At 39.4% G+C, this 128,115-nt stretch overlaps 7 protein-coding genes across 10 annotated transcripts; 1 reads left to right on the top strand and 6 right to left on the bottom strand.

Annotated features, from left to right (window-relative positions):
* Nucleotides 1-3,160: 3,160 nt before the first annotated feature.
* LOC134825636 (dnaJ homolog subfamily C member 13-like) lies at nucleotides 3,161-50,595 on the bottom strand (the record flags this gene model as incomplete). The annotated part of the gene is given in 11 exon segments (XM_063837837.1): nucleotides 3,161-3,343; nucleotides 3,695-3,813; nucleotides 3,951-4,044; nucleotides 13,719-13,822; nucleotides 13,989-14,125; nucleotides 15,249-15,331; nucleotides 19,659-19,757; nucleotides 46,748-46,897; nucleotides 47,274-47,372; nucleotides 47,780-47,953; nucleotides 50,459-50,595. Coding segments are annotated over 10 exon segments (1,089 nt in total), but the record flags the coding sequence as incomplete, so codon positions are not given.
* Nucleotides 27,534-43,191, top strand: LOC134825637 (uncharacterized). The gene is made up of 3 exons (XM_063837839.1): nucleotides 27,534-27,657; nucleotides 31,525-31,827; nucleotides 38,697-43,191. The coding sequence occupies exons 1-3, from the start codon at nucleotides 27,534-27,536 to the stop codon at nucleotides 43,139-43,141; spliced, it is 4,872 nt and encodes a 1,623-aa protein (XP_063693909.1). The 3' UTR covers nucleotides 43,142-43,191.
* On the bottom strand, nucleotides 47,940-65,556 carry LOC134825647 (dnaJ homolog subfamily C member 13-like). The gene is made up of 5 exons (XM_063837852.1): nucleotides 65,515-65,556; nucleotides 63,765-64,823; nucleotides 62,914-63,117; nucleotides 61,868-61,987; nucleotides 47,940-48,968 (listed from the first exon to the last, which is right to left on the bottom strand). The coding sequence occupies exons 2-5, from the start codon at nucleotides 64,815-64,817 to the stop codon at nucleotides 47,940-47,942; spliced, it is 2,406 nt and encodes an 801-aa protein (XP_063693922.1). The 5' UTR covers nucleotides 64,818-64,823; nucleotides 65,515-65,556.
* Nucleotides 65,557-65,683: 127 nt separating this feature from the next.
* LOC134825642 (DNA primase large subunit-like) lies at nucleotides 65,684-70,348 on the bottom strand. Of its 3 annotated transcripts, none has more exons than XM_063837845.1 (4): nucleotides 70,229-70,348; nucleotides 68,488-68,755; nucleotides 66,307-67,472; nucleotides 65,684-66,064 (listed from the first exon to the last, which is right to left on the bottom strand). In XM_063837845.1, exons 1-4 carry the CDS (start codon nucleotides 70,323-70,325, stop codon nucleotides 66,057-66,059), a joined length of 1,539 nt encoding a protein of 512 aa, XP_063693915.1. In that variant the 5' UTR covers nucleotides 70,326-70,348; the 3' UTR covers nucleotides 65,684-66,056. The 3 variants fall into 3 exon arrangements, with proteins under 3 accessions (XP_063693915.1, XP_063693916.1, XP_063693914.1); XM_063837846.1 differs by having other exon boundaries at nucleotides 65,778-66,085; nucleotides 66,334-67,472; XM_063837844.1 differs by having other exon boundaries at nucleotides 65,895-67,472.
* A 446-nt stretch (nucleotides 70,349-70,794) lies between these two features.
* LOC134825646 (uncharacterized) lies at nucleotides 70,795-74,125 on the bottom strand. Of its 2 annotated transcripts, none has more exons than XM_063837850.1 (4): nucleotides 74,052-74,125; nucleotides 72,220-72,326; nucleotides 71,860-71,991; nucleotides 70,795-71,663 (listed from the first exon to the last, which is right to left on the bottom strand). In XM_063837850.1, exons 1-4 carry the CDS (start codon nucleotides 74,107-74,109, stop codon nucleotides 71,490-71,492), a joined length of 471 nt encoding a protein of 156 aa, XP_063693920.1. In that variant the 5' UTR covers nucleotides 74,110-74,125; the 3' UTR covers nucleotides 70,795-71,489. The 2 variants fall into 2 exon arrangements, with proteins under 2 accessions (XP_063693920.1, XP_063693921.1); XM_063837851.1 differs by having other exon boundaries at nucleotides 71,424-71,663; nucleotides 72,220-72,288.
* Nucleotides 74,126-82,594: 8,469 nt separating this feature from the next.
* Nucleotides 82,595-86,054, bottom strand: LOC134825635 (transient receptor potential cation channel subfamily A member 1-like). Its single transcript, XM_063837836.1, has one exon. The coding sequence runs from the start codon at nucleotides 85,663-85,665 to the stop codon at nucleotides 82,921-82,923; it is 2,745 nt and encodes a 914-aa protein (XP_063693906.1). The 5' UTR covers nucleotides 85,666-86,054; the 3' UTR covers nucleotides 82,595-82,920.
* Nucleotides 86,055-91,359: 5,305 nt separating this feature from the next.
* LOC134825643 (protein sister of odd and bowel-like) lies at nucleotides 91,360-98,364 on the bottom strand. The gene is made up of 11 exons (XM_063837848.1): nucleotides 98,224-98,364; nucleotides 97,805-97,938; nucleotides 96,954-97,362; nucleotides 96,765-96,848; nucleotides 96,339-96,551; nucleotides 95,610-95,852; nucleotides 95,206-95,347; nucleotides 94,795-94,919; nucleotides 93,123-93,208; nucleotides 92,798-92,944; nucleotides 91,360-92,118 (listed from the first exon to the last, which is right to left on the bottom strand). The coding sequence occupies exons 1-11, from the start codon at nucleotides 98,357-98,359 to the stop codon at nucleotides 91,813-91,815; spliced, it is 2,025 nt and encodes a 674-aa protein (XP_063693918.1). The 5' UTR covers nucleotides 98,360-98,364; the 3' UTR covers nucleotides 91,360-91,812.
* Between the last annotated feature and the right edge of the window lie 29,751 nt (nucleotides 98,365-128,115).

Below are 128,115 nucleotides of genomic sequence, written 5' to 3' on the forward strand. Positions count from 1 at the left end.
ACAGCTTAAAAAGTTTAACCGGGTCAATCCTACCGGGGAACTTTACTTACCAAGCTTCTGACGCCCCAAGAATTTTAACAGGCGGTCAATCCCCACTCAGGGAATTTAACTTCCAAGCTTTAGACAGCCTTAAGAATTTTAACACTGGTAAACCTCCATGGGGGAAACTTACAAAACAAGCTTTAGAATCTAAAAAGTTTAACAGCGGGTCAATCCCCATCGGGGAACTTTAATTTTCCCAATTTCTAGAAGTCCTTAAAAAGTTTAAAGGCTGTCCATCCCCCACTCGGAACAAAATTCCCAACTTCTGACAGTCCCTAAAAGTTTAACGCTGGTCAATCCTCCACTCGGGGAATTTTATTACCAGCTTCTAGCAGTCCTTAAGAAGTTTAAACTGGTAAATCCCCACTCGGGGAAACTTTATTACCAATTTAACAGTCCTTAAAAATTTAACAGCGGTCAATCCCCACCAGGGAACAAAACTTACAACTTCTGACAGCCCCTTAAAAAGTTTAACAGCGCAACCCTCCCTCAGGAATTTTACTTACCAACTTTAACAGCCCTTTTAAGAATTTTAAAGGGCGGGCATATCCAGCCACTCAGGGAACTTTACTTACCAAGCTTCTAGAGAGGCCTTAAGAGTTTATACAGGCTGGTCAATCCTCCACTCAGGAAACTTTTCTTACCAAGCATCTAGACAGTCCTTAAGAAGTTTAACAGGCATGGTCTATCCTCCACTCAGAGAACTTTATTAACAAGCTGTCTAGACAGTCCTTAAGAAGTTTACGGGGGCTGGTCATCCGCCACTTAGGGAACTTTACTTACCAAGCTTCTAGACAGTCCTTAAGAAGTTAACAGGCTGGTCAATCTCCACTCAGGGATTTTACGTACTCATAGCTTCTAGACAGTAGCCAGTCCTTAAGAAGTTTTAACAGGCTGGTCTATCCTCCACTCAGAGACTTTACTTACCAAGCTTCTAGACAGTAGTCCTTAACGAAGTTTAACTGGCTGGTCAATCCTCTCAGGGACTTTACTTACCAAGCTTCTTGACAGTCTTAAGAAGTTGAACAGGCCTGGTCAATTCCTACCACTCAGGGAACTTTACTTACCAAGCTTCTAGACAGTCCTTAAGAAGTTTAACAGGCTGGTCAATCCTCCACTCAGGGAACTTTACTTACCAAGCTTCTAGACAGTCCTTAAGAAGTTTAACAGGCTGGTCAATCCTCCACTCAGAGAACTTTACTTACCAAGCTTCTAGACAGTCCTTAAGAAGTTTAACAGGCTGGTCAATCCTCCACTCAGGGAACTTTACTTACCAAGCTTCTAGACAGTCCTTAAGAAGTTTAACAGGCTGGTCAATCCTCCACTCAGGGAACTTTACTTACCAAGCTTCTAGACAGTCCTTAAGAAGTTTAACAGGCTGGTCAATCCTCCACTCAGGGAACTTTACTTACCAAGCTTCTAGACAGTCCTTAAGAAGTTTAACAGGCTGGTCAATCCTCCACTTTACTTACCAAGCTTCTAGACAGTCCTTAAGAAGTTTAACAGGCTGGTCAATCCTCCACTTTACTTACCAAGCTTCTAGACAGTCCTTAAGAAGTTTAACAGGCTGGTCAATCCTCCACTCAGGGAACTTTACTTACCAAGCTTCTAGACAGTCCTTAAGAAGTTTAACAGGCTGGTCAATCCTCCACTCAGGGAACTTTACTTACCAAGCTTCTAGACAGTCCTTAAGAAGTTTAACAGGCTGGTCAATCCTCCACTAGAACTTACTACCAAGCTTCTAGACAGTCCTTAAGAAGTTTAACAGGCTGGTCAATCCTCCACTCAGGGAACTTTACTTACCAAGCTTCTAGACAGTCCTTAAGAAGTTTAACAGGCTGGTCAATCCTCCACTCAGGGAACTTTACTTACCAAGCTTCTAGACAGTCCTTAAGAAGTTTAACAGGCTGGTCAATCCTCCACTCAGGGAACTTTACTTACCAAGCTTCTAGACAGTCCTTAAGAAGTTTAACAGGCTGGTCAATCCTCCACTCAGGGAACTTTACTTACCAAGCTTCTAGACAGTCCTTAAGAAGTTTAACAGGCTGGTCAATCCTCCACTCAGGGAACTTTACTTACCAAGCTTCTAGACAGTCCTTAAGAAGTTTAACAGGCTGGTCAATCCTCCACTCAGGGAACTTTACTTACCAAGCTTCTAGACAGTCCTTAAGAAGTTTAACAGGCTGGTCAATCCTCCACTCAGGGAACTTTACTTACCAAGCTTCTAGACAGTCCTTAAGAAGTTTAACAGGCTGGTCAATCCTCCACTCAGGGAACTTTACTTACCAAGCTTCTAGGCAGTCCTTAAGAAGTTTAACAGGCTGGTCAATCCTCCACTCAGGGAACTTTACTTACCAAGCTTCTAGACAGTCCTTAAGAAGTTTAACAGGCTGGTCAATCCTCCACTCAGGGAACTTTACTTACCAAGCTTCTAGGCAGTCCTTAAGAAGTTTAACAGGCTGGTCAATCCTCCACTCAGGGAACTTTACTTACCAAGCTTCTAGACAGTCCTTAAGAAGTTTAACAGGCTGGTCAATCCTCCACTCAGAGAACTTTACTTACCAAGCTTCTAGACAGTCCTTAAGAAGTTTAACAGGCTGGTCAATCCTCCACTCAGGGAACTTTACTTACCAAGCTTCTAGACAGTCCTTAAGAAGTTTAACAGGCTGGTCAATCCTCCACTCAGGGAACTTTACTTACCAAGCTTCTAGACAGTCCTTAAGAAGTTTAACAGGCTGGTCAATCCTCCACTCAGAGAACTTTACTTACCAAGCTTCTAGACAGTCCTTAAGAAGTTTAACAGGCTGGTCAATCCTCCACTCAGGGAACTTTACTTCGTTACACAGATTACGGAGATAGTAGATAGAACAGAACAACTCTCTCTCAAGGGGCTCGTACCCGATAGGGGGGATAGGCATGTACTGAGGGGGGAGATTACGTGTCAACTGTACAATCATATAACTGACACGTGCGCGCGCGCCATCAAAATGATCACGGGAAATAATCACGTGACCTGACAGCGTGAGAAACTCAACATATTTAATAATAAATAAGTATGTATTTATATACATATATATATATATATTGATTATAATATAAGTATGTATATTGAAGAGACCTGATAAAGTGCGCGAGTATTGCACATGAGCCTTGGTTTGAAGTCTCCTAAGTGAACAGCTATCTTCTGTATCATAGTCCGTCTCATCTCACTCATCCAGATAGCTTCAGGCGTGTCAAACTCCCCCAGGTAGATTTCACTGAACTTAGCAGGACCGTGGTTCTCTAGGAAGTAGATCATCGCCTGAAGAAACATATTGTGTGATTATAGTGTGAGACATATTGTGTGATTATATTTATAGTTGTAGCATCCTGCATAACTCTTGTAATCTAGCCTAAGATAGGTTCTAGCTGAAAACATTAGAAAGGTATTTATCTAGATATCTCATAGATTTTCAAAGTACATAGTTATGTGTGAACAACATTGAAACAGAATAATGTGCTTATATTGCAGCAACCCTAACTAACTCACACCGGGAAGAGAGAGCCCCCAACTTCCTTATATGGGCATCACGTGGTTAATTATTACCTTATATGGTAATGTAACTATAGCAACAATACCTTATGGTAGTGTTCCTATGGCAATTAAACTCACGCTAGGCAGCAGAGGAGAGAGAATACTGTTGATGGCAGTGTCAGCACTGTCACCCTGTCTGAAAGCTTGTCTCAAGTGCGTGTTCTGAAGGAACGTTGCTATAGGCTTCACGTTGCTTCCTGCGGATAAACACGTAGTTTTTAAGGAGTTTTTTTGGTTCGTCGACACTTTTGGATACAGGATCTTTATAAACAAAACATAAAGTACACAAGACTTTTGAAACAGCCTAGCCTGTATGTTTAAAAATTAATCTTACCTGTGTACATGAGGATGAAATAGAACACTCCAGTCTGATAAAGTCGCGGGAGAGCTGGGTTATCTGCCATTATGTTATCTAGCAGTATTGCCACCTGGTGACATTTATGTTATCTAGCAGTATTGCCACCTGGTTACATTTATGTTATCTAGCGGTATTGGCACCTGGTTACATTTATGTTAACTAGCGGTATTGGCACCTGGTTACATCTATGTTATCTAGCAGTATTGCCACCTGATTACATTTATTTTATCTAGCAGTATTGCCGCCTGGTGACATTTATGTTATCTAGCAGTATTGACACCTGATTACATTTATGTTATCTAGCAGTATTGCCACTTGGTTACATTTATGTTATCTAGCCGTATTGGCAAGTTAGTCAAGAAAAGCAGCAAGCTAGACGATAATAACTGGGCAGTTAGAGTAGCTACTGATCTTGAGGAAGCAGCGAGCAAAGGTCAGCAGCGTGAGGTATGGGCAAAGATCAAGAAGATCTCTGGTAAGAACAAGAAGCCTCAAGCATATTGTGTCCGGGAAAAGGACGGTAGGAAGATCACGGATCCCCAACAGCAGAGGGATAGGTGGAAGGAGCACTTTACTGAACTTCTGAACCCTCCATTATCAAGTGTCAACCTTGCCGACCTTGATACAGTACCACCCCAACCCCACTTTAACTCTCTCTCTTGTTCGGATGGACCACCCACCAGAGACGAGATTAGTTATTCCCTGACAAAGCTTAAGAACAACAAAAGCCCAGGAGTGGACGGGATAACTAACGAGCAACTGAAGTATGGTGCGAGTGCTCTAGTTGATCAACTAGAGTGTCTATTCAAGAAAGTGTGGGAAGAAGAGACTGTTCCTGAAGATTGGTTAAAGGGTGTGATCATTGTTATTGGGAAGAAAGGAGACACTTCAGTCTGCGGGAACAACAGAGGGATCACCTTAAGGTCTACAGCATCTAAGCTTTTTCAGATGATTCTTCTTAAGCGGTTACATGCTGGTATGGAGTGTCTTCTCAGGGAGAATCAGTGCGGATTTAGACAGAACCGCTCATGTATTGATCAGATTTATTCTCTCCGAACTATTATTCATAACTGTCTTGAGTTTAACATTCCTCTTTACATTAATTTTGTCGATTTCAAGGCAGCGTTTGATTCTATCAGAAGGACTTTATTTGGTGCAGTATGAGACACTATGGGCTGCCTGAAAAATATGTCAGAATATTTCAGTCATTTTTTGGGGGTACCATGAGTGCCGTGAGGGTTAATGGGGAGCTGACAGACTGGTTTGATGTTAACTCAGGCACAGGTCAGGGTGACATTCAAGCACCTCCTGTCTTTAATTTCTGCCTAAACTTTTCTGCATTTCTGGCTGAGACCAACAAGATCATCAGTCAAGGCGCAGTGCTGCAGAAAGAGATGAAGACGGTCGAGGAAAAGGTCATTCTGGACACCGATTATGCTGATGACATGGCTATTATGGACAACTCAGGGGAAGGCCTACAGGAGTAAACTGACCTATTAGTTCATTACAGCTCCTACGCTGGGCTCAGAATAAATGCAAAGAAGACCCAATGCATGGCTGTAAGCAAGTGCGCCTCCCAGCGACCTTTCATCAAGGATGATTGTATTGAGCTGTCGGTTGAGGGTGAACCCGTCGAGCAGGTTAGCAACTTTGTCTACCTGGGTGCAACTATCAGTGGGGATGGGACAATCAACAGAGACCTGGATGTCCGTATCCAGAAGGCTAATGGCGCCTTTCATCAGCTCTGGAACATTTGGAATAGCAGAACTATAAAGACTCCAACCAAGATCAGATTTATATATTGATTTTGCATTTGTTGCGTTTTTGTTACTCCCTTATCAGCAAATTCCATTTGAGATAAGACGTACAACTCATCACAGTGTGTGTAGTGTATACTGGGCAGCTTTCGGATACTATACATTGTACATGCACAATTATGATTGAAAACTTTGATGAAAAGGTTCGGTTGGTCATTGGTGGTCTCATGGCGAATCCAAAAGCAGATGCACTTATGAAGTCTGTTCTCACGGCCTATGATCCATCTAAGGACCGATCCAATAACAGAACTGTTCTTGGTGGTTCCAGATTTCAAGTACCAACACTTGACGCCTGTGCAAGCTTCTTTAAGATTGCGACAATTGATGATAATAGTCGAATCTACAGTAATAAGCTAGCTCTTGCTATGCGCATTATTCTTGAAATTGAAACCCTTTTTCCTACCATCTGTGGGCAGTGTGATGAAGAATATTGCAATAAGTTTGAGTCTCCAACTTCTCCTGTATTGCGTTGTTTCTTGTGCTTTCAAGGCTCTCACAGTTGCGAACAAACCACTCAAGCTGCAGCTAATCTCCACAAGTCACCAACAGCGCTACCTCATGGTACTGTGTGGCTCTGCAAACTGTGCTTAACGCAAAATAATCCTGTGCCCAGCAAGCGTTCCAAATCAAATCGCCACCGATATCCTTCAACTGTTAGTGTAGCGGTTTCAACCCATCCTTCACAGACGGCAACTCTTAATGAAAATAAACAGCCGGATATCGACGCAGATGAACTATCTAAGAAACTGGATGCAGTTCACCAGCAGCAGCAACAACCAACGGCTATCAAACCGAGTGAGGATGATACAATCTGTGTTGACTACACAATGGGGAAATGCCCTCACGGAATAAGTGGACGGACTCTCCACCAGGGTAAAACTACATGCAGCAAGCTTCATCCTAAGCGCTGTAAAAAGTTTACACGTTTCGGCACTGATTCTAATGGGGGATGTAGTTTAGGTTCAGAGTGTCAGCTCTACCACCCAAAGCACTGCAAAAACTCGGTTCAACACAAGCAGTGTTTTAAAGAACAATGCACTCTAGTTCATCTGGTGGGAACTAAGCGTGTGAAACCCTCCAAAGATAAAGATACTCGGAAGAAGGACGGCAAACATCCAGGTGGTGAGAGCCGTCCAGATCGGGGATCTTACAGGCGCACTGAGAGTACTTCTGCTGCCAACGAGCCTTCGGAAAAAACGACCGGCAACTCTCAACATTCAACCTCTTTTTTAGAGATACAGAACCTACTCAAAGTGATGCAGGCAAACTTTCAGTCGGAAATAATTTCCCTGAAGAATCAAATAGCAGGTCAAGAGTCGAAATTCAGCAGCTTCTTCCCAACTGCGAACCAGACGCCTCATGCTCAAATGTTCCCGCATCCGTTTCCAACTGTAAGCCAGATGACTCACACTCCAACTTTTCCACATCTGCCTCCAGCCCTGCAGCATCTGAATCCAACACCAGTTCCTCAATGGGCTCGATTTCATCAGCACTCTTGCTGAATGTGCAATCCATTAAGGCCAGAGGGGGGGGGTAAAATTGGTTTTTCCGGTTTTCACATATTTGATCAGAGCTGCTGAAGACGAACAAGAAGAAAAAAACCGGACCGGAATCTGACCTTGCGTTTTTAAGATATCGCGCGCCAAATATTGAGGTTTACATGTAATTACATGTAAAACTTAAACTTAAACTGTAAAAAGTTAAAAGTCCCTTAGTTGAGAATACTGGCCACACCCAGAAGCTGAAACTTGGCACAGTTGTTCCTTGGGCTGTCACCCACAATTCTATTGTACAAAATTTTGATATTTGCCTCTGTTCTCGAAATATGAGGTTAACTTTACCCCAAATTCGACAATTTTTCGAAAAGTGTCGAATTTGGGGTAAAGTTAACCTCATATTTCGAGAACAGAGGCAAATATCAAAATTTTGTACAATAGAATTGTGGGTGACAGCCCAAGGAACAACTGTGCCAAGTTTCAGCTTCTGGGTGTGGCCAGTATTCTCAACTAAGGGACTTTTAACTTTTTACAGTTTAAGTTTAAGTTTTACATGTAATTACATGTAAACCTCAATATTTGGCGCGCGATATCTTAAAAACGCAAGGTCAGATTTCGGTCCGGTTTTTTTCTTCTTGTTTGTCTTCAGCAGCTCTGATCAAATATGTGAAAACCGGAAAAACCAATTTTACCCCCCCCCCCCCCCTCTGGCCTTAACCCTAGTGCTCGCAGCTCAACCAGATGGAAAATCCCATACATCCGGAATAAAGTAGAGCAGAAATCTAAACATATTTCTGTTCCATTTATTGCCCTTACTGAAACATGGTTGAAACCTTATATCCACGATTCACAGTTAGATATTGAACATTATAATATCTCTAGATGTGATCGAAGTACTAGGGTAGGTGGTGGGGTCCTCCTTTATTCTCACGAAAGCCTCCCCATCACCAGCTCTCAGACATTTGATGATAAGATCTGTCAAGCATTACTTTGTAAATGTGAAACAGCAAAAATGATCATATGTGTCCTTTATCGTCCTCCTGATGCCCCAATGGCCAGTTTCAAAGCATGTTTAGAGTATATGGCTGATTATATATCTGGACATGAATCATATGAGACATGCCTCTTAGGAGACTACAACTTCCCTATGATTGATTGGAAATCCGGTGCAATTCTGTCTGGTGCATCGTCTGCTACAAATCAGTCGGCAGTTCTTCTCTTTGACTTCATGGCAGACAACTTCCTCAGTCAGTATATTCTGGAACCTACTAGGCTGAACAACTGCCTTGATCTTTTTCTCTCCAATGCTCCTAATCTTGTGACACACGTTTCGGTGACTGATACACCTTTGTCTGACCACAAGCTTCTTGAGATCTTTCTGTCACATAATCCATGTCGGTCAGATCCTTCCGTACCCCCAGATTTCAGTGTTCCTTCGTTTCGGTCACTGGACTTCTACAAAGCAGATTATGACAAAATCAATCATCTCCTTGATTCTGTTAACTGGAGTGAACTATGGGAACTTTGTGATCCTGAAGAATTTCCTGAACTGTTGAACCTTGTCCTTCTTCAGATATGTGAGATGGGGTGCCCAAGGAAAAAGGCATCTAGCAAAAGGCGAGGTTCACCGGTTAATACATTGTCTCGCAAGAAACGCAAATTAAAACTTCGGTTGCATTTGGCTGAACAAAATCCAGTCGCTACAACAGCTCACTTGGAGTCACTTAGAAACCAGATTTCGAGTGTGTACGCTGACATGCGAGACGCTATAAACCACGACCTTAACTACCGTGAACAACAGGCGGTAGATAAAGTGCACAGCAATCCAAAATATTTCTACAGCTATGCTAAAAAGTTCTCTAAGCAGAAACGCAGTATTCCAATGCTTTTCAATGAAGCCAAGAGAACTTGCACCAATCCTGAAGAGATTGCTAACATCCTCCAGCGTCAATTCAGCAGTGTATTCAGTGACCCTTCAGCCACCAACATCAATGATGCATTATTTCAGTCACCTTCTCTACAGAAGCCATTCATTGATGACATGTTGGCATTCTCGGTTGCTGATATAATGGAGGCTATTGATGAAATTAAGCCGGGTGCCGCTGCTGGGCCTGATGATCTTCCAGTCCTGCTTCTGAAGAAGTGCAAAGAAGCACTCTCCAAACCTATACACATGATTTGGCAGCATTCTATGTCTACAGGCACAGTGCCGAAGTTCTACAAGACATCAAACATTGCTCCACTTCACAAGAAAGGCAGTCGTGCTATTGCGGGAAACTACAGACCTGTGTCGTTAACTTCTCATGTCATTAAGATCTATGAGCGAGTTCTACGAAAACAGATGGTGGCCCACCTCGAAGAAAACAACCTTCTCAATAGCAAACAGCATGGCTTCCGATCGGGGAAAAGTTGTCTCACTCAGCTGCTTCATCATTTTGATGACATCATCGAGGCGTTATCAAATGGTGACGACATGGACGCTATATACTTGGATTATGCCAAGGCCTTTGATAAAGTAGATCATCAACTTCTTATCAAAAAACTGCAGCTATATGGTTTTCATCCCAAAATCATCATCTGGATCGAGTCATTTCTTACAAATAGAACTCAACAAGTTGTTGTAGATGGTCACATGTCTATCATTGCTCTTATTATGAGTGGTGTCCCCCAAGGAACAGTTTTAGGTCCCATACTGTTTTTAATATTCATTAATGACATTGCTAGCTGCGTGTTGCATTCAACGTTAAGATGTTTCGCTGACGACACAAGAATTTGCAGATCCATCAGTGATTCACATAATGTTACTGAGCTTCAGTCTGATCTTGACAAAGTCACTGAGTGGTCATCAAGAAACAACATGGCACTACATGAGGATAAGTTTGAGTACATATGCCATCTTGCCAACAAACGTAATCCTCTCTATGAGCTTCCTTTTGTCCATGAACAGTTCCAATACAGAACATCAACTGGTACTATACTCAGTCCTGTGGATCAGCTCCGTGATCTCGGTATAACAGTATCCAGTGATACGTCCTGGACATCACACATACGATCTAGTTGTGATAAAGCGAGGAAGATGGCAGCATGGGTATTCAGTGTCTTCCACTCTCGCAATACTGGTGTTATGTTAACACTATACAAGTCACTAGTCCGTAGCCACTTAGAGTATTGCTCTCCTCTGTGGAATCCGGCGAAAGTGTATGAAATTCAGGAGCTTGAAAGTGTACAAAGAACTTTCACTTCAAAGATCCATGGTTTACAGCATCTCCATTATTGGGATCGCCTAAAAACCCTGTCCCTCATGTCACTTCAGAGGCGCAGAGAACGTTACATTGTCATGCACATGTGGAAAATCCTACATGGTTTCACATCCAACGACCTTGAAGTACAGTTCACAGTAAATCCACGATTGGGTACCCTTGCTAAGGTTCCAGCTGTCCGTACAAAAAGCTCAGCTGCTCACCAGACTCTATATGAAACATCATTTGGTGTAATGGGTCCCAGACTCTGGAACTGTATACCTTCGCACATACGTGCAGTCTCCAAACATGATGGCTTCAAGCATCATATGACGGCATTCATGCTTTCCTTGCCGGATAAACCGCCAATCCGGGGCTTCACATCACCGAACTCCAATTCTATACTGGACTGGCGTAACGATCGAGAGGCATCTTCTCTCTGGGGTGGTCAGCAACTCTGATGGCCTGTCGAGTTTCGACGAAGCAGATCAAAGGTATCAAAGGTAAGGTAGGATCTATAGGGCTGCTGTCCTCACCATCTTGTTGTATGGAGCTGAAGTCTGGAACACCACCAAAAAGCAGATGAAACGCTTCGAGGTTTTCCATCAAACCTCCTTGAGAAGGATCCTTAGGATTAAATGGTTCTTTCATGTGACCAACGACGAAGTTCTTAGGAGGGCTGGTATCAAATCTGTTGAGACTTTCATCAGTGCTGCCAGGCTACGTTGGTATGGACATGTAGTTAGAATGCCAGACTCTAGACTACCGAGGTTTCTGTTGAACTGGAAGCCAAATTATGGAAAGAGGTCAAGGGGCAGACCCCGTAAGAACTGGAAGTCCTGCGTACTCGAAGATGCTGCTAAGTTTACAGGTGTTGAAAACATCGACAACAACACGACAGAAACTTTGGCTACCAACCGAATACAGTGGAGACATATGTTACGCCGCCAACGCGATGTGTGTGATGCAGGCCACTCCAACGACTAGGAGGAGACCTTACCATGTAACATGTAACATGTATGTATTGGCACCTGGTTACATTTATGTTATCTAGCGGTATTGCCACCTGGTTACATTTATGTTATCTAGCGGTATTGGCACCTGGTTACATTTATGTTATCTAGCAGTATTGACACCTGATTACATTTATGTTATCTAGCAGTATTGCCACCTGGTTATATTTATGTTATCTAGCAGTATTGACACCTGATTACATTTATGTTATCTAGCAGTATTGCCACCTGGTTACATTTATGTTATCTAGCAGTATTGACACCTGATTACATTTATGTTATCTAGCAGTATTGCCACCTGGTGACATTTATGTTAATTAGCGGTATTGGCACCTGGTTACATTTATATTATTTAGCAGTATTGCCACCTGGTGACCTGGTTACATTTATGAGTTTATGTTAACTAGCAGTATTGACACCTGGTTACATTTATATTATCTAGCAGTATTACATTTATGTTATCTAGCAGTATTACATTTATGTTATCTAGCGGTATTGCCACCTGGTTACATTTATGTTATCTAGCAGTATTGACACCTGATTACATTTATGTTATCTAGCAGTATTGCCACCTGGTTACATTTATGTTATCTAGCAGTATTGCCACCTGATTACATTTATTTTATCTAGCAGTATTGCCGCCTGGTTACATTTATGTTATCTAGCAGTATTGACACCTGATTACATTTATGTTATCTAGCAGTATTGCCACCTGGTTACATCTATGTTATCTAGCAGTATTGCCACCTGATTACATTTATTTTATCTAGCAGTATTGCCGCCTGGTTACATTTATGTTATCTAGCAGTATTGACACCTGATTACATTTATGTTATCTAGCAGTATTGCCACCTGGTGACATTTATGTTATCTAGCAGTATTGACACCTGATTACATTTATGTTATCTAGCAGTATTGACACCTGATTACATTTATGTTATCTAGCAGTATTGACACCTGGTTACATTTATGTTATCTAGCAGTATTGCCACCTGGTTACATTTATGTTATCTAGCAGTATTGACACCTGATTACATTTATGTTATCTAGCAGTATTGCCACCTGGTGACATTTATGTTATCTAGCAGTATTGCCACCTGGTTACATTTATGTTATCTAGCAGTATTGCCACCTGGTTACATTTATGTTATCTAGCAGTATTGACACCTGATTACATTTATGTTATCTAGCAGTATTGCCACCTGGTGACATTTATGTTATCTAGCAGTATTGCCACCTGGTTACATTTATGTTATCTAGCAGTATTGACACCTGATTACATTTATGTTATCTAGCAGTATTGCCACCTGGTGACATTTATGTTATCTAGCAGTATTGCCACCTGGTTACATTTATGTTATCTAGCAGTATTGCCACCTGGTTACATTTATGTTATCTAGCAGTATTGACACCTGATTACATTTATGTTATCTAGCAGTATTGCCACCTGGTGACATTTATGTTATCTAGCAGTATTGCCACCTGGTTACATTTATGTTATCTAGCAGTATTGCCACCTGGTTACATTTATGTTATCTAGCAGTATTGACACCTGGTTACATTTATGTTATCTAGCAGTATTGCCACCTGGTTACATTTATGTTATCTAGCAGTATTGACACCTGATTACATTTATGTTATCTAGCAGTATTGCCACCTGGTGACATTTATGTTAATTAGCGGTATTGGCACCTGGTTACATTTATATTATCTAGCAGTATTGCCACCTGGTGACCTGGTTACATTTATGTTATCTAGCAGTATTGACACCTGATTACATTTATGTTATCTAGCAGTATTGCCACCTGGTTACATTTATGTTAATTAGCAGTATTGACACCTGGTTACATTTATGTTATCTAGCAGTATTGACACCTGATTACATTTATGTTATCTAGCAGTATTGACACCTGATTACATTTATGTTATCTAGCAGTATTGCCACCTGCACTGGTTACATTTATGTTATCTAGCAGTATTGACACCTGGTTACATTTATGAGTTTATGTTAACTAGCAGTATTGCCACCTGGTTACATTTATGTTATCTAGCAGTATTGCCACCTGGTTACATTTATGTTATCTAGCAGTATTGTCACCTGATTAGGAAAACAAAAAATTAAGAGTGGTAATTCATAATTTTTGAACACACTAAAATGTAATTGTTATAAAAAGATAACCTTCTCGACGATAACAGGCTCGAATGTCAGGAGGAGCTGTACTAAGTGAGGCAAACAGTTCTCAGATAGGATCCTCTTCGCTCGAGGGATGGGTCGGATAATACCTGGGGAGTTATTTAAATTATGCAATTGGTGACAATGTTTAAAATTATTACAATGACTACAATGATAATCACAATGGTTACTATGAATTATGATGGTTACTATGGTTACTATGAAGGTTACTATGATGGTTACTATGGTTACTATGATGGTTACACTTCAACTCACCTCCGTCCTCCTCCCGGCTAGGATAGAAGCTACAGATGTCAATGAGCATGTTCAGAATGAGGGTGGACAGCTCGGTTCCGTTCAGCAGGGCTACTCCAGTGCTACAAGGTAGCGTCCACTTTAACTGTGCTACTGACCTGAGGGAGGCACCAGGTTTAGTTAACTTTATATGGTTACTATGGTTACTATGTGGTTACTATGTGGTTACTATGGTTACTATGTGCTACAAGGTTACAAGGTAGCGTCCACTTTAACTGTGCTACTGACCTGAGGGAGGCACCAGGTTTAGTTAACTTTATGTGGTTACTATGGTTACTATGTGGTTCCTATGGTTACTATGTGCTACAAGGTAGCGTCCACTTTAACTGTGCTACTGACCTGAGGGAGGCACCAGGTTTAGTTAACTTTATATGGTTACTATGGTTACTATGTGGTTACTATGTGGTTACTATGGTTACTATGTGCTACAAGGTTACAAGGTAGCGTCCACTTTAACTGTGCTACTGACCTGAGGGAGGCACCAGGTTTAGTTAACTTTATGTGGTTACTATGGTTACTATGTGGTTCCTATGGTTACTATGTGCTACAAGGTAGCGTCCACTTTAACTGTGCTACTGACCTGATGGAGGCACCAGGTTTAGTTAACTTACTTGTAGCATTAGTGAGCTTACTTAGCACTTTTAGCATTGGTGAGCTTACTAAGCACAGTTAAGTAACTGCAGCTCGCTTATAATCACTTAGTAAATAGTTCCCATATTGTTCTGTCAACTTTTCAAAATTTGTATTTATTTCAAAACTGGACACAATTTGCAGATGAAAAACCTGAGAGGTCTCCACCCGTCCAGACCTCGCAGCATCACAATTGTTACTATGGTTACTATGATGGTTACTATGATGGTTACTATGGTTACTATGGTTACTATGGTGGCGGATGACAAACCTGAGAGGTCTCCACCCGTCCAGACCTCGCAGCATCACAATTGTTATTATGGTTACTATGATGGTTACTATGATGGTTATTATGATGGTTACTATGATGGTTACTATGGTTACTATGATGGGTACTATGACGGTTATTATGATGGTTACTATGATGGTTACTATGATGGTTACTATGGTTACTATGGTGGCGGATAACAAACCTGAGAGGTCTCCACCCGTCCAGACCTCGCAGCATCACAATTGTTACTATGGTTACTATGATGGTTACTATGATGGTTACTATGGTTACTATGGTTACTATGGTGGCGGATGACAAACCTGAGAGGTCTCCACCCGTCCAGACCTTGTGCCCAACACTTGGTTCGTTCAGAGAGCACTCCTTCCTCCCAAAACTCGGCTATCTGCAGCGGAAATTGTTTTAGAGATTTATAAATAGTTGGAAGGGTTTATGTATGGGTGGGGGTTACGAACAGTTGAAACAGTACCTCTCGTACTGTGGTTACTATGTGGTTACTATGGTTACTATTTTGTTAATATGTGGTTACTATGGTTACTATGTGGTTACTATGAACAGTTGAAACAGTACCTCTCGTACTGTGGTTACTAGGTGGTTACTATGGTTACTATGTGGTTACTATGAACAGTTGAAACAGTGGAGAGGTGGAGTTAGTTGTTGAATCGTGGAGTAGAGTAGAGTGTAGAGTGTGAGTCACCTTTAAATCCGGTAGAGCATCGCTCCTGATGCCTAGATTTGCCTTTAGTCGACTTTTAATATTCTTGTGCCAATAAGGTTTAATCTAGATGTTTTTTTTTTACTTCACATATGTATTTTATGTCAACTTGAGGTGACTTCATTTTATTATTTTGAGTAGAGATTACATGACGTAGCAATTTTTATCCAGTAGAGATTCACTCCTGATGCCTTTTTGGGTAGGACGTGATGAGAGTGTTATTCCTTTGCCGTGTCTTACCCGGGAGATGTTAAGTTTACTACGCTGTGGCATTTCGCGTACTACTACGTCATGTAATTTTTTTTGTTGATTACAGCTTTATCTGTAACTCTTCTTTAATACTTTTACGATTCAGAATGTCATACAGATGTTACATCTGCAAGAGAACAAAGGATGAGGAAGGGCAGCTGCTGGAGGAGGAGCTCTGCAGAAGGTGCCAGATTGAGGAAAAGGCCCAGAAGAAAAGATTGAGATTTGAGGCAAAGATAGAGAAGGTGAAAGAGAAGAACAAGGGGAGGGTGAAATCTAGAGAAGAAGTGGAGGGAGAAAAAGAATGGAGGAAGGATGAAGACCCGAGAGAATGGACCTGGAGCGGGGAGTTTGATGAGGCTATGGTTAACGAGAGTGAGGAGATGAGAATTAGACAGGGAGTTAAGAGAAATCTAGGAGGGGGGGAAAGTTCCGGAACCTTGCAATATTCAGAGATGGTGAGGAGTGGTAATGGAGTAGAGACCAAGGAGGAAAAGCTAAGGAAGCAAAAGAAAGAAGTGGAAGAGCTGGAGAAGCTACAGAAGAATTCTAGAGAGGAGCTGGAGAAGCTGGAAAAGACAGAGGAAAGACGGAAGAGATTAGAGGAGCTGGAAAGAGAGAAGAAAGAGCAGGAGGATCTGAAGAAGAGGGAGTTGGAGATAAAGCGGCTGAAGCTGGAACAGCTAATTAAGGAAAATGAGAAAGATGTAAGAGAAATTCTGAAGATAACGAAGAGAGCTTATGAAGCGGAACCGATGGTGGTAGAGGCCCCTGAGGAGACGGAGATGTTGGTGGAGATCCAAGAAGAGGTGAGTCTGAGTCCTGTGAGAGAAAAAACTAAAGAAGAAGAGAAACAGGAACCAGTGGCAGGGGAACAACAGAGAGGAGAGAAGAGAAGAGTAATAGTGAGGGAGACCAGAGAGCAGCAGTCACCACAGCGGAGAAGGACCCACCAGTACCATCAGGAACGGCCTCCTCCCCCTCCACCTACCCACTATTACAGCAGCAGACAGGTGGAGAAGTTTTGTCTCGACAAATACGATGACAAGCTGTCTAAGACGGAGAAGGCTGCTAACGAAAGCATCAGGAGAGACGTGTTCGAGGACAAAGAGGTGGTGCAACACGGGAGAGACCTGATGACTGTTTCGAAGGGATGGATGGAGAAGAAGATGAGGGAAGCGAGAACGCGGGAGGACGTTATTGCTATAATGAAATCCATCGAGATTCAGATAGGAGGTCAGAGAGCGTACCTAGTGGAGAAGATAAAAGAAGAGTGTGAAAGATTGGTGAGTGAGGGCGAGATGCCACCAGGAAGAGGCCATGGTCATTACAAGTCGGACATGAGAGGCAATAAGAAGTTCCTGGGATGGTACGTCCAAGAGATCAGAGTGCTGAGAGAAACAGCGGAGGAGGCAGAGAGGATCCCGCCAGAGATAATGGTAGCAGGAATGCTGGGGCTGACGAGGTTGTGTACCCTCCACAATCGGTTTGCAGTCTTTAAGTAGGACATTCGTACCTAGGAGTAATGAATGGAGTAGTGTAGGTTATGTTCGTAACTAGGTGTACGGACTTTATTATGTAGGTTATGTTCGTAACTAGGTGTACGGAAATAATTAGGTAAATTATGTTCGTAACTAGGTGTACGGAAATAATTAGGTAAATTATGTTCGTAACTAGGTGTACGAAAATAATTATGTAAGTATGTTCGTAACTAGGTGTACGAAAATAATTATGTAAGTATGTTCGTAACTAGGAGTACGGAAAATAATTATGTAAGTATGTTCGTAACTAGGAGTACGGAAAATAACTATGTAAGTATGTTCGTAACTAGGAGTACGGAAAAAATTGCGTAAGTATGTTCGTAACTAGGTGTACGAAAATAATTATGTAAGTATGTTCGTAACTAGGTGTACGGAAAAAATTGTGTAAGTATGTTCGTAACTAGGTGTACGGAAATAATTATATAAGTTATGTTCGTAACTAGGTGTACGAAAACATTGTATTAATTGGGTTCGTGACTAGATGCACGGTACCTTGTTTATGAGTATGGTTGTGGAGGGTGTGCAACAACGGGTATGGGGACGGAGAGACGGGGGATGGTGGACTTCAACTTCAAAAGAACAGCAGGGCAGAAGGAGTAAGAAGAGTAGGAGAAGGACAATTAGTAGGGTAGCAAGTTGTATTTATAAATTTGTTTTAAATATTTGAATTTTATTACGTGAAGGTTGTCACGAAGTTTTATAAATTTGTTTGTTTGTAAGACGTGAGTTGTTTCACGTAAAGTTTTTAATATTCAGAATTGGTACGTGTTGTAACACGTATTTTTATATAGATTTTTAAATTTGTAACACGTGAAATTTTTTATGGGTAGTTGTATCACGGGATTGATGTTGATATTTTTTACGTAATTTATTTATTTTAATTTATTTAAGTATTGTTATACTTGTAGTTGGACACGTTAGGGTACGTGTAATTTGATTATTTATTGTGGATATTATTTAGGGTGTTGTTTTAGAGGGAGTTTTAGGATTTATTTAGGATTTAGGAGGTAGGGGGGGATTTGGTCGATTTTGTCAATACCTCCTAGAGATATTGACGAAATCGATTAAATTTTCCCGGGGGATATAGTGTAATGTGTGGGCTGGTTGCAGCGATTCTTAAGCAGTTTTAGTAGTCATGTTTTAGTTAGGATATTGCAGTTAAGTGTAGAAAAACCGTTAGGATTAGTGTAGATTTAGAGTAGTTAGGTTTAGAGATTTGTGTAAAGTAGGGCACGTGATAGTCGGGCGTGTAGGTTTTGTTATAGTTTTATGGCTGGGCCGAGCCGCGCGGTACCACGTGGGTGACCACGTGGTATCACGTGGCGCGGGTCGTTAACGCAGTTCTGGACACGTTGGAGTCAGTTCTGGAAAAGCTCTTTAGGTGACGTGTTTAATCAAAGTGTTAACCGCTGATCTAGAACGCCAAACGTGGCCCGTCTTGCCACAGTTTAAGTTGTGATTGTTGATAATATCTTTATATTCATCATTCGAACGTTATTACTCGATTCAACTGTTTCCTTTGTTCAACTCTAGCTTAGGACCGAATTGTAGCATTTGAACCGTTTGATTCACAGTACCGCACTTAGTTGCATGTATGTAGTAGTCATATCAGAGTAATTGGCAATACAAGTTATCGTGATTGTCGTATTAACGTAGAGTTCAATACTTAGTTATTGTGAGTTATTGCAGTTGTCAGTCGCTAAGAACGACTGAGTGAGTAGTGTATATTGTGAGTACACCTTTGTGAGCAGACACTGTAGACCATCGGTACGCCCTGGGAGGACTGGTCTGGTGCCATCTTATTTTACACTACTCTCGTACTGTGGTTACTATGTGGTTACTATGGTTACCTTTGGTTAATATGTGGTTACTATGGTTACTATGTGGTTACTATGAACAGTTGAAACAGTACCTCTCGTACTGTGGTTACTAGGTGGTTACTATGGTTACTATGTGGTTACTATGAACAGTTGAAACAGTACCTCTCGTGCTGTGGTTACTATGGTTACTATGTGGTTACTATGTGGTTACTATGTGGTTATTATTTTTTTACTATGTGGTTACTATGGTTACTATGTGGTTACTATTGTTACTATGTGATAATTATGTGGTCACTATGGTTACTATGTGGTTACTATGTGGTTACTATGGTTACTATGTGGTTACTATGGTTATTATGTGGTTACTATGAACAGTTGAAACAGTACCTCTCGCAGACTGTACGGACCGAATCTCTCTTTCTCCTTGTTGCCATAGTACCATTCTCTTTCCTCGTGCATAGCCCCGCCGGCTTCTATAAACATACTCTGAAAATAAACTGGTTAATATTTTTGTTAAATATATTGACAGGGAGAAACCGTGTTAAATATATTTCATGTCTTACAACGTGTTCTATACAGAAACAAGGAAATATCTTTAATCCAGAATTTGGAAAAGTTTATGTTTCGTTTTGTAGTGCTTTCCCTGGGAAACTTCCTCCGGCCGGAATCGAACTTCCAGCACCTAAATTGTGTCTATAATGCCATCCATAGATGACTAATCGGTCACTGGAAAAAAAAATTCAGTGAAAACTGTAAAATTTCGGTTCTGGAAATTTCGTCTCGAAAATCTGAAAATGGGACATAACAGCAATAACAGCAATTGGGTCGATAAGATTTTTTCCATTTTGCAGTTTCTTCTCCGATATTTTGAAGTCCAGAACCACAATTTGGTCTCATGTACGGGTTAGGACTGGAGAACATAGGGTCAAATATTATAAACTTTTAAATGGTGATAAGATAGATGAAACAAGTGATGAATATAGTTTGGGTTTACATTTGTTGGATCATGGTTTTAGACAAAGGGAAGATTTTAACAACATTTTTAATGTGTCAATTATTGATAATTCTAGTCCTAAAACTTTGGATGTCCGTGAACATAAATATATTCAACTACTCAAGACTTTAAAACCTTTGGGAATTAACACTACAAATCCTTTTGGCCTTCCATTACTCCTAACATCTTAATTTTAACTTTATAACCGTTTTAAGAGTGTTCAGATTTTTAAAGGAATTTTGGGTTTTACTAACTTTTTACAATTTCTAGGGCTTATGTCACTGAAGATGACGCCTTGCAACATGTTTGACGATAGCCTGTAGATTGATAGTTTGATCTCAGTATTTACAACAATTCATCTAGTTTTATTGATTCAAAGGGAAACAAATTCCTCTGTTGGTCTCATGTCACCCATAGTCAACTGAAAATGGGACAGCAATTGGGAGGGGAGGTCATAAACGACCTCCTATATAGATTTTGCTTTAAACAAACTGTTAAATAGGCCCGCTTAAAATGATTTGGTTGAATTGTAATTTCTGTTTGTTGGACACTGTTTGCGTAACAATACGGTCATCCGTCATTCAAACGATTACTGGCAATACCTTATAGAATATGTTTCGAACAATCATAATTTCTATTCAAAATTTAGCACCTCATAAATTATGTATAGTTCATACTTCATAATTAATCATCAACCACACTCAGAAACCACAGCCAGTTGAAGGTATATTGTGGCGCGGACAAATTGTTCTACTCATGTGTAAATTTGAAGAAAATTAAACCGTTAAATTGTTCAAATAAATTTGAAGGAAAAAATCATCAGCCAAATATTCATTCTGAGGCCTATTCAGGAGCTGATTTTGGTGTTTGGTTTCGTGCTTAGAAATGAATAGACCAATTACAAACTGTTTAGATGTTCACGTGACATATTTGGTGCTCACAATATCTATAGTCGCTATATTTACCCAGGTTGAGATCAGGGGTAGTACGTACCAGGACGGGTATTTCTTTACAGTTTAGAGTTGACGAACTTAACTGAGGTGCGCTCAGTCGGTTTTAAACCATCAATCCTCTCAGTTCCACACTATATTTATAAACGAACTTTTGTGAATATTTTACTTTCAACATAATAGTGAACTTTCACTGACTTAAGTTTCTGTGGTAATCAGAATGACCAAAGAAACATGATCACCTACATAACCAAAACAAACTCGAGCCAACAATTTCAAGATATTTCCTCTGAAATTCTCAGCCTACTAGGACCAATTAAACACTCCTACGGGTGTATGCCCCACAGATGCAAGGTGCCCCACAGATGAACGGGTTTTATAAAAGTATGTCCTGTGATTCCAAATTTTGAAAATGTTGTTAGATCTTTTCAATTTATTTGAAAAAATATAAGTCCTACACTTCCTGTTATTTGAAATAGTGGCATTTAATTTGATATGGATTTAGATCGCTGTTTTATTTCAAAAGTCAACATTATAAAATCCTAGTCAGCACTATAAAGTAAAAATATTTTGATGAAATTTTGTAAATCGCATGCATGCATAAAGTTATTAATGTAACAGCCAGTTTCACTGGATTATTTAATCAAAAACTTTCATTTTGAAGAATAAAATGTGAAAAAACTCACACGCCCCACAGGAGTCAGGTCATATGCCCCACAGATGAAAGGTTTCTCATTTTTCACTAATTGGGAGTTAATGTTTGTCTGTGAGATTTGTTTTAATAGTCTAAACATATATAAAGTACAAGTGAGATACTATGAGAGTATGAGCAACATTTGACCAATATTATGGGAAATAAATATTATAATTAGTGAAAAATGAGAAACCTTTCATCTGTGGGGCATATGACCTGACTCCTGTGGGGCGTGTGAGTTTTTTCACATTTTATTCTTCAAAATGAAAGTTTTTGATTAAATAATCCAGTGAAACTGGCTGTTACATTAATAACTTTATGCATGCATGCGATTCACAAAATCTCATTAAAATATTTTTGTTTTATATTGCTGACTAGGATTTCATAATGTTGACTTTTGAACTAAAACAGCGATCTAAATCCATATCAAATTAAATGCCACTATTTCAAATAACAGGAAGTGTAGGACTTATATTTTTTCAAATAAATTGAAAAGATCTAACAATATTTTCAAAATTTGGAATCACAGGACATATTTTTATAAAAACCTTGCATCTAAAAAACAAACTTTACAATTAAAATAAAAACGTAAAGTTTATATTGCTTTCTTCTTGTTACATTTGTAGCAGACACTTCCAGTCTCCTCGTTTACACAGAAAGGACTCTCCTTTTTCTTTGCCTGCATTACACCTTTTACAACACAGGTACGTCAGGCGTGGCATTATTGTGCCACAGCCACATTTCCAAGCTCTATCTTGCGAATTCATAACTTAATGACGTATAATTACTATTAAAGGTTTTTAAATTAGAAGTATATCAATAAGGTTTATCATTTATAAGTTGGTCTACATGATGCCTGAAAGAATTCATGTTAATATACAAAGCTATAAAATGCCCCACAGATGCAAGGTATAAAATATTTTGATTTACTACTTATTAAATTATTCAAATGACATATTAAGTTCTAGTATAATCATGAAAAAACACTGATTATTAGTAGTGGACACTTTGAAACGATTGAAATGTAACATTTCAGGAAAATATTCCTACTTTTCTACTCCCAACCTGTCATCTGTGGGGCATGGTTGAGAAAAAAACGATTTTTTATGGTTGTATAAATCTATAAAATCTATATAAGCTGGCTATTATTATGTAATATATATCTGACAATAATACTCCAGATAAAAATACAGTATAGTTAGTACCGTTTCAGTTTTTTAAGAGAATCTTTAAACCATGCACCTGTGGGGCATAGTCAAAACAAGGATGATTTTTGGGAAACTTTTTCGAGCACAAATTTTTGAAATTTTAAAATTTTAATTGCCGGGAAGAAAATTTTAGACTATTTTTGATAAATTTGCAACAATATTGTGTAAAATGAGTTCTATTTCTAATTTTGAGAGAAGTTTGAAAAACCACCATTCATCTGTGGGACATACACCCGTATTAGTTCAAGTGACAAATTTGGTGCTTAGAATACTCATGGCATTCAACATGGTACAGTAACATATGGTTAAATCAGGGCTAGCACACCAGAACGCGTATTTATTTTGAGATAACAAATTTAGCTGAAGTGTGTACAGTCAGTCTAAGATCAGTAATAATTTCAGTTCCACGTAGTCATAAACGAAAGGTCATAAACTACCTCTTATATAGATTTTACTTTAAACAAAACTTTAACTATTAAATAGGACCGCTAAAAATGATATCGCTTGTAATTTCTGTTAGTTGGACACCGTTTGCATAACAATCCTGTCATCCGTCATTCAAACGATTACAGGCAATACTTTATACAATATGTTTCGAACAATCATAATTTCTATTCAAAATTTAGCACCTCATAAATTATGTATAGTTCATACTTCATAATTAATCATCAACCACACTCAGAAACCACGGCTAGTTGAAGGTACATTTTGGCGCGGAGAATTGGTTCTACTCATGTGTAAATTTGAAGAAAATTACACCGTTATATTGTTCAAATTAATTTGAAGGAAAAAATCATTTATTCTGAGGCCTACTCAGGAGCTGATTTTGGTGTTTGGTTTCGTGCTTAGAAATAAATAGACCAATTACAAACTGTTTAGATGTTCACGTGACATATTTGACGCTCACAATACCTATAGTCGCTATATTTACCCAGGGTGAGATCAGGGCCGGGGTAGTACGTACCAGGACGGGTATTTCTTTACACTTTAGAGTTGACGAACTTAACTGATTTGTGCTCAGTCGGTTTTAAACCATCAATCCTCTCAGTTCCACACTATATTTATAAACGAACTTCTGTGATTATTTTACTTTCAACATAATAGTGAACTTTTACTGTGAATAGGCCTTATGATGTACCATTTCGCTTTTAATTACTTTTTGCTTGTTTATTTGGGCCATTTTTAATCGTTTAAAACGATTATTAGCACTAATTAATAAAAATATCAGCCCCTCATTCAAATTATTCGACGTTAATTATTCATAATGACCAGACTGTTGACTGTTGAGTGATAGATTATCAGCTGTTTTGTACCTAACAGTATTTTATTCTCCTTTTTTTATCTTTCATATACCCATTTTGACTTTGGAAATTATTAAATTACTTTAAATAAAATGTTCATGTTGTACTTAATTAATTCAAGGATTCAATTAGCCAAATTCTAAAGATCTCGAATCAAGAAATCAAGTAGAACGAGAATGGGGATCAAACTTTCGATCGCATTACTGATCGTCTTAGTTCAGGGCATTTTCTGTCAAGGTAAGAAATTTGAAATTTTTTAAGGACACGTTCATTGAAGTTTGATGATATTGGTAAATTTTTTTCCCTGCTCTTGCCGAAGGCAAAAAGATCGTAGGGAATAAGTAATCGGGTTTGGATATATGAGGTGGCCCGACGGTCCTGCGATGTCGACAAAAGTCTGCTCCTTCGCAATATAGACCCCTCCCCTACAATTATGAGTATAGGAAGCGTCTGTTATGCTGCGCGCGACGCTCGGCATGTGTTAGTTAATTGCAGTATCCAACGCGAATTTCAATTGTCAAATGACGCGCCGTTCAAATTAAATTAGCCCATAATTTGTGCGCGGCGTACTAAATATTCGATTACATGAATCCTGCACGCGCGAAATGACAAATCACGATGAAAATATTGCAACTTTTTAACAACAAAATAATCCAATATCTAATTTTTATTAATCGATAAAATTAACTTTTTGTTGCAACTATTAACGGTTTAAGCAGGGAAAATTAATCGTGCGTGGTGTAACTGCGGCGAAATTCTTGTTAAAATAGCGTTTTTATCGACCGGTTATAAGCCAATATTTCGTCAAATTTGTCACACTATAAATATGATACCTTATCGGACCTTATTTGGATGGACATTAAATGAACAGACATAATTATAAACGGACATTAATATGAACGCTAGAAGGCATTCAAAACCATCAAAAATCCGAATTTTCTCATTTTTTTGACGTTTTTTTATTTCTGCAAATGATTTTTAAAACCATTTTTTATACAGTAAGCAAGAAAAGCAGTCTTCAATCAGTAAACATGGTAAAATATGTGTACATGATTATGGTCTAATATCAAATATCATATTCATGGGTACTTTTTTGTGAAACTTGATTTCGAGATAGTAGTTGACCAACAAACTAGGACGAGTGACCGAACTTTTGAGGGGGTCCCGGACCCGAACCGCCAAACGGTGCCCGCGGGGCAGCCACGCCCATATTTGGTCCAAATTAGGCCCAATTTAGCCAAATACCCTGAACATGCCCAAAACCCAGGTTTAAGGTGCTCTACTTGTAGCTAGTGGTCTCCTGAACTCGTATATGAAATTTCATCAAGATTGGACAAAAAATGACTGAGTTATGAGCAAAAAACCATATACCCATATTTGGGCATACGCATCAAATTTGGTAGATTTCGTCCCATAAATTGGTCAAATATCAATATTTTTGAATGAGACTTACTTAATATGAAAGGTAAGCCTAAACTACATATTCTCTGTAAGTTATTGCTTTACATCTGTTTAAATGTGGACACTAAGGCGAAAATACCCCAAAAAATGAACAAAATTGCCGGTATCTAAAAATTTGGCGGCCAAATTCGAAATTTGCCTGGCAAAATTCAGAATTTGGCCGCCAAATTTTTTGGAGGCCTAAATCAAAAATCGGCTTCCTAGAATAAGGTGGAAATGCGATTTAGAGTCGATTCCGAAAATTTCATGCAAAAATTTTGAAAACTGATTGAGTTATTTTCAAATTAATGAAATCAATTCCGCGAATATCGCGAACGAAGATACGGGCAATTTTGTTCATTTTTTGGGGTATTTTCGCCTTAGTGTCCACATTTAAACAGATGTAAAGCAATAACTTACAGAGAATATGTAGTTTAGGCTTACCTTTCATATAAAGTAAGTCTCATTCAAAAATATTGATATTTGACCAATTTATGGGACGAAATCTACCAAATTTGATGCATATGCCCAAATATGGGCATATGGGGGGGGGTGTAACCCAAAAAAACCCAAAAAAACCCAATCCCAGTATGACCTTTTTCAAGGTAGGAGTTGGGTTTTTTTGGGTTTTTTACAAATTTTTCATTTGAAGGAAATAAAATCATGTAGGCACCTAGCAAAACAATTATCAGTACAACATCACTGTTGTGGTTCATCACTACAACATCACAATAGATATAATCGCTTAAATATCACCCAAAAGCAGTATTTTATTCACTGATGTGCTCAGAAGAAGTTGGCCATCCAGATATGATATCAGCCATATGTAATGCTCACTTCGATGGCCATGGCAAATTGAGTTAGTAGGGACGCAACTCACTGATGACCCCAACCCTGACCGCAACCGGTACGAGAGGAATAAAACCTTTCTTCTCACCTTCACGATCTCTGTTTCCGTTTTCCTGATCATCCGCTTAACGAGAAACCATGCTCTATCTCCAACTGAAAGAATCTTGCAGTTACCATCAGCTGCATGATCACATGTGATATTAAGTGATATCTTCGCTTGTTTATGGCCCTGGAGTCGCTAAAATCTTGACTGGGATGGCATTCGATCTCGCCCTCCATTGAGGCAAACCTCAACAGCCGTATCATGATGCAGAGCATCACCATACACAGTTACTATTTTCGCCCATTCCTCTGATGAGTCAGTATCCTCCACTTCCTCTTCTTCATCATCTGTTTCCGCTTCGTCACTCTCTGCTCCGTCAGAAGATGGTTGGAAAGCCTCTCCTTCAAAGCTATAGTGTTCTTGAAGGAGTTCTCTACCCCTTGAGACTCCCTTCTTCATAGCTTGTAAGGGTTAAAGCCCCTTATTTTTCTAGTGAAAGTGGTTGCCGGGTTAATTATTAATTACACTGCTATTACAGAAACTGATGACTCGGTCTCTACAACACGACAACCTATTTCTACAGAAAGTCAAACAAGAAAACATCAAAAAAACATGAACATCAATTGCATTGTATCATGTAAAAGGGCTGCTCAGGTTGGCACGTTTAACAATAGAACAGCCAGAGAACAGCACAAACGCATCGAACTTGAAGAACTATTTTCTCGAAGCAAGCTGCACAATGCGCACATCCTTGCCCTGTAAGAATCGAACATCGGGTAGTGCATGCTGATTGCTGAGAATACCAGAATAGAAAAGATGAACAAAGGGATTCATCCAGTGATCTCATCTGCGTGGAGAAACGCAGCTGGCGCTTCTCCACGCAGAGAAGATGATTCCTACTGGGAGAGTAGGAATCATCTTGACGAGGACAGCATATGAGGCTATAAATCTTAGTTATAAAATCTTACAGCGCAAGGATCCTCACCATGTCTCTTAATGGAAAGCCCAGGCTCACTGTCATCACATGCTACAGTCCTACAGAAGCCTCATCTGATGAGGACAATAATTTCTAAGGACGGACATGCCTTAGAAGAAGTTGAGGATTTTAGTACAACGGAGCACGACTTTAGGTTACGCAAGGCCAAGGCATGGGCTGCCTACCACAAAATGTAGGCTATATGGAGGTCCAATTTGCGCCGAGATTTAAAGATCCGTCTGTTCAAGCTACGGTTGAATCAATCTTCCTGTATGGAACGAAAACGTGGACAATAACAGAATCTTTGAAGAAAAGAATAGACGGATGTTACAGTAGAATGCTTCGGATGGCCCTAAACGTGGACTGGAGAGGACATCGCACCAACAAGGAGGTCTCGGATCACTCCCAAGAGTTATTTCGAAGATACAGGTCAGAAGAATGAGGTTGGCTGGGCACATCCAGCGACATGATGACCTGGCAGCACACCAACTTCTCCTTTGGGAACCTAGGGAGGGGTAGACCACCGCTCACCTTCGTCGATAAACTAATAAGTGACACTGGACTCAAGAACACTGGGGAGAGTAAGGAGCTTATGGCGGACAGAAAGCTTTGGAGACACATCATCGAGACTCGGACTCTGAAGCCGCCTTAAGTCAAGTAATTTAAGTCATGTGCTTTGACTTGCCCTTGACCTTCGTCATAGCCTCCTTTCATGACAGGAGAACACATTTGCCACATTTGGCACATTTCCACTTTGTGCATTCATATGGATTATATCTCGATGAACGAGACATCCTGTTTGCTATCGTGATAACATACTATCAATATAAACACACTTATAATATACTATGTAAACTATCTATTAAGTTAAGACATGAGAACAACACGTAGGTAAGACTCAGTGGGAAATAATTCACATTCAATGCAATTAATGAAATGGCTAGAATTTTGTTTAAATTTTGTTTAAAAACCCAAAAAAACCCAATCCCAGTATTACCTTTTCTTGGGTAGGAGTTGGGTTTTTTTGGGTTACACCCCCCCCCCCCCCCCCGGCATATGGTTTTTTGCTCATAACTCAGTCATTTTTTGTCCAATCTTGATGAAATTTCATATAAACGAGTTCAGGAGACCACTAGCTACAAGTAGAGCACCTTAAACCTGGGTTTTGGGCATGTTCAGGGTATTTGGCTAAATTGGGCCTAATTTGGACCAAATATGGGCGTGGCTGCCCCGCGGGCACCGTTTGGCGGTTCGGGTCCGGGACTCCCTCAAAAGTTCGGTCACTCGTCCTAGTTTGTTGGTCAACTACTATCTCGAAATCAAGTTTCACAAAAAAATACCCATTGCCCCCCCCCCCCCCCCCCCTCAATGATCAGTGAGTTTTGCCTAAGTACCATATTTGAACAAAAGTAGGTGTAGAAGACACGTAATTTGACGAAATTTGTCAATGGCGCACCACCTACTATAACTGATAACAACGTCGGACAATGTCCTTGGCAACACGATTTACCGTAATATCTAGAGGCTGGAACAAGTTTGTCATCTTGGCGGGGACTAGCTCATTACATGAACTATGTTGTTGAGTGCCATAATTTCGTTGACTTTTTCCGCCAAGTGACCCTTGAAAACATCATGTAATACTATTAGAACTTTCTGTGCCTCCGGCAGACCAAGGAGAACCTTTCCGTCGTTAACTTACGGCACAATAAAGTTCTCATAGTTGTCATATTCTGGACAAAAAGTTCTAAGTGGAAAAATTGTTGAAGAACATTCAACGGACTTTAAGTTGGACGGACCTTAAATGGACGGACTTTATTTGCACGGACATTAAGATGAACGTTAGGGCCTCCAGCGTTCAATTAATGTCCGTCCAAATAAGGTCCAATAAGGTACTTCTTTTCTACTGTGAGTTGTTCTCAAAACCCTTTGAACTCATTATTTGATGGTTCTTCTACCGATCATAGCCCTAAAATATGTTGTTTTTTAAAGTTAGCTAATACAAGCACTTGGTTATTGGGAAATGAGGTAAATTCGGTCACATTATATTAGCTAGCCGTCTATGTTACTGAAGGAAGTTGGGACAAACTCTAAAGAGGAACTGCGGGGGATATATGGAGGGGGTTATCTGGCGTAGATCGGACTTAGCTCCGACATAGTAGTAGTAGTAGTATATTATGGAATTTGAAATTTTCGGTGAAATCATTGCCAAAATCACTTATATCTGATTTTTTATTGAAAAGCGGGAAAACACTAATAGAAGGACGATACAGTTGATTCAAGTTAAGAGGGGGGGTTCACCCTGATTTTTCTGTTATCTCGAAACAAAGTTTCACAAAATTATATGAAATCGTTAAGGCCAGAGTAAATATTATTTTCTGAATCAATTTAATTTTTGATGTCAAAAACATTGCTGCTATTTACATATTTGTAGCTGCTTAACTTTTTTTTATAATTGAGGTTAACCGATCACAAAATTGACTATACAACATTGAGGTTAATAAAATTAAGGTTAATATTTTATTACACTCCATAATTTGTTGTTATTTCGGTCAGCAAATGTAAACAAATTTTAGGTTCATAATTATCAGAAAAAGAAATATCCAAACGTAATTAAATGAGGGTAACCTCTTAATTTAGGTATATATCGAAAATATATTAGATGATAGAGTTGTTATTTTTATCGTGAGATTACGACAAACAAATTTCTAAACAGATGTAGTGCTGATTTACTTCATTTTATCTCGAGAAAGTGTTGAAAATGAGGTTAACCAACACATTTGATACTTTAAGAATTATTTACACAAGATTCTTAATTTTTTTATGTACCACAATATCACAGTGAGGTATCTATTTGTATTCCAACTGTATAAAACTGTCGAATTTCGGGTAAAGTTAACCTCATATTTCGAGAACAGAGGCAAATATCAAAATTCTGTACAATAGAATTGTGGGTGACAGCCCAAGGAACACCTGTGCCAAGTTTCAGCTTCTGGGTGTGGCCAGTCTTCTCAACTTAGGGCGTTTTAACTTTTTACAGTTTAAGTTTAAGTTTTACATGTAATTACATACTACATAGTTACATGTAAACCTCAATATTTGGTGCGCGACATCTTAAAAACGCAAGGTCAGATTTCGGTCCGTATTTTTTCTTCTTGTTCGTCTCCAGCAGCTCTGATCAAATATGTAAAAACTGGAAAATCTATTTTTATCCCCCCCCCCCCCCCTCTGGCCTTAATAGGTTAAATTTCGAAACAATGATAACCATATCTTGATAAGAATTCAAGATTCTTCTTAACAATGTTGAGGTTAATTTTGCTAAATTACCGCTTGGTAGCCACTCTTAATTTGATTGGCTACTAGCATTTCTAGTAGTCCAAAAGTTACCACCTAGTGTGTAGTGGGCAGTCACTAACCACATGCCTGTGACATGGTTATGAGTAACCGGCTATTAAGTGATCACTTTTTAGTTGTACAATGGTTATGACATGGACATGACGCCTGTCTAACATGGTTATGACATGGTTATGACATGGTTAAGTTGTAAAATGGTCATGCTGTCGGGATTCTAGTCTATGACCTAAAGTTTTAGGGGCCCAAAGCTATCACATTTTGTTTGTGTTTCAAAATATGGGCATATAGTTTTTGGCTCAAAACAAGGCCATCGTTGTCCAAACTGGATTTAAATTCGTGTATGATTTCATGGGACTAACAACTGGCTTATTTTGTAAATCTTAACGAAGAATATAAATCTACTAATTGTAGATATATTAGAGTATATTAAAATACAGGTTTTTTCAGAGGATCCTGCTCCCGAAGAAGATCCTGCTCCCGAAGAAGATCCTGCTCCCGAAGAAGATCCTGCTCCGGAAGAAGAAGCTGATCACGAAGAAGAAGCTGATCACGAAGAAGATCCTGCTCCCGAAGAAGATCCTGCTCCCGAAGAAGAAGCTGATCCCGAAGAAGAAGCTGCTCCCGAAGAAAATCTTGCTCCCGAAGAAGATCCTGCTCCCGAAGAAGATCCTGCTCCCGAAGAAGATCCTGCTCCGGAAGAAGAAGCTGCTCCCGAAGAAGATCCTGCTCCCGAAGAAGAAGCTGTCGGCGGTAAGTTAAGGAATGACTTTGGTTCATTTCCCTCGTATAAATTTCTTAAATGTGTGACGGAATTGACCAGGTGGTACCTTTTAACGAAAAAAGTCGCTAAATATGTAGATAATTGTCATATGGAACTATTCTATGAACTGGAAATTCAAAAATGTTGTCAAACACGGCAGCAAGGGGCCGATGTTAACTCTGTCACGTTTTTATAGTGTGACAATGTCGGAATCTCACTGCCGGCCGAATTTAAGCGATATCTTATCATCTGATAAAGATATCGTTATGTGACCAAGTTTGCCTAGAGGATGAAACGATTGTCCTAACCATGGATGGTTTATATACCATATAGTTTCATAGTGTGACAAATTTTACCTCATCGACCATCGCGCTATTTAATAGGGCTACCAATATCCTCAAACGTCAATGAACGTGTCCTTAAATAAAATTTACCTTATCTGTCTTACAAGTATCTGACTGAAAAGCCGCACAATGTTTTGAGTATACGAGGTTTGTGATGTTATTTGGGTTTATTGGGGTCTATAGATCAAAAAAAATTTGGGTAGACAAAAAGTTATGTGTCCACCAGGTCTGTGGCCACGCCCTTTTATATGATCGTGGGAAAATCTTACCTTTTCCTAATATAAATTCATATTTGCTCAATCAAAGCAAGTAGGGTATCAAATCTAATGTTTTTTTACCCAAGAAATCGATTGGTGACATCTATTTGACTTTCAGACCACTCCCAGATAAGATAACCACGCCCATATTTACAATTGAGCATCAAAATTCCCAAAAATGTAAGCAATTTTTTTGGGCAAGTTGGGTGTTGAGACCTATGTTTTTTGACCCAAGAAATCGATTGGTGATATCTATTTGACATTCAGACCACTCCCAGATAAGATAACCACGCCCATATTTACAATCGAGCGCCAAGAATTCCCAAATACTCATATGGATCTGAAGACATTCCCGTCTATATAACTTCCGGCCCAGGGTTTGAGACTTGGAATAGCTCAAGTGACCCATCAGAAACAAATTTGGCCTGGGTAGAAATTGTTACTATGGTGCAGTTTTGCGCAATTGACCACGCCCTTTTTTTAGCACTTTTGCGACTTTAAAATCAAAATAACTCCGCTTCTAATTGGAATTAAAAGCTCAACTTGGCTTTACAGTTGTTCAGAATCATCACATTTAGGGGGGTAGAGCATATTTCTAAAGTCACTAGACATCAGGTTGTTGAGTTATATGACCACACCCTTTTTTAGGCGGGGTGCAACACCTAACCCCGTCAATCCCGCTAATCCCGCCAATTCCCGCGTAATCCTGCCAAATCCCGCGTAATCCCGCCTAATTCCGCGTAATCCCGCCTAATTCCGCGTAATCCCGCCTAATTCCGCGTAATCCCGCCTAATTCCGCAAGTGCGGGGTTAGACGGAAATTGGCGGGGTTATGTGCAACATCTAACCCCACCAATCCCGCCTAATCCCGCCAAATCCCGCGTGATCCCGCCAAATCCCGCCTAATTCCGCAAGTGCGGGGTTAGACGGAAATTGGCGGGGTTATGTGTTGCACCCCGCCTTTTTTTCTCTCGCGAGTCATCATTTGCACACTAAATACAAGATATCTCGGCTTCTGATTGAGCTAGGTGCTTATCCGGGGCATTAACTTGTTCAAAATCATCAGTTTAAGTAGAGCATAATTTCAAAGTCCTCAAAGATCAGGTTGTTGAGTTATATGGCCAAAACCTATTTTTACGCTCTTGCAAGTAGCAATTGCAGCGCTTAAAATTAAAATTACTCAGCTTCTGATTGGAGTTAGGAGCTAAACTCGGGCATCAAAATGGTAAGAATTATCATATGGAGTGGGGTAGAACGTGGTTTCAGTCCTCAGACATCAGGTTGTTGAGGTATTAGGCCAAAACCTATTTTAACGCTCTCGCCAGTAGCAATTATAGCACTTAAAATCAATATAACTCGGTTTCTGATTGGAGTAAAGAGCTAAACTCTTAAATGGTCAGAATTATCATATTAAGTGGGGTTAAGCATAATTTAAAAGTCCTCAAACATCAGGTTGCTGAGGTATTAGGCCAAAACCTATTTTAACGCTCTCGCCAGTAGCAATTATAGCACTTAAAATCAATATAACTCGGTTTCTGATTGGAGTAAAGAGCTAAACTCTTAAATGGTCAGAATTATCATATTAAGTAGGGTAGAGCATAATTTCAAAGTCCTCAAAGATCAGGTTGTTGAGTTTTTTGGCCAAAATCTATTTTTACGCTCTTGCAAGTAGCAATTGCAGCGCTTAAAATTAAAATTACTCAGCTTCTGATTGGAGTTAGGAGCTAAACTCGGGCATCAAAATGGTAAGAATTATCATATGGAGTGGGGTAGAACGTGGTTTCAGTCCTCAGACATCAGGTTGTTGAGGTAATAGGCCAAAACCTATTTTAACGCTCTCGCCAGTAGCAATTATAGCACTTAAAATCAATATAACTCGGTTTCTGATTGGAGTAAAGAGCTAAACTCTTAAATGGTCAGAATTATCATATTAAGTGGGGTTAAGCATAATTTAAAAGTCCTCAAACATCAGGTTGCTGAGGTTTTTGGCCAAAACCTATTTTTACGCTCTTGCGAGTAGCAATTGCAGCGCTTAAAATTAAAATTACTCAGCCTCTGATTGGAGTTAGGAGCTAAACTCGGGCAGTAAAATGGTCAGAATTATCACATTAAGTTGGGTTTCAAAGTCCTCAGACATCAGGTTGTTAAGTTGTTAGGCAACACCATATTTCTAAGCACTTACGGGCATATTTCAAAACTATAGAATGTTACGGTGTGACAATTTTACCGATTTTTTCCGAAAAATGTCCAAGAAAACAGGTTCATTATTGGTTAAATTATGTTTCTAAGGCTTTTCAAACCTATGATTTACATATCTGCCAAAGAAAATAGTGAGAAATCAATCCGTTTTTGAGTAATTAAAAGTCGAAATTTCGTTACGGAGTGACTAGATAAATTTTAAGATTTTGGTACACCCATATTCTGACCTAATTTTTATCTCAGATATTCTTGAAAGTTGCATTTTGACGGCTTCCAGGCACTTTTCAGACATTTTCCTTCAATAATTAATCAAGAAAAAGTGTGTATTGCCTAAGGAATAAAAAATTTGAGGCTTCAAAAATGTTGGGGATTGTTACAGAGTGACTTTTACGGAGTGACGCATCAAACAGTCTCTCATTCCACTCGAATTTTTCATCATTTTTCATCCTGTTCCTGGCTCTAAATAGTAGAATTCTTTTCAAAATTAGATAGATAACACTTAAACAAGGTAGACACACAAATTTATTGATGTGAAATAAATCAAATCTGGTACAATTCATATAAGTCTTGATCACAATTATGAATAAAAATACGATCATGTGATAAAAATCAACCCTGGAGCTTACAACTCTGTAAATTTCCCTTAAAATACAGCACATTTAAATCACTGTTTGAAAAATATAAACAACTGCATAAAAATCAGTCTCATTGGTTTAACTTTCTACAAATATTACTCGGTTAAGAATCTGTTACAGAGTGACATATCATAATGAAATGTTTAAAAATCTGGGCTTATTTGTTTAAAGTTATAAACTGTACAATGTACACAGATTAACGAAAATTTAAACCTTTACACCCCACTTATAAGCAAGTTCAGGTACTTCAAACTCTATTCTCCTCCCTGTTCCCGGCAAAAGCTTCGGCATACCAATAGCTCCTTTCACGTCACTAAGTTCGTAATCATGGACGTCCTCTTTGTCAGGCCATTTCCAGATTGATCCAGGTTTTCCAGCTGGTACAAGGCACTTAACGGTAAGGTTACTGCTGTCTGGCTTGCCAATAACTTTTCCTGGGTAAAGTTCACCCTCCTGGGTAAAGTTCACCCTCCCAGTTAACAATCACGAATTGATCAATGTTGTAAGTTTCACAGCTGTTAGAAGATGATGGTGTTTCCTCCTCTCCAATAACTGTTGTTGAAGTCGTCTGAGCAGATGATTCATCGGCAAACTCTTCTTTATCAAAGATCCATCAACTGACGTGTCCCTAAAGGTAAGGATGCAGCTGTTATCTTTGAAAGAACGGACAATGTGGTGCACTTTCAAGGTTCCTGGAACTGGTCTTGCTTTCCTTCTGCACTCCTCTTCCATACCTGAGGCTAGATCTCCAACATACACGACATTGATTGACTTGAGAAGACTGTCAGCATAGGTTGCAAACTCCTTTGGTGTATTTATGACAATAAAAAAATTCGTTACGGAGTGACAATGTCCCTTGAATTTGTCACTCCGTAACACAGCGTTACGGAGTGACCAAAGTTTGGCTCATCATATCTCCTCTTAAATTATAATGTTATCAATCGAAAATGTTGGAAAATCTTAGTGTAAGGTCACTGAGATACTTCAGAAAATATGGAATGGAATAGGCGTGTAGTTAAGAGAATAGATAACTTTTTTACACTTTTTTGTTACGGAGTGACAAAATTTTTAAAACCACATTTTCCCCATGTTAGCTCTTTCTCCTTGATTGGGCTTTATATCAGTCTGTAAAAATGAAATCTCATATACTAACACACAAAATTTGGGTTTAGTTCAAGCAAAGGCCTAATCTAGAGACGTTATGAAGTAGAGCACACTTTTGAGGATTGTTTTAGTGTCGATGATAGAATGAGCTATTTTTGCATGATAGAGTAGATTGATGTCTCCAATATTGCAGATTTTCAAAGTATAAAGTTCAAACATTCTAAAATTTCCAAAATTGGATTGATAAAAGCATTTTTAAAATTTCCTCCAAGTGGAACCAGTTTTGAAATATGCCCTTACTTGCAATAATTACAACACTCAATTAAAGATATCTCGGCTTCTGATCGGAGTTCGGTGCTTAGCCTGGGCATGAAGATATTTAGAATTAGAGCAGTACTAAGGGGAGTAGAGGTTCTACCTGATGTCTGAGTACTCTATTCAATGCGAAGCTTTGATCATTTTAATGTCCAAGATTAACACTCAACTCCAACCAGAAGCGGAAATATCTTAGTATTTCATTATGAAATGCTGTTATCACGAATGCATAAACTACTAATACTACTACTACTATGTCAGAACTAAGTCCGATCTACGCCAGATAACCCCCTCCATATATCCCTGTCCCGCATCAGGGTTCGCAGTTCCTCTTTAGAGTTTGTCCCAACTACCTTCAGTAACATAGACAAGTAGCTTTGTCTTGGTCACGTAAAGGTTATGGTCTATTAACTCATCAACCTGATACCAGAGGACTTTGAGATCACTACTCAATGTGATAGTTCTGAACATAATAAGCATGTTAATGGCCAAATTCAGCTTCGAACAAGGCCTGACCGAGGCCGAGGAAAAATCGCTATTCCTCGGTAAAACCGAGGCCAAAAACTCGGTCGACCCTTCGCTTCGAACTCCGATCAGAAACCGAGTTATATTGATTTTAAGTGCTATAATTGCTACTGGCGAGAGCGTTAAAATAGGTTTTGGCCTAATACCTCAACAACCTGATGTCTGGGGACTGAAACCACGTTCTACCCCACTCCATATGATAATTCTTACCATTTTGATGCCCGAGTTTAGCTCCTAACTCCAATCAGAAGCTGAGTAATTTTAATTTTAAGCGCTGCAATTGCTACTTGCAAGAGCGTAAAAATAGGTTTTGGCCAAAAAACTCAACAACCTGATCTTTGAGGACTTTGAAATTATGCTCTACTTAAACTGATGATTTTGAACAAGTTAATGCCCCGGATAAGCACCTAGCTCAATCAGAAGCCGAGATATCTTGTATTTAGTGTGCAAATTATGACTCGCGAGAGAAAAAAGGGTGTGGTCATATAACTCAACAACCTGATGTCTAGTGACTTTAGAAATATGCTCTACCCCCCTAAATGTGATAATTCTGAACAACTGTAAAGCCAAGTTGAGCTTTTAATTCCAATTAGAAGCGGAGTTATTTTGATTTTAAAGTCGCAAAAGTGCCAAAAAAGGGCGTGGTCAATTGCGCAAAACTGCACCATAGTAACAATTTCTACCCAGGCCAAATTTGTTTCTGATGGGTCACTTGAGCTATTCCATGTCTCAAACCCTGGGCCGGAAGTTATATAGACGGGAATGTCTTCAGATCCATATGAGTATTTGGGAATTCTTGGCGCTCGATTGTAAATATGGGCGTGGTTATCTTATCTGGGAGTGGTCTGAATGTCAAATAGATATCACCAATCGATTTCTTGGGTCAAAAAACATAGGTCTCAACACCCAACTTGCCCAAAAAAATTGCTTACATTTTTGGGAATTTTGATGCTCGATTGTAAATATTGGCGTGGTTATCTTATCTGGGAGTGGTCTGAATGTCAAATAGATATCACCAATCGATTTCTTGGGTCAAAAAACATTAGTTTTGATACCCTACTTGCTTTGATTGAGCAAATATGAATTTATATTAGGAAAAGGTAAGATTTTCCCACGATCATATAAAAGGGCGTGGCCACAGACATGGTGGACACATAACTTTTTGTCTACCCACATTTTTTTTGATCTATAGACCCCAATAAACCCAAATAACATCACAAACCTCGTATACTCAAAACATTGTGCGGCTTTTCAGTCAGATACAGGATTCATTATTTGTTAGAAACAGCTGAGGCATGAAAATATTTAACAAATTTAACCGTGCAAAATTTTAAACGTACAAGTGCGTACGTTTATTGCTTCTATGAGTACAATTTTATTGCCTTTATTAAATATAGGACAGTGGAATTATACATGAATTGATGTTAACATTATAAACTATTCATGCAACACTCAGTAGTACAATACTTTACTCCATCAGGAGGTAAGATAAAGTGGAGATCTGACGGTAGATGTGGTATATACTATCCCCTCCCTGATAACAGTCTTGCTGAGTGTGACCCTGATGGGGAGAACCCGTGTTGTAGTTACGAGTATTATGGTAGGTGTGGTAACTCGGCTGAGTACTGCTCTTGTCCTGACTGTGTAGACTACAGAGTTATATATAGGGACTGGAGAGAATCAGGAGGTAAGAGAAAGTGGAGGTATGACGGTGGATGTGGTAGTGATTATCAACTCCCTGATAACAGTCCTGCTGAGTGTGACCCTGATGGGGAGAACCCGTGTTGTAATGACTGGTATGGTGTGTGTGGTAACACGGCTGGGCACTGCTCTTGTTCTGATTGTGTAAACTACACCTTTGTAAGGGAGTGGAGAGAATCAGGTGGTAAGATAAAGTGGAGGTATGACGGTAGATGTGGTAGTGATTATCAACTCCCTGATAACAGTCTTGCTGAGTGTGACCCTGATGGGGAGAACCCGTGTTGTGGTGGCGTTTGGGGTAATGTGTGTGGTAACACGGCTGATCACTGCTCTTGTTCTGATTGTGTAAACTACACCTTTGTAAGGGAGTGGAGAGAATCAGGTGGTAAGATAAAGTGGAGGTATGACGGTAGATGTGGTAGTTGGGATCCCCTCCCTGATGGCAGTCCTGCTGAGTGTGACCCTGATGGGGAGAACCCGTGTTGTAATGGCTGGTGGTGTGGTAACACAGCTGGGCACTGCTCTTGTTCTGACTGCGTTGACTACAGAGTTATATATAGGGACTGGAGAGAATCAGGAGGTAAGAGAAAGTGGAGGTATGACGGTAGATGTGGTAGTAGGCATCGCCTCCCTGATAACAGTCCTGCTGAGTGTGACCCTGATGGGGAGAACCCGTGTTGTGGCTATTATGATGATGTGTGTGGTAACACGGCTAAGTACTGCTCTTGTCGTCGCTGTGTAGACTACAGTGTCATATATAGGGACTGGAGAGAATCAGGAGGTAAGAGAAAGTGGAGATATGACGGTGGATGTGGTAGTGATTATCCCCTCCCTGATAACAGTCCTGGTGAGTGTAACCCTGACGGGGAGGACCCGTGTTGTGGTGATAATGGATGGTGTGGTAACACGGCTTATTACTGTTCTTGTCCTGACTGTGTAGACTACAGTATAGTAAGCGAACTGAGAAAATCAGGAGAAAATTGTACAGTAGCAAAAGTAGGCGGGTTTCTGAAAAATGCGTGTTTCAATGATAACAAGAAACGACACTATTTCAAGTGTACCCACTCTGATGACGTGTACTTTAGACAGAATAGTGGGATGCTTTGGAAGCAGCTTGAGAGTGTTTCTACAGTGTGTGAGAAAGATCCCCACATGTATCAGGCATGTGGGTTAAACACAGAAATAACAAACACAGATGTGCTGTGTGGAGGCTTGTTTTGCGATAACAATTATACCAGATGTGATGAGAACTGCAGTGTAGATAAGGATTGTCCCGTATCACAAATCAATAGCACGCCTGACCCACAAGAGTACACTGTAACTAGTCAAGCTCCTTATTATGATAAATATATTAGTACTGGATTGTACCAAACAACAGAGCTGATCTGTAATGATAAATGTGACTCTAGAACCAAGTGTATAGATGAAAGTGATTGTAACGGGTATAAATACGGAGTTAACTGCACAATTACTCACAGATATAATGGGAGGAACAAGTATCTTCCTGTACAGAATATATGTGACGGAGGCAGATACTGTGATAAAGGAGAGGATGAACAGGACTGTAATGTAACTGAAACTACCCCACACACGTGTACACATTACGGCATTAAAGTGTGGAATAACAAGATTAAAACAGTACCTATATTGAAATATACTAGGTGCTCAGTATTTGATATAAAGGAGGACATCTATCCATACTGTTTCATCTATTTAGATCAGACTAACTGTTCTGATAGTGAGCGAGTAGGAGGGTATTGTGATATTAATGGGTATAACTCGAGTGTTTCTAAGTACATGTTGTGTTATGAAAAGGATGAGAAGACTAGTTTACCAGTAAAGTTATGTGACGATAACCTTCAAAACAGCTGTATATCACCGTCTACTTCCACTGATTGTAGAGTACACAAACACAGGATGTGTGACGGAGTGTGGGATTGTACTGATGGAAGTGACGAACTAAATGACATGTGTGAATACATGACGAAGAGATTTCAATGTGTCCGTAGGTTTAACTTTGAAATAAGTATGCATGTCGGAATACCAGTTTCTTGGATAATGGACAATGAGACGGATTGTATGGATGGAATGGATGAACAGGTTGAGCTTGGGGGCTTAAGTTTCTGTGGCAATCACGATGACAAAACCTATCGTTTTAAAGAAAGTGATGAAACTTGCAAAAACGTCTATCTGTGTCCGAAAGGTGATAAACCATACGTTCAATTCGAACAACTCTGTGATGGAGTGGAGACGTGTGGTGACGGTGCAGAGAATGAGGTTTGTAGGATCGCTAGAGATTTGCCAACGATCAATAAGACCGCTCTTTATCACAGATCAAGTCGAGATTTATGCGAGGACACTAACTGTGAAGTGAAAGAATTCATACGACCCTGGATTGATGTATTCGGAATAACAAAGTCAGAGTTAATCGTTCCGACCTCTAAGGTTAATTGCAGCTATTTGTTTGGTGAATATTACCTGTTTCTCAGTTGCATGGAGCTATGTCTAGATGCCCCATGTCTTCTAAATAAAAACAGAACATTGTTATACAATTCATGTCCTGGACAATATCCTGATCGAGTATATACACTTGCTAACAACTCTTTTCTAACGTTTGTTGAGAACTCAACGAAAGGCCAATATCACCAGGACTATTTTCAATGCAATAACAGTATATGTGTGGAATACAAGCAAGTGTGTGATCTCATAGATGACTGTGGGGACATGAGTGACGAGTTGAATTGTGCAAATCACATGATTTGTGAAGACACTTTGAACTCAACTAAACATCAGTTTATTTCCTTATCGCAGAGATGTGATGGCATATACGATTGCTTTGACCTTTCAGACGAATGCAATACCGATTGTGAGAAAAGAATACTTGGAAACTGGATACTGCAGGTATTATGCTGGGTCATGGGTGTACTAGCATTGATCTTCAACTCATACACCGTATTCCGTGGGTTGATAACTCTTCATCATAGTAGGACTGGAAGTATGTTAACTAATAAGGCAATGGTCAGTCTTATCGGAATAGGGGATCTATTTATCGGATTATACTTAATTATGTTGTCTTTCTATGATAGTTTTGTACATGGGAACGGGTTTTGCAGGAATCAAGCCGAATGGTACACCGGAACAGCATGCTCCATATTAGGGGTCATCAGCACAGTTGGATCACAAGTGTCCCTTTTCGCAATGACAGCTTTAAGTATCATCAGAATGTATAAGCTCACTTTTAAGAAAATGAGTATTCCAGGCCCTGCAAACAGAAGTACTACTATCAAACTCGCTTCCCTAGTCACCGGAATTATCGCTGCTTCAATAGCTATAGCTGTTACACCATTGATACCTTCATTAGAGGAATATTTTGTACAAGGAATGTACTATGATCCCATCTACAAAGTGTTCATAGGCTTCCCCAACAAAGAGAAACATGTCAATGTTCTTCAAGCTCATTATAATACCACTAACATAACTACGGATTTAACCTGGAAACAAATCGGTGATAAGGTGGACGGTATGTTCACTCAGGAACATGGACTTTTGAGTAGACGTCCAGTTCATTTTTATGGTAACGACGGTGTCTGCTTATTCAAGTACTTTGTTCGGAGTGACGATGCAAGAAGAATCAGACAATCGATAGAAAGTAGAGCAGACTTAACTGATCATAAAGGAGATCCAGTAGTTTGGCTTATGCTTGGTGTCAACTTAGTTTGCTTCATCATCATCACTTTTTGCTACATAGTTATCAATATCCAGACAAGGATTTCTTCACGGAGATCAGGACAGCATCATACCCCAGAAAGAGTGAGGGACAATAGGGCTCTACAGAATAAAATTACTCTCATTGTTGCGACTGATTTCCTTTGCTGGGTACCATTTATTGTTATAAGCGGTTTGCATAATCTTGGCGTTTTTGATGCAACTAAATGGTATGTTACGTATGCGATGATAGTTCTTCCTCTTAATTCTGTTATCAACCCGCTGATATACGAAAAAACTTTAACAGAGTTCCTAGGCAGAAAGTTGGGAGATGTAAAGAGACTTATCAGGCTAAGTATCTCCGCAGTCGTATATTCTATTACAAGATTCATTTCGACGATGACTGAAGACATACAGAGCGGGAACAATGATCTGGATGTCATACAGATGGAACATATAAGAGTACAAGAGGATCAGGAACTTTCAGATCAAGTATTAGCTGAGACAGAAAATCTGTAAGGTGTTTATTGTATGATACTTGCTACTTATATTTTACAGTTCTGACTTCATAGTTCGTGTATATATGTAACATTTGTATTTAAAATTTAATTGTAATCGATTAATTCAGTTTGCTGCTACCGCGTAGTAAGCCTTTGCGTGTGTATACTTGTACATTACTATACAATGTACACCACGGAGGATGATTCACATTTGACCCGATCTCAGAAGAAACTCAAGGATTTCAACTATGAAGAAAAGGAAGATGTAGAGGGCTGTGCTGATAGATGGTTCACTTCGATGGCAAGACAACTGAAATTAGAAAACTTCGAAATTCGTGGAGATATGGACCAAGAAATACTCATGTCTCCGTCTATCTATAAAAGGTATATGGCAAACTGGGTTATGGAAGCAGCAGACCTCGTACGACGGCAGAGTAGTCAGATGAGCGCTATGATGGAAATCGTTGAGTGCCTCAAGACGGAAGCACTAGCAGACAAGGAAAAGATGGTCAGGTTGCAGGACCAGTTGCTAGTGCAGAAGGACGAACAACTACAGTTGTTTAAGACGTCAGTTGAAGAGACAGTACAAACAACGGTGGAGACAGGGATTAAGAGCTACAGTGCCGCTGTACAGAAGAACAGCACAAATGGCGCGGTCTGCAACAGTAAAATTCTGAAGAATGTAATGAAGAGTGTGGCTGCAGAGGAGGACAGGAGCAAGAATCTGATAGTGTTTGGACTGAAAGAAGAGGATGGAGAACAGCTTCCAGCTCTGGTAACCGCAGTATTGGAGGAGATCGGGGAGAAACCTCATTTTGAAGCGACTAGAGTCGGCTGGAAGAGGCCAGGTATCACGGCTATCCGACCAGTCAAGATCACCGTCCCAAGCTCAACAGCAGTTCATCAGATTCTGATGAAAACAGGGAGACTGAGGATGGCTGATGCACACAAAGATGTATGGATCTGTCCTGATAGATCCAGTGAAGAGCGTGCAGCAAGGAAGAACGTGGTAACTGACCTGAAGAAGAAGAGGGCTGAACAGACTCATCTCGACCACTACATCCGTAACGGGAAGGTCTGTAGCCGGGTTAAGAAGGCACCATGATGACGTAATTCATGTTTCTCGGACACTGATCAGTAGAATATGTACTTGTAGGAGTATTTTAAGAGTTTACGGACGTTATCTGTATTTGAGAGACAATTATATTATATAAATACATTATTATTTGATTGTTTCACACTTTTCACGTTTCATAATTTTATTACTAGGTGGAGGTGATGTTATTGAGACTTTGGGCGGCCAAAAAACTCCTGTTCTGAAAGTTGTCCTCTGTACTTGTTTCACTGACCCACGCTTTTTAGCATTTATACATTTCGGCCCATTTTATATGTTTGTTCGAATTGCTGTACATTTGTATACTTGCTATTTTGTAAAAGTTTCAAATCAAATCAATTAATTCTATCTTAAAATATTATGATTGTATCTATAGTTTACTCCTCAGCAATGTCTAATACTTACAGAATTACATCCTGATTCGTTTAATCTTTCAAATAACGAATCTAACAGTTGTACATAATAATATTGTGAGCGATGTTCAATTTTATACCTGGAATCTGAATTCTGATTTCTTATTTTCAAAGATTTCATTTTCAATTGTACTAATGCGCTAATGATTAGTTAAAACTATCTAAATTAAATGTCTTAATAGTAACGTTTTACATTAACTTCCTCAATATGATTAAGAAAGTACGACCGAAAATCTAAGGCTAAGACGACACATAGATCACCAGGCCAGATGTCTCACTATCCCACAAACATCGATTGCAATAATTGGTAATAGTAACCATGCAATGCAATGGTAACTTGCAGTAATTGGTAATACTTTAATAGCATCCGCTGGAGGGGGGGTGAGGCTATGGTTTAAAATGGCATCGATTTGGTCTAACGTCACCCATAGTCAACTGACTAATTGGTTACTGGACCAAAATCTGTGAAATTTCGGTTCTAGAAATATCATATTTAAAAATGGGACAGCATTTGGAAATTTTGATGTTTCGTTTTGTAGCGCTTTCCCTGGGAAGCTTCCTCCGCGCCGGCCGGAATCAAACTTCCAGTACCTCAATTTGGTTTCATGCCAACCATAGTCAACTAACTAAAAACTGTTATTATAATCTATAATTCTATAACCTGGAAGAGGGTAGTAGCCTTACTATGTGGTTACTATGTGGTTACTATGTGGTAACTATACGGTTACTATGTGGTAACTATATGGTTACTATGTGGTAACTATATGGTTACTATGTGGTTACTATGTGGTCACCATGTGGTTACTATGTGGTTACTATGTGGTTATTAGGTGGTTACTATGTGGTTACTATGTGGTTACTATGTGATTATTAGGTGGTTACTATTTGGTTACTATGTGGTAACTATATGGTTACTATGTGGTTACTATGTGGTAACTATATGGTTACTATGTGGTAACTATGAACAGTTGAAACAGTACCTCTCGTACTGTGGTTACTATGTGGTTACTATGTGGTAACTATATGGTTACTAGGTGGTTACTATGTGGTTACTAGGTGGTTACTATGTCGTTACTATGTGGTTACTAGGTGGTTACTTTGTGGTTACTATGTGGTTATTATGTGGTTACTAGGTGGTTATTATGTGGTTACTATGTGGTTATTAGGTGGTTACTATGTGGTTACTATGTGGTTACTAAGTGGTTACTAGGTGGTTACTATGTGGTTACTAGGTGGTTACTATGTGGTTACTAGGTGGTTACTATGTCGTTACTATGTGTTTACTATGTGGTTACCATGTGGTTACTATGTGGTTACTATGTGGTTACTATGTGGTTACTATGTGGTTACTATGTGGTTACTATGTGGTTACTATGTGGTTACTATGTGGTTACTATGTGGTTACTATGTGGTTACTATGTAGTTACTATGTGGTTACTATGTGGTTACTATGTGGTTACTATGTGGTTACTATGTGGTTACTATGTGGTTACTATGTGGTTACTATGTGGTTATTATGTGGTTACTAGGTGGTTATTATGTGGTTACTATGTGGTTATTAGGTGGTTACTATGTGGTTACTATGTGGTTACTAAGTGGTTACTAGGTGGTTACTATGTGGTTACTAGGTGGTTACTATGTCGTTACTATGTGTTTACTATGTGGTTACCATGTGGTTACTATGTGGTTACTATGTGGTTACTATGTGGTTATTATGTGGTTACTAGGTGGTTATTATGTGGTTACTATGTGGTTACTATGTGGTTACTATGTGGTTACTATGTGGTTACTATGTGGTTACTATGTGGTTACTATGTGGTTAATATGTGGTTACTATGTGGTTACTATGTGGTTATTATGTGGTTACTAGGTGGTTATTATGTGGTTACTATGTGGTTATTAGGTGGTTACTATGTGGTTACTATGTGGTTACTAAGTGGTTACTAGGTGGTTACTAGGTGGTTACTATGTCGTTACTATGTGGTTACTATGTGGTTACTAAGTGGTTACTAGGTGGTTACTAGGTGGTTACTATGTGGTTACTATGTTGTTATTATGTGGTTACTATGTGGTTACTATGTGGTTACTATGTGGTTACCTGGAAGGGGGTAGTAGCCCGCGATGTGTGGAGATGTGCTAGTGAGACCAGGTCTATCAATATCTTTATACCCCCCGCATCTAGCAACAGCTTCACGTTCTTCTTCGTCTTCAGAAGAGAGTGCATGAATTGCAGAGTCCTGTCTCGCTCCTGAATAATATGATAAATATAATGAATGAATACTCTATATAAGGTACAGATTTCAATAATTACCAATTGAATGGTATAAATATAATTAAATAAATTGGTGCAGTACTACTACAGTCTACACCTACTATAATATGTAATGAGTACCTGTCTACAGGTTACCATGGTTACAGTACCTGTCTACAGGTTACCATGGTTACAGTACCTGTCTACAGGTTACCATGGTTACAGTACCTGTCTACAGGTTACCATGGTTACAGTACCTGTCTACAGGTTACCATGGTTACAGTACCTGTCTACAGGTTACCATGGTTACAGTACCTGTCTACAGGTTACCATGGTTACAGTACCTGTCTACAGGTTACCATGGTTACAGTACCTGTCTATCAGAACACTTGTCTAACATGTGGACCAGGTAGCGCGTGTCATTGAACGTTCCTATCTCTTCGTAATATCTCTTATAGACCACACCCATCGCCTGTAGTGGTCATGGTTACCAATTACAGTAGTCATGGTTACCAATTACAGTAGTCATGGTTACCAATTACAGTAGTCATGGTTACCAATTACAGTAGTCATGGTTACCAATTACAGTAGTCATGGTTACCAATTACAGTAGTCATGGTTACTAATTACAGTAGTCATGGTTACCAATTACAGTAGTCATGGTTACCAATTACAGTAGTCATGGTTACAAATTACAGTAGTCATGGTTACCAGTTACAATAGTTACCATCAGTGATTTGAATACTAAAACTGTTAACTACAACAATATACAGTCTTCTATTTGAATATTATAACTATTGAATACTATTGTAAGCATTAACTAACTAACCTGAAGGCACGTAGTCGTGGTTACTAATAACAGTAGTCGTGGTTACTAACCTGGAGACACATACACCTCATCTGTACAGTAGTAGTCAGTAGAAACCGGTGGTAAATGTCGTTGAAGAACTCGTAGGGTTTGTGAATCTTGGAGACCTTATCGTCCTCTTCTAACAGTAGTCTTAGGTAGTAATCCCCTATCTTTACCTCACTAAGCAAACTATCGTAGTGTACCTGATAACGGTTTAAACGCAATTAGAGCCCGCTGATTAAACGCAATTAGAGCCCGCTGTTTAAACGCAATTAGAGCCCGCTGATTAAACGCAATTAGAGCCCGCTGTTTAAACGCAATTAGAGCCCGCTGTTTAAACGCAATTAGAGCCCGCTGTTTAAACGCAATTAGAGCCCGCTGTTTAAACGCAATTAGAGCCCGCTGTTTAAACGCAATTAGAGCCCGCTGTTTAAACGCAATTAGAGCCCGCTGTTTAAACGCAATTAGAGCCCGCTGTTTAAACGCAATTAGAGCCCGCTGTTTAAACGCAATTAGAGCCCGCTGTTTAAACGCAATTAGAGCCCGCTGTTTAAACGCAATTAGAGCCCGCTGTTTAAACGCAATTAGAGCCCGCTGTTTAAACGCAATTAGAGCCCGCTGTTTAAACGCAATTAGAGCCCGCTGTTTAAACGCAATTAGAGCCCGCTGTTTATACGCAATTAAAGCCCGCTGTTTAAACGCAATTAGAGCCCGCTGATTAAACGCAATTAGAGCCCGCTGTTTAAACGCAATCAGAGCCCGCTGTTTAAACGCAATTAGAGCCCGCTGATTAAACGCAATTAGAGCCCGCTGATTAAACGCAATTAGAGCCCGCTGATTAAACACAATTAGAGCCCGCTGATTAAACGCAATTAGAGCCCGCTGTTTAAACGCAATTAGAGCCCGCTGTTTAAACGCAATTAGAGCCCGCTGTTTAAACGCAATTAGAGCCCGCTGTTTAAAGGCAATTAGAGCCCGCTGTTTAAACGCAATTAGAGCCCGCTGTTTAAACGCAATTAGAGCCCGCTGTTTAAAGGCAATTAGAGCCCGTTGTTTAAACGCAATTAGAGCCCGCTGTTTAAACGCAATTAGAGCCCGCTGTTTAAACGCAATTAGAGCCCGCTGATTAAACGTAATTAGAGCCCGCTGTTTAAACGCAATTAGAGCCCGCTGTTTAAACGCAATTAGAGCCCGCTGATTAAACGCAATTAGAGCCCGCTGATTAAACGCAATTAGAGCCCGTTGTTTAAACGCAATTAGAGCCCGCTGTTTAAAGGCAATTAGAGCCCGCTGTTTAAACGCAATTAGAGCCCGCTGGGCCCGCCGGGCTCTAATTACGTTTAAACGTAATTAGAGCCCGCTGATTAAACGCAATTAGAGCCCGCTGTTTAAACGCAATTAGAGCCCGCTGTTTAAACGTAATTAGAGCCCGCTGATTAAACGCAATTAGAGCCCGCTGATTAAACACAATTAGAGCCCGCTGTTTAAACGCAATTAGAGCCCGCTGATTTAACGCAATTAGAGCCCGCTGATTAAACACAATTAGAGCCCGCTGATTAAACGTAATTAGAGCCCGCTGTTTAAACGTAATTAGAGCCCGCTGATTAAACGCAATTAGAGCCCGCTGTTTAAACGCAATTAGAGCCCGCTGTTTAAACGCAATTAGAGCCCGCTGTTTAAACGCAATTAGAGCCCGCTGTTTAAACGCAATTAGAGCCCGCTGATTAAACGTAATTAGAGCCCGCTGTTTAAACACAATTAGAGCCCGCTGTTTAAACGCAATTAGAGCCCGCTGTTTAAACGCAATTAGAGCCCGCTGTTTAAACGCAATTAGAGCCCGCTTTTTAAACGCAATTAGAGCCCGCTAATTAAACGCAATTAGAGCCCGCTGTTTAAACGCAATTAGAGCCCGCTGTTTAAACGCAATTAGAGCCCGCTGTTTAAACGCAATTAGAGCCCGCTGTTTAAACGCAATTAGAGCCCGCTGTTTAAACGCAATTAGAGCCCGCTGATTAAACGCAATTAGAGCCCGCTGTTTAAACACAATTAGAGCCCGCTGTTTAAACGCAATTAGAGCCCGCTGTTTAAACGCAATTAGAGCCCGCTGTTTAAACGCAATTAGAGCCCGCTGTTTAAATGCAATTAGAGCCCGCTGTTTAAACGCAATTAGAGCCCGCTAATTAAACGCAATTAGAGCCCGCTAATTAAACGCAATTAGAGCCCGCTGTTTAAACGCAATTAGAGCCCGCTGTTTAAACGCAATTAGAGCCCGCTGTTTAAACACAATTAGAGCCCGCTGTTTAAACGCAATTAGAGCCCGCTGTTTAAACGCAATTAGAGCCCGCTGTTTAAACGCAATTAGAGCCCGCTGATTAAACGCAATTAGAGCCCGCTGTTTAAACGCAATTAGAGCCCGCTGATTAAACGCAATTGGAGCCCGCTGATTAAACGCAATTAGAGCCCGCTGTTTAAACGCAATTAGAACCCGCTCCAACTACTAAAACTATACAGTTAATTATCATCTTTAGAGATATTAAACCAGAACACGTGACTGTTTAGTGTTTAATATGTAACCTTACAATATTAGGTTTAACTTTAAACTTAATAACTATATTGTGGTCCCAATCTGCAAATTTGATTTTGAGGGACCAGAAAGAATTATTTTAATTGGGCACTTAGTGACTGAGCTATTTGATTTTGTTCCTAACCTCAAACTCTGTGTGGTTCCAGGAGATGTCGTGTTTCCCTCCCAACTCTTTGTCCACGTTAATGCACGCAGCTCCGCGTCCAGTGCCTCCTTCAACTCCTCACGTGTTTTATAGTTCCAGATCAGAGCAGCAGTCGCGTGGTCGTTGTAGAACCTGGTGAAACTCTGTATCAGTAACCATGGTAACTCCATATCAGTAACCATGGGTAACCTCCATATCAGTAACCATGGTAACCTCCATATCAGTAACCATGGTAACCTCCAGTATCAGTAACCATGGTAGACCTCCATATCAGAACCATGGTAACCTCATATCATATAGCCCATGGTAACCTCCATATCAGTTAACCATGGTAACATCCATATCAGTAACCATGGTAACCTCCATATCAGTAACCATGGTAACCCTCCATATCAGTAACCATGGTAACATCCATAACAGTAACCATGGTAACCTCCATATCAGTAACCATGGTAACCTCCATATCAGTAACCATGGTAACCTCCATATCAGTAACCATGGTAACCTCCATATCAGTAACCATGGTAACCTCCATATCAGTAACCATGGTAACCTCCATATCAGTAACCATGGTAACCTCCATATCAGTAACCATGGTAACCTCCTTTCCGTAACCACAACCATGGAACCCCCATACATTTAACCCTTCCAAGAAACAGTTAAAGGGGCCCCCTTTCAAACGCGGGTTTCTGATTTTAGGAAGTATTGTTTGATGATAGAAAAAGGGGAAATAGAAATTTTACCGGGCGTAGAAGGGGGTTTCCCATTTAAAAACGTTTTTTGCCTGTTCCTTCTTCCCTCAATTTCCCGGGTTTTTATGCCCCTTTTTAAAAGGGGCCCTTCTCTAACCCCGACACGGTCCCCAAAAGGTAGGGCTTCTCTAGATACGTACGTTATTGAAACTTTTGGGCTCTTCGGGCAATCGCCCTTTGGGGTTTCACAAAGGTTTAGCAAATCCCGCCCCTTCATTTTTTCTTTTGGAAAAACGGGTTTAACTGTCTTTACGGGTCACCTTAAAAATTATCTGTCACAACCAAAATAAGGGATAAAAAACATCACTCCCCCCAAAAAAGGGAATTGAAACACCCGGGATCCCCCAAAAAAGAGAGGGGAAAAACACCACGTGATCCCCCCAAAATAAAGATGAAAAAACACCACGTGTGCCCAAAAAAGGAGAGAAAAACACCCCTATCCCCAAAAAGGAGATGAAAAACCACCACTGATGCCAAAAAAGGAGATGAAAAAACCACCAGGGTCCCCCAAAAAAGGGAGATTTTAAAACACCACTTTGATCCCCCAAAAAGGAGAGGGAAAAAAACCACCACGTGATCCCAAATAAGGGATTAAAACCCACCCGTGATCCCAAAAAAGGGATGTAAAAACCACGTGATGCCCAAAAAAGGGAAATTAAAAACACCACGTGATCCAAAAAAGGGAGATGAAAAAAACACCACGGATCCCCAAAAAAGGGAGATGTAAAAAACCACGGGGATCCCCAAAATTTAAGGATTTAAACACCACGATCCCCCAAAAAAAAGTGTAAAAACACCACGGGATCCCCAAAAAAGGGAGAGGTAAAAACCCCACGGGAGGGCCCAAATAAGGGATGTAAAAAACCACGTTTCCCAAAAAAGGAAATTTAAAAAAACCCCGTGATGCCAAAAAAGGGGAATTTTAAAAACCCCCTTTGATCCCAAAAAAGGGAGAAAAAACACCACGTGATCCCCAAAATAAGGGGGAGTAAAACCCCAAACGTGATGCCCAAAAAAGGGGAGATTTAAAACACCCCGTGATGCCCAAAAAAGGGAAATTTGAAAAACCCCCCGTGTTCCCAAATAAGGAATTAAAACCCGCGTAAATTGCCCAAAAAAGGGAAATGTAAAAACACCCGGGATCCCCAAAATTTAAGGGATGTAAAAAACCACTGTTTCCCCCAAATAAAAGATTTTGGGAACCTCACCTCGCATCTCCGGGAAAGTTAAGCGGGGCCAATGGGGAAATTTTTCCTCCTCAGAAAAGAAGTAAATCTTTGAGCAGTGTCCACAACCCTAGCAAGGGTCGGGAAGATTGTTCCATAAACCTGAAATTTTTTTAGTCTATTGAATTTATATACTATTTCAACTACTACATTTATATCCCAAAAAAAATTAATAAAAAAATTGGAAACTGTGGGGTTGGGGAAGTAAAAAAAAAGGGAAGGGAAATAAGTGGGCCTGCCCTCTCCCCCAACCCCAAACCCAAAACCACCTAACCTTTTGCTATCTGTTCCGGGGAACCCTCCCCTTTTTTACTATCTTTTGGGGGGGGTTTAATTTCCCGGTTTATTTCTTTTCCCGGGGGTAAAAAACCTTTTTTCATCTGTTCCGGGGTAACTAACCGTTTACTTTCGGTTCCGGGTTAACCTTTTTCCCTATTTTTTCCGGGGGTAACAAACCCTTTTTAACATCTTTTGCCGGGTAACTAACCTGTTTACTTTTTTCCGGGGGGGGAACAAACCCGGTTTACACGGGTTCCCGGGGGTAACAAAACCTTTTTTACTATCTTTCCCGGGGGGAAACTATCCAGTGGGGAATGTCTAAGAAAGGCCCCCCTCATTTACGCAAAAACTCTTGCTTTTAAAAAGGGCAAATTTTCCGGGGAAACCCCTCCTTTTAAATACCCTTTCACCCCAAAAACCCGCCCTTTGTTAAGGGCCCAACCCGGGGTGGGAACAACTTAAAACCAAAACATTTTTCCCCAATCCTGGGGGGTAAAATTGGTACTAGGGTTACTATTAGTTTACTTTTGGGGACTTTTGGTTACTAGGGTGGTTTTTAGGGGGTTATTTTTCTAGGGTGGTATTGGTTTACGTGGGTTTACATGGGGGGAATCTGGGGGTTTACTTTTGGGGTTCAGGTGGGGTTTATTTTAAGGGTTACAGGGGTCACTGCCCCCCCCGACATCTTTGGGGTTTTACTAGGGTGACAGGGTTACTAGGGTTTACATGGGGTTACTATTGGTTACGATGGGGGCCTTTGGGGTTACTATGGGTTACGGGTTCCTTTTGGGGTTTTACGGGGGTTTAAATTTTGGGGTTTACATTGGTTTACTTTTGGGTTTTCTAGGGTTTTCAAGTTCATGTTCTTTTCCCAGGGGGTTTACTTTTAAACTATGTGGTTACTAGGGGGGGTTACTATTTTGTTACTAATTTTTTACAAAAGGGGGTTCCTTGGGTTTAAACAGGGGACAATTTTCCCAAAGGTTCTTGGGGTTATTAGGGGGCCCCCCTTGGGGTTACTATGGTTTTGGGGTTTTACTATGGGTTAAAAAAAGGTTACTAGGTGGTTTTCCATGGAATGGGTTACTAGGTGGTCACAAGGGGGTTACTATGGTTACATGTGGTTTCCCGGGTTTTTACTAGGGTTACAGGGGGGAAAAGGGGTTTAAACTCGGGGTTACAAAAGGGGGTTTTCTCCCAGCAACATCTCGAGCAAAAATTTAAAAGGGGCGAGTCATAGTTTCACTGAAAGGGAACCCCAGAGAGCGTTAGGAAAGAATCGAGCAAACTTTAAAAACCCAGGGGCCCCTGTACCTCTCACCCGGGTGACATTTCCCAACAAGTTTTCCCTTTTTTTCCGGGAAACCCTTTTTTTGGAGAGCGGGGAGGCTTTTTGAGCCCCGGTCGGGGGTTGGGTTTGTCGTCATGGGCTGCACAGGGGGGGCCCAAGAGCTACAGCTGCAGGGGCTCACCCGTCATGGGCCCAAACTTAAAACTTTTTAACACCAAAAAACCCTACCCGTTTGGTTAGAAACAAACATTTTAAAGTAAAACAATTAAAACGTTTAGTAAATTTAAAAAATTACATTTAGTTTTAGTATAACATACACTTTTATAATAAACATACAGGGTTTAGAAATTAAACAACACGTTTAGAAATAAAACAACACGTTTAGAAAAGGGATAACAAAAACCTTTTAGTAAATTTAAAACCATACACGTTTAGAAAAATATAACAAACAGGGTTAGTAAAGTATAACATACACGTTTAGTATAGTATAAGACATACACGTTTAGTATAGTATAACATACACGTTTAGTAAAGTATAACATACACGTTTAGTATAATTTAGCAACTTTTTTTAAAAGTTTAAAAACATTTTTAAAGAAAAAGTTTAGCTTTCACTTTTTGTATAGTATAACTTACATTTTTAAAATTAACATACAGTTGTAAATTTAAACAAAACCTTAGAAAAAGTATAACATCCCACTTTTAGAAAGAATAACATACAGTTTATAAAGTTAACAAACTTTAGAAAAAATTAAACTACCTTTTAAATAGGAAAAAACATACACTTTATTAAATTTAACATACCGTTTGTAAGAATGCTTTACAGGTTAGTAAATATAACATACAGGGTTTAAAGTATACCCTACAGTTTCTTTATAACAACACTTAGTAAAAGTATAACTTTCATTTTTTTAGTATAGTAAACATACACTTTTTAGTATAGTATAAAAATACCCGTTTAGTAAATTTAAAACATACCGTTTGAAAAAAGTATACAACAGGTTTAGTAAAGTAAAAATACCTTTTAAAAAGTAAAATTTACACTTTAGTATATAAAACCATCCCACTTTAGTAAAGTATAACTTTCCCACGTTAGTAAAGTATAACATCCACGTTTAGTAAAGTATAAAAACATTTTAGTAAAGAAAAAAAACCCGTTTTAATAAAACATACACTTTTATAAAGTTTTAACATCCACGTTTTAGTAAAAAACATACACGTTTTAGTAAAGTATAACATCCCCGGGAAAAAGTAAAACATACACTTTTATAAAAGGTAACCCACTTTAGAAAAAGTAAAAACCTTCCCCGTTAAAATTAAAATTAACTTTCCACTTTTAAGAAAAGGGTTAAAAAACATACACTTTAGAATTTAAGAAATCCCGGGTTTAGTATATTTAAACTACACTTTATAAAGTAAAAAAACTTTTTTTATTAAGAAAATTAAAATCCCTTTTAGAAAAGTAAACCAACCACGTTTTATAGTAAACCCTTTTCCCCTTTTAAAAAATTTTAAAAACATATACTTTTTAGTATAGATAACTTTAACTTTTTTTAAAAGTAAAAACTTTACTTTTGGGTATATAAAAACTTTACACTTTATTTAAAAAGAAAACATACACTTTTTAAAGTAAAACATAACGTTTTTTTAAAGTAAACATCCCCGGGTTTAGTAAAAAAAACATACACGTTTAGAAAAAAATAACCCACGTTTGGTAAGTAAGTTTAATTTAGAAAGTTAACAAACACTTTGAAAAGGGTAAAAATACACTTTATATAGTATCCCCAAACGTTTATAAAGATAACATACACTTTAGAAAAGGTTAACAAACACTTTTAAAAGTATAACATACTCTTTTTGTAAAGTAATCAACCCCTTTAAAAAGTATAACATACACTTTTATATATTTAAACATTCACGTTTATAAAGTTAACATACATTTTTGGTTAAAATAACATCCCCCCACTTTGTAAATATAACATACCCTTTAGTTAGGTTAAAAACATAACTTTAGAAAATTTATACATACAATTTAAAAATATAATATACACGTTTTTTAAAGTAAGCATAAAACTTTATATATATAAAAATACCTTTAGAAAGTATAACAAAACTTTTTTTAGTTAGATAACATACACGTTTAGTAAAGTAAACATCCCCCTTTATTTAGTAAAAATTTACACGTTTTTTAAAAGGTTTTAAATCCCGGGTTTATTTTTGTATAACATACCGTTTAGTAAAGAATAACAAACTTTTATATTATAACATACACTTTTAGAAAAAGTAAAAAACAGTTTGGTATATTTAAACATACACTTTAGAAATATTTAAACATACTTTTTTTAGAAAAAGTAAAAAACAAAACACTTTATATAGTAAAAACCAACCCTTTTTAGAAAATTTATAAATACACGTTTAGAAAATAAAAATACACGTAGTAAAGTATAACAAAACACTTTTAAAAAATATAAACAACATTTGGTAAATATAACATACACTTTAGTAAATTTAAAACATACACTTTTTAAAAAAGGTAAACTTCCCAATTTATATATAAAAACATAACATTTTAAAAAAAGTATAACAAAACATTTTAGTTTTGAACTAAAAACCCTTTTAGAAAAGAAACAAACACGTTTAGAAGTTAACTAACGTTTGTAAAGTATAACATACACGTTAGTAAAGAACAAACCTTTTATAAAGTAAAACAACACGTTTTAGTAAAGAAATTAAACCCCCTTAAATATAATAAACATCACTTTAGAAAAGTAAAACCATCCACGTTTCGAAAAGTAAAAACAACACGTTTAGTAAAGAAAAAACATACACGGTGTATAGTAAACCCTACAGGGTTTAGATATTTAAAACCATACACGTTTAGTAAAAAAAATAAAACACTTTAGAAAAAGTAAAACCATCCCACTTTAGTGTTAACATACACTTTAAAAAGAATGTTTGCACTAAAATTTATAAAAACATACCGTTTGTAAGTAAACCCATCCCACGTTTAAGTTAGTTTTAACCCATACACTTTTAGAAAAGGGATCCCCTCACTTTTTTATAAAAAAACCCAATATTTAAAGTAAAGTTAGCAAACCCTTTAAAATATATAAAAACAATTTTTTAGTATAGTAAAAACAAACACTTTAAAAAGTTTTTAACATCCCCGGGGAGTTTTTTTTAAACCCTACACTTTTAGAAATAAAACCCAATCCCACTTTAGTATTAAAACTCCCACTTTTAAAGTAATATAACAAATTTTATTTAAAATAACATCACTTTATTAATTTAAAAACATACACTTTAGTAAATAAAACCCATAACTTTTAAAAAAGGGTATAAAAATACACTTTGTTTAATAAAAATACACGTTTAGTAAAGTATAACATACACGTTTAGTAAAGTAACTACCCGTTTAGTAAAGTATAACATACACGTTAGTAAAGTAACAAACACGTTAGTATAGTCATAACTACCGTTTAGTAAAGTATAACATACACGTTTAGTAAAGTATAACATACACGTTTAGTAAAGTATAAGCATACCGTTTTAGTATAGGTATAAATACAACGTTTAGTAAAGTATAACATACACGTTTAGTATAGTATAACATACACGTTTAGTAAAGTATAGCATACACGTTTAGTAAAGTATAACATACACGTTTAGTAAAGTATAGCATACACGTTTAGAATAGTATACATACACGTTTAGTAAAGTATAACATACACGTTTAGTATAGTATAACATACACGTTTAGTAAAGTATAACATACACGTTTAGTAAAAGTATAACATACACGTATAGTATAGTATAACATACACGTTTAGTAAAGTATAACATACACGTTTAGTAAAGTATAACATACACGTTTAGTAAAGTATAACATACACGTTTAGTAAAGTATAACATACACGTTTAGTATAGTATAACATACACGTTTAGTAAAGTATAACATACACGTTAGTAAAGTATAACATACACGTTTAGTAAAGTATAACATACACGTTTAGTATAGTATAACATACACGTTTAGTAAAGTATAACATACACGTTTAGTATAGTATAACATACACGTTTAGTAAAGTATAACATACACGTTTAGTAAAGTATAACATACACGTTTAGTATAGTATAACATACACGTTTAGTAAAGTATAACATACACGTTTAGTAAAGTATAACATACACGTTTAGTAAAGTATAACATACACGTTTAGTATAGTATAACATACACGTTTAGTATAGTATAACATACACGTTTAGTAAAGTATAACATACACGTTTAGTAAGTATAACATACACGTTTAGTAAAGTATAACATACACGTTTAGTAAAGTATAACATACACGTTTAGTATAGTATAACATACACGTTTAGTAAAGTATAACATACACGTTTGTATAGTATAACATACACGTTTAGTAAAGTATAGCATACACGTTTAGTATAGTATAACATACACGTTAGTAAAGTATAACATACACGTTAGTAAAGTAATAACATACACGTTTAGTAAAGTATAGCATACACGTTTAGAATAGTATAACATACACGTTTAGTAAAGTATAACATACACGTTTAGTATAGTATAACATACACGTTTAGTATAGTATACATACACGTTTAGGTAAAGTATAACATACACGTTTAGTATAGTATAACATACACGTTTTAGTAAAGTATAACATACACGTTTAGTATAGTATAACATACACGTTTAGTAAAGTATACATACACGTTTAGTATAGTATAACATACACGTTTAGTAAAGTATAACATACACGTTTAGTAAAGTATAACATACACGTTTAGTATAGTATAACATACACGTTTAGTAAAGTATAAGGACACGTTCATAAAAAAGATGAAATTCAGCCAAAATTTGTTAACTGTGATTTTTGTGTCTTCTTATCAAAATGAGAAACATGATAATAATCCCATGGTTAAGTTAAACGTTCAAATTTTGCAATGCTGAAATCGCCAAATAATTTTTTTCCTTAGTTACGGAGTGATAGTCGTTTAGTTTGGGGCTCTGAAAATAACACAAAAGTCACAAAATTTCTATTTTTGGTTTAACACAACCTCTATTATGGGGCCTATTTTTCATTTTGTATGGTCAATATTGATAGTACAAGTTCTTATCAGTCATATGATACGATTCTACACGTTTTTATTCGTTAAGAGGGCCAATTTAGCACAATAATCACATTTCAATGTAAAAAATGGCCGATTTTCAGAGGTGAATTTGAAGTGCTTAATTCACTAATTGGATATTAAAATGTTGCTAGATGTCATCGTGTGTGTATACATTCTTGAGTTTCGTGATTCTGCTTGCCAAAGTGGGGCTAAATTCCACACAATAATCACATTTCTGTGTAGTGTGTTACTAGGCAGTAAATTTGTCAGTACTTCGTGTGTTTGTTTTTGTTTACCGTGTTTTAGGTTTTGAACTGCTGCTATGTATCATGAATTTGACTAAACACTTTAAATAGTAATCTGAATTGAAAACTGTAACACCAGGCAAAAACTTAACACGAAAATCACATATTTAAAGTTACTGTGACTATCAACTTCCTGTTCAGGCCCATTTATCGTACATTTTTTCATTGCTCTTTGGTCTATATCTCTTATTGAGACCATTTTAGACTTGAAAAGTTGGTTTCAATCGATAATCGGTCAATTTTTAGCACAATAATCACACAAGATAAAGTCCTAACTTATTTTCTATTCTTGTAGTTTTCAAGTCAAGTGTGATATTTGAAGCGGAAATCGGTTTTGAAGCTATCAAAATCGTTTATAATTGATTAATGAACAATAGTGTCAGGCATGATGACAAAAAAGGCCGACTTTGAACACAAAAATCACGTATAAAAGGCGATTGTGACTATCTAATTGCAGTTTCAGCCCATTAACGATTATGTATGCGTTTTCTATGCTATCAAATCTTTTTCTTGAGACAATTTTAGACCTGAAAAGTTCATTGAAATCGATATTCGGTCAATTATTGGCACAATAATCACACGAAAAAATCTCGACCTATTTGCTGAACCACAGAGTTAATTTTATTCTGCGTTCTATATCATCAACTTTTATTGTCTCTAGTTAATGAAGGAGTTTCGGCATGTGTGCTGTGTGATATTTGAGTCAACAGTGGCACCAACTTACCAGTTTTTAACGTTTTTTAACAGCAATTTCAGATCGATTTTATAGTTCTATGATACAACACAGTTGGTCTTTCTCTATCATACATATTGCAATTTATTGGATTTAATTTAACCAATTGATGTGATTTTATTGTCTGAAACAAGCCCTATATCACTTGAACATAAGATAGGAGAATCAAACAAGCTAAGATTCATCATTTATATTCTATTTTAGAAGATAATTAAGTGACGATGGCAAATTTGAGAAATAAACTCAATCTCTCGCATTTCAAACTTTCAAACGTGATAAATGTGTTTTATATGTAGCCTTACATGCTCAGAACAGTCTAAGATAATTTCAAATGTAGCAAAACAAAATAGTAACAGTCTAAATGTCTAATTATGAGTCTAGAAAATGATTAAAACTTTGTTTTAAAATTAGATGTGATTTTTGTGTCGATTGTGACCGTTTAACAGAAAATAATTGATTAATTTCTTGCTTGCGCCATATTTTGAGCTGTAAAAAATTGTTTCTGAACTTTGATATTGGCTATCTATCGTTAAAAACGTTAATTTCCACAAATTTGGCCATATTGTGATTTTTTTGCTCTATCTCAGCCATTTATATGTGACTCTCTGACCCTTTATCGCTTAACTTACCTAAAAGTGTGTATTAAACACCTTCAAGTACGTTGCACAACAATCTGGTTTTAAATGAATGGGTGAGTGGCTTCCAAAGTCACAAAAGTGAGTTTTGTGTCATAACTTGCCCAAATATCAATATTTGTTAATTATTCTGCCAACATAGCCTTCATTATGTAAAAACAAGCATATTCTGAAAGTTTGGTTGAAGTTGGTCAATATTAAGGTTCATTTTTGACAAAAAACAAATTTTGGCTAAAAAAATTGAGAGCTGAATTGCACCTTTTTTATGAACGTGTCCTTAACATACACGTTTAGTAAAGTATAACATACACGTTTAGTAAAGTATAACATACACGTTTAGTAAAGTATAACATACACGTTTAGTATAGTATAACATACACGTTTAGTAAAGTATAACATACACGTTTAGTATAGTATAACATACACGTTTAGTAAAGTATAACATACACGTTTAGTAAAGTATAACATACACGTTTAGTAAAGTATAACATACACGTTTAGTAAAGCATAACATACACGTTTAGTAAAGTATAACATACACGTTTAGTATAGTATAACATACACGTTTAGTATAGTATAACATACACGTTTAGTATAGTATAACATACACGTTTAGTAAAGTATAACATACACGTTTAGTATAGTATAACATACACGTTTAGTATAGTATAACATACACGTTTAGTAAAGTATAACATACACGTTTAGTATAGTATAACATACACGTTTAGTAAAGTATAACATACACGTTTAGTAAAGTATAACATACACGTTTAGTATAGTATAACATACACGTTTAGTATAGTATAACATACACGTTTAGTAAAGTATAACATACACGTTTAGTAAAGTATAACATAAACGTTTAGTGTAGTATAACATAAACGTTTAGTATAGTATAACATACACGTTTAGTATAGTATATTATATGAGCTTTACGTAAACAATACAAATCTAGTAGGCTGGGTGGCGGTTACTATGGTTACTATGGTCACTATGGTTACCATGCGGTTACTATAGCTACAAACCTTGAGACCGAGCTTCTCCCTAAACCCAGGAAGGTTAGTAAAAGCAGCAAAACCAGCTCTGGACGCCACTAGTCTTCTCATGGCGTGGAAATTTGCTTCTGTTTCTTTAACGGTCGGGCACTGGTCGGAGTTAGTGATAAAACTATAAATTCTGCTATTAACTGGTCGGAGTTAGTGATAAAACTATAAATTCTGCTATTAACTGGTCGGAGTTAGTGATAAAACTATAAATTCTGCTATTAACTGGTCGGAGTTAGTGATAAAACTATAAATTCTGCTATTAACTGGTCGGAGTTAGTGATAAAACTATAAATTCTGCTATTAACTGGTCGGAGTTAGTGATAAAACTATAAATTCTGCTATTAACTGGTCGGAGTTAGTGATAAAACTATAAATTCTGCTATTAACTGGTCGGAGTTAGTGATAAAACTATAAATTCTGCTATTAACTGGTCGGAGTTAGTGATAAAACTATAAATTCTGCTATTTTACACTGCACGGAGTTAGTGATAAAACTATAAATTCTGCTATTTTACACTGCACGGAGTTAGTGATAAAACTATAAATTCTGCTATTTTACACTGGACGTAGTTAGTGATAAAACTATAAATTCTGCTATTAACTGGTCGGAGTTAGTGATAAAACTATAAATTCTGCTATTTTACACTGGTCGGAGTTAGTGATAAAACTATAAATTCTGCTATTTATAGGTCGGACACTGGATTAGTGATAAAACTATAAATTCTGCTATTAACTGGACGTAGTTAGTGATAAAACTATAAATTCTGCTATTAACTGGACGTAGTTAGTGATAAAACTATAAATTCTGCTATTTTACACTGGACGTAGTTAGTGATAAAACTATAAATTCTGCTATTTTACACTGGACGTAGTTAGTGATAAAACTATAAATTCTGCTATTTTGTGGGATGATTTGTTAAAATCTATGAAATAATTAACGTATTAGTTACTAGCTAGTTAAAATACATGAAATAATTAACGTAATAGTAACTAGAATTATTAAACAGATTGCACGTTAATACCCACTTCAGCTATAACGAGCGCGCCGAGTGCGTTGCTGATAAGTCTCTCTTTGTTCTCCGCAAATAGTCGCTCTTCTGTGACTGCGTGGGCCAGGCCACTGTAACTGACGTTTGTGTTGAAGAACCGTGTTGCTTCTATAAGCGTCTGTGTAGTGTCCTTTTTAGTTCCTACCTCTGCTAACAGTTTTAGACAGATACTCTCCACTTCCTGTTGGATATACAGGTTACCATGGTTACAGTTTCAGACAGATGCTCTCCACTTCCTGTTGGATATACATGTTACCATGGTTACAGCTTTAGACAGATGCTCTCCACTTCCTGTTGGATATACAGGTTACCATGGTTACAGTTTCAGACAGATGCTCTCCACTTCCTGTTGGATATACATGTTACCATGGTTACAGCTTTAGACAGATGCTCTCCACTTCCTGTTGGATATACAGGTTACCATGGTTACAGTTTCAGACAGATGCTCTCCACTTCCTGTTGGATATACATGTTACCATGGTTACAGTTTTAGACAGATACTCTCCACTTCCTGTTGGATATACATGTTACCATGGTTACAGCTTTAGACAGATGCTCTCCACTTCCTGTTGGATATACGGGTTACCATGGTTACAGCTTTAGACAGATACTCTCCACTTCCTGTTGAATATACAGGTTATCATGGTTACAGTTTTAGACAGATGCTCTCCACTTCCTGTTGGATATACAGGTTACCATGGTTACAGTTTTAGACAGATACTCTCCACTTCCTGTTGGATATACAGGTTACCATGGTTACAGTTTTAGACAGATACAGAGTTATAAAATGCTATTTAGTTTAAATGATAAACTTAAGTCACTACAGACCTCTTCAACAGGTAGATATAGAGGGCCGATCCTAGCCCCCATGTTAGTTTTCATGGCCTGTACGCAAATATCCCTGTTTTTATTGCCGCGCGCTCCGTCCAGGATGCTGGCTAACAGAGCGTCTCTATCTTGACAGGTGTAGGTTGACTTGACCATACTGTTATACTCGATAGTAAACATCTGGGGATCCTCCCCATGTCTTATAAGGGCCCATATGTCAGTTAGAGGCTGCATTGTACACACGTTGTATGTGTTCGGGTCCCGCTCTAACACACACGACTCTGATAAACACAGTATACGCGGGGTCGCCTCCCCGAAACTAGAGAGCAGGTTAACATTGAACTCTGACAGTGAGGTTTGGGACTGATCATCACTGAAATTCCCCCATCTGCCCTCCATGAAGTCCGCTTGGGAGATGATTTTCTTACTAGTGTTTATAACAATTGCCATCCCTTTCATTGCTTCCTTTTCCACGTTTTTCAGAAGTTCGTCCAGCTGATTAGTACCGAACAACACCATTCTCCCGATACTACCGTATATCATAGCAAACCCGCCAGGGTAATCCTGAACCCTTGCTATAGACTGCGTGTCTTTGTAGTTATAACTGTTGAGCAGTTTACCAGCTACAGTGTATTCCTCAATAGAACAGGGGGTCAGTATCAGGTTCACTTCAACTCTGTGATCGGTGTGATCTATCATCACGCATCTGTACCGCGGGAACTCTATTGTCTGACTCCCTGTGAACTTGGGGAAATACTTCAGTGCGTAAGTTAGCAATTCCAGTCTGTATTCGCAGGAGAATGTAACGTCTGTCTGCTGTGACTTGCCAGGGTTCTTACGGACAAATAGTTTGAACTCGTTATTAGATTTGGGACTGGGAATGATAGAAAACACATCAGAATAGGGCCATATATTAGTTTGTTCGGAAGAGCCGGGGTTGTAGGTGGAGAGGGCATGGGTACCGACTGTGAAAACTCTTTTGTACTTCCCGCGCCAGCTGTGTTTTGTGCAGTAGTAAGATACGATATCCCTGTTCTTCTCTACCGAGACCATTGCCTCCTGGGATAAAACAATTGTCAACTTTAACACGATAAAATAAAGTTACTTGAGGGCCGAATTGTTTTTAATGTGTGAATGATTTTTATTTCGATTGCTGGTGGTAAGAATATTCGTTTTAAAGTGTACGATACGAATTACGATCTCCGGTAAAAGCGGTTCACGATATTTTGATATTCCATCATGCTCATCTATATAAGATTAATGCAGGGACATTTCTTTGGACGTAAAAGTAGGAGGAAACAGACGGTTACGGGTTTGACCAACGTCACATGATATTCTTCTGTTGGGAAGTTTCAAAAATTCTATAAAAGCGCGCTTAAAAACGCATGTGACGCGCGAAGAGGAGACCTTTTTCATAACAAATTTGTTTTCGCGCCCTACGTAAAACTACCTTCTCAATTTTAAATATTGTGTTCCTGAAATTGATACATTGATAAGAGATACATCTAGTTTTGTATTACATGTTCCGGGACTTTAAGCTATCCTACTGCACTAATTCAGTCTTATTTTTGCACCTGTTTATGTAAAATAAGCCGTTAAGGAAAATACAGTCGCCCAGTCGACATAGGATCTGAATTGTGCCAAAATTGAGATGACTCAAAATCTACAACCGGAGAAAGTCAAGGTATTCACAATATACAACTGATATTCCAAGGTAAAGGTAAGTTAAAAGGTTTTCTAAGAAACTTACACTTGCTGGCAGAGTTCAGGTTATCATGTGCTAAAAGAGTGTTAACGTTAAAATCACATATTTAGAAATTTGCAGACGTGTCCTGTTTGGAATCAGTATCAATAACAAGGTAACAAGGTAAACATTAAACCTTAAATAAGTAATATTGCACATTTTTATATTAGTTTTTATGTTAGTTGAATAGCAGCGATTTAAAATCACATTCGAATTCACATTAATTATAAATATGTAGTAAACAAGGTTCAATAATCACGCGGACACGTATGTAGAGGTTGAAGCTAATAATAACAATCGTTATTTTTGTCTGATACATGGATTGTAATGTAATTACTAAAAGATAATATTAACTAATAAATATTGTCAATATAGAATATCATAAAATTTCGTTGAAATGCGTTAAAATACATAAAAAGTAGTCGTGGGAAATCCAAGAATTCAATCCTAAATAAAGATTTAAGATTTACTGCCCTAATCAGATATCGTCAAAATCCTCGTCCTCAGCCAATTCGTTCAACTCCTCTGGAGTTAAGATAGTGGCCACGTTACCAGTCTGGTTACCAAGGTTACCAGGCTGGGACACGTTACCAGGCTGGTTACCAAGGTTACCAGCCTGGGACACGTTACCAGGCTGGTTACCAAGGTTACCAGCCTGGGCCACGTTACCAGCCTGGTTACCAAGGTTACCAGGCTGGGACACGTTACCAGGCTGGTTACCAAGGTTACCAGCCTGGGCCACGTTACCAGCCTGGTTACCAAGGTTACCAGCCTGGGCCACGTTACCAGCCTGGTTACCAAGGTTACCAGGCTGGGACACGTTACCAGGCTGGTTACCAAGGTTACCAGACTGGGACACGTTACCAGGCTGAGACTGAGACCCTGGTATAGACTGAGAGGACTGAGCGGAAGATTGAGAAGACTGGTAACCTTGCTTACCTACATTGACTTTGTTACCCAGTGCTTGTTGAGACTCCAAGAAGTACTGGTTAGGATGATTCAGTCCAAATGCAGCATCCCCCTTGTTGTGTGTAACCTCGTAGTACTTAGAACAGGCTATTTGGTAGTGTTGCCCTGCTACTAGACCTAGTATCTCCCTGATATGTATCTTTGGAATCTTCCACGAGGACAGCTTCCTCTCCAAATTCTCCGCATCCATGTGTTTGAAGGGGCAGCCATGACAATCCCCGGAAGAGGGCCCTGACCCTGTTATTATCTTCATGCACCCGTAAGGTGTCTTATCTGATCTCTTCCCCTCCTTCCCAAACAAATGCCTGACCATGTAGTCGTGCCCACTTTTACCGTACGTCTCCGAGTCCATCTTCCTGCAAAACTCCTGTCTGAAATAAGTCCTGACATCCTCAATACTGAGCCCCAGTCCCTTGAGGAAGAGACAGAACTGCAACCTAGCTCCGTGCTTTATGTGATGTTGCTCGGTGAACACCTCGTAAATATTCCTCATGCAGGGAGGGAAGGAGGTTTTAGAGACAGCAGGTAGTTGAGACACAGAGACCTGGCCCTCTAACTTAGTGCTACTAAAGTCGTCCCCATTATACGCAGTAGTAAGCTCGTTCAGTATAGACATTATCCTCTCATCGTCACTAACAGCTGGCAGAGATCGCGCGCACTTTATCAGACACTTACTGAGATGTGCGCGGAACATGCCCGTTAGAATGGAAACAAGCTCAGTATGCGGCACGTACGCCATCCCTGCCTCTACATATACACGCCTGTGTTTCACCAGCTCTAGAGCCTCAATGAAGGGCACTTTGTACACTGTTATCTTCTCCTTGTTGTGGTGGATCTGACTTGAGTCTCTTATCAGTTGCTGCTTATCTGCCACCTCGCTCTCTCCTACTTCCTCAAACTTTAGAGAGTTGTCCACTAGGAACTGGTAGATCTCCTCTCTGTGCTCCTCTAATCGCAGTCTGAACAACTCCTTCTCGCAATCACAGAACCACTTCCTGTAACCATATTATGTTTACTTAGATAACACGTGAGATAACACGTGAGATAACACGTGAGATAACACGTGAGATAACACGTGAGATAACACGTGAGATAACACGGGAGATAACACGGGAGACAACACGGGAGACAACACATGAGATAACACGGGAGACAACACATGAGATAACACGTGAGATAACACGTGAGATAACACGTGAGATAACACGTGAGATAACACGTGAGATAACACGTGAGATAACACGTGAGATAACACGTGAGATAACACGTGAGATAACACGTGAGATAACACGTGAGATAACACGTGAGATAACACGTGAGATAACACGTGAGAATACTATCCATCTTACCTCGGCTACCGGAAAAATATTTATAAACCTAATCAGTTTTAAACCTTGTTAACTTTAAAACAAAAACTTCACCAAATCGTTACTAACAAGAATTGCGCCCGTTGTTTCGTTTTGGCGGACGCTAGATTTCCATTTCACATTTACTATAAATTTAAGTATAAGCTCCAATCAGCTCACTTCAGACTCAGTCTTCATGATAATAATATTTATAAATTATGCATTAAGTACAGGAAAAACTTGAAATTCAGTTCAATTGCCAAAGAACTTAACTTGTAAAGCAAAGAACTTAAATTGTAAGCAAAGGTAAACTATACTCGAGTACACATCAATATACACTACGCGTGCCACGTACAAATTGGGCATAATATAACCTAATATTATACATTATATCGTATACATTATAACACAGTTGCGCCGCGCATTCATAGATCACAGGCTATCTATACATCACATCTCCGCAAGCAATCCTCGCGCGCGCAACTTTTTCGTTGCATGGTTACTAACGGAAGGAACACGACATACTCAAACCCACCTACGTACTGCAATCTCCAAAATCCACGTTTTTCTGCAAAAACGTCCATTCGTAACCTTTCACTATTGCCTTTTTTCAAAAGGGTGAAAAGGAAATAATCTAGAGAACACTTGGAAATTAAACTCTTACCTCGCTTCCTCAGTTCTACAATAAGCTAATCTCAGAAGAAAGTGCGAGATGTGATCCTTTCTTCTCTCCTCAGTTTTAGTTTTTGCGTTATTATCTGTCTCCTCCAGGACACTAGGTCTCAGAGGGAGGTGTGTTTTTATCTCAGAGGTAACAGTTTTCAGGTACATGTCACTACCTCGGTTATACTTAATACCGTTATTGTAGATAGACCGGAGAATTGTGAGCCTGTCGAGAGCTGTGCTGTAAAACTCAGTAGTGGTGATGTTACCTTGCGGAGGTAATGGTTAGTTGCTAGGTAATGGTTGGTTGCTAGGTAATGGTTAGTTGCTGGGTAAAGGTTAGTTGCTAGGTAATGGTTAGTTGCTAGGTAATGGTTAGTTGCTAGGTAATGGTTAGTTGCTGGGTAATGGTTAGTTGCTAGGTAATGGTTAGTTGCTGGGTAAAGGTTAGTTGCTAGGTAATGGTTAGTTGCTAGGTAATGGTTAGTTGCTGGGTAAAGGTTAGTTGCTAGGTAATGGTTAGTTGCTAGGTAATGGTTAGTTGCTAGGTAATGGTTAGTTGCTGGGTAATGGTTAGTTGCTAGGTAATGGTTAGTTGCTAGGTAATGGTTAGTTGCTGGGTAAAGGTTAGTTGCTAGGTAATGGTTAGTTGCTAGGTAATGGTTAGTTGCTAGGTAATGGTTAGTTGCTGGGTAAAGGTTAGTTGCTAGGTAATGGTTAGTTGCTAGGTAATGGTTAGTTGCTAGGTAATGGTTAGTTGCTGGGTAAAGGTTAGTTGCTAGGTAATGGTTAGTTGCTAGGTGATGGTTAGTTGCTAGGGTGATGGTTAGTTGCTAGGTAATGGTTAGTTGCTAGGTAATGGTTAGTTGCTAGGGTAATGGTTAGTTGCTAGGTAATGGTTAGTTGCTAGGTAATAGTTAGTTGCTAGGTAATGGTTAGTTGCTAGGTAATGGTTAGTTGCTAGGTAATGGTTAGTTGCTAGGTAATGGTTAGTTGCTAGGTAATGGTTAGTTGCTGGGTAAAGGTTAGTTGCTAGGTAATGGTTAGTTGCTAGGTGATGGTTAGTTGCTAGGGTGATGGTTAGTTGCTAGGTAATGGTTAGTTGCTAGGTAATGGTTAGTTGCTAGGGTAATGGTTAGTTGCTAGGTAATGGTTAGTTGCTAGGTAATAGTTAGTTGCTAGGTAATGGTTAGTTGCTAGGTAATGGTTAGTTGCTAGGTAATGGTTAGTTGCTAGGGTAATGGTTAGTTGCTAGGGTAATGGTTGGTTGCTAGGTTATGGTTATTGGTTAGTTGCTAGGTAATGGTTAGTTGCTAGGTAATGGTTAGTTGCTAGGTAATGGTTAGTTACTAGGTAATGGTTAGTTGCTAGGTAATGGTTATTGGTTAGTTGCTAGGTAATGGTTAGTTGCTAGGTAATGGTTAGTTGCTAGGTAATGGTTAGTTGCTAGGTAATGGTTAGTTGCTAGGGTAATGGTTAGTTGCTAGGTAATGGTTAGTTGCTAGGTAATGGTTATTGGTTAGTTGCTAGGTAATGGTTAGTTGCTAGGTAATGGTTATTGGTTAGTTGCTAGGTAATGGTTAGTTGCTAGGTAATGGTTAGTTGCTAGGTAATGGTTAGTTGCTAGGTAATGGTTAGTTGCTAGGTAATGGTTAGTTGCTAGGTAATGGTTAGTTGCTAGGGTAATGGTTAGTTGCAAGGTAATGGTTAGTTGCTAGGTAATGGTTAGTAAGTGATGTTACCTTGCGGAGGGACTGTGTACATGGACAGTCTTGCGGAGTATTTCTCATCTGTGAGAGGGTTGAGTTTCCTCCTTCTCTTACTGAGACTGAAATCCATTCTTACTGAGAGCTAGGTAATAGTTTTAGTAAGATATTTATATAATAAAACTGTTTATAAAGAGTTATCATCATAATACACGATTTGATCTTTTGTTTAAATTCATATTATAGCACCATAGAAGGTATGTATATTTTTACAGTAATTTTAGGCAAAAACTATCGTCGAAAAAATAGTTGCATATTTACAATGGGTTATAAAAACAGAATAATTTCAAGTAAGCTGTTTTTGTGACGGAGGTAAGTATATACCCTTGATAACACATCATCTTATAACAAATGCATATTAAAGACTAAAGAGTCATGTTACAATTACAATTGCACATAAATGAAAATGATGTAACTTTTTCCCATATTGTTCGAGAAATTTTGCTTCACTTGAGCCTCCTGCCCAATGACAAAACTACAAGATCCGGGACTAAAGTCTCACTTTACAAACAGGAATTATTGTGTTCCTTACTACAAGCAACTTTAGTTGCTAGGTAATGGTTAGTTGCTAGGTAATGGTTAGTTGCTAGGTAATGGTTAGTTGCTAGGGTAATGGTTAGTTGCTAGGTAATTATGGTTAGTTGCTAGGTAATGGTTAGTTGCTAGGTAATAGTTAGTTGCTAGGTAATGGTTAGTTGCTAGGTAATGGCTAGTTGCTAGGTAATAGTTAGTTGCTAGGTAATGGTTAGTTGCTAGGGTAATACTTAGTTGCTAGGTAATGGTTAGTTGCTAGGGTAATGGTTAGTTGCTAGGTAATGGTTAGTTGCTAGGTAATGGTTAGTTGCTAGGTAATGGTTAGTTGCTAGGTAATAGTTAGTTGCTAGGGTAATGGTTATTGATTAGTTGCTAGGTAATGGTTAGTTGCTAGTTGCTAGGTAATGGCTAGTTGCTAGGTAATAGTTAGTTGCTAGGTAATGGTTAGTTGCTAGGGTAATACTTAGTTGCTAGGTAATGGTTAGTTGCTAGGGTAATGGTTAGTTGCTAGGTAATGGTTAGTTGCTAGGTAATGGTTAGTTGCTAGGTAATGGTTAGTTGCTAGGTAATAGTTAGTTGCTAGGGTAATGGTTATTGATTAGTTGCTAGGTAATGGTTAGTTGCTAGTTGCTAGGTAATGGCTAGTTGCTAGGTAATGGTTAGTTGCTAGGTAATGGCTAGTTGCTAGGGTAATGGTTTAATGTCACCTCACTTCTCGTGGTGTGACATCACGTGACAGTAATGTTTGTGTGTTAAAAATTTGAGGAATTGTCACTTCGTCACTTTCTCTTTCAGAGCTCCCCTTGAAGAAACCAAACATCTTCTTAAGCGGATTGGAGTCTACTTGCTTATCTATTGCAGTGGCTGCTACCTCCAACTGAATTATATTACTTAAACTAAACATAAATACAAAAGTACATTACTTAATTTAAAATTGTTGAAAAAATATTCTTGATAATTCTGGTGTTTTTAGTTTATTTCGGTAGACTAATTAAGTTAATTCCGATTTCAACCGAGTTTCAAATGACCATTACCTGGGTGACATTAGAGGAGATGTTTCAAATGAACATTACCTGGGTGACATTAGAGGAGATGTTAGAAACTGCCTGATGGATGATATCTATCTGTGTAAATAATGACTCCAGTTCTTTAGCTTTCTCAGAGAACAGAGTCAGTCTTGCATCCAGCACCTCCTTATTCGAGTCCTAGTAACATGGTTATTAAATGATACACATACTGTGCATTCTTCTAACTGCAACTATAACTGCGTTTCACAGATAATTCGCTGACTGATTAAAAATGATTGCAAAAGATACAAACAATGTTACTAGTATTTTAGAATTCACTGAAACAGAACATGCACATTGTAGAGTAAGGAGAAAGGTACAGAACATGCACATTGTAGAGTAAGGAGAAAGGTATTTCAACAGAACCTGAAGAGTAAGGAGAGTGGTATAGAGTTCGTCCATCAGTTTCTGAATTCCATCCACTTCACAGTCTAGCTGGGTTAAGAGAGAACTATTATCCACCTCTAGGTAACCTGGGATTGTTTTTATAATAATAGCAATAAGAGAGAACTATTATCCACCTCTAGGTAACCTGGGATTGTTTTTATAATAATAGCAATAAGAGAGAACTATTATCCACCTCTAGGTAACCTGGGATTGTTTTTATAATAATAGCAATAAGAGAGAACTATTATCCACCTCTAGGTAACCTGGGATTGTTTTTATAATAATAGCAACAAGAGAGAACTATTATCCACCTCTAGGTAACCTGGGATTGTTTTTATAATAATAGCAATAAGAGAGAACTATTATCCACCTCTAGGTAACCTGAAATTGTTTTTATAATAATAGCAATAAGAGAGAACTATTATCCACCTCTAGGTAACCTGGGATTGTTTTTATAATAATAGCAATAAGAGAGAACTATTATCCACCTCTAGGTAACCTGGGATTGTTTTTATAATAATAGCAATAAGAGAGAACTATTATCCACCTCTAGGTAACCTGAAATTGTTTTTATAATAATAGCAATAAGAGAGAACTATTATCCACCTCTAGGTAACCTGGGATTGTTTTTATAATAATAGCAATAAGAGAGAACTATTATCCACCTCTAGGTAACCTGGGATTGTTTTTATAATAATAGCAATAAGAGAGAACTATTATCCACCTCTAGGTAACCTGGGATTGTTTTTATAATAATAGCAATAAGAGAGAACTATTATCCACCTCTAGGTAACCTGGGATTGTTTTTATAATAATAGCAATAAGAGAGAACTGTTATCCACCTCTAGGTAACCTGGGATTGTTTTTATAATAATAGCAATAAGAGAGAACTATTATCCACCTCTAGGTAACCTGGGATTGTTTTTATAATAATAGCAATAAGAGAGAACTATTATCCACCTCTAGGTAACCTGGGATTGTTTTTATAATAATAGCAATAAGAGAGAACTATTATCCACCTCTAGGTAACCTGGGATTGTTTTTATAATAATAGCAATAAGAGAGAACTGTTATCCACCTCTAGGTAACCTGGGATTGTTTTTATAATAATAGCAATAAGAGAGAACTATTATCCACCTCTAGGTAACCTGGGATTGTTTTTATAATAATAGCAATAAGAGAGAACTATTATCCACCTCTAGGTAACCTGGGATTGTTTTTATAATAATAGCAATAAGAGAGAACTATTATCCACCTCTAGGTAACCTGGGATTGTTTTTATAATAATAGCAATAAGAGAGAACTATTATCCACCTCTAGGTAACCTGGGATTGTTTTTATAATAATAGCAATAAGAGAGAACTATTATCCACCTCTAGGTAACCTGGGATTGTTTTTATAATAATAGCAATAAGAGAGAACTATTATCCACCTCTAGGTAACCTGGGATTGTTTTTATAATAATAGCAATAAGAGAGAACTATTATCCACCTCTAGGTAACCTGGGATTGTTTTTATAATAATAGCAATAAGAGAGAACTATTATCCACCTCTAGGTAACCTGGGATTGTTTTTATAATAATAGCAATAAGAGAGAACTATTATCCACCTCTAGGTAACCTGGGATTGTTTTTATAATAATAGCAATAAGAGAGAACTATTATCCACCTCTAGGTAACCTGGGGTTGTTTTTATAATAATAGCAATGGTTGCAAAACAACACGATAGTCTTGCAACGGTACAAAGGTACACGATTATTGAATATTGACGTTAAGGAGTTCTTGGACCAGCTGAAACTTTCAAAATCATACCTGCATAACCTAAAGACACGTTTTCGTAAAGTTTGGCAGAGACTTCTGAATCATCCATTTCATTGCCACTATTACTAAATGTGTGAAATATAATCACCTTGGTTAAACTAAATAAAACGTAATTCTACTCTACAGTGTACCCAGTATTATTGGCTGGGGAAGGAGCCCCCTTTTGTTTTAAAGAGAGACTGGACCTAGATGAGTCTACGAGAGGGTAGCATTTTTTTGAAAATTCAATTAATCATGTTATATAATATATATAAATCAAGCGTTACATTTCAGCCAAAATTACAATGACATTATTTTGATATGTTACTAATGGAAAAATGGTACTGCAATATAAGTTGCATACTGTGTGGTCGGATGACAACTTACTAAACTAGAAAAATATACTTGACTATATAATAATTAATTTGGATGAATCAACACAATGTCATAGCAAGAGCCAAATTAACATTGGGGCCATCTACCACATTTGAGAATGACAAACAATAACAAAAAATCAAACATGACATAATATAATTTTGCTAATTAAAATTCTGTTACAACTGAAAACAAGAAAAAAATAAGGAAGACAAAAGGACAGGAAATCGGACGGACAGAATTAACAAGAAACTAATTTCTAGGAATCATATCTAAAGGCTGATGAGCTAATCTGGCCCAACTGTTAATGATATGAGGACACTATGCCTGCCTCTGGGGTATGGCAACCCTGTAAAGCTGTAAGGGGTTGCTGGAGATATCTATGTGGACTGCGAAGATGATGGAGGTAAGTGGCAAGTGATATAGGGGGATGAGTAGACGCCTTAGTGCCAAAAATATGAGGACCAAAGAGAAATGAAAGTAACGGGTGATGACAAAAAATGAGACTTTTTTCAATGGGCATTTTTGGGTCCAAATTTTATTTTTTTGCGAATGGTGTGAAGGCGTTTGTTCAGGTCACAGTGTCCCATCATATCAGTGGCGTAAGGAAGGGCCCCGCTGACCCCGTTGTGCGGAGGCGCCATCTTAGGGGGGCGCAAAATCGTCGTTTAAATGGGGGACAATTTTGAAAAACTTAACAAGGTACTGGCAAAACTGTGTGTTTTGCTCTAGAAACACACTTCTTTTAGAGATTTTACCGGCATATCCTCTAAAATCACCTGATTTCTTCAATTTTAGGGAGGGGCGCCAAAAGGGGAGGGGGTGCCAAAAGGGGAGGGGCGCCAACAGGGGGGCGCCAACAGGCAACGTTACACCACTGCGTCATATGGTGCACTCCAGTTCTGTATTTTTGTCAATTGTTGTTGAGTGTAGAGTTTTTGATAAGGGTGAACTGCTTGTTGTTTGGTGTGTCTGGGACCATCAGTTAACCAGTCCTCCTGGTTCAGTCTGAGCAACAAAACTTTTAAGGAAATATGACTATCTTCAAGCATTTTTACAATGCTATCGCTACCGCCCAATTTCACTGTCATTCACCAGATAAAAATACCAGCACGCATTCTTCAGACCATGTGTCGCTGCTCTAAATTTACTTCAAGAGATAAGAGTTATTTAATAATTTGTAATAGTACTGTTGTAGTATCTGTTGATGCAGATGGTGTTTCGAAGCAATAAGAGAGAACTATTATCCACCTCTAGGTAACCTGGGATTGTTTTTATAATAATAGCAATAAGAGAGAACTATTATCCACCTCTAGGTAACCTGGGATTGTTTTTATAATAATAGCAATGGTTGCAGAACAACACGATAGTCATGTAACGGTACAAAGGTACACGATTATTGAATATTGACGTTAAGGAGTTCTTGGACCAGCTGAAACTTTCAAAATCATACCTGCATAACCTAAAGACACGTTTTCGTAAAGTTTGGCAGAGACTTCTGAATCATCCATTTCATTGCCACTATTACTAAATGTGTGAAATATAATCACCTTGGTTAAACTAAATAAAACGTAATTCTACTCTACAGTGTACCCAGTATTATTGGCTGGGGAAGGAGCCCCCTTTTGTTTTAAAGAGAGACTGGACCTAGATGAGTCTACGAGAGGGTAGCATTTTTTTGAAAATTCAATTAATCATGTTATATAATATATATAAATCAAGCGTTACATTTCAGCCAAAATTACAATGACATTATTTTGATATGTTACTAATGGAAAAATGGTACTGCAATATAAGTTGCATACTGTGTGGTCGGATGACAACTTACTAAACTAGAAAAATATACTTGACTATATAATAATTAATTTGGATGAATCAACACAATGTCATAGCAAGAGCCAAATTAACATTGGGGCCATCTACCACATTTGAGAATGACAAACAATAACAAAAAATCAAACATGACATAATATAATTTTGCTAATTAAAATTCTGTATTAGGCGGTAGCATTGTAAAAATGCTATCGCGGTAGCGATAGCATTTTTACAATGCTATCGCTACCGCCCAATTTCACTGTCATTCACCAGATAAAAATACCAGCACGCATTCTTCAGACCATGTGTCGCTGCTCTAAATTTACTTCAAGAGATAAGAGTTATTTAATAATTTGTAATAGTACTGTTGTAGTATCTGTTGATGCAGATGGTGTTTCGAAGTAAGTCTAAGTTGTATTTTGAATTTTACAATTAGAAGTAGCATGCGCTGGGTCAATCTATTAACAATGGAAAAAGCTGGGATTGCAGTTGCTAAACCTCGCTGGTTGTTACTAATTTACTCACCAGAGTACTATCACTTGACTTGTGTTTTAACCATTTGAAATGTAAAAAGTGTCTACCACGCCCTTGATTGTAAACTAGGTGCATACGTTTCCATGCGCCACAATGCCATAAGAAACACTGCTGCTTTATTCTTCTGAGAAGCAAAATGTAAAGACGTAAGGATAGAACCAGCACTCCTGACAGTCCAACCAAGCTCATTGTCAAGGAAGACCAATACCCAGGATTAAGCCTGTCTTGATGTTGCAGCTGTCGGGTGTATGCACCCTTTGAAAGAACAGTGAAACAAATTTACAAATTAAAATTTACAAACACAAATACATTTAAGCCACTAGATAAGATCTATAGAAATCATGAGACAGAAAATAAATATATGTATGAAGAGAGAGTACTTCAGTCAGAGATTCTTCACAACCTCCGGAAGTGTGGGACCACTCTGCACTGTGTTTGTAGATCGGGTATCTGAGATGATAGCTGACCACAAAAAGAAGCCAAGAGTCAGGTCAAAAATCATATCAGAACACGATTCAGATTTGATCTGTTAAGAAGTAGTTATGTTATGTTATGTTAAGTACACTCATTGCACTGGGGGGAATCTGAAGAAAATCAACAGCCCAGCATCTTGAACTGCAAGACGCAACGTTTCCTTCAACCTCGTCCCTCAGAAGGCGAGCTTTGAGGTATATTATTAACGTCTCCTAGATTTGTCTATGTACATTTTACTTTATTTTATTGTACTATTTTATATTGTATACAATTTTACGGACGAAATGATCCCAGGGGGGACCCCTTTACTTTACTTTACTTTTCTGTTTTAACCATTTTGTCATTTGTAACCGAACGAAACGGTCTCACCGAAACTCTAACCCCATTAACACAGAACCCAAAGCTGATCCATAATCTAAGCCTAACCAAAAACCTTAACAAATCCTAGAGGAAGCCTTTATAAGGATATACTGGTTAAGTTTAGCAATGAACAATCCTTAAGCTGTCCCGGCCCTTTAAGCCACAACAAAGTTTGCATTTACAATTTACCTGGAACTTCTTACTAAGGTCGCTTATCCCTTTAATTGACGATGTCACTTCTTTGCAGCTCCAAGCTTGACGAGGCCCCGTAGCGCATCTCGCCGATCTCTGTGGTTGCGAGAAGCATCATTGGATGCGCGGTACGGCCCAGTAACGCATTGCACTACAGCTTATTCTTATACTAAACGAGCTGAGGGGACCTCAGGCTTAACGTAATAGGTATACAATTCAACTTGCTCGGATTTTGGAACTTTTGTGTTAATGTTTTTTTGCAAATCTGACCTTTTTAATAATATCAACTTTGACGTATTTTTAAAGCTGGTGATTAATAAAAAAATTTTTAGTGTAATATTGGATATGTATGAAGTATATTCAATATTTAACGACGCTTTTGGAGATATAAAATTTGCTTTTATAGTTATTTCAGTAATAAAAAGTAACATAAGGATTATTTTTAAGAAAATTTTTGTGAAAAGGCCTTGAAGGTATAAAAGTAATTTGTAATTAAATTTGCTTCGGTGTATTTTAGACGCCAATTCCGAATTTGTAGCGCGATGCGTTATTGGGCCATGCCGCGCATATCATTCAATAATGCTTCTTTTCGTTATATTGGCAAAATGAGCTACTGGTATTGGCGGCCTCGCCGAGCTGCGAAGAATTGACATCGTAAATTCTTCGGGTAAAAATGCTTTCCTGAGTTATGGGGAATAAAAACTGTTTTGGTCATGTGATTGACCATTGTTAATGGTCTGGCCCGGCGCGCACTACTTCGTAGCACTTGCCATCGGGCCAATATTTCGAGAAGAAAGCGGCGCGCGCTACTTCGAAGAAATTTAGACGAGTAACATCCGTCAAATTAAAGTTATGGATAGCTTCGGAGGGTCAATTACGGTCAGTATTAGGGTCATGGGATTAGGGTTCACCTAACCATGTGCTTTCGCGCCACTGCGGGCGCGCTTGTTTCACAAGCCGTGAGGCGGGCGCGCGCTACTGCAAGCGCAAGGGCTCTGGATAGAGCAAGGATTAGGGTAGGGGGTGCACCATAAAAATAAACTTGCTCGGATTTTAAAATTTTTTGTATCATTGTTTTCTAGAGACTGTGAGAATTTTCACAATGCCAAATTTGTCAAACCTTTTTAGAAAGATCAGTGAGTTTCGCCTAGGTGTCATATTTGATGGTGCGCGACTTTTGGAGCAAAATTAGCTGTAAAAGTCGCGTAATTTGACCAAATTTGACCAAATTCCAAATTCGTTGATTTTTGTCGTATTATTTGGATATATCTTCAGTTCCTTGAATGAGATCATTCTGAAAATTGGCGACAGTCGACAACCTTCCAATAGGGCTTTCACAACTGTCCGAAAAATTTGGTGGATATCGGAGTTGATATAGTAATCAAAATTGGGCAAAATAGGCTGCTTTTAGCTGTAACATAATGTCTGATGCAGTTGGATATGCTTTAAACTTTTCGGACACTTTCCTTGTAAGTCTATGAGTAAGCTTACCAATTTTTGTTGCAATCGGAGGTCGGGAAGGATACTTAATATCTATTTGTTTGAAGAAAATTGTGCTGGCCGAAATTAGCGCTAAAAAACCATCCTACAGTCGGCACGCGCGGCTCACTGTCGATGGCGCACTACTAGGTTGATCGCTTTTACTATAAACTCTCTAAAACTTTCTAAAACTGTTTAAAGCTGTTTATGGCTCAAAGGTAAAAAGGAAAAGACCGGTACCACTAAATCGTTATGTATAACGTTTCTATATTATAAACGTTTATATCTGTAATTTAACCAAAACCCATAATCATGGGTAGAGTGTACCGCTGCCAGTGTCTCTCTTTTCCAAACAAAAGGAAATGATATTAATTTGAGGAACCGTCCGCTAATGCAAATTGATACCGAGAATGAAATCGGTCGCTCGCTTTTCCCATTCATTCACGGCTTACGAATTGTAATAAAGCTTATTAAATGGGAAAAGCGAGCGACCGATTTCATTCTCGGTATCAATTTGCATTAGCGGACGGTTCCTCAAATTAATATCACTAGCAGGAACCCGTCTAACCCTAAAGTGGTGTCAAGACTCGAGAGACTAAAATAATTATTACCTATTTAATTCGCGTTTTTGACACCACTTGAGAGTCCAAATTTTGGGCACTAAAATTATTATTCCTTGGCCAATTTTTTATTTTTTCATGCTGATTTGAAGGCCATTAAAGCATTTGAACCAGTCAAAAAAGTTTCAGTTGTATATGTTTTACGGTTTTTGCGGAAAGTCGCGTTAAAGTTGATGCCGTGGTGTCAGTAAAATGGCACGGATATATACACATATATATATCGTCTCGCTTTATATATAGTAAGATATAAATTTTTAGAACTTACTATCAGTATTTATAGGGGAAAGTTTTTTGTTAAACTTTATGACCAGAGGAACAATTCTAATTTTGATGTCATTAATTATCCCTTTTTAGATGGGAATATTCCCAAAGTCTTATGGTATATTTATTAGTCAGTTAGTTCGTTTAGCTCGTATTAATAGCTCTTTTAACAGTTTTATTTTGGATTGTAAAAATCTAGTTCGTAAACTTGCACGACAAAGTTTCAAAATTGCTGCCTTGCGCAAACGGTTTGAAATCTTTGTCGACAAGTATTTTATCATTTGGGGGAAATTTGGGATTAATTTAAATTCGGAATATGTATTTTAGCATACAGCATGACTGATGACGTGGCATTCCTTCTGTCTACCTGGGGACCCCAGGCTATTATGTTCATAAACATAATAAAGATTCGGCGGAATGACAGGCTGAGCGCCGCCCAGTAATCTTTTTGTTAGTTCAGTTCGTTTTCAATTTTAATCATAATTTTAATTTTCAGTACGTTTTACATAACAATATCATTTTTAGCTAGCAGAATGGTTTTCAGAGGGCATTAATCATGGTTAATAAACAAAAATTTCAGTTTAACAAAAATTTCAGTTTAACAAAAATTTCAATTTTTTGCCATTTATTACAGATAAAACAAGTTTACAATAATATATATAAATCAATTTGATATTTAACGGAATCCTAATTCAATGTGCAATATTAATGAAATATACTATTAGCTGGTCCCAAGTCCAGACGCCATTTTATTCTTTGTAATTTTCAATAACCCTGTTTAGTCATTGACTACTAATAAAACCGTTTTGTTTGGCTGCAAAACTCCATAAAAACCAAAGTCACGTGATAATTTTTGGGCGAGCGGATTAGTAAAAGCCTTTGATTGCGAAGACTCATGGCTATTATTTGTGAACGGAGTTGATATAATAGTTGTTTGATGAACGATGCCTCGCATGCCATGCAGTTCTTTTGCTAAATAGTGCAAGCTGCAACTTAACGCTTGATTAAGACAATGTCATTACGTTCCTATCGTTGCTTTAGTCGAAGCAAATTAGCAACTTGTAGCGCAATACCAGAATCCAAATGCACTAAATACTATACGCCGCGCATATATGGCATTTAATAATGCATTACTCAAAAAAAATGTGATAATATAAGCGAGAATTCTCGCAACCATTTTGTTAGATCGTCGAGATGTACTAGCAATTGGCAATAGGTTGCGCTGTTGGCTGTGCTACTGGCTGCGAAGGATTGACATTATCAACCAACGTCACGTTAGTGAGGTAATACCAATTAGTACCAATTAGTACGCGAAGACACATGTGTCATGCATGTTTAATGATAATAAACACATTCAACATTGTAGGTTTATAACCTACCAAAACGCGCGCCGAGTTGGACTCGTCAACGGTCTTGGAACAAATATTTGAAACAAATATTTTACGGGTATCACCCGTTAACTCTCACAGATATTTAAATATTGCAATTGCAATTTAATTAGAAGCCTTCGAAAAAAGTTTGTGCATAAGTGATATTAAAGGGTGATACTCTTAAGATATTTGTTTTAACTCGGCGCGCCTCCTGGTAGTTTATAAACCTACAAAAGTGATAGGGATAAGCGCGCTTGGTAATGTTTTAGCGGTGATATTGGATATAGTTATGTAATAGCTCGAAGTATTTTACTTACATAATAACCAACAGAGACAATGTTTAACGGGTGATACTCGTAGAATATCTGTTCCACGAGTCCAACTCGGCGCGCGTCCTGGTAGGTTTTAAACCTACAAGACAATGTCAGTGCAGCAACAACACTTAGTGGGAGTGAGCTTGTTAACAAGGACGATGATGGAGCAGAAAACACAGGGTATGGTGATGACTGCAATAGTTTTCTCCTCCACGACCAGCGTTAAAAATATTAAAATCACGCTACGTGGTGGAGGAGAAAGCAGCAGCTGAGGCGGAGAAGCGACCTTTGGAAAAAGAGTGGGCTTTGGGGCGATTGAAGAAACGGGAACAAGTGATCCTTGAGGCGATAGAAGAAACGGGAACAAGTGATCCTTGAGGTGATTGAAGAAACGGGAACAAGTGATCCTTGAGGTGATTGAAGAAACGGGAACAAGTGATCCTTGAGGTGATTGAAGAAACGGGAACAAGTGATCCTTGGGGCGATTGAAGAAACGGGAACAAGTGATCCTTGAGGCGATAGAATATATTGAGAGGGGAAGAATAAGCGATAGACAGACTTAATCTTGACTTTTATTTATTTTGGTACAGGGTAACTGCATGCCACAATTTAAATTCATTTTATATTTGTCACCTTAGGATTGGGATGATCGATTGCGACTGATTGTATTTATTTTACACTTTAGTTCAATCGACAATAGACATGACATGTAATTTCCATTTAAATTATAGATCAATGCAAACATAGGTTAAGAATAAGAGTTAATGAATAGTGTTATAAAAGATACATAATATTTTAATACGCAAAAACATCTGTAGGTAAATATTTTTAAAACAAGCATGCATTTCTCAAAAGCAAGTTCGTGATTAGTATCATGTTGTATTACTTAAAAACTTTAAAACAATCTTAAACTCGTAAAATATCGCAAAAGACTGATAAGTGCTAAAAAAATATAATGCAGTATAGTATAGTAAGAGTATTCCCTTCTATCTTAAAAGTAAAGGTCTAAACATTCTTCTAGTTTAAATATATACCCGTTGTAAAATCTCTTTCCTTTCAAAAGAGCAAATAACCTTAAATCGTGAGTTTATTCACCTTTGTAATGTTTTTTATAAAAATCTGAAAATGGAATGACCACATTTTCAGATTTCTCTGTGCATTTCCCTGTGCATTCCTTTGTGCATATCTCTGATTTCTCTGCTTCCGTGTATTTCTCTGTACATGTTTCGATATATGCAAGTCGATCTTCCTTAAATCTCTTTGCTGGCATGTTTCGGAATCGTTTTTGATGTTCCAGAACGTTTAGAGCATTTCCACAAAAGATGGGTGTGGCGACCCACTGTATGAGATTCACTATTCTCTGTGCATTATAGATGTGCTTGATTTTAAGTGCGTTTTTAGCCTTTTCCGCTCCACTTCGGATTGCATCCACATCTCCTATTGCCAGAGCAGTTGCAAGATTCAAGAAGAGAACTTGGACAAACAGAGCGAAAGCAATGAGACCCACCAGCGTTGTTGTTGGGTAAATCATTTCTTGGTCGGCGTAATCGTCGTATTCGACTCCAGATACTCCCGCAGATAAGGTTTTGAAGATGGCATCTGCGGACAGTATGTTTCTAAAAACATTTGTGTGGCTCAACAGCATGTGGAATACCACCATAAAGGCGATCAAGAAGAAAACTAGCAAGGATAATATCTTTGAAAGGAATGTCCAAGCTATTTTGAAGAACATGATGATGTATATTCCAATATTCGGGAATACTTGTAGAATAAGGAGGAGGTTAATAAAGCTGGTCAGAACGGAGAGAGATCCAATCTTCCAATGAAAAGGGGACATGACACTTTGCGGTTCCAGCACATTGAGAGAAAAGAACAGACAGCTGCCGTATAAGATAACCTCTAAATAGTTCTCAGGGTCAATAAGATAGTTCATCAAACCTTGTAACCACGCTTTGCCAGTTTCAAGAGGGCTGTTACTTCCACTATCAAGATCTGATCCATTAAAAAAAACATTATCTAGGAGATCCAGAAGCTCAAGAAATAGGCGAATAGCAGACATCACCAAAAGTATGTATCCAAAGATATCACTTTCTGCAGATTTCTCCTTTGAGCAGCCATCGGGAAATTCATCACAAGTATGGCTAGAATTTTCAATCCAGGATCTAATAGCTTTATCATTTTCCAAAAGTTCAAATGGTTTGATTTGAGTGAACTGGTATCCCATCAGCACAGAGAAGAAGATAAGGTAAAGAAGGAAAGTGAAAATGTAGAAGTAAGTTCTGGCAAACTTTTCCCACTTTGTAACGATCAAAGCTTCTACCACTGGATGTGTGAGAAGATTATGATTCATCTTTGCCATGATCTGGAGTGGGTTTGAACCGTGCTTATAATATCCCGAAGTTAGAGGCTTTCCTGTTTCCTCCTCCTCTTTCTTGTCCCTCTCTTTCTCCTTCTTCGTCTTTTTCTCCTCCTCCTTCTCCTCCACATTGACAGTCACAAAAGGCTTCTTTTCATCTTCTTTTCCCAATACTTCGGAGTTGTTCGGTTCCTCTTCCTCCTCCTCTTCCTTTTCGCCGTAGTTTTCCAATGCTCCGAAGTCAACGATGACTCGCTGAATGTCTTCATGCTTATTTTCAGAACCTTTGCTACTTTCAGTGAGGATAGTAGTTTTAGTTCTGATTATCGATTTATCCAGGATTTCGAATACCAACTCTGGCATTTTAGTTATCATGATATTGATAGAAGTTTTGCCTTGACCGTTTGGCTTGTGATACTTGATAATGTGTTCATTCATTTTCTCAACATTTTTCACTGCCTCTTTCGTCCGCAATTTTCCAAATCTTCCACTGTCGGTTTCTTTTTCCATATCTTGCGTGCCAGGATTTCGCCCAGGATGAACGAAATTAAATGTGTAAGTAAGAGGAGGACTGTATCTGATCATCATAGCACATGATTTTGTATGATAGCGTGTTGCGGCGAAAGTAAATGGAGTCTCATCGGCTTTGTTAGACATATTTATAGCAAGTCTCGCCTTAACTGGATTCTTAGCTGTGTTCAAGAGAATATCAATCGTGCTATCATGATCCCAATAAGCAGCAGCATGGAGCGGTGTATCGCCATCATTATCCTTCTGTGCTAGATCAATAAGTGTGTACTGACACAGCTCATTCACAGTGTCTAACTCTCCAAAAGCAGCAGCTAGTTGGAGAGGGCCCCACGAGTATTCACCTTTTTCGTTTTTACCTTTTTTGTTAACCTTTTCTGTAGAGTATCCAAATTTGTTCTTTAAATCCTCCAGTCTTGAAAGAGTGTCCCTATCCCGGTGACCCTCTAAAACAGCAGTGAAATACTCTGTGTCTGTTGAAATATGTGCCATTGGTTTAACCACTGGTTCGCAAACTAGATTCGTATATTCTACTTCTGCGTGAGCTTCTTTATGATCATATCTAAGAGCTGCAGGACATACTGCCATTGCAGGCGGGGGTGCGTAAACCATTTTATATTGTGTTTGTTGTTCCACTTCATATTCTTCTTCATGAAGTACGTCTTGTTCATAATCATTTTCACAATCTTTTTCATAATCAAGATTCGTTGCTTCACCATATTCACCATATCTGGTTATAATTGCACGTTCTACTTCTATAACTGGTTTCCGTTTATTATAATTAAACGCCGAAGGATCTACTCCCTCTACGTCAAACCTTAGTTCACTTTCAGGTGGTTCGTTATATATTGGTTCAAGATGATAAACTTCTTCACGTGGATTAACTTCTTTTTCAGAATCTGTTTCATAATCAAGATTCGTTGCTTCACCATATTCACGCGACCCCATTAGTTACCAGGACTGATTCTTTTTCAATAGAGGCTTAAAATAGAATTATAAGTTAAACCGAATATGGATTTCAACTATCGATACAAAAGGTAAAATAAATCTATATAACTTAGCCCATAATCAATTCAGGAATTCGATTTTAATTAAGGGATGGCTTAAATAATTCCCTTTGAATATTAAAACTAACGATATAGTAATTATATAGTGAAAATTTTTTTAAATGCGGAAATAAATATAATCAAACTTAGATTTTTATAACTAACGTTAGTAATCAATAAATTATAGCGCAACAGTAAAAAGAGTTCAGAAATATAAATCATAAAACTCAGAGTTAAATGCGAGCTAAATGACAGGGGAATGTTCGGATCACACGGAGCAATTAGCAACACAAACACACAGTCACACAATTATAACGAGTGGATAACAAAAGAACTTTGAAAGGAAACAAACACACTGGCACGCAATTTATACGTGTGGATAATATAAAGAGAGAAAGAGACCAACACGGAGAACTTTGAAAGGAAACACTGGCACGCAATTACATGTGAATGATACGAAACTGACACGAAACATTTCTGAAGTCCGTAATTTGATAAACAGAAACCAATCAGGGCACATTATTCATATCACGTGACACACACTAACCAATCAGGGCACATTATTCATATCACGTGACACAAACTAACCAATCAGGGCACATTAAACAGCGTGCAAAGACAAAAGAGTTAGTTTGGCGGAACTGAAATAAAAGTGGATCGGATATTAAGAACAAGCATTGTGTTTTTCATTTACAATGTAAACAGACTCGTGATGAAACCAAAGGAATTCTGTGACCAGAAATATAAGATTGGAGCGAAAGCTCATCCTATCTGAGCTTTCGCAATTAACTCCATTCTTATATATCACTACCTTAACCGTCACTGGCTAAAAACAAATCCTTCGGCTTCCTGTAATTGGCTGGTTGCACTTGTGTAACAATGTGGCTGTTGGAATACTCCGAAGTAAAATAAGTGTCTTGATAAAAAAGAGGAAAACCGAACCTTATTACGAACAGTAGTTCTAGTATTGCTCTTTAATCTTTATCACGTTTTATTATTATGATCCAGTTTTGGCTCCGAGTCAACTATTGTGCAGACAGCAGACTGCTGTTTTCCTGTCTTATAGTGAAAACAATACAGTGATAAAATATGCTTGCATGTGAACCTGGGTACTATTGTGATCAGTACAGAATCGCTGGAGTAAAGTAGAATTAAAGAAAAGTAAAGTAGAGTGGAGTGAAAAGTAAAGTCGATATAAGACTAACTTGTCACTATATGGTGCTGTCACTATATTAATATAGTGCGTTTTGCACGTTATATAGTGACAAATATCAGCTGTAATTATAAAGTGCTTGTCACTATATAGTGTTGTCACTATATAGTGTGATTACCACTCTGCCCTTTTGACCCTCTATAGATGTGAAATCCGCAAGGCACAGTAATGGCTGGCCTCCCGTAAAAATCAAAATTTGACGGACAGGACTATCAACAGAAGAAGTGGAAGAATTATGATATATTAGTTGAACTTTATAATAGTCATAACTAAAACAAACTGGGATACTTCTAGTGTGGACCACAGTGTGGCACTTACAGTTACAGTTACGGTTGTTAGATGAAATTTCAAATTATTGTCAATATAATTGTGACAGCTTATTTTTTAACAATCTTATTAATGACTCCTGATTGTTCAATAAACAAGTTCGACAGATCAAGATATTGAAAATGAAAGCAGACCGGATCAATGAACGAACAAAATTTCCAATCGGCTCCCAGTTGGCTCCTAGTTTGTAAACAACAGAATGAATAACAGGAAAATAAATATTAATTTAAATATGAAATCTTACAAGGAAAATATAATTAAATATGAACGTAAAATTCATAAGCGTGGTCGCAAACTATTGTATTCTGAATAAATGCGTCTGGAAATGAGTAAAGCAGCATTTAAGACATTTCTCCTAAAAAGAAATTTTAAAAACTACCTTATGCGTGTAAAAATGTTGTGACAAATAAAACAGTGTGATGCTGCTTAAATATCAGTCACTGCTGTCTACCACTACCAGTTAGTGACTGTTCATATGTAAGCTCTCCTCCAAATATGTGCGAGGGTTTATATACGGGCAACAATTTCGTCATCAAACGAAAGTTAAGAACTTTTGAGTTGCGGAGTTATTTGAAAAATGCCGGTCCTAGATAAATTTCGGTGACCTTGATCTGCTTTATATTATAATTGAATTTATTCTGCTCGAGATCAACGATCTGAAGAACTGACAAAGTTTTCCGATCTTCTTTTGCGGCAACCTTATAATTACGGTGCAAATTAAATTTAGCCACCAAGACGCTACCACGATCTTATTAGTCAAAATAACATAGTTCTTTTATTCAAATTTCTGATTGTTTCTGAATAGACTCAGTGAAGACAGATTCTAATGGAAATAAATGGAAATTCCATTAGAATGTGTCTTCTTTGAGTCTATTCAGAAACAATCAGAAATTTGAATAAAAGAACTATCAAATCATGAGACTCAATAACACTACACGAATCCACCAAAATAACATAGTTAACAAAATGCAGTAAGAAAGAGTAAACTTGTGACGGCTCCACAACTTGTTTATTTGCATATCTTTTAATTTGTGTATTGTCAAGGGGCATAATCAAAATGGTAACACGACTCCTGTCCGACAGCGACGTCTGTCCGACAGCGACATCTGTCCGACTCAGGGTACCAGAAAAAAAACGACATGGGGTGGCAAGTCCTCATACATCGTGGTCCGGTAGTTTCATTGCGTCCTAATATGTCCGAAATTGTGATCTGATTTTAATACGACACATTTCCAATTAGAGACATGAATTGAACTGTTACTTGCTAAGTTTTATACGTAACATTTCCAATTTGAGATATGATCTGAGCCATAGTTTACTACCAGTACCATAGCTTATTTTCATTTGTGGTCGGGAGTCAGGAGGGAGAAACTAAAGATTGGTTGCCATAAGCCATTGTGGATTGCGATAACTGATCTCCATACCGCTGTCTTATATGTACTCATGTAGGCTGTGTCCTGTGATGTGATCGACAGCTTGTTAGTGCACGATATTGTCCTCAACTAGTCAATCACGTATCGATGGATCCAGGATCAGATCTCAATGGATCACATACAAGAAACAAGGGCAGGTCTCTCCCGAACGTTGGGATGGCCTGAGGTGCTTATCTCCTTTTCAGTAACCCTAAGCCACTCTGTGCCGAGGCAGTATACTAGCTGTAGGGGGGTTAGTCCTACGAGCCAGAGAGTGTGTATCACCAGCCGAAGCTGTACCAAATCACAGCTTGGTAACTGGCCGACTTGCATCCGACCGGATTTGAACCTGGGTCTTCTGCTTGGGAGGCGATCGTGTTACCACTACACCACCCGGCCAACACTACACCACCCGGCCAACACTACACCACCCGGCCATCTCAATGGATCACATCAGCATTATAGAACAATGGGAGCAACGTCGCGAGATTACCCGTGAGCTTGTGAAATACGAAGGTGAACCGAAATTACAATATGATCCGAAATCGGACAAATGTCGCCGACAGCGACATCTGTCCGAAATCCCTAATTCGGCTGTCGGACAAATGTCGCTGTCGGACAGATGTCGCCCAATTTATTAAAATTACACTGTCCAGACTGTTGATAATGATATAAAACACTGCCCTAATAATAATAATGACTCATATAACAGCTTACACCATCCTCCACCAATCACTCTGATTTCACCGGCAACCTTCCCCAAGGTTGCCACACCCCAGAGGTAGGCAGAGCATCTTAATGCTATCCTCTCGTGGGCTATCTTGGCCCAGCCTCTCTTTAAAAAATTTTTTAAAAATTAAAAAAAACTGCCCTAATAACGAAAGTTTCATCATTGAATATTGATTGACGATGTCAACCTAAATTTGTAGGTTTATAACCTACCAGTACCAGGACGCTCGCCGAGTTGGACTCGTCGACGGTCCTAATATTTGAAACAAAATATTTTACGAGTATCACCCGTTAACAACCCATCGAAATCGTTGCTTTGCGAAGCAGAGCAACGATCGACGATCGATACGAAGCAAAAATGCTAATTTGCGCGGCGAAGTCCTCCAAAACATAAACAAAGTGTGAAGGGCCTGATACACGCTTCCAGGCTTCCTGTTAGTGTTCAGGGAGCTTGAAACGAGCGCCGCGCGCAGGGACCGGACGTACTGGCGTGCAGTAATGTATTCCGTGTAAAATTATTTTTATCCCGGTTGTTGCGACAAGTAAAAATGCTCTTATTAGGGAAAGGATAAGCAGTAAGGTACAAGGTAAGTCGATAATGTTAAATTTCCCATAATATATGCTACTAGCTCTGCTACCGGACAGTATTGTAGATATCATTAATCTTATCTATGTAAACAGTAACACGAAGGGCAAAGTTATAACACCAGATGGGGATACCGAGCTATTTGATATCCTGGCAGGAGCTCTTCAACTTCAAGGGGATACGTTAGCACCATACTTTTTCATTTTAGCCCTTGACTATTGCATGAGACAAGCTTTAAGCATGCACCCTGAAATAGGATTTATCATTAACAATTAAGCCTTATCGGAGTAGGACAGTCAAGGCGGAGAAAATATCAGACACTGGTTTTGCAGATGACATTGCTCTGATAGCAGATACTGTGAAGGAGGCAGAGATGCTGATGCTAGAGGTAGAAAGGGTTGCTGCTACAGTGGGACTTAGAATGAATGAAGGGAAAACCAAATTCATTACTCATAACATCGAGAACCCTGATACCATCAAGTCCCTGGGTAATAGTACAATAGAGCACGTGGAAGACTTTACCTATCTTGGTTCTAGAATCAGAGACAGTGAGAGATATCAGGGTTAGGAAAGGAAGAGCATGGGGAGCATGCCACACTCTCAAAAAACTTTGGAAATCTAATATTAGAAAGTCTATCAAGACCAGAGTGTTCACAGCACTAGTCGAGTCGGTGCTTCTATACGGTTCCGAGACTTGGACTATGACGAAAAGGCTAGAGAAGATGGTTGGTGGTTGCTATACAGTATACACGAATGTTACGAATGGCCCTTAACATCAATCAATATCGAGACCATGTCGGCAACCACAGCCTGTACGGTGATCTTCCCAAAGTTAGCTCCAAGATCACCCAACGAAGGCTCAGACTTGCAGGTCATGCTCACCGACATCCGGAGCTGACACTGAACAAACTGATCCTCTGGAAGGCGAGTCATGGGCATACTAACAGGGGGCGACCTTACTTAACACTACTAGATAACCTAAAAGCAGATACTGGGCTGAAATCAGTAGATGAGATAGCTAGACTGATGAAGGACAGAAAGCTGTGGAGAACTGTTGCCAATGGATCTCGGGAATACTACTCGCCTTAAGTCAAGTAAGTCAAGTAGCTGCTAGCCAAACGGACTCACTTTTGGCTAGAAAAGACGGATCCAATCTATTAACTTATCCAATTTTCTAACTTCTGTGATGCATGTATAATATATATATAGGATTGCTTGCGGAGATGTGATGTATAATTGTTGCAGTCACGCGAGAGTGCAGGTCGTTTTCTCATTTGGTTTTGTATTTTCACACTGTGTTTGCAGAGGACAAATAAAATAAATATCTAGTTAGTTGAAAATCCGTCTCAAAATGTTGAGTTAGTATAAAACTGAGTGGCCTAAGACTCGATAAATTGCGTTATCATGTTAGTTTGAGCCTCAGGTTTTCTCTAAAACTCATTCAATATTGACATAAACGAAAGTTAATACATGCGAGGGATAAACTGAAAAAGCGAAAAGTTTCAAGATTAATTATAAAAGAAAACTTTTTGCATCCCAATAATATATATCCCAGAACAAAAGTAAGAAAAAAATAATAAATTATCTCGTAAAATGTACAAACATAACTATGGTTACCATTGTAACCATATCACTGGCGCGTCTCAAGTTTTCCAGTTCACAGTTTCTTCAAACTTCAATTTTCTTCTTTGCTATCCAAACTTCTCAATCAAAAAACATCTGAATCAGTCTCTGAGAATCTCTCAGTCTCTGAGAATCTCTAAGAGTTTCTGTGTTCTAGTTTCACACCACCTGACTGACTGGTCTGACAATGACATCAGCTGTCATCTCGTTCTGAACGCCCTGAATCTCCATTTGATTTGTTGATGAAGGAGCGTTGTTGCGGTTATTGTTGACTCTGGTGTTGGCTGTTATCATGAGTATCTCCTCGTTTGGTATCTTCTCCATGACAACGTCTCCCTTTTTAATGATCACGTCGTGTCGAGTCCTCATGTGTGTTCTCAAGTTGCTCCTGCAGGCATGTCTTGACGAGCAGATAGTACACTTGTACGGACGTTTAGACTCGGGGAGGTGAGTTCTCAGATGATCCTGAGGAAGTGGGGTTGGTAATGAATCGGTTACTATGGCAACATAGTGGTGACAAGTATTCAGCACGACATTATTGATATCAGTGGCTTACGTATAGGGACTGCGGGTCCTCGATCACAAAACCGGAAAAATATTTTACAATTCTTAAAAGATAGCCGGATATACCAGATAAAGATTAAATAAGTTATTATTCACGTCATTGCGGGAACACGAGCTAATTACTTTAATAATGCCTTTCATTAAGGGACTGCTGACAGCTATTAACTGATAACAATCCAGCAACACAACTCCACATAATATTAAAGAGATTTAATTAAGATTGAAGTGACCAGTGCATTAATTAACACTTTATCTGCTACAATAATCAAAACTTCACTTTAAAGAGCCGGCGCGTGTTGAGGGCTAACTGATGACAGGTAATCTTAATTAACCTGCACCAATCCAATCAACGTTTAATACAATACCACATAATACTACCAATACTATAATCAAATCCTCCTGTGGACCACTTTTATCTTAATCTAATATAATATGTGCTCCTTTATAAATACTTAATCTAATATTGAAAGTTTCCCAGTCAAATCGTCTGACAAGTAAGCTATCGAAATGCGCGATAAAAATACAGATAAGGTATGTTGTTGAAAGAGTAGGTTAGTTGCTAGGTTACAAGATGCCGTACCTTCATGTTACTATAGGTGGTCCACTTTTTAAAGCACTGCGGGCATTCGTAAGGTTTCTCTCCCGTGTGTATTCGGATATGATCTCGGAGAGTGCTTGTTCGGGTGAAAGTCTTACCGCAAATGTGACATCTGTGAGGGCGGGCACCCTGAAACAATAGGAGATCAGCAAACCGAGCATTACAAACGGGGTTCGTAAAATAAAGAGGGTAAAAACAATAAAGAGAGAAGTGAGGAAGGGTGCAGAGAATGGTAACTATGGTAACTAGTGAAGTAGTGGCAACTAGTGGACAGAATAACAATAAATATTTCTGTCGTTCTGCCTACCTTGTGCGTTTTGACGTGTCGGAAGAGATTCTTATATTTGTCGAACGTCTTGTGGCAAATGTCGCAGGGAAACACCGTATTCTCTCCTGAAAACAAAATTACAGGTTAGTTAATAAAACCGAGAATTATTGTGAGGTCCGGATTATTCTCGCAAAATGTCACAGTTTCCCGACCTCTCAGAACAGGAGAGGTATTATATTGGTGAGTAGATAGCACTGCTACCTACTGCAACACTAGATACAGAGGATGGAAGTATGGGGGACTCTCAGGTAAGTTCGCAGCGGAACTAATGACATGTATTCATTTGAAGATTTACAAAATGAGAGCAAGGAGTCGGCTTGTCTGTACTGAAGTATGGCGAATGCCGCAACTCGATTAAACGCAGCCCAGGGTCAAATGATGCTCCTTCATCAACAAATCAAATGGAGATAGTTTCAAACGAGGGCAGGTAGGCTGTGTTGTGGTTAACGTCTCCATTATACGCTGTCTATTCACCTTATTAAGTACCTCCTTGCAAAGCAGGCGACACTGTTAGTCCCTTACGTAACTTCAATACTGCCCTCTCATTGGCCCGGTCCCAGCAGAGGAGCGCTCTGATTGGTCGAGCGTGATCTCAGATGTTGGAGAGGGAGGAGTCATGTAACCATGGTAACCTGTATATCCAACAGGAGTCATGTGCAAACTGCCCTTTGATATCAACACTTTTCTGTCTGTACAAATAGCGGATCCATCCGTTAAATGCAATCATGATATAAGGTAGTTTTAAAAGTAACGAGGTTTCAAGGTGCTCCTACAAAGCGCTATCAGCCTTAATACCACGCATAGTTGGGTACTGATTGTTTCCAAATTATTGTAACTGAGATACGGGACGGGAAAAGCAAGCCGACTCGGGCTGGTGTGGCAGGATGAGGATCTCTACACGTGCAGACTTTCGGGAAACAGTTCACAGTCAGGTGAAACTAAATTATAACAAGACTGCTGTTAGTTACTGCTACTGTTCGGCCGTCTAGAAACAGGTCCTTTAACCCTGTTCAAAGGGAAAGTGCAGAGCTTTGAACCATGCTCGCAATTATCAGAGTGTGACAAAGCAGACCGGACCGAGCGGAGAGATCATGTGCGGGTATATGTGCTCCTTTATAAATACAGTATATGTAATGAAGACAAGGGAGCTGACAAATGATCGTTAGTCAGGAGACGCAGTGGGTGCAGTCCGGGTGCCGACCTTGTTACAAGGCAAACCACAAGTTTATCTCACCAAACGGCACCTCTTTTAGAGGTGGAGGCCTGGACGCGACCAGACATTACCGACAACTCTAATTTAACAAATACCAATGTGTTGACGAAAATCAGCCGACAAAAAACACCGACAAAAAACAGAGTTGACCGAAGGGACGCAAATAGCACTGCCAATATTGGGGGTACGATATTGATTGTTAAAATAGCTTGATGGTTGAAGGAATATTAAAGGTTACGGGTTAGGGTTGCTTGCGGAGGAATATTATCTAAAAGGGTTAGGGTTGCTTGCGGAGGAATATTATCTAAAAGGTTACGGGTTAGGGTTGCTTGCGGAGGAATATTATCTAAAAGGTTACGGGTTAGGGTTGCTTGCGGAGGAATATTATCTAAAAGGGTTAGGGTTGCTTGCGGAGGAATATTATCTAAAAGGACTGACCTTGTTGAGTCTGGTTGACAGGATTAAGACTCATGTGATCGTGCAGATACTTGAGACCTTTGGAGACGGTTTGAGAAGAGAGGTTCAAACCATTGCTACTCTGAGTCAGCTGCTGGACTAAATATCTGGGGAGGTTAGTTGGTTAGTGGTTAGTGTTAGTTAGAGGTTAGTTGTTTGAGAGACTGTTTCACTATTAATCTGGTACTGAGTTTATTATACACTCTTTAGAGTATAGACAGTTTTTGGGAGTTCCAAATAATTTCTGATTATTCTGATTTTTGCGACAAATGATACTGCACTGTTAGGATAAACGACGTTTCAAAGTAACAACTTCGTATTCATGCTCAAATTATTTGTTATATAGTAGTGTTGAAAGTACATTATTAGAGTATGTTAGTAAGGTTATCTTACCTTTGAGTGATTTCTGCAGGAGTTTTGACAGGACTCTCGGGAAATTGTACGGGAGCTATAGAGTTGTTGTTAGCAGCCTGAGCCACCAGGTTGCCTAGCATCAGCAGATCTGTGGGCCCCATTGGGGAGTCTCCAGTCAGCTCTGCAAGGAGGTAATTAGAACACTTTATCAACGTGACAAAAACTAACCGATCAGAAGATAAAATATAGTTATAGTTATATTACTACTTCACGGTTAAAACCTCCACTAAGCCATGAGTATCAGACTATAACACAATACACACTGTCACCCTATTCCCTAGCAACTAACTGTTTCCTAGCAACTAACTGTTTCCTAGCAACTATCACCCTATTCCCTAGCAACTAACTGTTTCCTAGCAACTAAATATTTCCTAGCAACTAACCTGTATTGATACGTGACATGAGAGGACTGGTGATATCCCCAGTGTCTTTAGGAGGAGTGGAGATACTAGATGTCATGCTGTTGATGGTGGTAGTGAGGGTTGAGGCAAGATTAGAGGTGAAGTTAGAAGTGAGGTTAGAGGGTTCTGTAGGCGTCAGAGGAGGAGTTCTGAGGGGGGAGCTATCAACTGTCATCAGCTCTGGAATAGGTTTCATCATACTGCTCACAGCTGGTTTCAGGATATCTGGGGAAGGTTACAGCTATTAGTTGATTAGCTAATTAGTTAGAGCTATTAGTTAATTAGCTAATTAGTTAGAGCTATTAGTTAATTAGCTAATTAGTTAGAGCTATTAGTTAATTAGCTAATTAGTTAATTAGCTAATTAGTTAGAGCTATTAGTTTCTACATTTTAAAGGGACCTTTTCAATTACAGCTTTGGTGGTAAAACGATATTTGGACTGTGTTTGAGGATTAAGGTTTTAAGTTGCAGTTACATCATCTCTCACTGAACAACTTACAATTACTGAGAGAGACTGAGCGATTTCAATTATAGGCCCGGAAATATGTGAGATCCGATTAGGAGATCAACAAGTGATTAGAAGGCAACAAAACCTGAATAATAATCAGTCACCATTAACAAAACAAACATTTCCTGGACACGCACATAGGGCCTGTCGTGACACTTTTACTGAGTTGGTGCTACAGAGGCATGGTTGTAAAAGTAATTTACCTCGAGAGTTTTTCTCCAAGTTTTCGACTAGCGCGTTAATCTCCTTCAGATAAGAGTTGGTTTCGAGCACTTCGTTCTTGAAGCTGAGGGGTCTGTCTGATAAGTCTGATTTAAACTCCTTGAATAAAGAGTTGATGGTGGTGGTAAGGGGGGTTCGGCCGCTCACTACAGGCTTGAAGGACGTGGGACGGAACACTCCAGGCGGGGAAGATACTGAAAAGTAAGGGTGTTATAAAAACAGACAGGGACAGACAGGGACAGAGAGAAGGGGCAGAGAGAAGGGACAGAGAGAAGGGGCAGACAGGGACAGAGAGAAGGGACAGAGAGAAGCTGGGGCAGCTAAAACGGCCCTCACTCGGATTAGCTGATCAGTAGTGAGAGTAGATATAAAGCAATAATGTGGGTGGTGAAGAGAGAGGAACTCACTGAGACTGGAAGCGTTAACATTCGGTACAGGGTGGGGGAAGGAAGTGTAGTTCCCAAACATCACTCGTGGTGACTTCCTGTCATCTGAAAAACGCATGTGTTAGCTACTAGCAGTACTACGGACACGGGCTACCTCTAGCAATAGAAACATTAGTTATAACCACTGTTTAATAACTAATTGGGACTCACTCTGATCCTCCTCTGCTGTCTTGAGAGGGGTTTGCTTTGCGGAGGGGATCTGGCTGTTTGCGGAGGGGATCTGGCTGTTTGCGGAGGGGATCTGGCTGTTTGCGGAGGGGATCTGGCTGTTTGCGGAGGGGATCTGGCTGTTTGCGGAGGGGATCTGGCTGTTTGCGGAGGGGATCTGGCTGTTTGCGGAGGGGATCTGGCTGTTTGCGGAGGGGATCTGGCTGTTTGCGGAGGGGATCTGGCTGTTTGCGGAGGGGATCTGGCTGTTTGCGGAGGGGATCTGGCTGTTTGCGGAGGGGATCTGGCTGTTTGCGGAGGGGATCTGATTGGCGTTGTTAGGGTTGTTCTGCTGCTGCTGCTGCTGCTGCTGCTGCATCATAATCAGCGGGGCTCCCTCTCCCATCTGATTCTGAATAACATTTCTCTGTTTAGTGCGACTCAATACAAAGAATTATTACAAAATCAGTCCAGGAATTCAGGTCGGAATTAGAAAGAGAGTTAGTGAATAAATCCCCTAACTGCTGGAACAATAGGCCAGCTGTAATTGCAATGCGTCTAATATGCTCCTTCATAAATCAATGCGTCTAATGGGTTTTGGAGCCCAGAAACTTGGCACTAATCTCTGTTTAGGGCTTAATTTCAAATTGTGCGCCGCCGTTACAATCCCAACCCTTAAATCATCATAAATTGTGCTCCTTCATAAATCAGGCTAAGTACCTAAATTTTCACTGTCACAGACAAGATTCCGGACAGCCCTGGAAAATTATTAAATTTATTAATTATTATGAAGGAGCACGCATTATTTGACGGAATTTGTGATGCTACGCTTGAAGAAAGCATGAAGTAAGTACCTGTAAACTGGAAAGAGAGTTTAGCATCTGAGATAAGTTGATTGAAGGGTTGATTGAAGGGTGACAGGAGTCGGTTTGTCGGACAGTCTCGGTCCCCCACAAGGAGCACATGCTCACCAGCTGGTACAGCTGATCTGAAGCAAACCAAATTATAACAACAAATAACTTACAAATAACTTACAAATAACTTACAACTCACAAATAACTTACTTACAACTTACAACTTACATCAGCTATTGATCATTGTTTACAATCTATAAAATTTGTAATTTATACAATTACATATTATAAACATATGAGCGTACCAAGTCGAAAACGTCACAAATCGCAAAACAAACTGAAAAATTGAAAACGTTTTCATTATTTAAAACTTACATTTAAATAATTTAAAATAATTAATGTGATGATAAAATACTGACTGGAGGGGATGAGAAGAGAGGAAGAGAGACCAGCAGCTAGTCCAATAGGGGCTGCGAAGTGAGCTAATCCATCACTATACAACTGGTTCACTATCAGTCTATACAGGAGTTGTCTTTGTTTGTCGAACTGAACCATCGCGCTATAAAATTAGAAGTTAGGTTATTTAGAAGTTAAATGAACTTAAATCAGATTGTATAATTAATACATATATATATATAAAAAAATATGTATATTTTATATTTGTGAGTTGAAATTTTAACTCGGATTATCATTTGTAAAAGATTCAGCGAATAAGTCTTCAAAATGTTGAATTTGCTTTAAACTTATAATAGTCAAATGCTGAGCGAAAATATGGAAATAAAACAAAGCTTTCCAGATGAGTAAGCTTTACAAAGTAGCTAGCTGAAAGTGAGGACAATAAGGAATACTATAACTATATATACTGGAACTTTAACAGCACCAGATAACGCGTTAGTAAAACTAGAATCAGTAAGACTGGTTATAGTATGCGGTAACTATAGAAACTGTAACCATAGCAACTGTAGTGCTTTTAGCTAGGTATACTGGTCTAACCGTTAGACCTGTTAAAAACCACTTGGTGGGTAACCATGGTAACCATGGTAACCATGGTAACCAGCACTACAGACCAATAAATAGGTAGGTAGGTAGTTAGTAGCTAAGCTAGATCAGTACTATTAATACTATCTTGTAAACTAAGGGTCCTATCAGTTGAGTATTAAAACAGATAACAGCTTAGACAATGAATAGAATACTCGGTCAAATTATCCCAATGATAGGTAAGTACTTATTGTTGAAGGGTTTTAATAGAAGGATCTATTATAAAGCAACTACTTTTATTATAAAGGAGCAACTACTTTACTAGGTAGCCCAGGTAAATACCTATGGGGGTCACTTGTAGACGTGATGTAGTGAAGGTAGGTTAGACCAGGCCAGGTTACTATGGGAACTGTAACCATAACAACTACAACTACTAAACTGGTGGTTCAGTAGAATACTGCGCTTGAGTGCTCACTGTGTTCTACCTATTGCTCGACTACAACTACTCCTGCTTTGCTCGACGCGGACTTAAGTAGGCAGACAATTGGCGTGTCACGCGAGCAACTGTAACCCGGCCAATTGAAGTGCAGCAGCTTCTAAACTCCTTTATAAATATTACCTTCTAAACTGAATAGACGCTTAATTTGAAAATCCTGAGTCAGATTGTCACTGCATGTTATAAAAACAGCGTTTAAATTGGTGCCGTTATAACGCAGACTAGATTTGCGAGGATCTGGTAATTGTTTACAAGCACTGCTGAGTGGGACAGTGAGGGATTGGGAGAGTTATATTTATAAAGGAGTAACGTACTTAGCACACATCTTCTAACTGTATACTTTTCAACAGTTTGCTTAACAATTGGAGCGCCTTCAAGCATAGGATCATTAAAAAACATTCACGTTTACAAAAGTGCGACAAGTCAGCTGAAGATGAGACAGTACATGTTGGATTGGACAAATAAGAAACGGGACTGTTCGTTACCAAAGGAAGAAGTTTCCATAGGAACAACAACTCGTATCAATGTTGACTAGTTAGAGTTTGGGTGAAGGTATCAAGTTAGAAGTTAGAACGGGATAAAGCGTCAGGAACAGGTCGTTCTTCTCTTTTACAGATCAAAAGAGCAGGTTGGGCTGATATCGCAGATCAAAAGAACAAGTGATGGTCTGAGTCGAGGAAAGAAGTGATTTCACGGATTCAAGACAAGCAGTTGAGCGGACCGGAAGAGAAGGGCGAGTATTGCGTCATTAGTTATCATGGTTACAGTATTGCGTCATCTTAGTAAAAACAGGGCTAATGACGCATAACAAACAGATAAAGTAACTGTTTACCTGTTATTATTACTAACTGTTTGTTGACACAATGTCACGTGACAATAACAGTGGCTCAGGTTACACTAGGGGAGGCACTGTGAGGTGTAGAAACCCTGGTAACAACAAGAGGCGCTCCAACAAAACTACTTGAGACGGTGAAGTGACAGGTATTCAAATACTCGCCACTATGAACAGTCCTACTGATCCAGTGGTCAAATGTATTTATAAAGGAGTATATTTATAGAGATTGTTTCAAAAAGTAGGTGAGTAGGGACAATTACTGTTCCGATTGTTTATACAGGAGCAGGGGGGAGACATGGGATTAGATTATCCGTCTAGATCAGCCAGGAGGGTAACAGCAGCCAATCAGAACACAGCACGTCACACCACGTGACACAAACTAACCAATCAGAGCACAGTATTCACACCACGTGACGGGGGATTAGATTATCCGTCTAGATGAGGGAGAGGGTAACAGCAGCGCTGAGAGCTGGCTAATGAGCGGCTCTGATCATTGCCCTACTAGTTGAGACTGGGGGGAGATGAAAGCAAGCCGCTACAATAACTCGGCAAGATAAACCCAGTGCAGTGCGTCAAATCAGGGTGAACTCATCAGCGGGCCTGAGAGGGGTCACGTTGAGTCCAGTCACATGTCTCACATGTTATTGTTTTTATAAAGGAGCTGGAGCTGTCGCCAGGCAACTGTAGTACTGTCACGTGACATTGCACCAGTCAGGACCTGATACAGAACCATAAAACTAGTCACATTCCTTGTTGTCATGGCAACACTCCTCTGCTGATGTTTTACTTATAATAAGAAACAGTGTCACATTGTTCAGAAGAATCAATGACAATTATCTGACTCCATTTGTCAATTAAGTGAGTATCTGGTAGAGGGGACACTAAGGGACACTGAGCGGGACACTGAGCGGGACACTGAGGGACACTGAGGCTACTCACAGAAAGGGAAAATCCTTATATAGTGGTTATAGGAACCACTCTGAACAAAAACCAGAAACATTGAACAGCAGACATGCTAAAACACGCACTACAAAATCCCTTTTTACTTCTGCCGCCTCTACCTCGGATATGACTTGCTAAAACACGTTTGTATCACGATGTTTCTACTTTCACTCAACAGATTTATATTCAAGATTATAATCCTAGCGTAACCTGTAAACTAAAATATAATTGTTACCCTAACTACCCTGCTCCTTTGTAAAATATAATTGTTACCCTTACTACCCCTACTAATGATTCCCAGTTCGGTATATTATTGTGAGGTAGAGAACTTTTCGGCATATTGTCATGCAGTGAACCACATTCATCACGTTACAGACAGCAGAGAGAAAGCTTTGTATCTGCTTTAAAATGAGTGACGTAATGAGCCCCCTATTTGTAGAGGAGGCGGAGGGGACAGCTACCCATGTAATTGTAAACAACGCGTCATCAGACAAACAGTCACCCCGCATTCCGCCGCATTCCACCGCTCGCCATTACAGCATGTGGTGCATATTTTACAGTCTCATTCCAGAGCGGAAACCAGGGTCCCTCTCATTCCAGGCCCCTGGAGCGGAAACTAGGGTCCCTGGCCAATTTGGGGCAGTTCTATAAAGGCTATTTCTGGATATGCTTGGGTGGGTTTATCAGCTTGTGCTATTTCAGGACTAATATTAATAAAGCAGTTTACGTAAGGACCCGTTACTCACTTGCGTGAACGGACATTAAAATCAACGCTCGAATGGATTCATTTAATGTATTTAATTTAACTTAAACTACCTAGTCGGACTTGATTTGAACGGACATTAAAATGAACGCTAGGGCCTCCAGCATCTAATTAATGTCCATTCAAATATATTTGAAGGTATATTCTTGGTAAGCCAGTGAGAATTATGAGGGAATGATACTGAAACGATAGAGCATCTAAAAAACTATGGTGTTGTGAATAAAGTAAGGGTAATGATAAATGACAGAGCACAGTGAACAAACTAAAAAACAGCGTACCCACTTTGAACTGAGTGCTTATTTATATCCGGAGCTAAGAAGCTGACAGGACACGTGACCTGACACGTGTCCTGCAGTGCGGAACTTAGTTTTAGTCACGTGGTGAATTAGGCGATTAATCCCCCTACACGCTGATTATTTAAATTAGATTAATGATATGTGTTGTTGCTATGGTAACTCAATTAAAAGTGTCACCTTAATTGGAGTTGGAACATGCGCTGATTAGAGATAAGGGTATTCAAATTTAAACCCTCAATCAGTTGATCAGCTTGGTTTCCTACATCCCCTTTCATTGGAAATGTTTATAAAGGAGTATTATCTAATAGTTGAGATTGGGAACATAATCTCCTGGCCAATTTAAAAGTGTCAGCTGATTGGATAAGAGTTAATTAGTTTAGCAGGTTGAGCATGTTTTGAGCAATAAGTTGGGAAGATGATTTAGTGCGTACTGCAGAGTAGAAGAGATATTACAATTATAAACTCCTCCAGGCTACTTTATATGTGTGCTACAGAACTCCAATATAACGGGATCTAGAGTAACATTATTAGTTATCTTGGTATTTTCATAAAAACTGTTCTGATATTTCCAATAATATCACTGCTTTCAAGTTTCACTCTATACTCTATAATCAATAAATACCACGTGCTGTACAATAATAATATAATAAATAGCATAATAGTAAAATAAATACTGTAACCATGGTAACAGTGTAATCTGAACAAAGCTTCCTTGTTGGCCATTAATTACATTTATTTTATATTAATTGTATTTATCTTCTAAATTATATGCAAATTGCAAATTGGACCCGAAGATTTTGATATTTGTACTTCTAGGCTTTGTCAAGGCACTGTAACCATGGTAACTATTGATTGAAAGCTACTGTTTGATCTGCAGATTTAGAGAGCGAAAACTTATTAAAATACTACAAAATAACTTTACGCGCATAATTTAATCTTTTTTGTTCATCATTCATATCTTGATCATCCCATTTTTCTAAAAAGGGCTTAATTTTGTATTTGTATTCGGTGTTTCTTTCACAAATTTTTCATTTAAGACGTAGTTACCGATGAGGTCAATAAAATAATTTCCATTTTCTCGCATAACCTCATTAGTAAAGAACAATTGGACAGGAAATGAACAAGACTTAATCGGAAGTTATGATTTGATTTTACTATCTTTTCTTTATTTTTTAATTTTCCAAATTCACTTGATCGTCCCAACTATCTCATTTTTATTCGACTCATACTTTCTACTGATAAGCAAGCGACAGTTTGTGCTTCTCAAACCACTCAAAACAATTTACACGGGTTCTGCAAACCAGCTGTAGATAGCATTGCTAGTAGGTGCCATCTACAGTAGTACATCTACTAGGCACTATCTAGTAATTATAGTTGTGGCCATGGTAATAGTTGTGGCCATCGTAATAGTTGTGGCCATCGTAATAGTTGTGGCCATGGTAATAGTGGCTACCAGTTCAACCGAAGTGGCCAACCTTTTAATAGATCCGAGATAAAAACAAAAGCATCGACAAAAACGGAAGTGCAGATTGCAGAATCGTTGTGGCCGAAATGTGTGACATTTGTATTTCCAGAAATCTTGATGAATACACAACCGATTTTGATCTAGGATTGATTCAAATTTCCCGCGAATTATTCGTCAAGATAAGACGGCCATCTAGTAAAGATCGCATGCCATCTTCATCAACCAATTATGTTATTATCGAGAAGTTTAGTAACTAGACTTGTTGTAGCCTTCTCTAAGCGCATCACTAGCAGTGATCAAATAAATATGATTATATGTAACCAAGTTATGCACATACTAAAACTATCCAAAAGGTTATATTCAAGGTCATTCGTCGAGTTGAAAATTATGAAGCAGAAACAACAAAATCAGTGACAAACGAATAAAAACGACAAGGGTGGATCCGATAATACCAGATCCCAGTTCAATTTGTAACGGAGTTAACAGGAAACGATGTAACTGAGTCAATATATTTTAATGTTGCCATAGGGTGGCAAGTCCCCATACATCGTAGTCCGATAGTTTCAATGCGTCATAATATTAAAGTTGACGGACAGAAATGATACCCGGCTAATTTAGTTATGATTTGCTTAAACATGATACTTATAGTTTAGCAGCTCACCCCGTAGACCAGCACAAACTTTTTAATAGATCTGATTTTGAATTCACTAATCGTTGCTTCATGTGTTATGTTTATAAAGGAGCAGTGCTTCACACCCCAAAAATATGTACTGCCCATTTTGTAAAGATTCAATTGGGACTTTTTGAAACTCATTCGTTGTCTGATTGCGGGTAATACTGATTATTGATCTACTATTTTTTCCTGGTAAAGATACTCGGCGGAGAGTATTAAGGAACCAGAGGAGACCAGATACTTATCAACCAGAGCTGTTGACAAAAGATACCGTCAGTCCGTCAGGCAGGATGACGAGGAAACTTTACAATACTTCTGAACCAAACCCGGACAACAGACTAAAGCAAATCTCATTTCCCGATAATCGAGGAAATAGAATCACGGAGCGATCTGAAATGTTACAAAAACGTCTATTAAGTTTATAAAGGAGCAGGTCGTGACTCCGCTGAGTCTCAGTAAACCAAATGTGTGATACCTTAATCCGCGGGGCAGATGAAATAATTTTCTCACAAAAACGGATCCGCAGTTAGAGTGTCTAGTTGAGGCGAGCCCAAACTCTCGTAATCATGTGTTATGTTTATAAAGGAGCAGTGCTTTAGTAGGTTCATTAAATCATTATATTTGAACTAGACGCACGCTGGTTAATCGAGCTCAAGTGTTTAACAGTACACAATACTGTTGGAGCAGGGTGATAATTCGGGGAATGGAGCTGGAGTCAGGGGGTCGCATGATAACAATATGTGGCTGAGAGGAATGCGCTGCACATGGTGAGACCCCGCTCCAGTTGAGGGTGACACCTCGCTCTAAATCGGAAACACTCATCTTTCTTTCCACTAAAGTATTCTTACCCCAGTAATCCTATTATTGGGGCCGATTAGTGGAGCACTGCTCCTTTATAAACATAACACATAACGATTAGTGGCCATTATTTGCCCCCTGAATTGGGTTACACATATTATTAACAAGTTGTTTTTATTGCCGTACCAGCACACTGGTTGACTGAGGAGCCGGAATGGTTCCTTGCGATTCTCGAGACTGGAAAGCCGGAAGGTCATCCGACTGCGTGAATACTGCGCTCTGATTGATTGGTTTATGTCACGTGATGTGAATACAGTGTCCTGATTGGTTGGTTCTTGTAGATCAGGTGACCGGTTCCTGCAACAGGAACAATTCCCTCAGTCAGTAGCTGCGGCGGACTGGAGCTGGGGTTTAATGGGGATCTAATTGGCGGGGTAATGGTTCATCTGTTCCCCTCCCCTAGTAGGTAGCCTAGTAGTAACCATAGTAACCCACCAGGTTACTTGGTAACACACTCTGTGTTCACAACAATCCTGACAATCTCATTATCCCATCACTTCAATGGAATACTTTATTGTTTTCCAATTAAGATCTCATATCTTGTCGCCTCTTACAAAGTTAAATTGCTTTGGTTGTACATTACGCAGCTCTCTTATCTCTATTGATAAAACGGTATTACTCTGTGATAACCTTGTGTACAACGTGTGTAACTGTACAAGAAGTGTACAATGTCAGGCGATAACTCTAATGAACTGGCTATTGGGAACCTGCTTCTCCGTGCAGGAAGTAATGAAATTGTGAAACGTGTCATTTCAGTTTTTGACCACTCTGCAAAGCGTTCAGCAAATGTCAAGTCAATATCTGCTTTTAATCTTGATATGTTGGAACCGTGTGCAGAGTTTTTGAACATTGATTTAGCCGACTCAGACGGGAACAAACTGTATACAAAGGACAGTCTTGCCAATAGAATTCAGTTCGAGCTCCGTGCGTTCCTGCCATCAGAATGCTTGGAATGTAACGAAAAGTACACTGTTGAGTTTGAAGCCGATCAGAAACCCGTTTTTCACTGTCATATGTGTTTTCGGGGATCTCACAACTGTTCTGCTGTTACGAGTTTCCACGATGTTTTGACTAGTGCTACTCTTCTTTCTAGTTATGTTTGGTTGTGTAAATCATGCATGGAATCAAGCATTCCTATTAAACCACGAAAATCGAAGAGCCGGCATGATAGTACTGTGAACAAATCAGATGATAATACTGTGAACAAATCAGATTCCGAATCTCAGCAACCCAAGCAGGATTTGATTGCGTCACAAATGTCCTCATCCGAGGAAATCACAGAACACTCCACTTCTCAATCTAGTGTAGCAATTGACGATTCAGAGCTTCACGAGAAATCATCTGCTGCTGCGCAGGAGAGAATTTGTGAGAAGTACAAGCGTGGAAAGTGTCCTCATGGTCTCAAGGGGAAGAAGAAACATAATGGTCAGATTTGTGAGTTTGAACACCCGAAGTATTGTAACAGATTCTGTCAATACGGAAATCAGCACAAGTTTGGTTGCAGTAAAGGTCCAGACTGCAAGTTTCTTCACCCTGTGTTGTGCAAGTTTTCAGTTAAGAATAAACTTTGCACGAAGTCTGACTGCACTTTTATTCATTTGAAGGGTACCCGCCGTCAGACAAGCAACTCTGCTGTTGGACACAAGAAAGGAAAAGCAGAGAATAAGAAATCCATGCCATCAAAAGGTGTAACGGCGGCGAATCAGGATTTTTTAGAGTTACGGAGACTGTTGGAAACGATGCAAACCAGGATCGGACTCCTATCAGAAATAGTCGACCACCGGTCCAGCCTCCCTCAAACTCAAATGCCCTACCACTACCCCAGACCACCTCCACCTCTTCAGCCAGGAACAGCGCTCCCACTATACCACTACCAGTACCCGCAGTTCCTACCGCCTCAGAGGACACACGTGCCCCTTATTCCTCATGCCTCGTCTTAAATGTCCAGTCCATGAATCCTAGTGCATCGAGTACGAGTAGATGGAAAGTGCCAGAAATCTCAGCTCTTATTCAGGATGAGAAATCCAGAAACCACTCGTTACCGTTTATAGCACTTACGGAAACGTGGCTCAAGTCCTATATGTCAGACGCACAACTGCAAATACCAGGCTATTCGGTATCTCGCAGCGACCGTGATGCAAGGGTGGGAGGGGGTGTTCTACTCTACTCTCATGTCAACTTACCGGTCAGTGAGTGTAACACGTTTGATGACGGCACGTGTGAGGGACTTTTCTGTAGTTTCAGCACTATAAAGACATGTGTTGCTGTGGCTTATCGTCCGCCTAATGCATCCTTGTCAAGCTTTAAAGCACTCCTCAGTTTTTTCTCCGTATGTATCAGTAGTATTAATGACGACAGCTACGATATCATGATGACTGGAGACTTTAACTTACCCTCAATTGACTGGCAGACAAATTGTGTTCAATCTGGAGGCACGCAAGAAATTCAGCAGTCAGCACAGCATTTCTTAACTTTCATGTCTGATCATCTGCTGAGTCAGTACGTAATGTGTCCAACGAGAGGAAACAATGTTTTGGACCTGTTTATTACTAACAACAACCGAGTTGTTACAAATGTTGAATGCAAAACCACAACAATGTCAGACCATCACGTGGTAGATGTTATGCTAGCATATAATCCACTTGAACAGGAGAAATCAGCAGTGCCGAAGTTTGATGAAAACTCGTACAGATGCCTTGATTTTCTCCAAGCAGACTTCAGCTCGCTCAGAGACGAGATAGAAGACACTAACTGGTCTCAACTTCGTTCTTCATGCTCTTTTGAAGACTTCCCAGCCTTGTTTACTGAGACCCTCTTTCAGATATGCTCGTCTCATGTTCCCCGCAAGGCTAAACCTTCTGGGCGCCCAAAACATACCAATGCTTTGCGGCGTAAAAGGAACCGACTCCAGGCAAGGCTGAATGCCTTAGTCAACAATGGTGCACCTGACGATCACATCAGAAATGTTAGGAACAAGGTTGCACTCCTACAGTATGATATTCGATGTGCCCATACCAAGAGACTTGATGAAAAGGAATCCAGGGCAGTAGAAAAGATCAAAACAAATCCCAAGTTCTTTTTCAGTTATGCTAAGTCTCTGTCGAAGATCAAATCCAGTATTAACATGCTCTTTGATAGCAACCAGGAGATAACCACAGACCCCAAGAAAATGGCCGATCTGCTGCAGGAACAGTTCAGCTCTGTGTTTAGCGATCCGACCTCTCCTGATGTTAAGGATCCGGTTTTCTCCCCTCCCTCTATCCAGCACCCACAAGAACTAGAGGACTTTAGAATTAGTGACGAAGATATCATTTCAGCTATAAAAAGTATCTCTACAGATTCTGCTTGTGGACCGGACGGAATACCTACAACTCTCTTGAAAAACTGTGCTAAGGAGTTGTGTTCTCCTATACGTATTATTTGGGAGGAATCATTTGAAAACGGTACAGTGCCATCGTTCTACAAAGACACCTACATTACACCACTATTTAAAAAGGGTGACAGGGCCAAGGCAGTCAACTACAGACCAGTTGCTCTCACTTCGCACATCATCAAAGTGTATGAACGTATCCTCCGTGGTGTTATGGTTGATTTTATTGAGAAAAATCAGTTACTCTGCAACAACCAGCACGGGTTCCGCTCAGGAAGAAGCTGCCTTACCCAGCTGTTAAGTCACGTAGACGATATAGTTCAAGGTCTTACTAGAAATGCAGACACTGACGCTATATATCTGGATTTTGCCAAAGCCTTTGATAAGGTCGATCATCGGTTACTGCTTCTGAAAATGAAGAGATTGGGGTTTCATGAGAAGGTGGTAAACTGGATCCGATCCTTCCTGACTGAAAGGAAGCAATGTGTTGTGTTAAATGGTGTATCATCGTTTGCTGCCGCAATCCTCAGTGGAGTTCCACAAGGCACCGTTCTTGGGCCACTGTTATTCATTCTGTTCATAAATGATATGAAGCTATGTGTTAAAGGGTCTGTCATCAGATTCTTTGCTGATGACACTAGGATTCTTAAGCATATCTACAGTTTGGCCGACAAAGATGTCCTGCAGGATGATCTCAACTCTGTTGTTAATTGGGCTAAGTGCAACAACATGGCCCTTCATGAGGATAAGTTCGAGCTTCTTGTTCACAAGCATTGTCCAAAGAATTCCTTGTTTGATCATCCATTCGCCATCCAAGCTCAAACATATGAAGTGTCTAACGGAAACATGCTGTACCCCACTCAAACGGTGAAAGATCTAGGAGTGACAGTTTCCGCTGATTTGTCCTGGACCCCACACGTCAACAGGATAGCTGAACGTGCAGGAAAAGTTGCTTCTTGGGTGCTAAGTGCGTTCAAAACGAGAGACAAAGCCACCATGATGACTCTGTACAAGTCTCTCGTTAGAAGCCATCTGGAGTATTGCTGTCCTCTGTGGAATTGCTCTAAGAACAAGGACATCCAACAGCTAGAAGGGATTCAGCGTACGTTTACATCGAAAATAGATGGCACCCAGCACCTCAACTACTGGCAGAGATTAAAGGCCCTAGATCTGATGTCATTGCAAAGAAGAAGAGAACGGTATTTAATCATCAACATGTGGAAAATTCTGCATTGCAAGTGCCCTAATGATATTGGTATCCAGTTCTCGGTGACTCTCAGACATGGTCAAAAAGCAGTTGTGCCCAGTATAGCTAAGTCCAGCAGTCAACGTAATCAAGCACTACATGACAACTCATTTGCAGTCACTGGACCTCGATTATGGAATGTAATCCCAACACATATGCACACCATCGAGGATCCTATGCAATTCAAAGCGGCTTTAACGAACTTTGTGAAGTCATTTCCGGACGAGCCTCCAGCTCCAGGATACAGCCGTCGGAATGGAAACTCCTTGCTTGATTGGAGTGGTGATAAAACAGTTTCTACACTGTCCGGGGGGTCGACTTTTTCGATGGCCCGATAGAGGATTCTATGAAACCCTACAAAGTAACAAAGTAAGTAAGAACGATTCGGTAAGGAAATTATGTTATTGAGACCCGTTCCACCCCAAGATTTTTACTGAATTTTTATGGATTTTATATTTTTAGTGGTGATTTGCAGTCTTACAGTCGTGGTTTAATAACGGAACATTCAAACAAAACCAACACCTTTTTATTGTATGTTACACCAACATCAAAATATAACTTTACATGACACATACGTAAACATATTGAATTGTAGAATTGTAGAAAGTTAAATGACTTCTAACCTATCGAAAAGTTATCGGCCTTACGTTAAACTTAACACAGAACCGTTTACTGTCTCCAGATACTAAAGCTCACACCAGATTGTATCGTTACTGTCTCCAGATACTAAAGCTCACACCAGATTGTATCGTTATGAGTCCAGGAGGCTCATCTTGCTCCACACAACAGTCCTTATAGTTACTTACTTCAGGTTACTATAGTTGCACTGTATCTTACTCCACATTTCTCTGAGTTTCGCTCAATCCGAGGTGACTCCGCAATTAAAGAAATACCAAGCTGGAGATATCACCAAATCATAAGGCCTAAAATCTGTGAAACGTCCAAAAACTCTGAAATAGAACGGCGAAGTATTTACACATCCCATGCTCTGATTGGTAAGTTCGTGTCTTAATACTGTATTCTGATTGGTTGGCTCGTTTAATAGTGATCATCTAGTAACTAGTGGTAACTAGTGGTAACTAGTGGTAACTAGTGGTAACTAGTGGTAACTAGTGGTAACTAGTGGTAACTAGTGGTAACTAGTGCAAGTGGTAACTAGTGGTAACTAGTGGTAACTAGTGGTAACTAGTGGTAACTAGTGGTAACTAGGAGAAGTGAGCCCCTCTAAACTCTCGTAATCATTCTCTGCGGGAGAGAGGAAGCTCCTCTGAATCTCACTCAGTTCAAACGCCGACAAGAACAGGCCCACATTTTCTTCACAGTTCACTTCGCCGCTAGCTGATTGGTCAGCGTCCGTCGCACGGTAAGAATGCGGTGTTCTGATTGGTTGGTCTTCATCTGATAAGACTGACAAGCTGCCCTTCCCGACACAGTTGCCCCTCAAATCATTGCACCCTGAACACAGTGACAAGCTGCCCCTCCCGACACAGTTGCCCCTCAAATCATTGCACCCTGAACACAGTGACAAGCTGCCCCTCCCGACACAGTTGCCCCTCAAATCATTGCACCCTGAACACAGTGACAAGCTGCCCCTCCCGACACAGTTGCCCCTCAAATCATTGCACCCTGAACACAGTGACAAGCTGCCCCTCCCGACACAGTTGCCCCTCAAATCATTGCACCCTGAACACAGTGACAAGCTGCCCCTCCCGACACAGTTGCCCCTCAAATCATTGCACCCTGAACACAGTGACAAGCTGCCCTTCCCGACACAGTTGCCCCTCAAATCATTGCACCCTGAACACAGTGACTCAGTATCAAACTCCTTGTTACACTGCACCACTATCTCATCCAGCTCGTCCAGCAACTCCTTCTCGAAGGTTCCGTCCCAGGAGAGGTGGCGCGACAGTTTAGACTCTGGTGAGACGTCGAGAGACAGTGGAGACAGCTCATACTGCGCTCTGATTGGTTGGTTTGTGTCACGTGGTTCGTGCTGTGCTGTGATTGGTTGGTTTGTGTCACGTGGCTCGTGCTGGGCTCTGATTGGTTGGTTTGTGTCACGTGGTTCGTGCTGTGCTCTGATTGGTTGGTTTGTGTCTCCATCAAACGGGGGTGCTTCTTGATAGACCGGGGAGAATTTAACGTCTTTTATGGAGAGTCGTTTAGTCCCCCCTCTCCTCCTCTTCTGGACACGTGTTTTAGTGGTCAGGTATTTAAAAATTGATCTGATACTAGTAGTAGGAGAGCAGTGTGATTTCTTCTTCTTGTCAGAGGGTTTATCAGAGCAGGAGTCCACGCAGATAAGAAACAGCGCGTACAAAGTTACGAGCGAGAGGAAGGAGCCTCCTAACGCGGAGAAAAAGAGGAGAGCAGCTTTAGTGCTGGACATGGTGAGAGGCTCTGTAGAAGGGAGGAGGATAGCCCCAGTGGTTTGTGTGCAGTTCTCATAGTCACAGTCCTGCCACGCCACACAAAGCAACCTCGTGGGTTTGTTTACCGGCACAAACCGCCCTGTAACCAGAGTCTCCCTCTCTAGAGAGTCTTCGTCAGTGTCTCTAGCGGTAGTGTTACCATGGTAACCACTATCAGTGTCTCTAGCAGTAGTGTAGGAGATGTAGGTGTCGTCTACTTTAAGGGACACCTGTATGGGGCTGGGAACTCCGGACCCTATACACTTTACATAAGGGTGAGAACCCCTCCTCACGTGCAGTGTAGGGAGAGTGCTGTTACTATGGTTACTACTAGAGAGTGTGGTGTGTAGATCAGGGAGAGATAAGAGGGAGATAACAGGTATCTGGAGGTAGAGGGAGAAGTTTGTGGAGCAGGGAACCTCCCCTCCTCTGGGAGCTGCAGAGCAGATGTAGGTACCAGCTCTGTCTCTTGCAGCTGTCAGTGTGTAGTGTAGAGTAAGGGTGTCTCCAGAGAGGGTCTGGTTAGAGGCGAGGAGAATATTGTTGTGAGTTAGAACGAGGAGAGAAGGAGGAGGGTAGCTGTCAGCTTCACACACTATCTCCACCTCTCCCCCCACTGTAACAGAAACCACCCCACCAGACACGACCCCACCTTCTGAAGCTAACCCTCCCCCCGGGGACATGGTCAGGGTCAGGTTCCTGGGAACTGATATACTCAGTGTTCTGTTCATGTGCTTCACACGGGATGGGTTGTCATGGTTACTGAGATTCTGTGAGGCACGGCAAGTCAAGTTGACTCTATTCAGTAAGTCCTGTTTGCTGAGAGACCAGGTAGTTGATGTTCTGAACACTTTAGTGAGAGAACTGCTGATGTTCACATATTGATGAGAGGTCACCTCACCAGTGTTATTGTAGCTCACTAATGTAGGGTTATATGTGAGTACTGTGAGAGAGAGTGCGGGAGGAGGGCTGCCCCCAGCACGGCACTCCACCTCCATCCTGCCTCCTGTAAACACGCTGCCCAGCTCCACCTCTGACATTACCTTCTCCACGTGCAACTCCGCAAGCATCTGGTTACACCACACTGCTCTGTCCTCTCCCTGTTGCAAGTCTGTTAACTCTAGCACTGATGAGAAATAAGGTTTAGGGTCGAATCTGACTCTGGTGTTTACCCGCAACTTGGTTCTAGAAGAGTTGAAATTGTCAGCACTAGAAGAGTTGAAATTGTCAGCACTAGATGAGTTGAAATTGTCAGCACTCCTCCAGATTGCTAGAGACCTGTTTACAGTCCGGTAAACTTTGCAAGTAAGGGAGATGTTGGTTCCTGGTAGAACTATCAGGTACTTGCCTGGTAATATAACTGATAGTGGACCTCTCGAGGGTGTACAGTAGGAAACAGGAAACAAAAGTAAAATGAGGCAATATGAGTAGAGCATAGTGTTGGAGAGTAGTTGTACAGACTGTAGTAGAGACTGTAGCAGTAGAGACTAGTGTTGGAGAGTAGAAGTAGAGACTGTAGTAGAGACTGGTGTTGGAGACTGGTGTTGGAGAGTAGTTGTACAGACTGTAGTAGTAGAGACTGTAGTAGAGACTGTAGTAGAGACTAGTGTTGGAGAGTAGTAGTAGAGACTGTAGCAGTAAAGACTAGTGTTGGAGAGTAGAAGTAGAGACTGTAGTAGAGACTGGTGTTGGAGACTGGTGTTGGAGAGTAGTTGTACAGACTGTAGTAGTAGAGACTGTAATAGAGACTGGTGTTGGAGAGTAGTAGTAGAGACTGTAGTAGAGACTAGTGTTGGAGAGTAGAAGTAGAGACTGTAGTAGAGACTGGTGTTGGAGAGTAGTTGTACAGACTGTAGTAGTAGAGACTGTAATAGAGACTAGTGTTGGAGAGTAGTAGTAGAGACTGTAGTAGTAGAGACTGTAATAGAGACTGGTGTTGGAGAGTAGTAGTAGAGACTGTAGCAGTAGAGACTAGTGTTGGAGAGTAGAAGTAGAGACTGTAGTAGAGACTGTAGTAGAGACTGGTGTTGGAGAGTAGTAGTAGAGACTGTAATAGAGACTGGTGTTGGAGAGTAGTAGTAGAGACTGTAGCAGTAGAGACTAGTGTTGGAGAGTAGTAGTAGAGACTGTAGCAGTAAAGACTAGTGTTGGAGAGTAGAAGTAGAGACTGTAGTAGAGACTGGTGTTGGAGAGTAGTTGTACAGACTGTAGTAGTAGAGACTGTAATAGAGACTAGTGTTGGAGAGTAGTAGTAGAGACTGTAGTAGTAGAGACTGTAATAGAGACTGGTGTTGGAGAGTAGTAGTAGAGACTGTAGCAGTAGAGACTAGTGTTGGAGAGTAGAAGTAGAGACTGTAGTAGAGACTGTACATGTAGTAGAGACTAGTGTTGGAGAGTAGTAGTAGAGACTGTAGTAGTAGAGACTGTAATAGAGACTGGTGTTGGAGAGTAGTAGTAGAGACTGTAGCAGTAGAGACTAGTGTTGGAGAGTAGAAGTAGAGACTGTAGTAGAGACTGTAGTAGAGACTAGTGTTGGAGAGTAGTAGTAGAGACTGTAGTAGAGACTAGTGTTGGAGAGTAGTAGTAGAGACTGTAGCAGTAAAGACTAGTGTTGGAGAGTAGAAGTAGAGACTGTAGTAGAGACTGGTGTTGGAGAGTAGTTGTACAGACTGTAGTAGTAGAGACTGTAATAGAGACTAGTGTTGGAGAGTAGTAGTAGAGACTGTAGTAGTAGAGACTGTAATAGAGACTGGTGTTGGAGAGTAGTAGTAGAGACTGTAGCAGTAGAGACTAGTGTTGGAGAGTAGAAGTAGAGACTGTAGTAGAGACTGTAGTAGAGACTGGTGTTGGAGAGTAGTAGTAGAGACTGTAATAGAGACTGGTGTTGGAGAGTAGTAGTAGAGACTGTAGCAGTAGAGACTAGTGTTGGAGAGTAGAAGTAGAGACTGTAGTAGAGACTGTAGTAGAGACTGGTGTTGGAGAGTAGTTGTACAGACTGTAGTAGTAGAGACTGTAGTAGAGACTGTAGTAGAGACTAGTGTTGGAGAGTAGAACTAGTAACCACCGGAAATGCAGATTTCTACAATAATGCACTACTGGATATCACGGAAACTCCCAGAGCAGCAGTGGAACAGTAGTGGCTGTGTAGGTAAAGTGTTCCGTGTTGTTGTTGTAACTGGAAGCTGTAGAGTGGTAGTCCAGTAACTGTAACAATGCTAGTAATGATGCTTACAGCTTGTGTGCGGTATAATAGCTGGCTGATGATGTCACTGAGAGAGAGTTACCTGGTTACCAGGTTACCTGAGAGACAGGCTCAGAGGCTCATATCCGGGGTCTGCTCCAATGTAGAGACTGGAGAGTAGTAGTACAGTAAACTGCTGTATAACGAGACTAATTAACAAAGACTAAAACTACGCGTTAACGAACGGAGTGAGGTGTTAATGCAGCCACTATTACCTGCTAAAAGAGAGCTAATTCTACTCACTATAACACTACACTAAACTACTCACAGTGAGCCTGCTTAAATCTACCTCCTAATTCTCTTTTCATCATAGAATTATACTATCACTGCAGCAGTGTAGTAGTGTAGTAGTTATAGTAGTAATAATACTATCACTGCAGCTATTTATTGCTTTGAAAATCATCAAATATTCTACAATTTACGAATATCTTCAGTAAAACGTGGTATAACTATAAAACAGTTACCTGTTTAACCATGGTTACCTGGTTACCTGGTTACCTGGTTACCTGGTTACCTGGTCACCTAGGGTTACCTGGTTACCTAAACCAGAATAAGACATGAGATAAAAACGGACTGTCTCGATTTTACAAATATATTTGTTTCTACTATTACATACTACTAACTCGAAGGTTACATTGTAACATGACACGACAGATTTGATTTACCCGAAGGAGACGGATCATAACAAGAAAGCAAAACAGAGTCGAGTTACTGATCAGCAAATCATACCAACTTAAACTGATCGCAGCAAGTAAAATGATCGAGAAATCAAAGCAGCTCGGCAATATAAATAACACTAAATCATTATAAATAGTTACAAGATTCCTCGCGCGCACTTCCACGTGCCAAGTAAACGCGCGCACTTCCACGTGCCAAGTAAACGCGCGCACTTCCACGTGCCAAGTAAACGCGCGCACTTCCACGTGCCAAGTAAACGCGCGCACTTCTCGTCTTAAAGCTCACTGGCAGCAAATTTTATATTTATAGACAATATACATATTACGAATATAAGTAGTATCCACTGAAGAATCAGAAAACCAATTCATTTTTCTTAAATTTCCTTTTTAAATTGATATTTAATTTCGTTGTTTAACGAATTTTATTTGAGATATGAGCGAGTTGTCAGATAAGTCTGTCATTAAGGTTTAAAAAGAATGAAAAGCAGTTTTTCTCGCGCCTTAAACGCACAACAAGAGAAAAAAAAGTTAAAAAAGAAAAGTTTTAAAACCTCCGAGCAAATGTTAGAATATAACTTGGAATTAAAAACCACTGGGAAAACTTAACCCAAACTAGATGATAACCCAATCTGTAGAATATTGTTCAAATTTACAACTAAGGAAATGTCCGAACAATCCCAAAAGTCATACTAATACTATATACAAACGTAACGCTACTAGTTTCTATGATAAATCAAGGTATGTCACGGTATTTTACGGCATTTTACGTCAGGTAAAAATGGACTGGATGATACAATATGTGACACTAAGTTCAGACCCCAATGTCAGGTAAACAAGACTGGATGGTACAATATGTGACACTAAGTTCAGACCCCAATGTCAGGTAAACAAGACTGGATGGTACAATATGTGACACTAAGTTCAGACCCCAATGTCAGGTAAACAAGACTGGATGGTACAATATGTGACACTAAGTTCAGACCCCAATGTCAGGTAAAACAAGACTGGATGGTACAATATGTGACACTAAGTTCAGACCCCAATGTCAGGTAAAACAAGACTGGATGGTACAATATGTGACACTAAGTTCAGACCCCAATGTCAGGTAAAACAAGACTGGATGGTACAATATGTGACACTAAGTTCAGACCCCAATGTCAGGTAAAACAAGACTGGATGGTACAATATGTGACACTAAGTTCAGACCCCAATGTCAGGTAAAACAAGACTGGATGGTACAATATGTGACACTAAGTTCAGACCCCAATGTCAGGTAAAACAAGACTGGATGGTACAATATGTGACACTAAGTTCAGACCCCAATGTCAGGTAAAACAAGACTGGATGGTACAATATGTGACACTAAGTTCAGACCCCAATGTCAGGTAAAACAAGACTGGATGGTACAATATGTGACACTAAGTTCAGACCCCAATGTCAGGTAAAACAAGACTGGATGGTACAATATGTGACACTAAGTTCAGACCCCAATGTCAGGTAAAACAAGACTGGATGGTACAATATGTGACACTGAGTTCAGACCCCAATGTCAGGTAAAACAAGACTGGATGGTACAATATGTGACACTAAGTTCAGACCCCAATGTCAGGTAAACAAGACTGGATGGTACAATATGTGACACTAAGTTCAGACCCCAATGTCAGGTAAACAAGACTGGATGGTACAATATGTGACACTAAGTTCGGACCCCAATGTCAGGTAAAACAAGACTGGATGGTACAATATGTGACACTAAGTTCAGACCCCAATGTCAGGTAAAACAAGACTGGATGGTACAATATGTGACACTAAGTTCAGACCCCAATGTCAGGTAAACAAGACTGGATGGTACAATATGTGACACTAAGTTCAGACCCCAATGTCAGGTAAAACAAGACTGGATGGTACAATATGTGACACTAAGTTCAGACCCCAATGTCAGGTAAAACAAGACTGGATGGTACAATATGTAACACTAAGTTCAGACCCCAATGTCAGGTAAACAAGACTGGATGGTACAATATGTGACACTAAGTTCAGACCCCAATGTCAGGTAAAACAAGACTGGATGGTACAATATGTGACACTAAGTTCAGACCCCAATGTCAGGTAAAACAAGACTGGATGGTACAATATGTGACACTAAGTTCAGACCCCAATGTCAGGTAAAACAAGACTGGATGGTACAATATGTGACACTAAGTTCAGACCCCAATGTCAGGTAAAACAAGACTGGATGGTACAATATGTGACACTAAGTTCGGACTCCAATGTCAGGTAAAACAAGACTGGATGGTACAATATGTGACACTAAGTTCAGACCCCAATGTCAGGTAAAACAAGACTGGATGGTACAATATGTGACACTAAGTTCAGACCCCAATGTCAGGTAAAACAAGACTGGATGGTACAATATGTGACACTAAGTTCGGACCCCAATGTCAGGTAAAACAAGACTGGATGGTACAATATGTGACACTAAGTTCAGACCCCAATGTCAGGTAAAACAAGACTGGATGGTACAATATGTGACACTAAGTTCAGACCCCAATGTCAGGTAAAACAAGACTGGATGGTACAATATGTGACACTAAGTTCAGACCCCAATATCAGGTAAAACAAGACTGGATGGTACAATATGTGACACTAAGTTCAGACCCCAATGTCAGGTAAAACAAGACTGGATGGTACAATATGTGACACTAAGTTCAGACCCCAATGTCAGGTAAACAAGACTGGATGGTACAATATGTAACACTAAGTTCGGACCCCAATGTCAGGTAAACAAGACTGGATGGTACAATATGTGACACTAAGTTCAGACCCCAATGTCAGGTAAAACAAGACTGGATGGTACAATATGTGACACTAAGTTCAGACCCCAATGTCAGGTAAAACAAGACTGGATGGTACAATATGTGACTCTAAGTTCAGACCCCAATGTCAGGTAAAACAAGACTGGATGGTACAATATGTGACACTAAGTTCAGACCCCAATGTCAGGTAAAACAAGACTGGATGGTACAATATGTGACACTAAGTTCGGACCCCAATGTCAGGTAAAACAAGACTGGATGGTACAATATGTGACACTAAGTTCAGACCCCAATGTCAGGTAAAACAAGACTGGATGGTACAATATGTCACACTAAGTTCGGACCCCAATGTCAGGTAAACAAGACTGGATGGTACAATATGTGACACTAAGTTCAGACCCCAATGTCAGGTAAAACAAGACTGGATGGTACAATATGTGACACTAAGTTCAGACCCCAATGTCAGGTAAAACAAGACTGGATGGTACAATATGTGACACTAAGTTCAGACCCCAATGTCAGGTAAACAAGACTGGATGGTACAATATGTGACACTAAGTTCAGACCCCAATGTCAGGTAAAACAAGACTGGATGGTACAATATGTGACACTAAGTTCAGACCCCAATGTCAGGTAAAACAAGACTGGATGGTACAATATGTGACACTAAGTTCAGACCCCAATGTCAGGTACAACAAGACTGGATGGTACAATATGTGACACTAAGTTCAGACCCCAATGTCAGGTAAAACAAGACTGGATGGTACAATATGTGACACTAAGTTCAGACCCCAATGTCAGGTAAAACAAGACTGGATGGTACAATATGTGACACTAAGTTCAGACCCCAATGTCAGGTACAACAAGACTGGATGGTACAATATGTGACACTAAGTTCGGACCCCAATGTCAGGTAAAACAAGACTGGATGGTACAATATGTGACACTAAGTTCAGACCCCAATGTCAGGTAAAACAAGACTGGATGGTACAATATGTGACACTAAGTTCAGACCCCAATGTCAGGTAAAACAAGACTGGATGGTACAATATGTGACACTAAGTTCAGACCCCAATGTCAGGTAAAACAAGACTGGATGGTACAATATGTGACACTAAGTTCAGACCCCAATGTCAGGTAAAACAAGACTGGATGGTACAATATGTGACACTAAGTTCAGACCCCAATGTCAGGTAAAACAAGACTGGATGGTACAATATGTGACACTAAGTTCGGACCCCAATGTCAGGTAAAACAAGACTGGATGGTACAATATGTGACACTAAGTTCAGACCCCAATGTCAGGTAAAACAAGACTGGATGGTACAATATGTGACACTAAGTTCAGACCCCAATGTCAGGTAAACAAGACTGGATGGTACAATATGTGACACTAAGTTCAGACCCCAATGTCAGGTAAAACAAGACTGGATGGTTCAATATGTGACACTAAGTTCAGACCCCAATGTCAGGTAAAACAAGACTGGATGGTACAATATGTGACACTAAGTTCAGACCCCAATGTCAGGTAAAACAAGACTGGATGGTACAATATGTGACACTAAGTTCAGACCCCAATGTCAGGTAAAACAAGACTGGATGGTACAATATGTGACACTAAGTTCAGACCCCAATGTCAGGTAAAACAAGACTGGATGGTACAATATGTGACACTAAGTTCAGACCCCAATGTCAGGTAAAACAAGACTGGATGGTACAATATGTAACACTAAGTTCAGACCCCAATGTCAGGTAAAACAAGACTAGATGGTACAATATGTGACACTAAGTTCAGACCCCAATGTCAGGTAAAACAAGACTGGATGGTACAATATGTGACACTAAGTTCAGACCCCAATGTCAGGTAAAACAAGACTGGATGGTACAATATGTGACACTAAGTTCAGACCCCAATGTCAGGTAAAACAAGACTGGATGGTACAATATGTGACACTAAGTTCAGACCCCAATGTCAGGTAAAACAAGACTGGATGGTACAATATGTGACACTAAGTTCAGACCCCAATGTCAGGTAAAACAAGACTGGATGGTACAATATGTGACACTAAGTTCAGACCCCAATGTCAGGTAAAACAAGACTGGATGGTACAATATGTGACACTAAGTTCAGACCCCAATGTCAGGTAAAACAAGACTGGATGGTACAATATGTAACACTAAGTTCAGACCCCAATGTCAGGTAAAACAAGACTGGATGGTACAATATGTGACACTAAGTTCAGACCCCAATGTCAGGTAAAACAAGACTGGGTGGTACAATATGTGACACTAAGTTCAGACCCCAATGTCAGGTAAAACAAGACTGGATGGTACAATATGTGACACTAAGTTCAGACCCCAATGTCAGGTAAAACAAGACTGGATGGTACAATATGTGACACTAAGTTCAGACCCCAATGTCAGGTAAAACAAGACTGGATGGTACAATATGTGACACTAAGTTCAGACCCCAATGTCAGGTAAACAAGACTGGATGGTACAATATGTGACACTAAGTTCAGACCCCAATGTCAGGTAAAACAAGACTGGATGGTACAATATGTGACACTAAGTTCAGACCCCAATGTCAGGTAAAACAAGACTGGATGGTACAATATGTGACACTAAGTTCAGACCCCAATGTCAGGTAAAACAAGACTGGATGGTACAATATGTGACACTAAGTTCAGACCCCAATGTCAGGTAAAACAAGACTGGATGGTACAATATGTGACACTAAGTTCAGACCCCAATGTCAGGTAAAACAAGACTGGATGGTACAATATGTGACACTAAGTTCAGACCCCAATGTCAGGTAAAACAAGACTGGATGGTACAATATGTGACACTAAGTTCAGACCCCAATGTCAGGTAAAACAAGACTGGATGGTACAATATGTGACACTAAGTTCAGACCCCAATGTCAGGTAAAACAAGACTGGATGGTACAATATGTGACACTAAGTTCAGACCCCAATGTCAGGTAAAACAAGACTGGATGGTACAATATGTGACACTAAGTTCAGACCCCAATGTCAGGTAAAACAAGACTGGATGGTACAATATGTGACACTAAGTTCAGACCCCAATGTCAGGTAAACAAGACTGGATGGTACAATATGTGACACTAAGTTCAGACCCCAATGTCAGGTAAAACAAGACTGGATGGTACAATATGTGACACTAAGTTCAGACCCCAATGTCAGGTAAAACAAGACTGGATGGTACAATATGTGACACTAAGTTCGGACCCCAATGTCAGGTAAAACAAGACTGGATGGTACAATATGTGACACTAAGTTCAGACCCCAATGTCAGGTAAAACAAGACTGGATGGTACAATATGTGACACTAAGTTCAGACCCCAATGTCAGGTAAAACAAGACTGGATGGTACAATATGTGACACTAAGTTCAGACCCCAATGTCAGGTAAAACAAGACTGGATGGTACAATATGTGACACTAAGTTCGGACCCCAATGTCAGGTAAAACAAGACTGGATGGTACAATATGTGACACTAAGTTCAGACCCCAATGTCAGGTAAACAAGACTGGATGGTACAATATGTGACACTAAGTTCGGACCCCAATGTCAGGTAAAACAAGACTGGATGGTACAATATGTGACACTAAGTTCAGACCCCAATGTCAGGTAAAACAAGACTGGATGGTACAATATGTGACACTAAGTTCAGACCCCAATGTCAGGTAAAACAAGACTGGATGGTACAATATGTGACACTAAGTTCAGACCCCAATGTCAGGTAAAACAAGACTGGATGGTACAATATGTGACACTAAGTTCGGACCCCAATGTCAGGTAAAACAAGACTGGATGGTACAATATGTGACACTAAGTTCAGACCCCAATGTCAGGTAAAACAAGACTGGATGGTACAATATGTGACACTAAGTTCGGACCCCAATGTCAGGTAAAACAAGACTGGATGGTACAATATGTGACACTAAGTTCAGACCCCAATGTCAGGTAAAACAAGACTGGATGGTACAATATGTGACACTAAGTTCAGACCCCAATGTCAGGTAAAACAAGACTGGATGGTACAATATGTGACACTAAGTTCAGACCCCAATGTCAGGTAAAACAAGACTGGATGGTACAATATGTGACACTAAGTTCAGACCCCAATGTCAGGTAAAACAAGACTGGATGGTACAATATGTGACACTAAGTTCAGACCCCAATGTCAGGTAAAACAAGACTGGATGGTACAATATGTGACACTAAGTTCAGACCCCAATGTCAGGTAAAACAAGACTGGATGGTACAATATGTGACACTAAGTTCGGACCCCAATGTCAGGTAAAACAAGACTGGATGGTACAATATGTGACACTAAGTTCAGACCCCAATGTCAGGTAAAACAAGACTGGATGGTACAATATGTGACACTAAGTTCGGACCCCAATGTCAGGTAAAACAAGACTGGATGGTACAATATGTGACACTAAGTTCAGACCCCAATGTCAGGTAAAACAAGACTGGATGGTACAATATGTGACACTAAGTTCAGACCCCAATGTCAGGTAAAACAAGACTGGATGGTACAATATGTGACACTAAGTTCAGACCCCAATGTCAGGTAAAACAAGACTGGATGGTACAATATGTGACACTAAGTTCAGACCCCAATGTCAGGTAAAACAAGACTGGATGGTACAATATGTGACACTAAGTTCGGACCCCAATGTCAGGTAAAACAAGACTGGATGGTACAATATGTGACACTAAGTTCAGACCCCAATGTCAGGTAAAACAAGACTGGATGGTACAATATGTGACACTAAGTTCAGACCCCAATGTCAGGTAAACAAGACTGGATGGTACAATATGTGACACTAAGTTCAGACCCCAATGTCAGGTAAAACAAGACTGGATGGTACAATATGTGACACTAAGTTCAGACCCCAATGTCAGGTAAAACAAGACTGGATGGTACAATATGTGACACTAAGTTCAGACCCCAATGTCAGGTAAAACAAGACTGGATGGTACAATATGTGACACTAAGTTCAGACCCCAATGTCAGGTAAAACAAGACTGGATGGTACAATATGTGACACTAAGTTCAGACCCCAATGTCAGGTAAAACAAGACTGGATGGTACAATATGTGACACTAAGTTCAGACCCCAATGTCAGGTAAAACAAGACTGGATGGTACAGTATGTGACACTAAGTTCAGACCCCAATGTCAGGTAAAACAAGACTGGATGGTACAATATGTGACACTAAGTTCAGACCCCAATGTCAGGTAAAACAAGACTGGATGGTACAATATGTGACACTAAGTTCAGACCCCAATGTCAGGTAAAACAAGACTGGATGGTACAATATGTGACACTAAGTTCAGACCCCAATGTCAGGTAAAACAAGACTGGATGGTACAATATGTGACACTAAGTTCAGACCCCAATGTCAGGTAAAAATGGACTGGATGGTACAATATGTGACACTAAGTTCAGACCCCAATGTCAGGTAAAACAAGACTGGATGGTACAATATGTGACACTAAGTTCAGACCCCAATGTCAGGTAAAACAAGACTGGATGGTACAATATGTGACACTAAGTTCAGACCCCAATGTCAGGTAAAACAAGACTGGATGGTACAATATGTGACACTAAGTTCAGACCCCAATGTCAGGTAAACAAGACTGGATGGTACAATATGTGACACTAAGTTCAGACCCCAATGTCAGGTAAACAAGACTGGATGGTACAATATGTGACACTAAGTTCAGACCCCAATGTCAGGTAAAACAAGACTGGATGGTACAATATGTGACACTAAGTTCAGACCCCAATGTCAGGTAAACAAGACTGGATGGTACAATATGTGACACTAAGTTCAGACCCCAATGTCAGGTAAAACAAGACTGGATGGTACAATATGTGACACTAAGTTCAGACCCCAATGTCAGGTAAAACAAGACTGGATGGTACAATATGTGACACTAAGTTCAGACCCCAATGTCAGGTAAAAATGGACTGGATGGTACAATATGTGACACTAAGTTCAGACCCCAATGTCAGGTAAAACAAGACTGGATGGTACAATATGTGACACTAAGTTCAGACCCCAATGTCAGGTAAAACAAGACTGGATGGTACAATATGTGACACTAAGTTCAGACCCCAATGTCAGGTAAAACAAGACTGGATGGTACAATATGTGACACTAAGTTCAGACCCCAATGTCAGGTAAAACAAGACTGGATGGTACAATATGTGACACTAAGTTCAGACCCCAATGTCAGGTAAAACAAGACTGGATGGTACAATATGTGACACTAAGTTCAGACCCCAATGTCAGGTAAACAAGACTGGATGGTACAATATGTGACACTAAGTTCAGACCCCAATGTCAGGTAAAACAAGACTGGATGGTACAATATGTGACACTAAGTTCAGACCCCAATGTCAGGTAAAACAAGACTGGATGGTACAATATGTGACACTAAGTTCAGACCCCAATGTCAGGTAAAACAAGACTGGATGGTACAATATGTGACACTAAGTTCAGACCCCAATGTCAGGTAAAACAAGACTGGATGGTACAATATGTGACACTAAGTTCAGACCCCAATGTCAGGTAAAACAAGACTGGATGGTACAATATGTGACACTAAGTTCAGACCCCAATGTCAGGTAAAACAAGACTGGATGGTACAATATGTGACACTAAGTTCAGACCCCAATGTCAGGTAAAACAAGACTGGATGGTACAATATGTGACACTAAGTTCAGACCCCAATGTCAGGTAAAACAAGACTGGATGGTACAATATGTGACACTAAGTTCAGACCCCAATGTCAGGTAAAACAAGACTGGATGGTACAATATGTGACACTAAGTTCAGACCCCAATGTCAGGTAAAACAAGACTGGATGGTACAATATGTGACACTAAGTTCAGACCCCAATGTCAGGTAAAACAAGACTGGATGGTACAATATGTGACACTAAGTTCAGACCCCAATGTCAGGTAAAACAAGACTGGATGGTACAATATGTGACACTAAGTTCAGACCCCAATGTCAGGTAAAACAAGACTGGATGGTACAATATGTGACACTAAGTTCAGACCCCAATGTCAGGTAAAACAAGACTGGATGGTACAATATGTGACACTAAGTTCAGACCCCAATGTCAGGTAAACAAGACTGGATGGTACAATATGTGACACTAAGTTCAGACCCCAATGTCAGGTAAAACAAGACTGGATGGTACAATATGTGACACTAAGTTCAGACCCCAATGTCAGGTAAAACAAGACTGGATGGTACAATATGTGACACTAAGTTCAGACCCCAATGTCAGGTAAAACAAGACTGGATGGTACAATATGTGACACTAAGTTCAGACCCCAATGTCAGGTAAAACAAGACTGGATGGTACAATATGTGACACTAAGTTCAGACCCCAATGTCAGGTAAAACAAGACTGGATGGTACAATATGTGACACTAAGTTCAGACCCCAATGTCAGGTAAAACAAGACTGGATGGTACAATATGTACACTAAGTTCAGACCCCAATGTCAGGTAAACAAGACTGGATGGTACAATATGTGACACTAAGTTCAGACCCCAATGTCAGGTAAAACAAGACTGGATGGTACAATATGTGACACTAAGTTCAGACCCCAATGTCAGGTAAAACAAGACTGGATGGTACAATATGTGACACTAAGTTCAGACCCCAATGTCAGGTAAAACAAGACTGGATGGTACAATATGTGACACTAAGTTCAGACCCCAATGTCAGGTAAAACAAGACTGGATGGTACAATATGTGACACTAAGTTCAGACCCCAATGTCAGGTAAAACAAGACTGGATGGTACAATATGTGACACTAAGTTCAGACCCCAATGTCAGGTAAAACAAGACTGGATGGTACAATATGTGACACTAAGTTCAGACCCCAATGTCAGGTAAAACAAGACTGGATGGTACAATATGTGACACTAAGTTCAGACCCCAATGTCAGGTAAAACAAGACTGGATGGTACAATATGTGACACTAAGTTCAGACCCCAATGTCAGGTAAAACAAGACTGGATGGTACAATATGTGACACTAAGTTCGGACCCCAATGTCAGGTAAAACAAGACTGGATGGTACAATATGTGACACTAAGTTCGGACCCCAATGTCAGGTAAAACAAGACTGGATGGTACAATATGTGACACTAAGTTCGGACCCCAATGTCAGGTAAAACAAGACTGGATGGTACAATATGTGACACTAAGTTCAGACCCCAATGTCAGGTAAAACAAGACTGGATGGTACAATATGTGACACTAAGTTCAGACCCCAATGTCAGGTAAAACAAGACTGGATAGTACAATATGTGACACTAAGTTCAGACCCCAATGTCAGGTAAACAAGACTGGATGGTACAATATGTGACACTAAGTTCAGACCCCAATGTCAGGTAAAACAAGACTGGATGGTACAATATGTGACACTAAGTTCAGACCCCAATGTCAGGTAAAACAAGACTGGATGGTACAATATGTGACACTAAGTTCGGACCCCAATGTCAGGTAAAACAAGACTGGATGGTACAATATGTGACACTAAGTTCAGACCCCAATGTCAGGTAAAACAAGACTGGATGGTACAATATGTGACACTAAGTTCAGACCCCAATGTCAGGTAAAACAAGACTGGATGGTACAATATGTGACACTAAGTTCAGACCCCAATGTCAGGTAAAACAAGACTGGATGGTACAATATGTGACACTAAGTTCGGACCCCAATGTCAGGTAAAACAAGACTGGATGGTACAATATGTGACACTAAGTTCAGACCCCAATGTCAGGTAAAACAAGACTGGATGGTACAATATGTGACACTAAGTTCAGACCCCAATGTCAGGTAAAACAAGACTGGATAGTACAATATGTGACACTAAGTTCAGACCCCAATGTCAGGTAAACAAGACTGGATGGTACAATATGTGACACTAAGTTCAGACCCCAATGTCAGGTAAAACAAGACTGGATGGTACAATATGTGACACTAAGTTCAGACCCCAATGTCAGGTAAAACAAGACTGGATGGTACAATATGTGACACTAAGTTCGGACCCCAATGTCAGGTAAAACAAGACTGGATGGTACAATATGTGACACTAAGTTCAGACCCCAATGTCAGGTAAAACAAGACTGGATGGTACAATATGTGACACTAAGTTCAGACCCCAATGTCAGG

Source organism: Bolinopsis microptera, unplaced genomic scaffold, assembly GCF_026151205.1.
Source record: "Bolinopsis microptera isolate Bmic1 unplaced genomic scaffold, MBARI_Bmic_1.0 sca1, whole genome shotgun sequence".
Lineage (NCBI taxonomy): Eukaryota > Metazoa > Ctenophora > Tentaculata > Lobata > Bolinopsidae > Bolinopsis > Bolinopsis microptera.

What these genes read in the sequence shown, in the direction of transcription:
- LOC134825637 (XM_063837839.1), top strand. Translation starts at nt 27,534, where the DNA reads ATGCTGATTGCTGAGAATACCAGAATAGAAAAGATGAACAAAGGGATT. An exon ending in AGATGATTCCTACTGGGAGA is followed by an intron (nt 27,658 to 31,524) that starts GTAGGAATCATC and finishes AGGTTTTTTCAG; the next exon opens with AGGATCCTGCTCCCGAAGAA. An exon ending in CGAAGAAGAAGCTGTCGGCG is followed by an intron (nt 31,828 to 38,696) that starts GTAAGTTAAGGA and finishes TTACTCCATCAG; the next exon opens with GAGGTAAGATAAAGTGGAGA.
- LOC134825647 (XM_063837852.1), bottom strand. Translation starts at nt 64,817, where the DNA reads ATGGTCTCGGTAGAGAAGAACAGGGATATCGTATCTTACTACTGCACA. An exon ending in TATATCTACCTGTTGAAGAG is followed by an intron (nt 63,118 to 63,764) that starts GTCTGTAGTGAC and finishes TATATCCAACAG; the next exon opens with GAAGTGGAGAGTATCTGTCT. An exon ending in GCGCGCTCGTTATAGCTGAA is followed by an intron (nt 61,988 to 62,913) that starts GTGGGTATTAAC and finishes AACTCCGACCAG; the next exon opens with TGCCCGACCGTTAAAGAAAC.
- LOC134825642 (XM_063837844.1), bottom strand. Translation starts at nt 70,325, where the DNA reads ATGGATTTCAGTCTCAGTAAGAGAAGGAGGAAACTCAACCCTCTCACA. An exon ending in GTACACAGTCCCTCCGCAAG is followed by an intron (nt 68,756 to 70,228) that starts GTAACATCACTT and finishes TACCTCCGCAAG; the next exon opens with GTAACATCACCACTACTGAG. An exon ending in TGTAGAACTGAGGAAGCGAG is followed by an intron (nt 67,473 to 68,487) that starts GTAAGAGTTTAA and finishes ATATGGTTACAG; the next exon opens with GAAGTGGTTCTGTGATTGCG.
- LOC134825646 (XM_063837850.1), bottom strand. Translation starts at nt 74,109, where the DNA reads ATGGATGATTCAGAAGTCTCTGCCAAACTTTACGAAAACGTGTCTTTA. An exon ending in CGTGTCTTTAGGTTATGCAG is followed by an intron (nt 72,327 to 74,051) that starts GTATGATTTTGA and finishes AAACAATCCCAG; the next exon opens with GTTACCTAGAGGTGGATAAT. An exon ending in CCACTCTCCTTACTCTTCAG is followed by an intron (nt 71,992 to 72,219) that starts GTTCTGTTGAAA and finishes CCATGTTACTAG; the next exon opens with GACTCGAATAAGGAGGTGCT.
- LOC134825635 (XM_063837836.1), bottom strand. Translation starts at nt 85,665, where the DNA reads ATGGGGTCGCGTGAATATGGTGAAGCAACGAATCTTGATTATGAAACA.
- LOC134825643 (XM_063837848.1), bottom strand. Translation starts at nt 98,359, where the DNA reads ATGGTTCAGTTCGACAAACAAAGACAACTCCTGTATAGACTGATAGTG. An exon ending in CTTGGAGAAAAACTCTCGAG is followed by an intron (nt 95,853 to 96,338) that starts GTAAATTACTTT and finishes AACCTTCCCCAG; the next exon opens with ATATCCTGAAACCAGCTGTG. An exon ending in CCACCTATAGTAACATGAAG is followed by an intron (nt 92,119 to 92,797) that starts GTACGGCATCTT and finishes CCACTTCCTCAG; the next exon opens with GATCATCTGAGAACTCACCT.